Source organism: Vigna angularis, chromosome 10 (assembly GCF_016808095.1).
Source record: "Vigna angularis cultivar LongXiaoDou No.4 chromosome 10, ASM1680809v1, whole genome shotgun sequence".
In the NCBI taxonomy this organism is placed as follows: domain Eukaryota; kingdom Viridiplantae; phylum Streptophyta; class Magnoliopsida; order Fabales; family Fabaceae; genus Vigna; species Vigna angularis.
Window position 1 is genome coordinate 21275226 of NC_068979.1, and position 143273 is coordinate 21418498.

The 143273-nt window shown below is 36.8% G+C and overlaps 10 protein-coding genes, 1 long non-coding RNA gene and 1 other non-coding gene across 20 annotated transcripts; 8 read left to right on the forward strand and 4 right to left on the reverse strand.

The window, feature by feature from the left end:
• The first annotated feature begins 3585 nt into the window (after positions 1–3585).
• LOC108320073 (MADS-box transcription factor 23) lies at positions 3586–13821 on the forward strand. Its single transcript, XM_017551412.2, has 8 exons — positions 3586–3731; positions 3832–4043; positions 10621–10699; positions 11701–11762; positions 12821–12920; positions 13047–13088; positions 13168–13209; positions 13374–13821. Exons 2-8 carry the CDS (start codon positions 3862–3864, stop codon positions 13530–13532), a joined length of 666 nt encoding a protein of 221 aa, XP_017406901.1. The 5' UTR covers positions 3586–3731; positions 3832–3861; the 3' UTR covers positions 13533–13821.
• A 5455-nt stretch (positions 13822–19276) lies between these two features.
• Positions 19277–22154, forward strand: LOC108320075 (uncharacterized). 2 transcript variants are annotated; one of them, XR_008245495.1, is made up of 5 exons: positions 19277–19623; positions 19891–19955; positions 20644–20840; positions 20956–21051; positions 21814–22154. It is a non-coding gene; the product is annotated as an uncharacterized LOC108320075 (long non-coding RNA). The 2 variants fall into 2 exon arrangements; XR_008245496.1 differs by having other exon boundaries at positions 20644–20828.
• A 1988-nt stretch (positions 22155–24142) lies between these two features.
• LOC108323590 (cytochrome b-c1 complex subunit Rieske, mitochondrial-like) lies at positions 24143–28887 on the reverse strand. Of its 8 annotated transcripts, XR_008245658.1 has the most exons (6): positions 28781–28887; positions 28427–28515; positions 26334–26650; positions 26145–26242; positions 24230–25275; positions 24143–24157 (listed from the first exon to the last, which is right to left on the reverse strand). XR_008245658.1 is itself a non-coding variant. In XM_052869492.1 (5 exons), exons 2-5 carry the CDS (start codon positions 28513–28515, stop codon positions 25245–25247), a joined length of 549 nt encoding a protein of 182 aa, XP_052725452.1. In that variant the 5' UTR covers positions 28781–28886; the 3' UTR covers positions 24827–25244. The 8 variants fall into 8 exon arrangements, 4 of the variants coding, with proteins under 4 accessions (XP_052725452.1, XP_052725454.1, XP_052725451.1 ...); XR_008245659.1 differs by lacking the exon at positions 28427–28515 and having other exon boundaries at positions 28781–28862; XR_008245657.1 differs by lacking the exons at positions 28427–28515; positions 28781–28887 and adding an exon at positions 27419–28376.
• Positions 28888–30004: 1117 nt separating this feature from the next.
• LOC108320070 (uncharacterized) lies at positions 30005–31260 on the reverse strand. The gene is made up of 2 exons (XM_017551410.2): positions 30776–31260; positions 30005–30319 (listed from the first exon to the last, which is right to left on the reverse strand). Exons 1-2 carry the CDS (start codon positions 31087–31089, stop codon positions 30238–30240), a joined length of 396 nt encoding a protein of 131 aa, XP_017406899.1. The 5' UTR covers positions 31090–31260; the 3' UTR covers positions 30005–30237.
• Positions 31261–33888: 2628 nt separating this feature from the next.
• On the forward strand, positions 33889–33962 carry TRNAN-GUU (transfer RNA asparagine (anticodon GUU)). The gene has a single exon. It is a non-coding gene; the product is annotated as a tRNA-Asn (tRNA).
• A 3546-nt stretch (positions 33963–37508) lies between these two features.
• LOC108320077 (probable cytosolic oligopeptidase A) lies at positions 37509–53524 on the forward strand. The gene is made up of 17 exons (XM_017551416.2): positions 37509–37909; positions 38037–38204; positions 38479–38602; positions 39062–39138; positions 39667–39810; positions 39900–40130; positions 40200–40290; positions 40603–40724; positions 41328–41435; positions 41525–41770; positions 42837–42982; positions 47308–47425; positions 47858–48017; positions 48110–48141; positions 51694–51759; positions 53093–53164; positions 53285–53524. Exons 1-17 carry the CDS (start codon positions 37526–37528, stop codon positions 53366–53368), a joined length of 2373 nt encoding a protein of 790 aa, XP_017406905.1. The 5' UTR covers positions 37509–37525; the 3' UTR covers positions 53369–53524.
• A 1677-nt stretch (positions 53525–55201) lies between these two features.
• On the forward strand, positions 55202–55874 carry LOC108320078 (protein BRICK 1). The gene is made up of 2 exons (XM_017551417.2): positions 55202–55441; positions 55632–55874. Exons 1-2 carry the CDS (start codon positions 55309–55311, stop codon positions 55754–55756), a joined length of 258 nt encoding a protein of 85 aa, XP_017406906.1. The 5' UTR covers positions 55202–55308; the 3' UTR covers positions 55757–55874.
• A 2631-nt stretch (positions 55875–58505) lies between these two features.
• Positions 58506–66828, reverse strand: LOC108320076 (nodulation receptor kinase). The gene is made up of 15 exons (XM_017551415.2): positions 66390–66828; positions 65583–66087; positions 64516–64982; positions 63961–64108; positions 63453–63524; positions 63281–63349; positions 62507–62578; positions 62324–62395; positions 62068–62243; positions 61215–61441; positions 60842–60968; positions 60701–60769; positions 59636–59825; positions 59047–59179; positions 58506–58955 (listed from the first exon to the last, which is right to left on the reverse strand). Exons 1-15 carry the CDS (start codon positions 66487–66489, stop codon positions 58617–58619), a joined length of 2766 nt encoding a protein of 921 aa, XP_017406904.1. The 5' UTR covers positions 66490–66828; the 3' UTR covers positions 58506–58616.
• Positions 66829–75254: 8426 nt separating this feature from the next.
• LOC128194431 (uncharacterized) lies at positions 75255–77554 on the forward strand. The gene is made up of 9 exons (XM_052870031.1): positions 75255–75363; positions 75448–76233; positions 76346–76427; positions 76502–76591; positions 76681–76803; positions 76882–77010; positions 77102–77205; positions 77290–77380; positions 77453–77554. Exons 2-9 carry the CDS (start codon positions 75662–75664, stop codon positions 77552–77554), a joined length of 1293 nt encoding a protein of 430 aa, XP_052725991.1. The 5' UTR covers positions 75255–75363; positions 75448–75661.
• Positions 77555–89203: 11649 nt separating this feature from the next.
• LOC128194230 (protein Iojap-related, mitochondrial-like) lies at positions 89204–94172 on the reverse strand. The gene is made up of 4 exons (XM_052869309.1): positions 93883–94172; positions 93671–93758; positions 90187–90284; positions 89204–89593 (listed from the first exon to the last, which is right to left on the reverse strand). The coding sequence occupies exons 1-4, from the start codon at positions 94165–94167 to the stop codon at positions 89522–89524; spliced, it is 543 nt and encodes a 180-aa protein (XP_052725269.1). The 5' UTR covers positions 94168–94172; the 3' UTR covers positions 89204–89521.
• A 16015-nt stretch (positions 94173–110187) lies between these two features.
• On the forward strand, positions 110188–113220 carry LOC128193362 (uncharacterized). Its single transcript, XM_052870032.1, has 2 exons — positions 110188–111904; positions 111965–113220. The coding sequence occupies exons 1-2, from the start codon at positions 110188–110190 to the stop codon at positions 113218–113220; spliced, it is 2973 nt and encodes a 990-aa protein (XP_052725992.1).
• A 25325-nt stretch (positions 113221–138545) lies between these two features.
• Positions 138546–139958, forward strand: LOC108320042 (uncharacterized). Its single transcript, XM_017551383.2, has one exon. The coding sequence runs from the start codon at positions 138546–138548 to the stop codon at positions 139956–139958; it is 1413 nt and encodes a 470-aa protein (XP_017406872.2).
• Positions 139959–143273: the final 3315 nt, after the last annotated feature.

Below are 143273 nucleotides of genomic sequence, written 5' to 3' on the forward strand. Positions count from 1 at the left end.
TGATTAAACGGGTTTTTGCTATCAATTGAGAATGTACTTTAATTGGTGGTAACAATTTCAACTATAATTAATTGAGAATTTACTTTGATTAATTAGCTTTAATTTGGTTAAGAGATTTAAGAACAGAGATTAAACACAATAGGATTTTATTGATAATGTATTTTAGTTGAATTCATTGTGAATAATCTAGAAAGGTCTTGCATTTGATTGAGAATCTACTTTGATTAATTGCATGATCGCCCTTAAATTAATTAAGATTGTATTTTAATTAATTTGAAACTTGAACAATAATCAATTGAATAATGATCTATAGATAACCGATGATGAATCTATCTTGGAAAAACAGTGGAATTAGCTTATTTCATCATAATTGTTTCTAAGTTTCCTCTTTGTTCTTCAAACATTAATTTCATTAGCATAGCTTCTCACTTTTATTCTTGAGCATTGCATATTCATAAGATTAAAATATTGAAAAGCAATTTCGTATTCGTTGGAAGACGACTCAGCAATACTGAAATTGTCTTGAAAAGTAGTATTAATTTGATAGCTTCAACAACAGCGTATCAGAAGACTTTTACTCTCTTCTGTTAGCCAAAAAAATTAGGAATAGACTGAAACCAAAAAAACTCGACCTGTTAATCAATATTTGTATTGACATGTTTGCCCATACTTGTTTCCTTTCCTAAATATGTGATAAATATGTGAGTAATTAGAGACGTACACTTTAACATTAGAAAATGTTTAGACAAACACATACATTTTAAGATTTTAGAAGCAAATTAAAAATTACATGAAAATATACTTAATTAAAGAGTTTATGCCCAAGCAATATGTTACATTTATCCAACACATATACAACATCCAAACAAAAGATATAACTTCATTCTCATTGATACTATGGAGTTTGAGAAGTTGAAATAACTCAAAACATGTGAATGAGAAAGAGAAAATATTGTTCATGTTTTGATGTTTTTTTAATGATAATAGAAAAAGTAATGGTGCCTTGACACCCTAATGTGGCAAAAACACTAATTTAACACGCAAAATGTCATTAAATTTTAAAATTATGTATTGTGAAAGTCTGAAAATTCAACTAACCAACGAAGGATTAAGTGGTCCAAATATACTATTTACAAAATAGTTTATAATTGATCATAAGTAATTGTCATACAAACTTGGTTTAGCATGTTAAATTAGTTATTTGAAATGGTTATCTTTTAATTACACATATTAAATATAGGAAATAATACTCATATAATAAAAATTAAATGTAATATTAGTGGATATTAAGAAGTTTATATTAAGATTTAATATAGAACTCAAAATCATATATAGTGATAAAGTTAAATTATTATTATTATTATTATTATTATATATATATATATATATATATATATATATATATAAGTATATGTAAATATTTTCTTATAATTAGTACAAAAATACAGTATAAAGTTGATGTTTTTCGTCCTTTTACGTCGACTTCGAGGTCGACGTCATATACGTTAACTTGACGTCGAACATAAAACAATTCGACGTTCATAGTAAAGCAAATTAACGTCGAATTTTGTCAATATTCGACGTTAATCAATTTTTTTGTTTTATTTAATTAATTGTGATCTTTTTTACAACTCTACGATACTTGGAAAGCAGAAAAATAACAAATTTTAATTTTTGATATTTTATAAAGCATGAACTATGAACGTATAATGTAGTATCAACAACAAACAACAAACAAGTTCAATCAAATAACAAAAACAATCAGGTTCAACCAAACAACAACAAACATGTTCAATCAAACAACAACAACAAACAAGTTCAACAAAAAAAATAACAAACAAGTTCAATAAATAAAGTTTTTCAAAACGAAAACGAAAATTAACCTTCAAAAGGTGGGTTCATCGAAATAAAGTGTTGCCACCAGTGAGAGAGAAAGCAGAATGCGCTTATAAAGGACAAGAGCACAAAAATAATCGGTCAAAACAAACGAAAATCATGCCTAAAGTAGTTAATTAACATGCATTTGTATCAAATGAAAGAAAGATTACATGTGATGGTCGTTAAACTTCTTTCCAGAAAAGTTTGAGCAGAGAAGAGGGTATTGCGCGTTAAGATAAAGTGAATGAATTTTCAATCTCCCACTTAAATTTTTATTGAATTCACTAACTTTTTAACATCTAACGTTGCAACATTCGACGTTTTATATCCTTTGGACGTTTAATTCTAAGGAATTCGACGTCATACGTATATACATTTTCACCTTCGCGCCAAACATTTTCGTAAAATTTACCTGATATAACAAATGGACGTCGAATCACAATTTTAAACGACGTCTAATAATTGTATTTATTTACAAAATTAGCATCGGTTAATTTTAACGTTGATTATTCGGTGGTTGGACGTTGAACGTGTGACGTTATACATTGTTTTTGCATTAGTATACAAATGAGTTTTTTACGGATGAGTTAGATTTAAAGTACATTTCTTAACATAATATCATATTCAAGGGTTATAACTCATCTTAGTGAGATATTTTGTTTGTTGGGCCTATCGTACCGCTTACTATAAAGAGAAATGTGTTGTTTGTTGGACCTATCATGTCTTCCACTATATTGGATCACCCATATAATGTCTAGTCTCACATTTGTAATGTATATGTCTCGACGTAAAGAGTGTTTCGGAGATCTCACATCAACTATAAATAAGACAATTCTATAATATATAAGTGAATGTAAACCCTACCTTCAAGTCGATTTTGTGAGATTAAGTTAGGCTTAAAGCTCACTTGTTAACATCTAATTTATTGTATAAAATGATGCACTTTGGGTATAATGATATATATATATATCAAATAAAACAAATTTAATAACTAATGAACACTTTTTTTTATTTGAACACTTGTAATATTTTTATCACCCACCCAATAATTTCTCAAGCTTTAGCGCAATTCCAAATAGAATAAAATCCCCAACATGCATACAGTAAAGTATTTCATTGTAAAATGTAGATGATACGTACTACTATTAACTTTGTCAATAACCCTATCTAAGTCTAAATAAAGCAAATAAACCTTAATAAATTGAGATATTTGACTACAAATATATTTTATAACAGCTAGTGTTTAATTCCATTGCACTTATAGTATTAATACTATGTATTATATTCTTAAAATACAAATAGTGTTTCTTTTTTTGTATATTTAAATCTAATAAAACTATATATCTGGTAGATAAATGGATTAAGATATATTAACAACTTTTTATTAAAAAAATTGATAATAATTTTTAAATTTATTTTTAAAAATAAATCAATCATAAACTATTATATGTACGTTGTAAAAAAGATTGTTAAAAAAAATTATTAAAAAAATATTTTCCTAAATAAATAGAGTTGAAGTGGATCTGTGAGAAGGGTTTAGTAAGAACATAGTATGCACCTTTAACGTGTCAGAGGCTTATACGGCTGGCGGCGCCATAAAAATTCTCAAAACTATTGAAGCAATACATTTTATTCTTGAATACTTCACTGTACAAAGTATGCAAAAATTAAAGTCACTGGTTTTATCAGTGATCCAATTTTTAATTTAACCCCACATAGTAATCTGCCCCACTCTCCACTGCCACAAGCGGCTTATACCTTCCACCCAGAAACTGCTTTTTCTGCTTATAAAAGGGAAAGCCAGCGCCACACTATTCTTCCCTTGCACCATCTTCAATAGCGTTCACAACCAAGTAAGAATTTTTTCATTGTCTCATCACACCTTTACTCAACTTTCTCTATGCCTTCACTTTTTCTATTTATATAATTAACTCCAATACATAATTGCTTCAGAAACCCTAAAGTGTGAACTCAACGCTACAAATGGGAAGGGGAAAGATTATGATTGAAAGGATCGACAATTCCACAAGCCGGCAAGTCACTTTCTCCAAGAGGAGAAAGGGACTGATCAAGAAAGCCAAAGAGCTTGCAATCCTCTGTGATGCACAAGTTGGCCTTCTCATATTCTCCAGCACGGGAAAGCTTTACGAGTATGCCAGCACCAGGTTTGATTATCATCATCACCATCATCTTTTTTAGTTGATTGCATAATACTATGGATATTTATGTGCTTACGTACTGCTCCCACTATATGTTTGTTCCCATACTTGTTTGATGCATATTAAATTGATCGGTACCAAAAACTTTATCTGTTATAAGAACCTTAATTAAGTCATCCCTATTTGAGCGAAATTCCATGTATTTTAGGTCTCACTCAACATATAAATCTCTCTATCTCCAAGACTATAATGCAAAAGAGATAAATATATGCATGGCTACAAGTTCTTAGAGATCACGTTCAAGTATTGTAAGAGAATCTTGTGTAATTATGTAGTTATATATATATACATATCTGCAAAATTACTACAGTTACATGATTACAGGAGATTCTTCTGATGCTAGACAGTCCTGGATAGCGAGTGTATTCATATGTTTCAACCCATATGAATTAACAACACTTTTCTCAAGTTTCTGACATTGTATATAGTAAAGCTGATGCTATATCAGAATTTAACCTGCCAGAGTTTGTGGGGTATTGGGAGAATATCATCTTGGAAACGTAAGAAATCTGTACTGAAGTCAATAATGAAAAGAGCTGCGGTTTGAATATGATAATATTTTTAAGGGACAACAGATATCCTTAACAACCAAAAAAAAAGAAAAAACTTATCCTTGAACTCATGAGGATGTAACATCGCATCTCTGAATCTAACCTTCCTGTTTTGCTCATTCAAAGGCAGAGACCCCTCCAAGAAGAGATAACTATATTATATTCGTTTGAACACCTCAAACTTACTTTTGAAGAGATAAGAAGAGCAAAAAAAAGTATAGGTATAATACATGATATAACATGACAGGAAGTGGGAAAGTGGGAGATAGAGATAGATGATAAGTATAAAGTAGGTATTTGGAAAAATGGAATATTGAAAAATCACTGCTCATTTGTCAATTTCTTCTAGTCTCAGCTCAGGTCCATGCATGACCTATCTTATACTGAACATCACCAATCCAACCTAGCTATTTTCCTCAGACAGTATTGGAAATTCTGCATAATGCATATATGGTTTATAAGACTTTACAACAAACGATATATAGACAGTTTGAGGATAGATTAAGGTTGAAATACAGAAATTTAAAGTAGAACTTTTGTGGGCATGAAAGGGAAAGGGGCATTATTATCCAGCAAAATGATTGATCACAGAGCTGTAACCAACGTACACAGATTTGTTTTGAATAAGCAGGTATATAGCATCTGATTAGATGCATCTTTTACAGATATGATGCCCCCATCAACCTAGTCTTTTCTAATTTTAGAAGGTTACATATAAAAGTATGCGTGATTGGAAATATGAATAATTTTAGCAATAAACGATTTTAGCTGATACCATGGCCTTGATTAGTCGATGTCAAAATCATTGAGGATGTGGATGTGTTAGGTAGCAGCACATTGGTGGCATGTCCCCTCCCATAAGCAAAATGATGAAGTCCCATTTAGGATCTCTATCATTGGCAAATGCATGCATCGGATAAAAAGTGATGTCACCACTAATTTTGATATAGACAACCTTATCAGGTAATTAAAACCTAGCTATCCAAGCATTTTTTTGCTAGGTTTCTTTGTCATTATTATTTTGGTTTCTTTTATATATATATATATATATATATATATATATATATATATATATATATATATATATATATATATATATATATATATATATATATATTTGGCCAAGTGGGAATGAGTACTGTTTTACTATGATCCTCTATACTTGTTTCCTAGTCTTAGACCATGCATTGAACCTTTCGCTTTTAAACTAAAGTTCATAATGTCGTGTAGAGTAAGGACGCCTGGAGGATAAGTTTTTATTTATTTTTTAAATTAAGTTTCATAATGAAAATTAAAATTAAAATCTCATACATAATTATTGGTATCCAAAGTCCGAAGTCCTCACCGCTTGACTAGACTGACCCTAACTATTTCTGTTTTGGTTATTAGTTGAACCAAAATAATTATGATGAATAAATTTTGAATGAAAAGTTCTTTAGAAAAAATAAATAAATCATAGGGGTAACATTTTAAATAGGACTTTCTTTCACATTCTTTGTGATTTAATCATTTTTCTCCAAACTTAAAACAAAACAAAAAATTCTCGAATTAAAATTTTGACCAACCAGACATTTATGAATTTGAATAGACAATAAAAATGTATTTTTTTGATAAAAAAAAACGTGCTTTTAATCCTTATTTGTGCATAGCGAGTATTAAGCTAGTTGATGAACAATTAAAAACGTAATTTATTTAGAAAATTTATATGAATGTCTCGCACAAATTATAAATAAAGTAATAACTTGTTAGGTTAAGTCACTATGCTATACGTCAATTAACGTTGTTTTTTTAAGATAAATGTCAATTAAAAATAAATATAAAAAATAGGTCGAGAGAACAAATCTCTTATTAGATATTCAAATAATTTTTTTGAAACAGTTAAGTATAAAAAACATAGTAAAACTCATTTTTATTATTAGGTAAAATTTATTAATTGCAAAGTTATACTTCAAAAAGAAAAAAATAATAAAACCTAACGCAAAACAGTATATTGAAAAGAAAATTATTTTTAAACATAATAACTATGCTTTTTCAGACTTCTCACTGAAATTTTGAAGATATTACTAATTTTTAAAAATAAGCTATTCCAACTTGTATTGATTATTGTATTTTGTCATGCGAAATTAATTTTTTTGCGAAAACCTTAACCAAACTTACGCAATAATATTAATTATATGTGCATATTAATGACTTGGCAGCCTGAAATATATCTCCTGCAAGAACAAACCTTTTGGTTCGAATTGATCATATATAAGACAGTGAAGGGAATCCCTATAATTTTCAAGTTCTCATTTATCTATTGTTGTTATATTGTAGATGGTATTCCTCATTAAATACGGATCAATTAAGTTCAATTCGAACCTATAACAAAATGAAACTCAGTCTAACTCGAGATAAAACCAACTAACAGATAATTTTAAAAAAAATGAAGTGTTTAGTGGGAACTCTTCCTTGTGCCTAGCTTAATAAGTGAAGATATTTGTTTGTGAAACAAAATTATTTCATTTCATGTGTTAATATTGCATACAACGTTTGGAATTTTACTTGAATATTTGAAGACATATATATATATATATATATATATATATATATATATATATATATATATATATATATATATATATATATATATATATATATCAAATCCTTAGTTATCTCTAATAGGATAAAAAGTTTTGCTTCAGTTGTGTTAGCTTGTGGCCAAAATCACGTGTTAAACAATCTTATCACAAAGTATACTTTCACATTTAAAAAGATCAGGAAACCCTAATGAAAACAGATAGAAGTTGAATTATAATTATCTGAGATATGCTTGGCGTACATTATAATAGACTATAAGAAAAACTACAATAGGAAATTTGGTGCAATGCAAAGACGCGCATGGAAACATAACAAATGCATGCATTACTCCAACATATGCGTCATGCAAGCTCGCAAAGTTTATATACCATAGCTGAATTAAGAACTTAGGTGAAATAAAAATATCTCATATTTAATCATGAGAATGCATGAATTTGAAACATAGTTTTGGTATTAGGGTCTTGAAAACTCTACAATTATATCATAATAGGTCAAGAACAAATAGTTACATTAAATATATATATATATATATATATATATATATATATATATATATATATATATATATATATATGTGTGTGTGTGTGTGTGTGTGTGTGTGTGTGTGTTTTGAAGGTTGCATGAAGAAGAAGCAACATAATTTAACTTAGGAGGATCATCAAATATACTTTAACTCTTTGTACAGCTAATATAGGATTTACTTACTACATCAGCTATTCAGACAAACCATGTAAAATCTCTTAACAATTCACACATTCCCCTTTACTTCTTCATTGCAACCTTGTGTTGCATACTATTATCATTTCTTCCTTCTCAACTTGTACCTTCATAGATTGTATCTTTGAAGGTGTGATAAGGATATAAGCTTTTATCACCTTCGGTGGTATAATTGTATGTTTCAGCTTAGTCTTAGAGAGGAGCTGCTGGTTTAACTGTTTTTTCTTTTTCTTCTTTTTACAAGGATTAACAACTTTATTGTTCTTTTTTAATTCATATTTTTTTCAAGGATTGAGAAGTTTGTTTGTTATTATCATTTTTACATATCTAAATACCAAGTTTTCCAATATGGTTATCCGATTAGTGAAAAATGTCAAGAACATGATTATTTTTCTTAAAACCATCACATTCTAGATCAATTGCACTTCTAACCATTTTACATCGATTAGAGCCAAGGGATAAATTCATTTTCAACTTACTACCCGATATTAAAGTAGATAGCATATTAGAATTCAATGAAGTTATAAATGGGATAATCCTAACCACTCTTGTCTTTTATCTCAACACAAAAATATTTTATTACTCTAAAAAATTCAATTTATTTATAGAAATAATGTGTATGATTATGACTATATTTCTCTAATGTCCAAAATATGTTTTAGGATTACCTATCGAAGATTATACTCACGGGCATGAGCATATTCGAAAGAAATATTAAATATATTCTTAAAATAGCGTAATATATATAGTAAAAGTCATGAAAAGTTACAAGGGGAGAAGTCACAATAAGATAATTTGATAAATTATGTAAAGATCAAGGTGTGAGAAGAAAACTAACTATAAAATATAAACGATAACAAAATGGTGTATCCTGTAAAAGGTCAAAAGCTAAAGTTTTTTTTTTTTTCATGGAGCTAGAAACGCAATAGTTTATTTACTAAATAATATACAATAAAATTAAGGAAGTGTATAAGTGACTTTATTTGAAACTTGGACAAACAAAAATATTCAACACACCATTCTAAAAATTTTAGCGCTTAGAGATTAACAAAAAGTTCTCAAATAAAGCAGAAATATGGGAAAGGTGAGCGTTTAATGTTTATTTTTTTATACATATTTTATCTATATAAATTTTTATTAATTTTATTAGTGATTAATCTCTAAAAGAAGCTGCATGACGCAACTTTCAATAAAATACCCTCTATTAATAACTTTTTCTTCCCAAAACCCTAAACATTATGCAGCTCTACTCAATAACTATAATTCTATATTAATATTTGAAGATTTAGAATTAAATATGATTATGGATTGAATTTTTTAAATTTAATTCAAATTTAATAAAATAAATGGATCTAAAATTTATATTCATATTAGTTAGTTCAAATTGATTCGGTCTACTCATTATATTATATTCAAATTATCTTTTAAAATTAAATTAAATTCAATGTGGTCAAATTTGAAATAATATAAATTTGATATTGTCGTGTTTAACCAAACGTAGATTTAACTCAATTAAATCAAGTTCACTTTACTCAACCTAGTTTAACTTGGATTTGATTCAATTAAATCCAACCTATCCATCTTAACATTGATTTATCTTTGTTTGACCCACATTTACTTGAGTTCAATCCAACTCAATCTAAGCTTATCTTTATTTGACTCACATTTACTTGATTTCAATCCAACTCAATCTAAACTTAACTTAGATTTGAGTTAACTTAGTTTAACCTAATTTAGTCTCAATCTTATTCAAATTGGATGAATCAAACTCAAGTTTGACATAATTGACTTAAGGTGGGTGTGACTTATCTAAGTTCAACATGGAACCTATTTACTTAGTCTAATCCATCTCAATTGTTTTGACTTGACCTAATCTAAATATGTCATAACCGATCTAGTGCAGGCTAAATTCAACTTAGCCTAACCTAACATAATTAGCTTGAGTCCAAATACCCTGTTAGGTTTATCGTCCTGCTTGAGTATTATGTTATTAATTGTTTAAGAATGAATTAATATAGGGATTGAAATGAATTAATATTCACTTAATAAAATGTTAACCGTCATCTTTATTTCTTCATGGTCCAGATAATAAATACATGTCATTATTTGCCCATTTTGCCACAAATATATCTTGTTTGTTTCTCCTTCTGCAGATGTAAGATAAGTACACATCTTATTTAAAGTTATAGCAAGCCAGTTGATAAATTTACCAATAAATACAATTCACAAATATATTCAAATAACATACATTTTTGTTTTTAAATTCTCATATTTCATACACACCTATAAACATAATGGAAATTAACATTCAAGTCTTGTAAAATTTTGAATAGTTGACTTCTAAAATTGAAAAGCGCATACTTTGGCAGGTCTAGTACAAGCTCTAGCCCTTTTTCCATTTCTTTACATATTGAACTTCTGAAGACAGAGATGAGGGTTTTAACTATCAGAGTCCATATACAATATAGGATTGTTTGAAAAATTCTAAAAAATAAAATCAACTTCTGCCTGATGGTGATATATCAGAGTCCAATGTCTTGGTAGATATATCTTTCGGTGGTTTGCTGTGATATTTGTTTTCACTGTGTCTTCTCCTGATACAGCTTTTCTTGATGAATGGAATTCTTAATTTTGTATACAAAATAAGAATAATGAAAATATTTTTTTGTTACCAGCATGAAATCCATAATTGAGAGATACAATGCATGCAAGGAAGAACAACACCATCAGATAAATCCAGAAGCCGAAGTCAAGGTATGTTCCTGCTAATCACTCTTCAGAATTTCCTCATAAAATGTCTGTTGTAGTTATGATTGGAGGCTTGCATTCTTAAATAAATAGAATATTCTTTCCGTTCAAATCAGTCTCATATTGACCTCAGTTCAAGTTTATATTTGTTCAGTAACATTTCTGAACTATTGCCACTTGTTTCGGTTAATGATATCAACTGCATGCACATCCAAAGTTTTGAACCTCATGAATTACTTACAGATCTTCAATTGTAGTTATATAAATTAATCACATGAAATTAAGGATATATAAAAGCAAAATAGAAGTTTCCAGCCTTTTTTAACTCTTGAATTAAAACCATATATTTGCTAAACTGGTCCTTATAGAACCAAGAAACTGTTTGGGACCAAAAATATTGGAAAGAGGTGAGGAAGGATTGGAGACAGAAGCTGAAACAGAGGAAGGTCTAGAATAAAATTCATCCCTTATTCCCTTTCAAATACTAACAATTTTATTTCCTCCTAGTTGGAGAAAAAAGAAAATGGACAATAGGAAGTTAAATAATAATAATAATAACAGGGCTTTTGAAAGTAAAGTTCTATTTTGGAGTTAGGTTTCCATGTCTTACTATGTTTGTTAATTTTGGGAAACTATATATGCAAGCTTTTAGGAATTTTGAGTTTTTCCTGTAGGGGATATTAATGTCTTAGTTTTCTCTATTTAAGACAACTTCATTTCTTAGGGATGTGAAGACACTGTAAAAGCAACACCTGTCAAACTCTTTCAGCTTTTTGCTTGATATATATTTATAAGTATATTGTGAATAGTCTTACACTATTCCCTGTAGTGGCTCTACATTGGATTCTAAATATGACTATCAGCTACTAAACATAGTGATTTCATATCTATTATGGGGGATGTTGAAGCATTCAGTTTGGACCTAAGTCAAAATGATAACAATGTATCCCTTGCATTTCTTTTCCCTCAGTATCACTTATGTATATCATTTTTCTTGAATTTTCTAGTTTTGGAAGAGGGAGGCAGAGATTCTAAGGCAACAACTACAGATTCTACAAGAAAACCATCGGTACAAACTTCTAAATTTATTTAGCAATTTTTTTATATTCTATACAAGTAGAAAAACAGGACATTACAGTACTATAGTAGATTGGCTGTCATGTCATGTTGCACCCAATCCAACAAAATGTCCATGATATATTAAGATTTTACTGACATTGCAAGCTCTATTCAGTCTCAAATCATTAGCAATAACTTCCTAATTTATTTTTTTTGACAGAAGTAATCCTCTTATTGAATTTGCAGAAAAAACCAAAACTAAGATTAAGAAACCATGAAGTAATCAAACATTAGCTACTTTGATGGGAAAAATAATGCAATGGTTATTGTCATGCACTGCCATTAAGTGTCCTCTTGTGTTTGTTACTGTGTCAATACTACCAAATAAAACAATTAACTCTGCACTGATAATTTGAGCAGAACTTACAAACCTAAGATTGAATTAGAAGTGAGGACCTGGAGTTTGAAATCCTCTACTACTGTATCAGCGAGTTTATAGATAAAAATACACAAGAAGATCCAAGAAATAAAAATGTAGACTCTTAGAAAATTAAACATCATCACGCATACTTTCTTGCTCTTGCTAGGAAGAAACATAGACTTATGTATTTGAATATTAACAATTTCCTTTCTTACTCTAAATCACTCACACGGTAGTTCTTTTTTTTTCAGAATATCATGAAAAATAGTCCATGCATAAGCAGCACTCACTTTTATCTCCATCTTAGACTACTTACAATAAACATTAATACTATGTCTCACCAGGTACAATCCATAAAGAAGGTTGTGGCAGAAGTGATGACCTTCTTACTTTACTTTTTCTTCTCTAAATTAAGTAAAGGAAACTTCACATGTCAATCATAGAACTATGTACACGATACGATTGGATTGAATAAAAATTCAACTGCAGAGTTCATTATCAATCATACACTACTTTAATGCACAACATAAACTCCAAAACAGTCAAATGAGAAGTCATTTTTCACTTTTGCCAATACCAGATAAACCAACGGATTCACATATCTCATTAAGCCCCATGCATAAGACACTAACATTTTCAGGACACAGGCAAATGATGGGAGAACAACTTTATGGTCTGAGTGTCAGAAGCCTACAAGATCTGGAGAATCAACTGGAAATGAGCCTCCAAGGTGTCCGTATGAAAAAGGTCAAGTGCTTTTTAAATTCACTCGATAATGAAGGGAATGGAAGTAAATTTGCTTGCTTGATTAATCTCATTAAGGACCAAGCTGAGCACTAGAAATCAATTAACAAGTTTAGTCAAATTCTGCAGGAACAAATTCTAAAAGATGAAATTCAAGAGCTGAACCGGAAGGTCTTTCTAAAATAACTTCTGTTCTCAAAACTTTTACAACATTGACTGAACTTCACATTTTCCTTTTTTTCACAAACAGGGAAACCTTATCTTCCAGGAAAATGTGGAACTTTACAAGAAGGTAAACCTCCTTCACCAAGAACACACACTAATATGCAAAACGGTAGCCCAGCTTAGGTAATATGTATGGCTTCCCAAAAAATTACAAGGGACTTATCTTCACATAGGCCATGAAGTGCAACAATTGAAAGCACTGATGCTTAACAATGAGGCTTGATGTCCCAGGTGTATGGTACAACAGATTCAGCCACAACAAGCAGAAATGCATTTGTTCCACTTCCATTTGGTATGCATGCAGGAGGGCCTCCACAAGAATTAGTCCAACTTCAGTTATGCCAGCCTGAACAAGAAGCTTATGAGACATCAGACACTGCCACAAAATAATGGTCAAGTCTAATTTGGTGTAATATTTTAGTAATGCTTTTGGAAAAAGAAAGCTATATAATGATATATGCAGCTCAATAATGAATCACACAAGAAGCGAAGAGCTGTAGGCCTAGGGGATGAATGCTTCTTCTCACTTTACTTCCCTAAGAGAATTCCAGCAGAGAACAATGCACTCCCTGATATTGTATTGGTTATGTAAAATCTAATCAGTAAAATGACATTTGCTTGTAAAACTTCATATGAAAAAAAAATCTAGAATAACACAGCGTGGACATAAATTTTTCCTTCTTTAACCAATTCTTCTTGGAGGAGATAAACCATAAATGTATGATATCCAACACAAAAATTTCTCTGTTAACCCTAAAAAAACACAGAAAACAAAAACTAAGATAAATACTGTATCAGCTCTAGAGCTATTTTGAACACAAAAAAAACAAAGCCTTTACAACGATGAAGGTCCAACACATCACTCTCATGCTAAGCGAAGTCATTGATTAGCATTTCATTTACGCTAGTAACATTCAATACGCGGTTTCTCACACATGCAAATGCTATTTTGTTGCATGCTCTCTTATTGTTTGTAGCTGCACACAAATGCAAAAGTTCACTTTGCAAGTGTTAGTGCTGTGTATATCCATCACTACAGAAATCCAATCCAACAGCATTCATTGAAGCAACTATGAGACATAGATGTTTAAGATAAAAATGGAATGATATGAATAGGGTGGATTTTGATGTTGCGATTGTGGATGCAAAGAAGGTTGAAGAAAAAATGGTTGTTAATTGATGGTACCTGCACTGCAGGATAAAGAGATGGAAACAGAATATCTAAGGAGTGGGAGAGGAACAAAGTATCCAACCCAAAACCTTACTTGTATCCATTATTTTTATAGTCGTTCACATAAGATAAGGAATTGATGACTCTTTTCAAGAAAAATCACTAAAAATTTGCAATATCAAATATATATGAATTCAACTCACACATAAAATATTAACACTAATATGTTTCATTATAACAATGGACTTATGGATCTTCATGTTGGACTTTCTTACTTTTACCGAACAATTGAATTCCCGACCATCAATTAAGTGGTGCGATCCAAGTCATATATGTATCAACTTAGTACCTGCCCTTGTCCTGCTGTTTTCCAAATGTTTTCCATGACAAACACGACATTATAATTTTGGCAAATATTGATACGTTACCTTTCCTGGTCTATGTCTGTCTATACAAGGGAAACAAATTTCTTATATATATTGGAAAATTTGTTTATTCACTACTTTTTCCTTTCCATTTTTCAAAATGGTCTTAGTGTGTTTGGTTTGGGCAATTGTCGTGGTAATCAATCACAATAGTGTTGTGATAATATATGATTATGGAAAATGTCTTCCTTTTTTTTTCTTTGAAAAGTTGTACTTTGTCCTCTCTAAATAAAATAAAAGGCTTAAATTCTTTTTTTGTCTATATTTTTATCGACTTTATTTAATGTAGGACTATTTTTTTAGATGTTCAATGTAATCAGGTAATTTATGTTCAATTGCAGGTGGATGATCAATCTGTGCGTGGAAAGATGCAGGTGTGGTTCACGTTTTGGACGAAAATGGCGATCGCTGACGATATGTAGTGGAGGTACGTGGTGGCTGACAGTGGTAACTAAGGTTTATGATGTATTGGGAGATGGAAGATAATGACGTGTTAATATAAACACTATATTCGGCGGATCACCTGAGAAAAAATTTGAATAACTCGTTGAAATACTGCCAACGTATACGATCTGTCATTAACGGGTGACATCATAAAACAAAAATACTAAATTGAATATAAATTATTAAAATTAAAACCATACTGAACATCCAAAAAATAATGAGTCCTATATTAAAAAAATCGACAAAAAAAATGAAAAAAAAAATCATACCTAAATAAAAAAAATATGACTTTAGTCTTATCAAATTTTTAACATGGAATTGATTTTCTTTAGGATTATTTTTTCTAGAGTATATAAAAAAATTACCTACTTTTTATCTAAAATTTGTGTTTGACTTTCCAAGTATATTTTCATATACTATTTTGATACAGAAATATGATGTTTTGAGTTATAAAACAATGCTTATTTTAAATATACATACATAAAAAAGAAAATAGGTATTTTAAATCAGATGTTTCAGAATATCGTTTTTGTAGTTTTTTGAATGTATTATAGAATAGAGTTTTTGAACTAGCTCTTAAAGTATTTAAAATGGAAAACAAATTTCAAAACATATTTATATTTATTGAAAATGTTTTATAATACATGCTATTTTTTTGTAATTATTTTAAAATGTATCATTAAATAAAAATTCTGAAAGTAAATGTGTTCGAAAATAACTACATTTTGTATACCACATTCAAATAGCATTACAAAATATAAATACATAGAACTCTATTACATATATTATGTAATAAATAAAACAGTGAGATGGACATTTTTTATAGGGTGATGATATATAAATTCTTTATTTTCTATTTAATATCCAATACTCATCAAATAATATTTTTATTTTGAAATATAAAATAACTTAAAATAAATCAACTAAAAAGGTAAAAAAAAAAATTTATTAAGTGTTAAATAAGGATAAAAAAATTGAGGGATACATAAAAAAATTCCTTTTCTATATAGGTTTTTTTAGTATAATCCGTTTACAGATATCAAACTTCACGTTAGTTTGACCCATTATCTATAATTTTTTTTTAAAATATTTTTAAGTAGGATTGTTTGTGTATTGTCAGAATTATTAAAAATGCACCTAAACCCCTCTGAACGGACGCCAGGTGTCAAGCGACGAGGATCCGAAAATCGGATAATGGAGGCAAGTGTCGACAGATGAGCAGACGTTCGTTTTAAGCAAAACTGAGTTTTTGGAAAGTTTACGTCACACTCTCTGCATGCATCTTCTTCTCCAAACTCTGAAATTCTCAAATTCTCCTCCTTCTCTCTAAAGCTCTCCCTTCTCTCTACCAAAATTCACCCTTTCTCTTCTCCGATCACCGTTCAAGCACCGTAGAAGCACTTCCGGCGTCCAGAGCTTCAGTTTGAACCAAACGGTTTTGGATTCTGAACTGGTAAGTCTTTCTGCTCGTTAGACGTTCGTTTTCTGGCACATGCAAACCAAGTTCTGGTTGCATGATTTCATCTTGTATGAGCCATTGTTGGTTTTCTGTTGTTGGGTTTAGACGAATTGTTGAACGTAAGGGTAGAAGGAGTTGTAGTCAGGCGAACCTCAATTCTACCTCTAGGACGTTCGTTCACGCTCAGAGGTAAGGGAAGCTTATTAATTTAATTTGTATGATTATGTGTTGTATGAACGTTCATTGACTTGATGATTGGATATGAAAAATGATTGAGTTATGTTATGATGCATGAAATATATGAAATCTCTATGTTTGGATGGTATGAAATATGAAAATTTGATTATGATATGAATGTATAAAGTTATGAAACTATATGTTAAGAAATGAGTTGGAAAAATAAATGATCCTGGTATGAAATTCCCCTAAGAAAGAGTACGTTCGTTACTGAACGGTCCTTGACTGTTCGGTTTTCTAGTGAACTTGGTTAGAAGTGGATTCTTTCATTTGGAAAGAATCCTAGTTGAGGACGAGCGTCTGCATTTCGAAATACCGTGCTTGAGCGTTCGGCCAAGTATAGTTGTGTCTTGGTATTCTGTTATAAACTTAAGTATCTATCTATATATATATATATATATATATATATATATATATATATGTGTGTGTGTGTGTGTGTGTGTATGTAATTGTATATTGTAGTTATTCTTAAACACTACTCCAATAGTATCTTAGTATAATTATCAAGCCTCTCCTCTTTAAGATTAGTAGCACTTGGTCTTATATCAAGCGTTCGTCCTAATCAAGTGTTTGGTCTTACATCACGCACTCGTTCTAGCTCCTTAAGCTAAACTTCATAATAAGAGCGTTCATTCAAGCCCACTAGGGTTCGCTCACTATAGTGTTCAGTCATTAACTGGCATTCATTTTCTTGATGCTAAACTCAAATAAGCTAAGTAATTATAAACGTTCGGTTTCTTCATGAGAATTCTTCTAGTATTATTCTTTGAATGTCTTGAAGTGTCTATATTCATTCGGTTCCAGCCTAGAGTATTATTACTTGGCATGGTCTTTTCGGCGTTCGGTTGGAGCTCTCAGGAGTTAGTTCATCTAATTGGCTCACTTTGTAATGTACGTTCGTTCTAGTCGTCTTTGTTATATATGATTGTAACCGGTTCCTTCTCAAACCTGATAGTAACCCTCTTTGATTTTAATCCTTTCTGGAACAGGAGACCTCTTGGTCTCGCTCCAAGTATTCGGTCTCGTTCTGAGTAATTGTTGAACGTTCGGTATTTGGTACCCTTATGGAGCTTTGTGAGAAATGTTTAAGCGAGATGAATAATAATGAAAGATAAGAGAATATGATATTGATTGAAATGTTTTGGATTATGGACGAGCGTTCCGGGGAGGAACGACTCATGAATGAATATTGAGATTGGTAAAGTATGAATGTGGGCATGCTAAGCTGACGGTTCATCCTGATGTTCCGTGAGTACTCGTCCTCATGTAGAGGAGGGTAGGTCATGTGTGGGAACGACATAAGGTCCTAGTCCTTAGGGTTACTTTGGACAGATAGGACTAACCTCGGGTGGCAGCTGTTGAGGGTATCCTAGTTACTACATCACCCGGGTTCACGAACGTCGTAGCTACATAGATTTCATACAGTCCGAACAGTCAGTCTAGTATTAGGCTTTGTATGAACGAACTATGAATTATCTTGTTTGTTTGATTTGTGAAATGTATGTTTATACATGAATTAAATTACATAAGCTTACCCTGTATTTCCTGTCTTGTAATGTTATGTACGTTCGTCTTGTCATTGCAATGATCATCCGTGTGGATGTGAGTAGAAGGTGACGTACTTTTGGAAGAGACGCTGAAGGAAGAGAACCTGGTCGAGGTTGAAGTGAAGACTGAACAATAGGACGTTCGTTTAGTAGCTTAGTTGATTGTAAGGTGGTCGTTCGATCACCTTCCCTTTTTGTTTTAATATGACCGTTCGGTATCTTCTTTTGTGAACCGTTCGGTCAGAAGTGTACCTCTGTACGGCTTTAATTTCTCGTAATACTTTGTAAGGTTGTTCGGCCATGAACGTTCGTTCTCTCTTAGTGTAAGACTGATCTGAATTATTATTAAATGTGATTATTCTATTATATAGTTTTAGACTGTATTTTTGGGATGTTACATGTATAGAATATAACTAATGGTTTTACTTATTATTTTAATAACATAGATTATTAATAAATTTAAATTTTATTTTATATTCTATTTTAATATGTTTTTATAATAGACTTCCTTATTATTTATGGTAAATAAGAAAGCACTAATCTTTATCTCTCTTTTTTAACTTTTAAGTAAATCTTTAGTTTTTATAAGATTCAAATTTAAGATGATAAAAAGTATATATTAGGATTTTTTTTAGGTTTTTTCCACTACAAGAAAATAGTTATTTATCTACATATTATTATATACGGATTTAAATCCATATATAAAAAATTTATTATATACAGATATTAAAAGTTAAATACGAAAAAAATCCGTATGTAACAGAAAATATCTTTGCCTCTTATTTTCCGTATATAAGATTTGTATGTAATGATTAAAAATTAAAATTAATTTTTTCTTTAACTTAACACTCTCGAAATCACTCGCATTTTCCCCTCTTTCTGGAAATCTCTCGCGTTCTCTTCCTCACAGAACCTCTCACTTGCAGTCTCCCACCGTCAAAATCGCGTTTCTCCCTCTTCCTCCCACAACAACTCACAGAACCCTTCCACTTCCATTTTCCCCTCTCTCGAAATCACTCGCATTTTTTTTCCTCTTCCTCACACAACCTCTCATTTGCACTCTCCCATTGTCAAAATCGCGTTTCTCCCTCTTCCTCCCACAACTCAGAACCCTTCCACTTCAACTCTCACACCGGCATTTCGTTAGTGTGGCTATCACTCACTGCCGTCGTCGTTCACTATCGGCGGTGACTCTTCAGTAAGTTCCTAATCTTCTTCCTTCAAGCCCTAACCTTCTTATCCTAAATTTATCTAATCTAGGGTTTTCTTTCGCAAGGTGGAAATCTTTCTTCCCACTTCCACCCCCAAAATCTAGGGTTTCATCTATCTAACCCTTTTTTCTTTCTTTGGTTTTGCGCTCCAATAATATTTGGTTCCAATTTGCTCACTCGCTTTTGGTTTTTTCGTGGTCATGTCTTTAATGTGTTTTGATGGTTGTAATTGATTCAAATTTCTGGCTTTTTAGGTTTTCCAGGGTTTAGGAATGGCTATAGGAATGGTTAAATGGAAAGCACATCTATAGTCAACATGGTATAGTTCTTCAATCTTGACTTTCAAAAACTTTTGTCGTTTGTGTTGGAAAAAAACTTGCATACGTTCTTTTCGAGCTAACATTTGGATTTTTTCTTTGTTTTTTCATAAGATTATTTCACTTGTTAAATATTTAACACTAATATGTATTGCTTTCATCTTTAGTTCTTTTGAACAAAATTCACTTCTGGGTTCATCTTAGTCTTCTGATATATGTAATCAGAGAAACTAGGTTTGGCTAGATGCTGTTGTTTTGGTAAATCATTGGCACAGTTAATGGAAGTGGCTACTGAAATCAAAGGTTGGGGCATACCACAAGCCTTGGTGGAATTTGTGGTTTACAAATTGCTTATCAAGGAGTATACATATTCTAGACTTTCTGCATCAAGCCTTTGTCATTTAATCAAACAAACATGCTTAGCCCAGTCTTTGAAATGAATTACACTACCATTTCTTGTTATTCATTGTGTTGTGTGAATATTATAAGGACCATTATTGTGATCATAAAAAAGCTAGAACATTGTGTTTGAACAACCTCAATAGTTGTTTGTACAATTTACTCTGTTTCTTATCAATTGTTCTTTCCATGAATTTTATTTTAACAAGCTTCTTATGATTATTTGGGTAGGTGATAGCAATGAAATGTTGAGGTCCTTAACTATTTTATTGTTAACAATTTTTTTTGCAGAACCTGTGCCTAAAAAGGTTCTTGACTTGATGAATGTTGAAAAGCTTACATGGGGGAATGTGGCCCACCACCTTCAGGCATTGATGATATTGTTCTATTCATAGAGCATACGATAAGGCTGCTATCGTGGAGTAAATGCTGATATAAACTTTAGTTTGAGAGATTATGAGGAGGATTTGAAGCAGGTATTGAACATGGTAGGCTATCAATTTTATTTGATTTTTCTGTCAATTTAATTCATGATTTGATTGAGTTGCATATGAGAATTTTGACAAAGGAAGAGTTTGTGCTTGTTCTTCATCGACAAATCAGTGAAATATTGAGGAGAAACGCAACTCACATAAGTGCATTAGCTCTTCACAAAGGTGGTCAAGGAGAATAAAGTATAAGACCATTTATTAGCAAGACGTGAGAACTTCTATTTCAAGCATGATACCTTATTCAAATTTAAACTTTAACTTTAGTTCATTATATTCTTAGTTTCTCATCTTAGTTAATCTGGTTTTATATATGAAATCTGTGCAAGTTATCAAACACTATTATCTAAAAGTTTTTATATAAAAATCAAGTAGAGCTACAATTACTTATTTTTTATCCTACCATGATAAGGTTTCATGAATTTGTGTGCCAACTACATAAGGTCTGCAATAGTCATTTATTAGGATACTGAATGTATTGTCCTTATATGAATGAAATGGTGTGGAGTAATAAGGAGTTTAATCCAAAAGGGTTCTTTATTTTGTATTTTCTGTGTCGATTTTATACTAAGTCTTCTGTCAAGTATGATGAAGAAAAAGTGGAGAGCAATTTTGGAGAACATTGATTCATGAAAGTTGACTTTTAATTTAAGCATGCATTTGCCATAATCTTGATTTGAGTATGGGGATTTCTCCTGGGGATTTGAGTCTCGGGATTTACCTAAATCAATATGCTGTTTAGTTTATGTTGTGCCATGCTATATTGATTTCTTATGTTACAATTATGCCATCTTTTGGTTAGTTAGTATTATGAATCTAAAATAATTTTGCTGCTAGACAAAGATAAAGTTCTAGCTTCTGCTAAGAACCCATCATCATAAATAACCCTTAAAGAAATAATAACCCTTATATATTTTATTTAATTAATGTGGAGAGAAAAAGATTAATGTTATTGGGGTGCTTTTTTTTGCAGGTGGAAATGCTGAGAAGGACCATGCTTGTTAGGAGAGATTTGAGGACATGGACTTCCGAAGAAGTGTTTTTAAAGTAGATAGAAACAACCCAGTTTAGATGTGGCTACAAAAACTGCTACGACACTTGCAATTGTGCCTTCATAGTAATAGGTTCTATATTCTGGTTTTACAAGAAGGCGTTGCCCCTCCTGCAGTTCTATTGTCAATCATAGTTATTCACTCATTTTATTGAAAGTTGAAACTAATGACAATAACCTTATATAATATTATATTGTATTTATAAGTTTCTTTGTTTGTTTTAAGGCTTGTAGTTCTATTGTCAATCATAATTATTTACTCATTTTATTGAAAGTTGAAACTAATGAGAATAACCTTATATAATATTATATTGTATTTATAAGTTTCTTTGTTTGTTTTAAGGCTCCCTGATCTTTACAAATAAAGGAATTATTTTTTTTCTCTATCCATATAAATCCGTATGTAATTACATATGTAATTATATATGTACTTATATATGAATATTATATACGGATTTATCCGTATATATATAACTTATCTACGAGTATATTATATACGGATTTTTGTCCGTATGTATTTCATATGTAATTAATCATTATATACGGATTTTAAATGTTACATACGAATTTTAGTTGTATGTAATTTCAATATTTCTTGTAGTGTTCTAATTTGTAAAGGTTGGCTCTTAAGCTTGCAGGCTTGTAGTTATGCAAGGAAGATCAAATAAAATAACCCAAAAATCCTATTTGTTAAAGTCTCTCTTAGTCAGTTTGTTTTTGGTTTAACAAATGTGGAGTATGTTGTGAATGTATTTCTAACTTAAAATTATAAAATCGGTTTATGAAATGATAATTGTATAATTCAGTTTTATTTTAACAGACATGAATATTTATACCGGTTTCACCTATAAATATATATTTTGAAATGCATTAATGTTATCCAAATATTTTATACATAGAATATTCTTTAATATATACTATATTTTAAAAGTACAATATTTTAATTTGTAAAGTATGTTGACTATCACAATAAAAAAAATACCATGTATATATAGGAAATATTAATTTAGGAATTTTGAAAATATAAAATGGAGAATGAGATTTAATATAACATCAAGAAAATTACCTTTTCTATGATCAATTTTATTCCTAATTTAAAAGATAATGATTTTGACTTAAATAAAAGTTAAGTCGAGTTAAAATCAATGGATTGAGTTCAAGTTCAAGTTAATTTCTATTAGGTCGAGTGAACTTACTTAATGTTTAGTTGAGCTGTATTGAACTTAGTTTATGCTACTTGGTAGATAATTTTGAAGTCTATGTCAATATGAATTGGTAAAACCTAAGTTAAGCTAAATTGGCTTATGCCTAGGTTAGGCTGAGTTTGTTTGTATCCAAGTCAAAAAAAATCCACATAAAACTAAGTTACGATGAGACCGTGTTGATTGAGACCTAAGTCAGGCTGAGTCAATATCGGCTCAGGCTAAGTTCAACCATGTTGATCTTGTGAATTATTAGAGTTTGTAATATTACCAAATTCATATTCTGGATAAAATTCATATTTTACTCCAATTTGTATGGTTTGACATTCCTAAACAATTTGGACACATGCCACCATGTCTTTGAAACATAGTTACCATGTAGACTTTGGAGTCCGAAATAACAAATAAAAGGAAAGTAATTAATGAATAACACAATGAAGCTTTTTTAAGACAATGAATAAGAATAGGTGAAGCACAATGAAGCTTTTAAGACAGAGTGGAGTAGTTTAACTTACCATTTCATTGTCAGAAACAACATCAACAAACCTTTTGAATAAATAATGTACCATATAACCGGTCGGTTAACGTACTCCCCTACATTGACCGACAGGTCAACTTGCTCACAACTGTGAACACCTTCCTAAACAGGCTTGAGAGGGCTTGTACCATATAATCGGTTAGTCTCCGTTCCAAGACTGATTGATCGGTAAGTACAATGCAAATTACTCTTCATAAATCCAGCATGATTAACAAGGCAAAACATATTTATGAAATCTTAAGTCGTGATTGGACCAACCCTAATCAAAAGCCCACTTCGAAATCTATAAATATAGAGGTAAGGTAAGGAGGTGGGTGATTGCATTTATTAAGCATTTAAGACTTAACTGTGACAATCGATCGATATATTTAACTGACTTGAGCATCGGAGTGCCTTTGTCAAGTACCTACTCGCTCAGCTTGGACTTGGAAGAAGAGAAAGACTAAGAAATATTATCAAAGAGACCCCATGTAAGACGAGAAGGAGTAGTAGAAAGTGTGAAGGTGCAGTCCTCGACCCCTACATCCTAAACAAAACACTCAATTAATTTCATGTCAATAGAGGTGAAATATTCATATTCACAATATTAGGCCCTTACCTAAGAAAGGTGTTCACAACATGATTTCCCATTTCAAAGTTGAATGACTTTAGCATGTGAGCTTCCATCTTAACAACCTATATATACATATATATTATATATATAGTCATTAGCCATGAAAACCAAAGATTTGAAAAAAAGACAAATCACTAACAAGAAAGCAATGCGGTACTCCCAAAAATAAAATAGCATCGCACAAGGTGGATATGTATAATCAGTGATATTGCAAAAATCGTTCATACAAGGTGGATCTATTTTCTCATATTTGCTACATATTAACACTACCAAAACAAAGGGCATTACCGACGGCCTACGTCCGTCTGAAACAGCAAAAAAGCCGCCAGTAATAGGCATTACCGACGGATTCACGACGGTCAATTGCCCGTCGATAAATCATTTGTCGCTAACCATTACTGATGGCCTTTGCCTTTCGGTAATTACCGAAGGCCAAAGACCTTCAGTAATTACCGAAGGGCAAAAGCCTTCTGTAATTACCGAAGCATAAAGGCCCTAGTTTCCTTCCACTAGTTTAGATTATGAAATTTTTGATGACATCAAATCAAATTAACCACTGATATTTTTACTGGAGAAGGACAGTTGAAAACGAGATATCAAATGATATTGCATAATATATTTGTAGTGTTTTACATAAGATACTTGCTGCCACAACACTACAACTTGTAGTGTTTTACATAAGATACTTGTTGTCACAAAATTACAACACTACAACTTCTTACACTTCAGTACATAGGAAAAACATTTAAAATCTACTTCTAAATAAGAAAACAGCTGAAAAGGCATTACACTATGCACATTTCGAAGTTTCTCAGTCACCAACTTCTCCAAAGACAAAGCTAATTCCATTACATCATTTCCATTGTTATAGGGAAAGTACAGTGATATATGATTCTCTTCAAAAAGACCCAACTGATTCAGGCTCTGAAAAACCTGTGGCATTTTGGAAAGTAGTTGAAGACTTGTTAAATCCTTCCCATCCTTTTACAGAACAAGTGTTTCATCCCTTCCTTGCAGCCAAATTGCAACATCTGCACCAAAAAAATCACTTATATAAAAAGAGAAAGTAAAAGTGTTTCCAAATCCTTCAACATTTTAATTAATACCAAAATCTATAGCTTCAACTTTTTTTATCGTTTATTATACGTTTATTAATACCAAAATAATTATAAGAACATAATGTAATATATAATACTTTATTAGTAGCAGAACCTGTTAAAGATTATTAAACTTTAAGTTCATCAAATAAAAAGTCAAACAACTTTACTCCAAATGCATGATTTTGGAATAAAAAATTAGTTAATCATTTTCAATAGTGAAAAGAGACCTAATACAGTTTTTAATAAAACCTTAAGACTTAATATATATATATATATATATATATATATATATATATATATATATATATATATACGAGTTTTGTTTTCCTTATCTATCATAAATTTTTTTACTTTTATCAATCTAAAACTTTGAACAGAGAGAAGTTAAGCACATTTATACCAAATCATGCCACGTTTTCCTTCTTCAATCACTCATTCTCTCCAATCATGCCACGTTTTCCTTCTCACTCCATCTAAAATCCCACCTTTCTTTTCAAATTAAACACACCAAGCATAGTCAATTTATTGAACTTTGAGATGTCCATTTTGTTTTCAAGTGAAGAGGATTGGAACCAGGAAGAACGTGGGAAACTTTATTTCAGATAAATACTGAGGGCGCAAGTGTAATTTATTTCATATAAAAGAGACTACATAAACTCAAATATCCTAACAAGTAGCACTTTAGTAACTAATAGTAGTGAGACATAAAATGCAAATGCAAAATAGATGTGCCCATGCACACAAGTTATTGTAAATTTCTCAACTAATTAAACATTAAAAAAACAAGGAACAATAGTTACCTTGAACAATTTGACAAAGCAATTACAACAACACTCAGTAGCTTGCATGCCTCTGGTGCATCAAGAACAACATTGCTTAAACTTTTAGGAGAAATCACCTAGTGTTGTGCAAGGCAATGAGTGTTTTCTTAGGGAAAGCATTAAATTTTCAACGACAGGCTAACATTAAGGGTGTAATGTTCATGGTACCTCTAGATTGTAGAGTGTCGGTCTCTTCCTAATTCTGCCAGAAATATTGTAATGGGAACCATGGCATGGACAAAACCATCCGCCAAAGTAACCAACATTTGGCAAGGGAATGCAACCCAGATGTGTGCACACCCCAATCACAATAAACCACTCAGGGTTATTTACTCTCTCAGCATCCTGATTGGGATCACAAAGAGATGCAATATCAACACTATTTGCCAGCTTAGAAGAAGGGTTTTTAACAGCCGCAACAGTTGCAGGAATTTCATGAATAAGGCTGTTTTCTTTAGGGTGGAACAGAGAATCAATAGCATAACCTGGACAAGATAAACTTAAACCAATTAACCCATGAAAAAGTAAGCGTTAAAACTAAGAGCATAACCCAAAGAATCAACAAATGCACAAAGCTCAATTAAAACTACAAAACCAAAAACCCTAAATTAACATAACATACAGCAGCATATTAGGCCCACCGTAACACACAAATCTTCTTAAGGAATAACAAATTCAAGAATACTTTGCAAGAAAGTATTCATCCAGTGACACAAGAGTGGTAATGTCATCAGAAAGCAACTAAACTTCCATCATAGAAGCAGAATAAGTTACCTTTAATCAGAATGGGTTAAAATTGTATAGACAGGGAACATATGACCTTGAAACATTTAGCTACAACGAGGTTGCATAAATTTCCTCAAAGCAGTGGAATACAGAAAACTCCAACCAAATGTCATCCAAGAATTAAAAAGAGAAGAAAAAAAAGTACCAAACAAAATCAAGATATCAAATAACAGAGGAAAACACGAGAACGAATCCCACATAATCTTCTAAGAAATAAACATCCATGAAAAATCCAAAAACTATCATCCAAAGGGAACAAAGAACGTCGCAATCCACAAAGGTGAACTGCCTCCGAATGTTGTAACCTACTTAAGTAAATCAGCCACAAGTACATCGATCATATAAAAATTTGAGCTTTACAAATGATCATAAGCATAAAAAAGCATCCAAACAAAAAAAAATACGAGCGAAAAAAATCATTCAAAGCTTCGAATGAATCCATAAAGGGAGACAAATGAGAAGGGAACCCAAACGGCAGAGTGGTGGGCCTCTTCCTCCCTTCCCTCAACCTCTGTGGTCCAATTGATTATCTCTCCCCACTAGTGTACCTCCGCTTCCTCGACCTCCACGAAAACCGCTCGAACTCCTCTATCTCTCCCACAATGACTTCTTTGGCGAGATTTCGCAGCAGATATCCTCCCTCCACCTCCTTCTCCGCCTTGACATCTCCGACAACACATCCACGACCCAATCCCAAACCAAGTCGCCAAACCAACACCACTTCACTGCAAAGCCCTCAACACGCCAACCCCCAACAACCCCCACCACTATCGCAACACTCACAAGGACCAAAACACAAACCCTAGCCGCAAACCAGCCACCAACGAATCGCCGTCAGCGTCCACAACAGCAACCGCTTCAAACTGCCTTAGGGCGACAGCCTCAAGCTTCAAACCAACGAACCGCTTCAAATAGAGGGTAGGGAATGGAAGAGCGCCACCCAGCAACGAACCTCCGTCAGCGTCCATACCAACAAACTCGTGCCGTCAAACCGCAGCGTCGAACCGGCTGACTGCCACCAAAGATGCAACCCTAAGTCAAGAGTGAGTTCGACGAATAAGGGAAAGAGTTCTGCTTTTGGGAAATTTGGGGAATTTGAGCAACATGTACTCAAATTTTGAACTTAAAACATCGGAGGCATTACCGTAGGGCAAAAGCCCCTCGCTATTCAATTTTACCAATACATTACCGAAGGCACGAAGGCCGTCGGTAATAAGCCTTCACTAATACTTACTTTTATTGTAGTGTAAAAAGACATAATGTAATTTTTTTTAAGCAAGTTAAAGAGAACAAATATTGAACAACTTGTGAAAACAGGATATCAGCCTTATGATGAAATGAGCATGGAGGAAACACTCAACAACTGAAGTCTTGATTTAGTCAGAGAATTAACTAACAAAAACCTATCAATGTAAGAAACAGAGAGATAAAGAGTGTCCAAGAGAAGCTTGTACTCCTCACCCACTTCTACTAACCAATCCACCAAGATTGTTCTCATGGTTAGTGTAACTAGCTTCTGAACTTTCTCAATGTAGTCAACCATTGGTCTCCTAATTTTTTGCATCTGAGAAAAAAAGATCAAATTTAAAACTAAGATACATGAAATTCTCAAGGATAAAATTAAGAGTTTGTTAATGTAAAGAAGTCAAAATTACCTCCATCTCATGAAGATTCTCATAGACATAGGAAACAAGGGATTCATCGAAAACACTACCCATGAACAATTCACACCCACCCACTCAAACACCTCAAACATCATCGGGGAAACTAAAGAACAAGAAGAAATTAAGAAAAAAAAAAAGAGATAGTTGAAAGAGAAGGTAGATTACCGTTCTTGACCAACCGTGGATCCCTCTGCTTAGTAAGTGCCTCTGGTTCAAAATGGCAGCCGCACAAGTAAAAGAAGATAAAATACAAAGTTCATCAACTTAAACCTAAAGATAATAAGGTAATTTAAGTTTATTTACGGGTAACGAATACTCGCGGGTACGGATACCATGACACCCGAATCCAACCCGATAATAAGCGGGTACTAAATTATCCGTTACCCATGAGTATTATCTGCGGGTACCAATTACCCGTAATGGATTTTATCCGCGGATACCTGCGGACGTGAGTTTTTTTGCCAATCCTAATCATGTATGTCAAAAACTAATAATTTATTTACTGATTGATCACGTGGACACTATGTCATTAACGATTTAGATGTCGTTATAGAAAATGATCAAATTAAACAAAAATTACGAAAATTGTGAAATACTCAAAAAAGTCGAATCCCACGTTAAACAAAATGGACAAAAATAATAATCAAAAGAGATATTAAACTTAAAATAACTATACTTTATATTAGACTTACTTATCATTTATTATTTATAAACTAAATATAATTAATTTTATAAAATCAATATGTAACATTATATTATAATTATGTTAAATTTTTAATTTGGATATATCTTGATAAAAAGATAATTATTATTAAGTTAATTTAGTTGGGTTTACAAAATAAAATGAAAATTATAATGTTACGCTAACTTAATATATTATTTACAAAATAAAAAGAGAAAAATAAGAAAAAAAAACAAAATAAGTATTATAATAAATGAATAAAGTATAAAACTGTTATGAGAGTTTATCACAAAATATGCGCTGAATTTTGATATTTTTTTAGTATATAAAGCTTTTCCATTAATAAATTAAATATTTTTTCTAAAAGTTAACCATTTATAATCATTTCTATGTACCTAGACAAGATTATAAACATTTTATAATTTAAAGAAAACACAGGGTGAAAAGAATCGGTTAGGTGGCCCTCATATTCTTTCTTTCTCCTTTTCATTTTTTTTCTTCTACAGCATGAGTTCCTAAGATTGTTCTTTTCGTTTCAATATACTTCTAATTTCATATCAGCGTCTGATTCTTGAAATAATTGTCCCTTTATGAGTTAGAGTAGCAAGAAAAACTTAAGTGAAGTGCAACTATGCTACCCAAAACCACAAAAAAGAAAGTAGAAAAGTTCAGATTTATGTACATGATAATTGTCAATACCACTAGCATATTCTTTCTGTACATGTGAATAAATAAATATATACCCCACAACCACACCCCAATGACATGATCAAAATCACAAACAAACAAGTTAACATGCTTGCCTCATTACAATTTTTCAAACGTATTACACATCTTCAAACAATTTCATTTCAGTTAAGAGTGTGGTGGCTTTTTGAAGCCACAATAAATATACCAACCATACATCATAGTCCTCATGCCTTCTCTGTTAAAAAGGCATTTAAATTGCACACCCCAGAATCTGCATTCTTCTGTCTTCATAATCCAAAGAGAAAAATTCAATTGCAGAGCCCTTTTTTCTCCTAATGAAAAATACCAAGGGGGTTTCTTAGTTGATAAAACATACTCTAGTTCACTGACTACAAACTGCCAGATGCGATAAAACACAGACAGCAAATTACTGCTTCATTGTTTTTGAAGAATCCCACCAGTAGAACAAAGCAGCACCACACATAGAACTATCAGAATTGAAGCAATCACAAGATTGCACAGTAAAGTAATATTAATGCATCTCAATCAGTACTACTGGTGGATCCAATATATATACAAAAAAGTTTTCAATTAAAAGAACTACGGTACTTTGACAAATGTGAATGAGATACACCATATACAATTTTGAAGAAGGAAGAACTTGTTTGTGCCATACACTACCTAAAAGATGGCATGTGTCAAAACAAAGGGGTCATTTCAATGTCCTTCTTTTCAATCCTAAACAGGTAAAAACCAGAGTTACATAAAATCAATGATGTAAATCCCACCTAACATCTTGCAACCCTGGTCTTGGTTCATCAAGATGGCAACCCTCATCGAAGTTCTGGGAGTAGCTAACAGGGTCATATTGAAATGATATAGGTTTGGATCTACACAAGGTCTTGCTCTCCCTCATGAACTTTCTGAGAATGTTCTTCCACCTTCTCACCCTCTTTCTGGGGCTGCTGCAGTAGTGGATTCTTGAGTACTGGAACTCGTTGTGGATTGGCAAGCACGAAGGGGACATCATGCACCCCGGCATGTATGAGGAACGCTGCACTGTCATTGTGAGATCCTTTTCCATTGGAGTGGAGTTTGACATGTTATCCTTCCTTTTGAGGTGTGTGTGTGTATGTGTGAGTATATGCTTCTTTATCTTCTCAATTATTTTCTTTGGCTAAGAGTTGGTTTGAGGAGCCTATAGTGCCTTTAGGCTGTTACCATTTTTGCATAGTATCTTATGCTGTAAAAGGGTAACTCTCATTCAAAGTTTTCTTCTTCACAGCCTTTTTAAATGTGTGTTGGTTTAATCTGTCATTAATTATATCACATGGTACGTTGTCTTATTCTGGTTATTAATTGGAGTTAACAGTATGGATTAGAAAATAAGTAGCCGTATGTAAGTGACAAAAGAACAATCGGTGTAAGGTATAGAGCCAAATCTGAAAATCAATGAACTGAATTATTAGTAGGAAATCGTCATATTACTATCAATTATTAGTTTGAAAAAATGAAACAGAGATATTGATTCCTTATTTTTTTAGGGTAAGAGACAGATATAACATCAATCACTAAAGATAAATAATATTTTCTTTTACTGAACTGAAACTTTCACCCAGTAAAGAGTAACACTGATATCTTTCAGCCCATGTTTTTGTACGCTGATTACATATTTAAGGGAGAAAAGATTATGAATTTGGGGTTAATGGATATTGCATAATACAAATTGGAAATACAAAACCATATCATGATAAAAGGGTAAGATAAAGATTTTCAATTTTCCAATCAATGTTAGAGAAAATGGGATTGATGAGGACATGCACCCGCCCTTTCTGAATGGAGGATTAGAGTAATGGAAAGGAGAGAAGAAAAAGACACAACATGAGCCAAGCAATTCTTTGGAATAATGTCTTTGTAAACCATTCAGTAACGGAAACATTCGAGAGAAACGGTGTGAAAGAAAAGGTAAAAAGAAATTAAGCGATGGCAAAAAGAGCAAGAAATCATGAGGATGGGGGCATGTGAATTTGGTACAATCACAGCTCCACAAACCACACCTAACGCTGTATTTGTGTGGGGACTTGGGAATCTGTCGTGTCTCTCTAACTCACCAAGGGCTGAACCAGAGAATAGTGTCGTTAGCTAAAAGAAAATTCAGCACCTTCCTTGGTCTTGGTGTTATTTTTTTCTAGCTTGCCTTAGTTAATCTATAGCTGGATTCCTTTTACATCTTAGTTCATCTTGGTAAGGATCAGAGTTTAAGACAAACTCAATCTTATAAAATCTATAAATTAATCATGTTTATAATTAATATAGAATTTTCAACCCACTTTGTTGGGTGTATTAAGAAGAAAGTTTACTGAGAAGACATAAATTCTAATGAAATCTGAATTTAATTATATAAGGGATTGACACCACTTTTTACTCAAAACCTTAAAAACAATGAATTAACGAGTCTTTCATCTTTATATAATGCTCTACTTACTCATTTATATCCGATGTAAGACTTAAACTCACTTAAATTCGCAACAACTTTTTATGTTTAATAATGTATATTTTAAATATGAAACTAATATTAATAAATAATGGAATATACCAGCAGCATTGTGATATATAGAATAATAAACTTAACAAATACCAAATTTCATTAAAATATGATATAATCTTATTCAAATATAGAATTGAACTTTAAGTCCCTCAATCTTCCAAGACAAACTAATAGAATAAGATTTCTAAGACAAAACAAAAGAAAAAACTTTATATACAAGTTAATGACGGGAAACTCTTCAAGTATAACTACTAGTTAAATTTTTATTTTAGTCTTTAGGAACAGCATTTTTTATCCAGGGAAGTACTAGTGTATTTTATTTATTCCAGTTTACAAAGTTTAAGATTTTCATAGCAATCTTTGAAACTACTGTAGTCCCTTACCATGATAAAAAACAAAAACTGGTTTTAGTGGTTTGTGACATAGTAAGTATGAATGTAGTTGGATGCTTCAAATTTTGAATTTTTGTGTAGACTTACTGTCATGAGCAACGTAGAGAAGCATAAGGGTCATCTGGGGGGCTATAAGAATCTTATGCACATGTTGAATGTGGATCAGAAGATGGGAGCAGAAAGATTGTGAGCCCACATGCACTCACCTACTAAATGATAAATCCCTATCCCCTACTCTTGTTTCTTTCCACTGCCCCCCATTCAATCAACTTATTATAAAATTGAATCAGATCAAATGAAAAAGACATCGACAGCTATAAACAATTATGCACTATTATCTGCTTACAGAAAAAAAAGCTATAAAAAATTCATTATTTTCCTCAGAAAGTAAAGTTATTATACTTTATTGTTTATATTGTTTATATACAGAGGAATGTAAAAGAACAATAAATGAAATAACTTTAAAAGCATATTCTATCTGGTCTCAAGTGATTTTGTTTTATTTTATTCACTATATTCTTCTTCACTGATTCATAGGTTAGACTCCTGTTTGGTGAAAATTTTAATGTAGGAGTTGCTTGATCAGTTTGTCCATGTTCCATAAATGGTTATCAGGTGTGTTTACCAGTAAAATGAATAGTGTGATGACAGTAAAAATCAATGAAGTATAGCTATATTGAACAAGTAAGAGATGGCTATGATGTAGGTTGTACATGAGGGACCCAAGAACAGGACACAACACATGAATTATGATTATGAACTTCCTCATCACAAGCCCTCTAAGCTGCAAAATTTTTCTTTTAAAGGGCAGATAATGAAATTAAATTTATGCACCTGCAATTGCTTAATCTAATTCAAAAACTTCTACATATTCCATAAATCACATGGAGATGAAAAAGAGAAAAAGTGTTTATCCTTATATTTTGTATATTATACTTATATCTGATAGCATAATCAACAAGCTGGAATAGCTCAGTTGGTTAGAGCGTGTGGCTGTTAACCACAAGGTCGGAGGTTCAAGCCCTCCTTCTAGCGTTTTTTTGGGTTTTAGGCACTTTTTTTTTTCTATTTTCTTTTCTTGGGCCTATGTTGGGTGCTTATCGCTGTATACACGGCCTTACCCCAATCCGAACGGGCTGTGTGATCTTGTTTTCTTTTTGCTGCTATTCTATTAGCTTCAGGTAACAAAAGAATATTATAATTTAAGTTTTCTTAAAATAGTTGAGTATTTTCACTTTTTAATTTTTTTAAAATATATAAATGTTTTCTTCTTTATTTATATGTGAGATTTATTAACCAATCTATGCAAAAGATCTCATACTTGTCAATCCACACCATTCTTATTTTTTAGAGTTTATTTTTCATCATAACAAATTAAACTTGAGTCTTGTCCACCAAATATTGATCGGTTGTATACAACAAATAACATAACGACAAAACAATAATATAATATAATAGAATTCAAAGAGATAAATAAATACTAACAAATATAAAGAAAAGTAAAAGAACTTATAAGTTCAATTCTTCTACTAACATGCATTGACAAATATATTTTTTTTAATTTTTTTCTTATCTCTTCAATTTGTAGAACCCTAAGTTCTCCACCATGTTCTATTCTTATTTGTTGAGATTAGATCTAATAAACTGAATCTTATGTATTTTGTGATGTTAATGCATATGATTTTCCATTTCAGAGTTATTATTTAATTTCTATGCTTAATGTTTATTGTGATTTGATTATCCATGACTTGATTTGTGGTTCTTGATGTATTGAGAAGTGTGACTTGAACCTAGAACTGAAATTGAATACCTAACAGAGCTTATATCTAGGGATAGAACATGATTCATTAATAATCTTAAGACTTTTGAACTTAATGCATGGTTTCTTGTTGAAGATTCAAGGAATTAGAACTTGATGAGTTATAAGAACTTGACAAGAATAAGAAATTGAGATGTTTGTTGATGCATGAGAATGAAGTGTTTGAACTCTTGTCTCAACAAATTGTAAATACTCTATGTTACACTTCCTTGCACACCACTGCTAGATAAAAATGTAAAAAGAGTTTATTGAGTGGTTGATATCTTTATGTCTAATTGAGTTGTGAATTGTGAGAGTTGTTAAGTGTTGCACAAGTCTCTTAGGACGAGAAAAATATTTATCACTTATTACGCTGCAACCGATGCACTTGCCATTGGTTTTACAGTCAATAATGTACACATATTTTTTTTATTGATTTTTGTGTTTTCATTCAAATACTTGATCTTAACAAATATAGTGGATTTCAAGAAGGAAAATTCTTCTTGACACTAGTTAACAACCTACTCTTAGTTGTTAGAAAAGTTAATTTTTGTATTTATAAAGAAAGAGAGATAGAAAAGTAAAATAATGAATGTAAAGTTTGTGTGAAATTTTGTTGGGTGAAAATAATACTACCTTTTTAAGAATCCTAACTTTTAATTCAAAGGGATTTGTTGAAGATTTCGTAAAGGTGAGAGATTTTTGTGATGCAGTAGTAAGTTTTGTTGTGAAGATTAAGATATAATGCAAAAGTTTCTAAATATTTAATATATTTTTTCAGTTTGTGTTTTATCTAAACATTTTTTATTTTGGTTATTAAATGGTTTAATAAGCTAAGATATGGTTGTTAATGATTTTTTTAATCATATTAAAAAATGAAGGACTTTATAGCCATAATGCATACTTTCAATAAGAGATTATAAATATTTGTCATCACACATTGACTTGTATGGAAAACAATTTTCAACCATTGATTTTGGCAAAGCTACTACCATGAAGTACGACTCTTAGTTATACATTTATGCTAATCATACATATTTCAGTTCCAAAATATTATATATTGATTAGTGATAGGTTCTAAATATATTTTTAAGTCCCACATTACATAAAAATAAGAAAGTTGAACATTATATAAAATAAGATTTTGGATTGAAGGTTGTGTCAATCTCTTATATGAATCGGATTTGTGTTTCATTGTTATTATCTCTTCAATGAATTTTTATCTTTCGCTAGACTCATTAATTATATATTTGCCTAACACAAAAACAAAGAGATATTGATATAAGATTATATTACTAACCTAATATTAAATTTGGATAAATTTTGTTTGAGTAATATCTAAACACGAGATTTTGAATTTATTTTCTTTGTTTTTGACAAAAAAGCTTAAAGGCACTAGTTTCTTGATTTATGAAAGAGAAAGTTAACATAAAAAATATTAGACAAAAGTGTTTATATATGCATAAAGACGAAGACACAACGATTAAAAAATCCTAAAATATATATGTTAAAGGTTTAGATTATGTGATATAAATTATTGATTATCTAGAAAAATACGTCAAGACCAAGATTTAATATTAATTAACTATGAACACATGTATATAAATAAATCAAAATATCAATTTTAATACACAAATTTTAATATTTATCATTATATATTATTTATCTTATACACAATACTTTTATTATTTATCTTGGTCAATGATATCAAACCCCTATTTTGAATATAACATTTTAAGACAATAATCTTTTACCTTTCTTTTTATACGGTATTAATCTGTTTCAATTTTCATAAAGTACGATCTCAATATTTAAAACGAGAGCTTCTTTTGTTTTAAATTGTCACTTGATTCAATTTTTTTTTACCTAAGACATTGTTGGATCAATGACTAATTTTGATGCACAACTTTACTTTACACTGATAGTGTCAACCCATGTAACATGTTACTTCATTGATTTAGTACGAGGGTATGAAAAAAAAAACTAGTAATTTCATAGACAAGTTACTAAACCAAAAGAGAAAGGGATCATCACACAACTGAAACTATACAAAATCCTTACCTATCACCACCATATTAGCATATTTCAAATGGAACAAAATGAGATACCAAAGTAAAATTAAGATGAACAACTTAATTTGAGCGAAATTCTTCCTTTTCATCATCTACTAATTAAAGGTCTAAAGAGAAAGGACAATAATCCAATCAATTTAAAGTAAAGCAAAAAAATTGTTCTAAAAAAAATAAAGTATAACTTATCTGATAAGCATCGAAACCCAATGAAATAAAATAAAAATTACTAAAAAAGTACTCTTTTACTTTAATCTCACCTCATCACTTCATATTTTAGCAAAAACAACTCTAAAAAAGGTTTCCAATAAATACCAATTCAACAAATGCATATTCAGCCTTTTTCTTAAAGTTCAAAACTTGTATCCGTTCAAATTACAATTTTTACGTGTAAAGTAAACTCGAAAACTCCTATATCACTCTTTCGAAAAGAATACATCTATAGTGTGAACAAAAGAAAAATCTCATCAACACCTACATCGAATCATAACAGGACACAAATATCAAAAGCAAAACCAACCAAAAGTAACTGTCGTAAGTGGTTTGACAAATTTACTGACACCGGTTAAGGTGCTCTGAATAAGAGTTGGATGTGAAACAGAATTGAACTACAAGAATAAAAGTAAAATACGAAATAGGAAATAGGAAAGTAAATACAAACAAAAGTGTTCCATACTAGATTTTTTTGACGAACCTGGACACAAAAATCATTGTATACAGAAACTCTCAAAATGAGACGCACAAGTCTATTAGGCACCCTTCTTATAGCAAACGTGCTCATGGCAACACGTCTCTCCCTTACTTTCTCTCGTTCCATTCCCCCATTACTCCTAACCCGCACTTCTTGTTCCATTTCAAACCTCAAACAATTCCCCAAATCCCATCCTTGTCCTCTCTGGTCTTCCTCATTCTCCTTCTGCCTCCATAGACTCCACAAGTCTACTTCTCCTCTTCGCGCTTCTTCTTCTTTTTCTTCTTCTCCCTTCATGGCTGCTTCTTCACCCAACGGCGTCATCGAAGACAACCCTCTTCTGCAAAACTTCGACTTCCCACCCTTCGATGTCGTCGAGCCCAAGCACGTGCGACCCGGAATTCGCGCTCTCCTCGGCGAGCTGGTAATTATAACAAGTTCGATACTTTTCTCTCATTTTGGATTCTCCGTCGGGATTCGGGAAATGGGTCGGGGCTGATTCGGGTTTTTGGGGCTGGTTTGCATGATGGGGTTTTTCGGGTTTTTGATAGGAACGTGAATTGGAAGATCTGGAACGAAATGTGGAACCGTCGTGGCCAAAGTTGGTGGAACCGTTGGAGAAGATAGTTGATCGGTTATCTGTTGTTTGGGGCATGGTCAATCATCTAAAGGCTGTTAAGGATAGTTCTGAGTTACGTTCTGCTATTGAAGATGTGCAGGTATTGCTTTTAAATTGAAAAATAAATAAATTGGGTGCTTTTTTTAATACGTATTTGGGTATTTTATATTCTGTTTTGTTTTTGTATTAGTATAATTGTTTTTTATACTGTCGGGTTGTAGTGTAACAATTTTGTAGATTTAGTATGTTTTGTTTGGTTGGCTTATAACACATGAGCCATGTTAGAATATGCTATTCAGCTTTTTATATTTGGAAAATGAAAACAGTAGCTTTGGTGTGCTAACGAGGATTGGTGGATTGCTTTCTGTTTGCAGGCAGAGAAGGTTAAGTTTCAGCTTAGACTGGGTCAAAGCAAGCCTATTTATAATGCGTTCAAAGCCATTCGAGAGTCTCCTGATTGGCAGACACTTAGTGATGCTCGTAAGCGCATTGTTGAAAGTAAGTTATTGTGATATCTTATTGATATGTTGTTGTTGTGATGTGATTTTGTTTCAGTACTGCCATGCTTTTACGGTAAAAGTTGCTTGAAATTGCTGTCTGTATCCTAATACTTCTTTTCAGCTTATAGACTTTCATCTAATAAGGTGAAAGACGCAGGGTGTGAAGTTGGTGCAAAATTTTCTGACTTCTGAGTCTACTTAGTCTCCAATTTGATGCTGAGCTTTTTTGGTGCGAAAGAGTTGTCGCCGTCTTCTCTTTAGTGTTTGATTTGTGATATGTAATATCTGTGTGACATTGTCTGTCTTACACGTAGTTGAATACCTTGTATAATCTATACTCTAGGCCATGCTAAATCTCAGAATGTTGTTCCATTCACTGATCTCTCAATTTTAAACATGTATTATTTTGAGCCCATCATTTTACATTTAACTAATAAAAGAATGTGTGTCTTTGCAGGCCAAATAAAGGAGGCGGTTTTGAATGGAGTTTCCCTTGAAGATGATAAAAGAGAAAGTTTTAACAAAATTGAACAGGTGTGCTATTTTAACTACTAAACAAAATTGTAAACTATATCTTTTAGTCACACATGCCATTTGATTCCCATCGTTTAGGATTATCTACTAGGTTTTCTAATCTGGTTATATCTTGATCTTTGTTCTCTATTCTGTGGAAGCAACCAGGCCTATCCTGTTCTCAGTCAAGGGTAGAAATGAAATCTTAATTATACATATTATGAAAATGTGAGTGACAAATAACATAATAGGCAACATGAACTTTGAAAATTGAGAAAGATCCAAATGCAGTATATGGATTTTGAACAGTACTTAGTAATCCAAATTTTATTAGCAGTACATATTTTTGGAAATTGAGAAGAGTGGAGGATTTTTCTTAATATCCCAACTCCAAATTAAACCAAGTAATAAATTTTTGATTAAATAATTCTTTTTGTGTGCTCAAATTCCAAAAGCATAGTGACCAGACTTCATAATTTAACAATATTTCATGCACTGGTGCTTTTCTTTTAGTTATAATTTTATTTTCTCTCTGGATTTTATCCATAGGAACTGGAAAAGTTATCACAAAAGTTTGGGGAGAATGTTCTAGATGCAACAAAGAAGTTTGAAAAACTAATCACTGATAAGAAGGAAATTGAAGGATTACCTGCTACTGCACTTGGGTTGGCTGCACAAAGTGCAGTAACCAAGGTATATATATCTTACATGTTTTGTATTATTCTCAAGTTGTGACAATCAGCTATGTTTTTGAGTTTTGATTACTTAATGGGCAAATGCAGGGGCATGAAAATGCCACTGCTGAGAATGGGCCATGGGTAATTACATTGGATGCCCCTAGTTTTATTGCTGTTATGCAACATGCTCGCGACCGATCTTTGCGTGAGGAGATATATCGTGCATATGTATCACGGGCATCTACTGGAGATTTGGATAATACAGAAATAATAAATCAAATTTTAAAGCTAAGGTTGGAAAAGGCCAAACTTCTCAACTACAATAACTATGCTGAGGTATGATTCATGTGCCATATTATGAACACAACCCAGTTGTAGGTTGCTTATGTATAAATCATATATCAGGTTAGCATGGCAACCAAAATGGCAACTGTTGATAAAGCCGAAGAACTTCTTGAAAAGCTTCGCAGAGCTTCCTGGGATCCTGCAGTGCAAGGTAGTGTGTATAAAATGTGTTTGTGATTGTGTTTGTATAAGACTTTGAGTTGTATATCCTTTTATTATATATTCATGAGGATAATGCATTGCATTTAAGCTTTCTAGAATTAGCATTTCATTGTCGTTGAATATTCTAAAATAGCAAAAAGTAGATGTTGTTTTGGAAGGATTCTAAATGGCCAACTCATGATAGTTCTGACATATATGCACCATGGGAGACTGTATTGTCTATTTAAAATTTGTTTTTTTATATAGATGTGTCTCTTCCTTCAATCATGAAATAAGTTAGGTGTTGCATCTTTCTTTGCAGATATTGAAGACCTTAAGGAATTCTCCAAAAGTCAGGATGCATTAGAAGCTAGTGATTTGACTCATTGGGACATTACCTTTTGGAGTGAGAGGCTACGCGAGTCAAAATATGATATTAATGAGGTTTCTCTATTGCACTATCTCAGTTATGGTTTAGAAAGACAAAAAATAAATAAATTAAGAATGTTACATTAGAGAATTAAGAAATATAGAACGATTAGAAGAAAGATCTTCATTATTTAGTATCAAATACATTGTTCATGTATGGAATTACTCATGGAATCAATACTTTTTATACAACTATTTTATTATTAGCTGTTGAATTGTTATGATTTACAATAAGTTTGAATGCTTTTTTCCTATGGTAAAGTAACAAGAATATATCATCGGCCTGCAAAATATTTGACTGTTGTAAATTATCCATTGATGTTTGTTTTAAAATATTTAGATTGTTTAAAGTTTCATATTTCACAGTTAGGCTCATTGCACATTTTAAATTATCGAAGCTATTATTTGTATTCATGTCAATTGCCAAGAAGCGTTTATTCTTCTCACAGTCCTACCCTCTAATTACAGTTTATGGTTTGCTAATACTGGTTCACACCATTGACTAGTGTACCTGCTGTTTCAACAAGATTTAATTACTTTCAATTGTATGTCGTATTTTTATTGTAAACATTTTATTGGAGTTGGAAATGCTCATGCTTCTGCTTCTGTATGTCATAGGAAGAGCTGCGTCCCTTTTTCTCTCTGCCGAAGGTTATGGACGGTCTCTTTAAACTTGCAAACTCACTTTTTGGCATTGAAATTGAACCAGCTGATGGTGTAGCTCCGGTAAACTAGGTTCTTTTTTTGTTTAGCTATGATTCTTGTACGGAGAGCACCTATTTTAAACTTCCTGACACGTTATTATTGTTATTCAGGTCTGGAATAATGATGTCAAGTTCTTCCGTGTTAAGGATTCTTCTGGTAGGCCAATTGCGTATTTTTATTTTGATCCTTATAGTCGTCCTGCAGAAAAAAGACAAGGTGCATGGATGGATGAAGTCTTTGCTCGGAGTCGTGTATTATCACGTGATGGTACCTCAGCAAGGTTGCCCGTTGCTCACATGGTGTGCAATCAAACTCCTCCAGTAGGAAACAAGCCAAGTCTAATGACATTCCGTGAGGTAACCTCAATTTTATGTTGTGTCTGTCAATTTTATAACTTTTTTTTTTTCACAAAATAATTCTGTGCTAAACAAGGCTTACTTTGGAAGCCCTCAGCCCTATTTATTCCGTATCCAAGATTCGGACTTTGGGTCACTTAATTAAGTAATTAAGGGACACAAGTCACTACTACTTATGCTAACAATGTCAAATAAAATTTAAAAATCTACACTGTATCTTGATGGCAGTGCAATCAAAATATTCATAAATTAGTATGTAATGGAAAACAGAATATTTCCCGTCCATACTAAATTCGTAAAATTTAAAGGAAAATCTTGAAACATCTTGTTTGATTTGATATGGTGGACAAAGATAAAGCAATACTAAGTCTAAACTTTTCAAGGCTCTCATGTTTCTGCCAATTGTTAAACTAAGCAGTAGTTGCACCAGATGGCTGCTTATAATAATAATATAGAATGGCTGCAAGACCCCTTAGCTAAAGGTTAGTTTGAGAAAACCCCCAATATGTTCCGAACTCAACAACTTGATACCTGATTCATATTGTGGGCTGCATACAAGTGAGGTTTAGGGGGAAAATGACCTGATTGGATAGTTTAGAATTGGGTTAGGTTGAGTTGGTTTTGGCATATTTTTGTTAACTACCCAACTGAAACGATACAAGTAAATTAAAAATTATTAAAATTTGGCCTAACAAAATATAAACTGAGATACAATATATGTTTGAACAAATTTCTATGTACATCTGAGAAAGAAAAGAAAAAGAAAAAAATTGAAATGAATTTCTCTGTAAGTTAAAATTAAAGTATTTATAAATTAATTTGTTAAAGTCTATCATATAGTTTTTCTAAATTCTTATTTCAATTTGTGAATTAGCTATTTTTAGCTTATGAAGGAGTTCATCTCATTTTTTTCTTATTTTTGTTTTGTAGCAGTGCTTATGATAAGTTTGTCCAAACAGGTCATATTTTGCATAGAATTTTTTGTGTATAGAATCGGCGGCAGTTACTAATCTATTCACCTATCTACAACATCGTGTGGTTTAAACTATCTTTTTCTTTTTCTTAGGTGGAAACTGTCTTCCATGAATTTGGTCATGCACTTCAGCATATGCTTACCAAACAAGATGAGGGTCTGGTTGCTGGTATTAGAGGAATAGAGTGGGATGCTGTTGAATTACCTTCTCAGTTCATGGAAAACTGGTGTTACCACAGGTAAGTAAATATGTCCATGTGAGGTTATACCCTTGTCTTGGTCGGATGTTACTCTTGACCTTCCTTTTTTCATAACGAGAGTTAAGAAAGAACTTCTTGGTGTTATTCCCAACTGTATATAATTATTATTATTATATGCTTGATTCTCTTTTTTATCAATGTCTTCTGAATAACTTTTGCCACATGTGCTGGAAAATTGATTCTTTCCAACTATCCATTATCCACATCAACATTGCTTGTTCTTGCTTTTAAATTCAACATTTCAACTGCTTTTCATTTCACCTTTATGCTTTGCATTCTTAGGCTTTTTGTTTTGAGCCAATCCCTTTATCAGTGGTACTCTCTGTTCATAAATTTGAAACAACAGTAGCTACTAGAAATCTGTCTAATAGACAAACGTGCATGCTTTTAAAAACCTTTCCATAAAAACGATTTTCACACTCAACCTGATTTACATCTAGTTTTTCTTTTAGTAACTCTTGAAAGGTTTCACTATTCTCATCAAATTGATTATAACAAGTATTCTTTACTGTTGGCTTACATGAATACACCAGGTCACTCCTGAAAAAATTCTTAATCTCTTTAAGATTAAGAATGTCTAGTATACTTCAACAGTAAGCTGTTTCTGCCTTTCACGAGTACTCTTTAGTTATCACTCTTTGCTATGAACAAAGATATGTTTGAATGAAATTTATAGGAAAAGTTCCTTTAGGGAGGATATACAAATAAACACTTTGTTAGGAATCCGAGAATAGGATCCTAACCATATCTCTCGCTCACTGATACGCACTCTCGCACAACAGGAAGAATCAAATAATGGGTATATTATTCTATGAAATGAATAAAGAGAACATGTGTAAGACGAGGGCCTAACCCCTCTCACCAGGTGTTGACACCGGTCTATACAAAGTATATGATTTTTCTGTCTAATCACAGTATATTGCGCTATTCCTTTTATACCCATACTTTCCGCCTTTTTCTAACTGCTAAGGCACTTTCTAACCCCTAACATTACCCCATCCCGAAGATCAACCTTGTTCCTAAGGTTGAATTCCGGAAACTGCTCTTGGATTGTAATTTTGTCTTCCCATGTCGCTCCATCCACCCCTCCTTCATTCCATTCTATCAGCACTTGCTCTCTTATCTCCTCTTTTAGCTGCTGTTGTCTTCTATTCAAAATACTTATTGGCCAACAAGTCGGTCCCTCCATATGCATATCAGCTGGTAGCTCCCTCTCACGCCCTGGAGGTAAACCTTGGGGCTCCTGAAACACCTGCTGATATTTTTCCAGCACCTTCTCCAGCTCACTCCCATGTTCCTCCGTCAGCTCTTGTTTCTTCCCTTCTTTGCCAAGTATTTCCATTTGTCTTAAACCCCATATCACTGCAATTGTCCTCAGTGATTTTGAGCAGTGCTTCTGGTGATATTATTTCCCGAGCCAAAGTCGGGTCCCCTCTGATCGTCACTTCCTGTCCTCCTTGTTGGAATGTCATGGTTAAGTTGCCCCAGTTAGTTACTACTTCCCCCAACTTAGCCAACCATTCCACCCCTAGGATCAAGTCTACACCTCCTGAATCGAAGACATAATATTGCTCTGTAACTTCGATTGCTCCCATTTGTAATACTACCCCTCTGCAACAGCCTTGGGTCTGTTTCCTCTGTCCATCCCCCAAACAGACTGGATGAGTCTGGCCTTTATCCACCTCCAAATGAAGCTCTTCAACCAACACTTTGGATATAAAGTTGTGGCTAGCGCCACTGTCAACCATGATCAACACCACCCTGTCTCCCACACTCCCTTGAAGTTTCATGGTTCTCGGTTGGGTCAAACCTCTTGCAGAAAAGAAAGATAACTCTAGCCGCTTGTACTCCACCTCTACCTCTGTTTCTCCAGGGTCTTCCTCCTCATCCTCACCCAAAATCATCACCTCAAGATGGGTTCCGGACAATGGTGACGAAGGCCAAACTGCCCCCCACACTTGAAACAACGTCCTTCTTCCCGTCTCTTGAGATACTCATGATAGGGAAGGTTTCACACTCCTCTTCCCATGGTGTTGTTCCCCGTAGCACTCGCACCTAGGGATGGCAAAAAAATCCGCACCCGCGGATATCCGCGGATAAAATCCGCGACGAATAGTTGATATCCGCGGATATTTACTACCCGCAACCCGCGGGTAGAGGATTTTTTAATACCTGCTTATAAACGGGTCGGGTGCGGGTATTATACTATCCGTACCCGTGGATACCTGCTACCCGCAAAAAATAAAAATAAAAATTTGATTTATATTTTATTAAGTTAAATTTAATTAAAATTAACATTAATTTATATTTTACAAGATTAAATTTAATTAAAATTTAATTTAAATTTATATTTAATTTAATTTATATTATATTTTATATATTTTTTGTAATTCTATTTAAATTTTATTTTAATAATTTACTAAAATATATATTTTTTTAATATTTGCGGGTATCCGCGGGTTTTAAAATACCCGCGGATATTTTTTAAGCGGGTATCCGTGCGGGTAGCCGGTGGATTTTTTTTGTCGGGTCGGGTTGCGGGTAGGCACTATCCGTGCCCGACCCGACCCGTTGCCATCCCTACTCGCACCCCTCCCAGCAGCATTCCCTGAGTTGCCTTCTCTTCCCCAGAACCTACGCTCTCTGTGCTGGTTGTCCGCCCCTCCTGATTGCGCATCGGTTCCACTCGTGTTATCGTCCCCGACGTTTGTCGCCCCGATACCTGTGGTCGATTCGCGCCTCCACCCCAGGTCTCCGCCCCTCTCGGTAGGACCTCCACATCTCTCGTGATTTGCATCGCCGTCAATAATTCTTGCGGATCATGCGGTCGCACTCGACTCCTCATGTCATCCTGTAAACCCCCGAGGAAATAGCCTAGAAGTTGTTCGTCCGTCACCCCGCTCGTTTGCCCTACCAAAATTTCGAAGTCTCGAATGTACTCCTCAACCGTTCCAGTCTGACGGTTTGTCACTAACCTTTCCAAGATCGAGCCCCAGTTCCTTTCCCCAAATCTTCTGATCATCGCACATTTCAGCCCTTCCCAAGTGCGGTTTTTCGCCTTTTCTCGCCAGAATCGATACCAATAGCCAGCGCTCCCTTCCATGCTGACATATGCGATTCTAACCTTCTCTTCCTCTGTCACTCCCTGTAATTTGAAGAAATGCTCCGCCCGGTTGATCCAGTTCAGAGGATCCACTCCTTCAAATACGGGAAGTTCCACCTTCTTTCTCCAATTGAATTGTCCCTCCGTTCGATCCGTCTCGAGTCCTCCATTCTCACCCTCTCGCCTCGTCCTCCGGTTGCCGTTCACGGATGCTTGACTCCCATCCGATCCACCTTCGTGGTCACGATTGCGATTTCCCAACATCTGCATGATTTCCTGAAGATCTTGGCGAATGGCCGCTGAATCTTGTCTTATCGCCACGTTTTCAGCCTTCAATCCATCTACTACAATTTCTATCACTTCGAGCTGGTTCTCCACCATGTTAGGGGTCCTTTGTTTCTTCCCTTCATTTCTCCGATCTCTCTCCACAAGGATCCGGCAGGTCGGCCCACTTTGTTAGGAATCCAACCGTATCTCTCGCTCACTGATACGCATCTCGCACAAAAGAAAGAATCAAATAATGGGTATATTATTCTATGAAATGAATAAAGAGAACATGTGTAAGACGAGGGCCTAACCCCTTTCACCAGGTGTTGACACCGGTCTATACAAAGTATATGATTTTTCTGTCTAATCACAGTATAATGCGCTATTCCTTTTATACCCATACTTCCCGCCTTTTTCTAACTGCTAAGGCACTTTCTAACCCCTATCACACTCCTTATGAGAATCTCACTTGGTGACGAATATTACAATTTTTTTTTCTTCAAGTCTACAAGGTTGAGTAAACAGCTAGCTTTTTACATCTGTATACACACAACTTTTGAAGTTCTTTTGCATGAAAAAGATAGTTTATTTTGACAGTTCTTGTTCTTCATGCAACTGAGTTTCGCCTTTTACAGAATGTTCATGCTTGTAACTGTTGTCTGCTGTTCTTGAGCATAAAAAGTCAAATAACACATGAAGTTCTGTTTGCAATTAATTAAATTGGTGAATTCTTGTGTATCTTGTAACTTTAATATATCTTAATCAAACATTAGTACCTCAATTAATCTTATTTGTTATCATCAAAGCAGTTAATGGAAGAGCTGTATGATATGACTAGACTGTTCGAGTTCAAGTCTTGCAAAATTAACATTATAGTTTTTGAATAAAAAAACATCAGGTATTTTGTGTTTATGATATTTCTTTTTTACTATAGAGAAACATTAATGGGCATTGCAAAGCATTTTGAAACTGGTGAGAGTCTTCCTGAAGAAGTATATTTGAAGCTTGTTGCTGCTAGGACTTTTCGAGCTGGCTCTCTAAGTCTTCGACAGGTCAGTGTGAATGTAATGGTTGGTTATTCCTTTCTGCAATTTTGAAGTTGCGGATGTTACTCTCCTTAACTTTTCAATCAAAGCTGAACTACTTCATTTCTAATTCAGAACTTTATTATGTGGTAACTAGTTTGTTCATGTGGGTTTGGTGGTCTAAAAGTGGTCTGACTCAGTATAGGTTCATTTGGGACCTCCCATCCCTTATTCCATATTCGTTTACATAAATATAGTGCTTTGGCAACCCTGCATCCCGAAAAAGTAAAATCTGCACCATGGCTTTACTATATTGACTTTTCTGTCTGGCTTAAATATTCTGTTAATTGATCCTAGTATTTTATTTATCAATGCTAATTGTGTCCTTAGTTTCTTGTATCGTTAAAATATGCATTTTCCCATGATGTCTTCTAATCTGTCTATAAATATAATGTGCAGTTAAAATTCGCAAGTCTAGATCTGGAACTTCATACAAAATATGTTCCTGGGGGACCCGAGTCCATCTATGATGTTGACCGCAGAGTTTCTGAGAAAACTCAAGTGATTCCTCCATTACCAGAGGACAGGTTCCTTTGCAGCTTTAGCCATATATTTGCAGGTTTGCTGCACTTCTTGTTTCTCTATGTAGTTGGTAATTATGCAAGTGTCTCAACAACAAAAAAAATGATTTTTGGGGTTTCCATTTGTTAGGTGGATATGCAGCTGGATACTATAGCTACAAGGTATATTCCGCATTGCTTTAATGTTGATTAACATTTCTTATGTCTTGAGGATCTCTTTTGAATGTGTTTTTGTTAGGGAACTAATTGTATATAGTAGAAGGAGAAACGTTACCCAGCCTAACTGACAAGGCAGTTAGGAAAGTCAGTATAAAAGGGGTGGCTTGGTTGGTGAGAGGACAGTTTTGGAGTATTATTGTTTTGCGAGAACTCTTGTAGTTCTTTGGAGAGAGGTTAAGCTCTCGAGTTACGTTGTAACACCATTCTTGTTGATTCTTTTCAATAAAAGGAGGCTGTATAATTCCGAGTACCTGTTTTGTATTGTGTTTCTAGTGCTATTCATAGGTTCTTGATTAAAAGAACCTATCATTTGGTCCGACCTGCCGGATCGGAGTGGGGGTGAAGGATCAAGAAGTAATCGAGAAACTGCCGGATTGAGACGCCACCGGAATCGTGTGCGGGTGAAGGAAATTGCGGTTGATAGAATGAAGGCGCAGATAGGGGAGCTACGACCAGATTATGCAGCAATACGCCAAAATTATGCTGCAATACGCCAAAATTATGCTGCAATACGCCAAGATTTGCAAGAAATAATGAGGATGATGGGGGCGCGGGCTCACAACAACGACGAACAATCAGGTGGAAGTCAGGCTTACATCAAAGGGAACCAGCGACGGTGCAAGGAGGATATTGGAGGGAGAGTGGGTGGCGATTACGGTGGGACCCAAACCCACAATCACTGTGGCGATCACCAGGAGGTGCAAAATCAATGGCGGAAAAGGGGTGAATTAACCGCTTTCGAAGGGTTGGACCCGTTAAACTGGATCAATAGGGCGGAGAGGGTTTTCGAGCTTCAAGGAGTAGCGGAGGAGGAGAAAGTGCAGTTCGCGGACTTAAGCATGGAGGGCAGCGCAGGCTACTGGTTCAGAGCCTGGAAGGAGAAAGCCAAGAACCGTTCCTGGGATGGCTTGAAGGAGGCCCTGGTGATAAGGTTTGGAACCATTGTTGAGCGTTTGGCGGCATCGAAACACGTAACGACAGGGGAAGAGTATGTGCAGGGAGGCGAAAAGGTAAGAAAAGGGAGTGGAATAGAAGACAAGTCATCTGGGGGACGAACGCGAGAAGCGGTTACCGAGCGGTACGAGGCCAAGTACTGTAGACCAGACCGAGCGGGATTAGCCGAACAGTCCGAGGCCGATCGCTATAACACAGGCAGATCAAGAGCTGCCGAGCAGTCAGACGAAATAGAAGACCAGTCGACATGGGGACGAACAAGCGGTCAGTGGACACAGTCCGAGGCCGATCGCTATAACTCAAGCCGATCGAGATTTGCCAAGCGGTCCGAGGACATAGAAGACCAATCGTCTTGGAGACGAATGAGCGGTTAGTGGACACAGTGCGAGGCCGATCGCTATAACATAGGCCAATCGAGGGTTGTCGAGTGGTCTGAGGTCAAGCGCAATATCCCAGGTGAGGTTGCCGAGGTCCGAGATAGAATTAGACCTGAAGCAGACGGAGTTGTCCACTCTCTCGGCTGGTGGCCCTATTCAGCCAAAAGCGATGGAGCTGCATGGTTCGATAGATAAAGAGCCGAACGGTATAAATATAGTGGGAAGAGAGCCGAACGGTATAAAGATAGTGGGAATTGAGCCGAACGGTAGAAGGACTGTTGGATCCGAACGTGAGAAGACCAGAACCGAACGTGAGGGGACTAACAGAACCGAACGGGAGAGGACTAACAGAACCGAACGGGAGAGGACGTCGGGAAGCCAACGGGAGAGGATTGCCGGATTCGCACGGGAGAGGACTGACGGACCAGAATGGAAGAGGACGGGAGGAACTGAACGGTCTTATAGCTACAGTAAAATGCCGAACGGTTTTACACTCAAAACGGTCTCCTAGTCATTGGCCGAACGGTCTTACAATTAGATTCAAAGGCCGAACGGTCTTACAGTCCAAACAACCTCTCAGTACTTGGTCGAACGGCCTTACCATTAGAATGAAGGATGAGGAGGGAAAGATGGATGTTACCACATCGGGAGGCGATAACAGGGGAAGAATGGTCAGAAACTTACCTTATCCAGAGTTTCTGAAGAGGCGGGAAGAAGGAAGGTGTTTCCGATGCGGTGGACCATTCGCTCCGGGTCATCGATGTGGGGAGAAGAGCTTAAGGGTCCTGTTACTAGCGGAAGACGAGGAGGAGGAATGGGAGGAAAACTTTAACCTGGAAGCAAAAGCCCTGGAGCTGTCGGCATGTTCGGCGGAGGGGCTGACGCCTTCCAAGACCCTGAAGTTGACCGGGTTGATAGGGGAGAGAAGAGTGGTAGTCCTAATTGATAGTGGGGCCAGCCACAATTTCATTAGCCGGAAGGTGGTGGAGGAACTGAGGCTTCCGGTAACAGAAACGGCCACATACGCGGTGAGTTTGGGTGACGGGTGTAAGAAGTGGACTCGGGGGCGATGTGAAAAGGTGGGATTGAAGCTGGGTAATGTGAAGGTAGAGGAGGGCATGCATGTGTTTGATCTCGGTGGAGTGGATTTAATATTGGGTATTGCATGGTTGGCAAAACTGGGTGAGGTGGTTATTAACTGGAAAGAAATGTCTATGCTGTATGTGGTGGATGGAGAGAAGAAGAAAATCTGCAGTGACCCAGCCTTGGCAGGACAGCTGGGTGACACAGACGTATTTACAAAAATAATGGACGCTGAGTCATGGTTTCAGTTTTGGGAAATGTGCGTAGTGGAGCAGGGGACAGGCGGTGATGTGTTGGGCCAATTGATTGAAGCTCCCTGCATGGGTACAGCAGATGGGGAAAGTAGCTTTTCGTTTACAATTACCCGAGGCAGCAAGAATACACCCAATATTTCACGTTCCCCAACTAAAGAAGGCTGTGGGTGAGAAGAGGGTTGAGAGGGACTTCCAGCTGAATTACAAGCCTACCGACCCATGTTTTGGCCGGTAAGGATTTTTGACAGAAGGACAAGGCAGCTGGAGTAAGAAGAAATACCTCAGGTGTTGTTAGATTGGCAAGAAGGGGACAAGAGGGCGGCAACCGTGGGAAGACGGGGCGACTAAAAAAGAGCAGTTTCCGGTATTCAACCTTGGGGACAAGGTTGTTGGGGGAAGGGGAGTAATGTTAGGGAACTAATTGTATATAGTAGAAGGAGAAACGTTACCCAGCCTAACTGCCAAGGCAGTTAGGAAAGTCAGTATAAAAGGGGTGGCTTGGTTGGTGAGAGGACAGTTTTGGAGTATTATTGTTTTGCGAGAACTGTTGTAGTTCTTTGGAGAGAGGTTAAGCTCTCGGGTTACGTTGTAACACCATTCTTGTTGATTCTTTTCAATAAAAGGAGGCTGTATAATTCCGAGTACCTATTATGTGTTGTGTTTCTAGTGCTATTCATAGGTTCTTGATTAAAAGAACCTATCATTTTTCTACTCCTTTTCTTTTATGATTGTGGTAGACTCCCTTTTCCCCTATAGAAATATCCCTGTCCTCCAATGAATGGAGACAGAGCTATTTGTTTCTTATGGTAAATTTGTCTGTTATGCAGTGGGCTGAGGTGCTGTCTGCAGATGCTTTCTCAGCATTTGAGGATGCTGGATTGGATAATGACAAGGTACGTTTCTTTTTTCTGTGCGGGATGGAGGACCTATACTGTTAATATTGTTGCACTTTACTGTTTATGGACTTGCCTTTGTCTTTAATGAACAAAATCCTTTCCATGTTTAATACTCCTGATTAGTAGTATGAGAATAGGAGGAAGAAAGTGGAAATAGGGAGTGTGAAAATAATTGTTGTTTGGTTGAACGGAAATAGAGTGAAAATAGGATGGAGTCCAAAACTAACCTTTTTACTCTGTTTTTTACATATTTTCATTCATCTTTCTATCTTTCCTTATTATTCCTTATTTTTCTCATATTTCCATCTGCCATTTTTATTTCTATCCAATCTATTTCTTTTTTTTTTACCAAACAAACCCTAAGAGGACGCCATCATTTTCCTCCCCAGAGGACTGGTTTGACATAATCTGCTCCTTGAAATATTGGTGAGATGGACTTTAGTCTTCTAAAGAAATTTGACGTCAATTTAGTCCCAAGGGAAATTTTGATGTTACTTCCCGCAGTTGGAGGACGATAGTGATTTCACTTATTTTTCAAATGACCATAGTGTGAGAATGGAATCTTAAAATGAATTTTAATTTGTAATTTATTAAACTAGTAGCACTGTTGAGACATCTATGGATTTATGTATGCCTCTGGATGTGGCATTACAATGGACAACCACATTTCATGAAGTTACTACTGGTCAAATTAGCAGTGTTTATCCTACGTTCTAGTGTATAACAATATACAATGCAAAGGTTGAGTTTTGTTGCCCTGGTTTTGTTTTTTGTCTTGTGGTTTTGCTTTCCCTTCTATTGTAAAAGAGAAAAAATATATCATTCCGCTTTCTGAAAAATGATACTTCAGCCATACTTGATTTTGCTCACCTTTGTTGTCATACATGTTACTTGCAACTTGGTATTGGTATATATATTTATTTTTCAACTCCCCTTGCCTTCCTGCTTCTTTCTTATCAGTTAGTGATCATATGACTCAAACCCAAACTATCACTGATGGTTTAGTGTTTATGATAATAAGGTTAAATTACTCATTCAGTGACTACAGTTGAACAATATATCTTTTATATTTTCTATACTTGAAAATAATTTATTTTAGTGTCTATACACACTATTTTTAATCTCTTTTAGTTCCTACGATTAGAATCAATGATTTTTGAATATAGGGTTTAAAAGATACAATTTATAAAACTATTAAGATGAGAATTAAATGAATATTACTGTTTCTAATAATGATGTCCATTGAGTCCTCAACATGGAGCCTAGATGGGCAAATTTGTTTCTCCTTGGCCTATGATTCTTACATGTTTGAGTTTGATTATATGCACAGGCTGTTAAAGAAACGGGGCACAGGTTCCGGGAGACCATTCTTGCTCTTGGAGGTGGCAAGGAACCACTGGATGTAAGACAATTTCTTTTGTCGACTGTCATAAGACAGTTCAATGTGTTGTTGATTATGGCTATACTATTCCTGTTCACCTAATGTGTTGAACATGTAATAACGGTGGTGTGGTGTATGCAGGTTTTTGTGCAATTCCGTGGCCGAGAACCAACACCAGATGCATTGCTTAGGCACAATGGCCTATTACCAGTTGCAGCTTCATGATATAGTTGCCACTTTTATACTTAATATAAATGGGACTCAATTACGGAAAGAAAAACAGGGAATCGTACTTTTTTCATTTATAGTTTTTCTTACTCTTTTGAGTTTGCTTTTACGACACTCAAAGGAATTTAAATTTGAAAAATGATTATTCTGCCATTTACATTTCAACAACATCCCCTTATGATTTATGGTTTATTCGCTTTCTGAAATAAAAGTCGACGAAAGAGTGTGAGAAAAACAAGTAGAAAGAAAAATAGCAGTACGAAGACTGACAATAGAAGTACAGAATTGCACTTTTTCTCTTGGTATCTTTCCAATTTCAATCGGAAAATTTTAGGGGGACTGATCTTTTTATTTTTTAAACTTTCCTTTCTATCTTTTCAAACTACCAAACATTATTAAATTTTATGTGTGGTTAATGTATAACAAAATTAAATTTTTGATCAATTAAAATAATAAAAAGTATAATTGTCAATTACAGTAGTAAAGGAAATTTGCTAGAATTTTTCGACTTAAACCAACAATATCTACCCAGGAAGAAAAGGTTTTTCTTCTTTACCCTCTTACCAAAAAAATAAATTACAAATTGTTCTTTGGGAGTTTTCAAACTTTATTCACTCTTTCTGAAAAAACAGTATTGAAACTTTAAGGGTTTATAGAGACATTCAAGAACATGCAATAAGATTTATCATCTAAAATTAAATTTAAATGATTCTGAGAATGAATTAGATTACATGGTGTTTGAGAATGAATAGAGTGAAGAGGCCTAGAATTGTTAGTGGCTGGTAGATGAATGTGAAGGCTACGTTCTAACAACTTCCATTCCTTGCCTTCACGTCTTCCAAATAGGTGGCTGCCCTATCTACCATCAACAAACCTTTCTTTCAACTTTTTATCTTCCATTTTCTTCAATGCAAAATTATTAAACAAAATCAAAATGTAAGTAATACTGAATTGGCTTCGAAAAGCTCAAATGAAATTACACCAGATACACCACATAAATTATTTATTGCTAAATTAATCCTATTTAAACTATTACATACTTGAAGAACTGAAGAATGGTCTCCATCCACTTGATGCTTTAGGAGAATGATTTAGGAGAATTTTTTATTTCTCGTGTTTTTCTTTGATTTTTTTCTTCCAACTTTTCGCCTTTTGAAACAAGCGGGCGTAATAATGGTCTTAATGGATTACAAAAATTCTCATCAAGTCTTGCCATTTAATTCACATATTTTATCTGTAACAAAAATTAAACAAAAGAAAAATCATACATAAAAGTTTCATAATGATAACCTCCACCTAAAAGAGGATATGTTAGTTTGGCATTAACTTTCTCTTCTCTCTCACTGGCAATAATGAAGTCAACCCTCCATTTCTTTCCCTTTTCTTGCCATTACCATTTTTCTACTAACTCACTTTGTGTTTCTGCCACTGCAGAAAGCAAACAAAAATCTTCATATCAATTTTACTCTGTCAAAAAAGGATAATAGAAAATATATTTCAATTAAAAAACAAATAATTTAATATCATAAAAGCAATAGAGTTAACCTTTGTCAACTTATGATTCAATTTCCATCCACATATCTATCCTTATCATTGTGTCAGGCAAGAATATTTATCTCCTAATTTTGAAATCTCAGGACAAAAAAAGTGTACTCTAAGACAAATCTCACCTTGTAATAAATTAGTAGTCTCCACTAAAATCAATCACTATTGGTAAAACAATATAAACATACAGTAAAAAAATGGTCTATTGTATAATAATTAATTTGAGAATAGAATTTAAAATAATGTATAATTGACTACATTTAACAAAACTGTAGATATATATACTTAGCCGTGTGAAAGAGGGGGAGGAAGTAAACTGTGCATTTTAATCTGCAGAGTGCATTAGCATTGGATCTGAAAGCGAGCTGAAGAAGAAGAGAAAGAAAAGGAGAATGGCTCGCGCGGGAGGGATAACAAATGCAGTAAACGTTGGAATCGCAGTGCAGGCCGATTGGGAGAACCGCGAATTCATCTCTCATATATCTCTCAACGTTCGTCGCCTCTTCGACTTCCTTGTTCAATTTGGTACCCACTTTTCCTTCTCTCCCAAACTACCCGTCACGGTGTCGTTTTGTCTATCCGTGAAACCTCATCACCATTATGTCCTTCACCTTATTGGGTATCCCATGAGTGTTGGAGCACGTTGAATCACGCCAAAAGCATTTCAAAGTTTGAATTTTTATTCTGCCCCTCTAAAATTTAATGTGTTTTTCAGAGGCTACGACGAAGAGCAAGTTGGCGTCTCTGAATGAGAAGCTGGATGTGTTGGAGCGCAGGTTGGAACTGCTCGAAGTTCAAGTGGGCAATGCCTCGGCCAACCCTTCTCTTTTTGCCACATGATTTTGTGTTGTAATACGGCTTTCCAGTAAGCACTCTCCATCTATGATGTAAAATCTAAACGCAATTCTTAATATGTAAGTCGTTTATAAATCAAAAGTGAAGTGTTTGATCATTGTCATGCTTTGTTTTGTAACTATAGCTCTTGGTTTCTCTATTTACTGTGTGATCCTCTATTTTACTGCACTGCTTTATTTGCAAGTTGGAGTTCAAAAGCACGGGTTGCTGCAATTCTCAGATTCTTACCCTGTTTGCCATGTGACTTAACTCACAATGCCTCTTAACTTAGTCCCTTCCAATGCCAATTCCAATGCCATTGTATATTTGTTTGGATAAAATTCTCTTGAGGCATCTATAGAAAAAGAATAAGTAGAAAAAGAAAAAAAACTTCGTAACCTTAAATTAGCCGAAATAGGGTATGTAAATAAGTTATGAAAATCAGCTTTTAAAAAAACTAATATAAGAAGGTTTCTATAAACCAACTAATATATTAAGTTAATTTTAATTTTCGTTTTCTTTTTCTCCTTTTTTTTCCTTTATAAGTGCTTTTAAAGAAAATTTATCTACTTAGGCTTGCAGTCCCTTTCATCGTAGCCAGAGTGTTTTCATTGCACCTGCCTAGTGCTTAAGCTTACATGATAAAATGCTGCCACCTTAGTTTCATTTGCGACATTCTTTTAATGCATAATCAATCGCTTTAGGTTTGAAGCATAAGTCATCTTAGATGTAGTAAGTAATTGAAGAATGTAGTAATTGAAAGAATGCATCAATTGATTGAGAGTTATTATTATACGGGGTTTTGGAAATATGAGAGATATGAGATATATGAGAGATATAGGAAATATTTGTTGTATGGAAGAACTTATTATTATTTTATTCATGCACTCTCTCTCTCTCTATATATATAAAATGTAACAAAATATCAAATATTTATAATAGACCAATCTTGATTTCCTAAATCTAAATAATTACTAATTTTTAGAACTAAAAGATATTTTTAAAACTAGAATATTTCCTAAAAACTAATTTAAATAATAAATATATTAAGTAAATATTCTCAACAATACCTTCCACTTTGTAGGAAAAGGAAGCTTAGTTGAATGAATACGGATTTCTTGTCTACATATAAATGGATTGTTACATACTAATTTGGGGATGAGATGTGATGTAAGTTACACCACAATTTAAAGTACCATTGATACTCTGTTCTTTGTTTTTAATCTGTACTGACTGTATACCATATTTTTTCTTCAAAACGGTCTACTGAGTTTGACATTTTACATATACACAGTGAGGAATGTTAACATTGCCCCTAATAGATTTTTCGCTCATTCCCAACAGCATTCCTTTTATGCCTTTTATGCCTTTTCTTAAGGGGCATAATTTACAACTTGGAAGAAACAGTGTGATTTACGATTATGAAGTTGATCACGCAAAACCCTCAGTGATTAGTTGTTCAATATGATTGTGTAGGTAATTTTTCCTTGGAGGGGAAAAATTATTATCACTTTAGTGTAACGGTGGAACTCAAGCTTGCCTTTTAATCAGAAAATAATTTCTTATGCTAACTTTTAGTATTGCTTCTGCATAGTATGGAAAATATGCTGTCACTACAATTTCAGACCTTTTCTTTGGTATTGTCATCAACACGTTATTTATTAATTAGGGGCATCCCAGGTGGGGGGGAAAGGGGAGGAAGAAGAGTGTCCGAACTGAAATGAAAAATTTCCCTCTTTTCTCTGAAACGGAGATGAAAATAACTTTGATTGAATCAGGCGACCCTGATAATCTCTTTTGCTCCTACATTATCTCGTTTAAACCAGCATCATTCGGTCTCTATGTACATTTTGAATGTATCTACTCAAGCCTATCATAAATGAAAAATTTGTTCCTGCAATCGTTTTCTATGACTTTTTTTACGATTGGGAAAAAGATAAGGAGATAGGGTAAGATAAAGACATTAATGTAGAGAAAAAAATTAAGTTGTGGAAAAATGTTAATAGAATATATTGTAAGGATGCAATAACTCGTTAAAAACTATGCTTTGTCACAGTCAATCATTTGTTCAATAATACCCATCAAAGAATAGATGTTTCAGAGGGACGCTATAAACTCAGAATGAGGATTGTTGGTTTCCGAGGAAATTGTTTTCTTGTAATAAAGTTGCTTCGCAAAATACAATAAAACCTTTCCTCTCCCTCCGTTTCATTTGAGAGTTTGGACAGTCCAAAACTTGAAATATTCATTAAGGTTTGAGTTTTATGAATGCTTCCTAAGAAACAACACGTGACTTGTCTTTATGGTCAACTCATTCCTCGTCCATAAACCATTGTTCTAGGAAGACATTGACGCGATGATTGTTTATCAGTAGTACTTCAATCGTGATTCCACAATAATAAGAACATACAAGTTGCCAACATTTATGTTGTTGACGTATTTGTACCCTGAGAAAAAGAGATAAAAGGACCCCTTAATAATTGCTTGGCTGGACTTAGTATATTCCTTACAGATTTAGGTGTTCCTCCTGCTTTATGCAACCAGTCCAAGTCCATCAATAAAAGATTTAGCTTTGTTCAATGCACAGTTCTACTGTTTTAAGATTAAATCACAATCAATTTAGTTTACGCAATTTTTTATCAGTCAAGTTTGGACTTGACAAATGATATGGCCTTTTGCATGACTCCCACTTTATTCTTTTCACTCATAAAAATGAGGCCGAGCAAGAGATTAGTCTGAAGGTGCATAGAGTGGATGAAAGTACCATCACAAAAACTAGCATTTTCTCCTTTTTACCATATGAAATGTATAATTACTAAAGCAGTTATGAAAAACAAATCAAAAGAATTCCATTTTCAACCATATACTATCTCGGCTGAGGATGGGACAAGGCTTGGGTTGTGATGGTTGATTCTGCTGTTGATGAAGTTGAGGGCAGCACCCTTTTCTCTATGACAATAGAGTAGCGGTTGGATCCTCCAAGGCTGTCAATGGACTTCATGTATTCTGATGCATTATTTTCTATGATGAGCGCATCCTCTAACTCACGAACAATGTCCACCATGCTTGGTCTATATTCTGAGAAGGGTTCAAGACATTGCAGTGCTACTTCCACCACTCTCCACATTGCCTCTGCATGGTATCCCCCCTTGATGCCAGGGTCCATAATTTCTTCCATCTTTGATGCTCGTATATATGGCTTAGCCTGCAGTGCATGCAAAGTTATTTCTCAGTGACGTGAGCAAAATGTGATTTAGTACAATCCAGTAAAACAACATTTAGGACATGGAGCATACCCATTCAACCAAGCTCCACTCATTCCGTGGTCTCTTTATGTCAAGAGGTTCCCTCCCAGTCAGAATTTCAAGTAAAACCACACCATAGCTGAAGACATCACTCTTCTCAGATAATTGTTGAGTTTTGTAATATCTGCAATGCATGGGGATAAAATTCTGGTATTGTCAAAGTTGTTTAGATCATAGTTGCATTTTGCAACAAAGGAAAAATTGAGTTGAAGTGACAGATTCTTCTTCGTCTCATTTGAAATCGCACAGATTGTCATTTGTAATTTGTCTTATGTATGGAACCGTCTTGTTTCTATACGTTTATGAATGAATATACACTTCTTATAGGAAATTCTAATCAGAGACATTTCTTCAAGCTGTCTGTAGTTGACAGGGTTTCCATGACACACAACTCAATTGGTACATGATAGGAGGGTAAGCATTTTTTTTCAGATATTATTTGTGTTTAAGGGCCTTTCCTTTTTGAGATGATTCCTAGAATCCTTCATGTGGGTAGTGTTAATAATTCTTTTTCTCAAAGTGATGGAGTAAAGCAGTATTAGAAGTTGAGGTTAAGACATGATCGAAAATGTCCACTTACTCAGGATCCAGGTACCCTGCAGTTCCTCTGACTTCAAGAGAAACGTTACTGTCTCCTTCCTGAGGAGCATATTTTGAGAAACCAAAATCGGCAACCTTAGCGCACATGCTATGATCTAGAAGTATATTGCTTGATTTCACGTCCCTGTGTATTACTGAACGTCCTGGAAATGTGTGAAGATATGCCAAACCTGCGCTCTAAAATATTTGTTAGCATTCAACATGATATGGATGAAAATGAAAATTGTAACGAAGAGAGTTAAGTCTAAGGATGCATCATGCCATGTTTCTCTATATATCAACGTAGATTTATGATGAACCAATTAGAGCATTGTCAGATATTACTTGGTGAATATTGTCTTTCTATCTCTCTCTTCTACTGTATTGCAACTATGAAGAAAAACTATCAATGATGTGGTTTCTGCCCCTTCCAGTAAATCTCACCATGTTTCCTTTATCTAAAATTCTAAGGAAAAAGTTTCACGAACACCTCCTAATCTTCCTGCCCCTATTTAAAACCTAATAAATTATTTTATGCAATGATAGTCTGACTAAACTCTATCTTTTTTTTTTCTTAAATCTTAACATCAAGAATTCATGAGCTTTCTCCTCTTCCAATTTAAATCACTATTTTCTAGATTTAATGTTTGAAAAGATTATTGTCAACACTCAACATTGTCAATAAGAAAAGCAAAATTTAAAACAAAAATTGATAAATTGTTTGAAGAAAATTGAATACTTGTAGAGTGTGTCCAAAGTGTTGCCATTGGGTATGAAAAATACTATTATGAAATGTATGCTCTTTGTCGGATTCTTCTGGTATTCCCCCTCAAATATCTTCATCCTAATCATTTTAAGCTAAAAAGTGGCAGAAACCAATCTGATTTCCGCATCGTTGTCAATCAGTGAAGCTTCGTCACTTTTCATGTGATTCCTGGAGTTCTTTTATTCCATAGAATCAATATGAATCATTTTAGTTTATTTTCCTTCCTAATTTGATTTAAGCTTATGTGTTGATTAGGTATATTTGCTGCATCTTAGGAAAAGTAAAACATATATTACTTGCCTCGAGCTGCACCAAGAGCAATAGAGAGTCTAGTTGGCCAGTCTAATATTTTTCTCTTTGCGGGTTCCCCTGTTATAAAATTGAATTTTAGAATTAATGGGTACCAAAACAAATAAGCTGAAAGGATTTTGGAATGTTTACCGTAGAGTCTGTCTTGCAAAGAACCATTTGACATGAAAGGATACACAAGAATTTGTTGATCATTTTCATTACAGTAACCAAGAAGAGGCACTAGGTTTTCATGCTGTATTGCCGAAAGAAGGTTTAACTGCAAGATACATCACAGACTGGTCAGTCGGTGGAAAAGTTGGCCATTGTTAAAATTTAAACAAAGAGGGTTTGGGGAATGTAAGAGCCAGGGATGTAGTGAAAAAAGGGGAGTATCTTATATTCTCTTTAGCATTTGCCAGGATGCAAACATCAGCTTTTGAATTACTCTTGCATCCAAAAAATGTTAATTAGAAAAATTTCCTGGGAACTGTTAGTATAATAAACTGAACAATGCCTATTGTACCTCATTATCAAATTCTCGAGTTCCCTGAGTTGATGTTGCTGAACGGACTTTCACTGCCACTTCTTGACCGTCATTTAGAGTGCCCCTGTAAACAGAACCAAATCCTCCTTCTCCTATCAAAGTTTTGTACCTTTCTGTGGCAACCTCTATATCTTCCAGAGTGAATGTTTGAATTGATACAGACTTTATTAAGAAATCATCTTTGCTTGGCAAAGAGAATATTACATCTGCATATTTTTTGTAGAAAATTATGTCATATACTCCGTGTAAATTGAACAAAACTAATCAGCATCCCTATCACGCAGAAGAAAAAACACATTGATAGCGGTGTGATCAATGAAGTTCTCGTGCTAAGTGCACAGGTATGGATTTCAAACTTGTAACAGTAATTTATGTAGAAATTTGCATGAGATATGTTAATTTTCTAATATTTTTTCCCCCTTGTTACTTTCATCACTATACACAACATTATGTATGTGCTGAGTTCCTAGCTGAAATGGTAGCTTAACCCTAAATTTGTTTTAAAAACAATAGAAGAAACTGGAATTAATCTTGGAGACAGGCCGTTGAGATCAATAGAAGGATAATGCAATTAAAGATGTATGGCTCTTTAAACCTTTCTTCAGAACAGCAGAATCTCATTCATAAGTTTAAACTAATTATTTTTGTATGTAAAACCATGTACATAATAAAGGTGATAATCTTTCAGGACCATTGATCTCACGATCTGGGATTGTATTTAAAGAGGAAAGTGAGTATATCTTCTAATCTTAAAAGTAAATGTACTGTTTTAGAATGCTGAGAGACATAGGATAAAAAAGGAAAAAAGGAGTAGAGAAGACAAAATGCCTACTTGTTTCCATTAAGTAGTTCTTTCCACCAAATCCTTCCCATGGAATCAACTTTTGTCTATAGCGGCAAACAAAAATGATTCCAACTGCCAATGTGATCAGAAGTGATCCACATGTGATAGCACCAATGACAAATACTTGTCCAAATCTAGGTTCCTTTGCTTTGCATCTTCCGTAACTGAAATATTAATGCTAAAAAAAATCAAATTATGCTTTACTTAAAGCGTCTGTTTTTTCGTTTCAAAGAGTGCATCATACTCTGTATTGATCAGGGAACCATTCAAATTAGCTGGAGTGTCTTCACTCATGCGTTTGTTGCAGGCATAATACCTATGAGTGAATAGAGTACAAGCAAAATTTGTAGAAAGTATATTAAAAAACTAAATAATCAAAAGTGACTTCTTGGTACGGATGAAATAGAATGTCAACTCAAATACTTACAAAGATTTCAAATATGGCAGTGAGACAATTGATTCTGGAAGTGACCCCATAAGATCATTGTAGCTTAGATCTCTGCTCGGAAATATAAATCAATCAATATATGAACAACTTTCAGTGGTAGGTAATTTTCTTGATGACACTAGTAGGAATATTCTCTATGATCTGAATCTAAGTGCAGGAAGGAACAAATAAGATCATCATATGTAACATAATAATGTCAAAGCACGTCTTTCCAAATATTATCCATACAGAGATGGCATACAGAGGCATATCTGCACCTACTAACGTGTCACAAAGAAATAAGGGTTAGGATGCTCGTGAATATTATAGATAACTGCTTAATTTGATATTTTCTATCTCTTATGTGACTGACCTAATTCCTAGAGTTATGCATAGGATGTTAGAGCATGTACAGAGACATCAAATCAGAAGGATTTATTTCAATAGAGTGCTAACCCTAATGCAATTATGTGTTTTCCATATGTGTGTAGGATACTGAATCCATGTAATACTACACGGTTATGCTTCCTCGCTGCTTCAAGAAGGAGAACAAAGGCTAGGAACTAAACTTTTTTATTAAATCATGCTATTTTCGCCACCCATTTAAATCAAATTTCAGGTAAATGCATGTTGAGTCGTGTAGTGAACCTAACTAGCATTTCGTTCAGTAATTAAGTGTTTTGGTTCTGCTTATTTTCACGATAACACTAACAAGTATAATAGAAGTATTATAATTGACATCTAGCATAGCTAAACATTAGAAGGGGTCATTACATTGATATCAACAAGGAGGACGGTGGAAACGAGGGAATATATCCATTGAAATTGTTGTGGCTCAGGTTCCTGCACATGACCAAATAGTTACATCCATGCATATAACAGAGTCCCAGGTTATCCTCCAAAAATAGATGCAGAAGCAATTGAAAGAGAGTTTTGAATGCAATACAGTATTTTTAAGTTGGTCATCTCAGTAACAGTAGAAGGAATTGGTCCTTTGAAATTACTTGAGGAAAGATCCCTGGAAATAGAGAAAAAATGTAGTTAACAATAAAAAGATTATGAAAAGGGGAATAAGCACATAAAAAAAACACTTCATTTATCTGAACAAAAACCTACTTAGCTAGAGATATGGATTGGTTGGCAATCATGTATCAAAGCATTAAAACCTTGTCTACATAGTGGTCTTTGACTAGGTATTCCTATAGACATAGTTGTGAGATTGAGTGGATGTTTAGTAAAGTATGCATGGAGTAAAAATACATCTTTCTTATTTTTTTCAAAAACTCAGCTGTGAAAGTTTTTGAATCTCGTAAGAATTCAAATCACTGGCTCTGGATTAAATTCACCAGGGTTGCATTTCATTTCCACTGTGATCATCCAGTCTTGGGTTTCTAAATCCATAATTCGAGTTGATATACATGTGGCAGTGTTTTAACTAGAACTGGAGGACTTACAGCTTGGTGATAACAGACGAGCCATTTGAACCATCACACTCTATTCCGTGCCAGGGGAAAATACAAGGGTCTCCGGTCCAACTCTCTAGCACTTTAGTGTCTTGGTTTTGCAACAACAGTTCTTCTCTAATCTTCTGAATCACTTCCACTGAAGTAAAAATAAGAGAGAAAGAGATTGAAGACTGGTTACAAATTAAAATACATCCATAAACCATCTTAATTATAGACATGAATAAGAAAATGGAATGTAAAAAACAAAGGGTCTATTTGGACAACCTTCTCCATAAGGTTTTCTAAAAGAGGAAAACAAGAAAAAATTATATGAACTACTCAAAATTAGCTCACCACAAATTAAAAAATAAAAATCTAGAGAAGTTATACGTGAAAGTTTCTACAAAGTTTTTTTGTAAAATAATTTTAACTTTTGAAGAAGCTGATGTTATTTTTTCTCGTTAGCTTTTTCTTGTAGAAATTCTTAGAGAGAAGTTTATCCAAATAGGTCCCAAGTGCAATAACCCCACCCAAAAAAGGAGGAATGCAACACAGACACACTACCATCTTTTTGGTTGGTCTCTTCAATCCATGGTCGCATTTGCAAGATCTCATAAGCATTCAAAAGGGGTCCAAACTCAGCACCAGATGCCTTGACCAAGGTTAAATTAAGTAAACCGTTTGCTGAAACATTCAAGACAGTGTATGTATAGTTGGACCCTCTCGCCAATATGTCAAACTTTTCCCTTTGAATCTCACTATTAACATAGATGTCAAACACCCTTTTCCCTTCTTTGACAGTGCTATTTAATTCAAGGAAGTAGAGAAATATACGATATTCATAATCCTCAGTGTCAAGGCTGCTGTGGATCTCCAATCTCTCAGGGTGGGTAAGAGCTGTCTGTAGGACTCGTAGAGGTGGTGTCATGTTGGATTTGAGGTCAAAATTTTTATCATTGTAAGACAACGGGAGAGCAGATGACGGACTTGAAGTTGCTTTCCATATTCTATCACTTGGGTCATCTGGGAACCTATAATTTGGTAAATAGCCATATTATAAGACCTTCCATTCATAGTCCATGGTATCAAGAAGCAACACAAAGCTATAAACCAAACACTAAACACAAATCACTTCAATAAACTAAGGATAAATCCCATTGACACCATTTTTTCAATTTGCACCACTTATGGTTTATAAGTTATGACAGTAATTCATGTGAGTCACATTATAATGGATTGAGTGATAATAGGTTTTTGGCTTCTCGTTTTTTTGTTATTTTCATTACGATGCATCTTATTGCATCATAAAGAAAAGAAGCTGTACATAAAGGTGTGTTACACTTCTGTCTATTAGGTGAAGATAGGTTATCTCATGCATTTATAGGTATGATCCTTGCACATGGAGCTCAACTTCATTCTGTCTAAAGCATTACCAAGAAAAATGTAAAATTGCTATTATTTATCCCATAAACACGTTGATTGAATATTTAACATCCATTTCCTATATTGTGAACATAATGCTTCCATAAAAACCATAAAGTGATAATTCCTAAGCCTTGTAGATTTCTAGGAGATACACTTCTTTGACAAATGGTGGTGAAGTTTACCTCAAACTAAAGTATATGACATACCTGATTTCATCTTTTGTGTCCCAGAGACTATTTCTGCTTATCAATTTTAAAACGCTGGCAGGCAAATCATGAAGTAGGTAATCTTCTGGCAATGGCCTTAATTCCAGCTGAGAAATGAACGGATCCACCTCCCCCTTCACTAAGCAGAAGTCAATGTAGTCTTTGGTAGCCCTAAAAACTCCCTCAATCTCAATTTCCAAGTCCTGGGGCGTGGATGGTCTCACTGCACCTAATTGTGTTACCCCAATTGAAACATTAAATGAAGAATTTATACTGTCAAATGGAAACGTGCCCCTTATCAGATATACTTTATTCTTAATTGTTGGTAAATTGTAACATCTCTTTCCTTCATCTATAGAAAACAGTCGAACTTTTTCATTCAAACCAATTTTAGGTCTTCTGCAGCTTCCTCTGTTAGGGAACCATGTGTAATCTGTTGTGTAATTTAAGGTGGTCTGGGGATCTGTGTAATTTGAATCAGCACAACATGCTATGTTTTCAAACCCTACAAAAAATGTCACGGATTAGACTTATTTTGTACTAAAAGGGGTTTTCCCCTAAATAAATTTGAGCAACATAAATAAAAGAAAGTGTAAAATGATTTTACGATTCTGTGGGTGGAAACTGGAAAGCATAAAACTATTAGTTCTGTTTCTTTATCCTCACAAATTTTGTTTGTTTTTTCTCGTTTTAACCTTGATCATCAGTTGACCTTTAGTTTATATTAAATTTTTTGCTATCATTATTGGAAAATATACCAGGTAATAGACATCATGATCTAAAAGAATTATAATCTTAACTACTAACCTTCAGTTGCAGAGCCAGAAACTGATCTGATAAATATATGCAGACAAACAGCACATGCCACAACCAGTTTCAATACCCAAATTTCGAGTAACTCCATCATAATCTGGAATAGGGGTTACCCCATTGGTTTGCAAACTTGAATCATGCCAACTAACACTTCATCTTCCACCTAGTACCATAAATTTTCTTCTGAATTCCATTTCTTTCTCTGCCTTGATCACCAACACTCTTGAGTTTTCCTATATCTCAGATTAGGGGAGAAATGAAAGAAAGCTTGCCTAATCCCATAATTCTGAGAACTTGTCTCTTGTGAAAGATTTTGAAGCCATTTTGCACAAGTACTGAATTGGTTGGAGGATTAGAAGAACAAATATCCTTGAGAAATAGGGGTTTGACTTCAAGCCTGGAAACTGCAGGAGGTAGTAGATAGGAAAGAGATGGAAGACGAGTAAGGAGATTGAATTAGTATAAATCCATTGTTAAATATTTCTTTTATAGTTTTATATGTTATTGATGTTAAACATTATTTTTCATGGAGTGGTGGTGGTGGTTGCTTGATTATGTGTATTTAATATTGATATGGTTTAAAATAATTGGACAGACCACTCCTTCGTCTTCTTCTGCCTTCCTTCTTCTCATTTGAAACCATGGATGTTACATGATCAAAATAAGAGTGGTATCTTGGAACAAATTTGAACTTTTCTGGAATACATACGTAGCAATTGTTAGTGACGTATCGTTGAATATATTTATTATATATTGCATACTTAGCTTTCCACTAATGTTGACCTATGCATTTTTATACTAATGGTTATGAGCATTATTGTTAGTCTCATGTTTCTGATTATGCTTTAGGTAGGTAATGAAGTTATAGGGGAAAAGAATTCAAATAAAAAATTATTAAAGATAGGAATTGTGAAGAGTTTCAAAGATGAGACTGTTCATTCTCATGCCTAGCACTATCAACACACCAATTATTCCCTTTCATGTTTTCTATAATATTTTTCTTATAGATAAACATTTGAAACCAAGTATCAAGAGGAAGTGGCTCAAGGAAACCCCAAAAGAGCAGGTAACCCCTTGACATCCTTGTAGTACTAGCCTAACTTTTAAGCGTGATCAGACTAAAAATTTACTTTGCAAATTAAATTAACATCAATTTAGCAGAATTTTTGGTCAATATAATTGCTTACCTAATCTCATATATAACTTCTTAGTCATATAAAAAGAAAATTCCAAAGGGCATAGGAAACACACTCCATACTACATCCTATTTCTTATTCATTATTATAAGCATATTTTACACTAATTATTTTGATAGAAACAAAGCGTGCTTAGGATGCAATCCCATTTGTGTTTGAGCTTGTTAGATATATTGATTAAAAAATTCACATACTGAGTCAAAAGTCAGATGGTCAACATGTGAACATAATATTATCATGATTAAATTTGCTGTAATGTGCACTGATGAAATCAGGTTGTTATGTGTAGGATACCTTAAGGTAAACTAGAATTCAATAATTTATCTTAGTACTTTTAAGGTTTGTAAGCTTAATAATATTACTGATAGTTGAAGTTATTTCTTACTCTTCTTGAGTGCTAGGGAGCTGATGTATCAGTAAATTTCACGTCCGATGTGTTCAAAAGGAGCAGAATATATATTCGTTTCAGAACTCTTATGTTTGTGATATGTTATAAGGTTTTAACATAGAACTACATGATGGGTTGTCGTAATGACCAGAAATTTTGTACCCATATGTACAGAAACTAATTAAATCAGCAACCATCATAGTACTAAGATTGGAACTAGTCTCAAATCCAGTGGATAAGGAAAATTCTATTGCAAGAAGGAAAAAACTTGGGTGAATGTAGAACGTTCTGTTTTGCTTGGTAAAATATAGAAAAAAATGTTCAAAACAATGTACTCAGGCTGTAAAGGATGCAGTGGCTATCACGTTGGGGGGAAATTGACATGTTTAACTGGAAATGATAATTAAGAATTTAGAAATTATAGTTTGTAATTTATCTAACTAAAGCCCTTTTAACTTTTTCTAATTCAAACAGTCATTAGTAGGTAAAATTTGTAATTCAGTTGAGTAAATGCGTTTTTCCTTGTTCCAATAATATAGAATTTTCTCATTATTTTTATTTTATATATATAAAGCCATAACAATCCAGATTATAATGGAAGGCATTGTAAATACAGAAAGGACAGATGTTGATATGATTAACATATAACGTTATGCTTGGTCAGTCTCAATCCCATAGCAGACGTTCAAGCACATCTCGTTAACTAAAATCTTCTATTCTGTGTAAAAAGAATATTGTTATTTATAGAATTAGTCCGAATAACAAGTTGCATAGAAAATTTATATATTGCCGGTAATTTCAAAGCTTGTAAAGGATTGAAATCGAAGATAGAAGAATTTGATGCAGTCATCATCATATTTTTTGGAATTTTACGTGAACATTAAGTCAATCCAATTCAATTTATCAATTCTTCACTTCAAGTTTGAAATCTTAATCTATGGTGACATACATTAATAAATCATCTTGCCAAACTCAGGGTAAATTAGCCTTTTGGGTATGATTAAAGGTTTTCCCCCATTATATATATATATATATATATTGTATATTTTGGCCTAAGATTTTAAATATGATTATTCCATCCAAGTTGGCTTGCCTATACCCGACAAAGCGAATTTGATACTTCCAATGGATTTAGTGGCATATTTCTGTATTAAGCTTTGTCTGCTAATAATACATATACATGTCCAAAACCTTTGTTATAAGGCCAAACTTCAACTCTGCATATTATCTATGAGAAACGAAATAAAAAATCATCCAAACAGTTGGCACGACAACTGGTAGAAGACCTTTCATAATCAATCATCAACCAAAATAATAGTAATAAAAAGAAAAAGGAAACATTTCATTCATCTTTAATAAGTCAATACTAATTGAAATTATCAACTCAACATTAATTAATTTTATATGAACAATGATAAGTTAACACAGGTTTTTTTTTATAATATTTTGATATAATATATTTTTTATTAAATTTAGAGTATATCAATACAATAACAAATAAATAATAAATCAGTAAAAGAAATAATACGTATACTATATTAAAATATTGTAAGAAAATTTGTGTCACAATATTTTTTTTTATATTTTGGAAAACCCAAGTTTTTTAAATTGAAGTAATATTAGCTTTTCCTTCATTTCAATGGATTTGATGTCAAATTCTTCTTTCAAATGGAAATGAACTAGAGTAACTATCGTTCCTCTTGTAGTCTCATTATTTTGTACCACACTATCTATCATATCCTTTTTTAACTTTGTAAAAACATTAAAATTATTGAATATAAGAAACTTCAAATATAACATAAATATCGAATAGATTAAGATATACGAATATATTTGGTTTGAGAAAAGTACAAAAAAAGTTATAAAATAAAATAAACTAGCGTTTCTTACGTTACTCACAGTCACAGGTTTAAACAGCCAAAAAAGAAACACATTTCAACTAACCAAGCAATTCCAGGTTTCCTTTATTTATTCTCTTTCATTTCTATTTCTCCACGATATTGGTGGAATTTAGTGTTTTGAGTATTCTTGTGTCATTTTCCTTGGGAAAACTTTGTACACTGAATAATACGTGTTACTATGGGTCTCGACAAAGCTTGGGTGTCGACATGGTCTCACGCGGTCGACCTCGACAAAGCTCTTGCTCGACCTCGACAAAGCTCCCGCTCGACCTCGACAAAGTTCACGCGGTCGACCTCGACAAAGCTCTTGCTCGACCTCGACAAAGCTCCCGCTCGACCTCGACAAAGTTCACGCGGTCGACCTCGACAAAGCTCATGCTCGACCTCGACAAAGCTCCCGCTCGACCTCGACAAAGTTCACGCGGTCGACCTCGACAAAGCTCCTGCTCGACCTCGACAAAGCTCCCGCTCGACCTCGACAAAGTTCACGCGGTCGACCTCGACAAAGCTCCTGCTCGACCTCGACAAAGCTCCCTCTCGGCCTCGACAAGTCAGTCTCGACAGGTCCTTATGCGGTCAGAATCGGCAAGTCTTCACCGATCAACCTTGATAAAGATCCAATGCTCCCAGGAGTGATTGGCAAATAATTGAAGAAGAAAGTGGAGGGGTCTCCCGTTTACCTAAAGAGGTAACAGCTGCAAGTGGTGGGTCCCTCCACCTCTGGTGCGCCAGCCATTACAAAACACCATCATTTTATTACCTTCTGGGTGGACTGTGCATAATGAGGGAATATTCCCTGAAATAAGATAAATAAGGAAGGTATGCATCTATTCTGATAAGCATGATAAACGGGTAAAGAACCCATTCTGACTTGAGCGTCGGAGTTTTTCCATTGCAGGTCCACCCCATTACACCAGACACCGGCGGCAGGAAGAGAAGCAGGCGAAGACGAAGGGAGGAGCACGCATCAACAGCAGGAAGAGGAGTGTTTCGGGACTGTAGCGGCAGGAATCCTCTCCGTTCCAGTTCGGCAGAAACATTTTGGCGCCGACTGTGGGGACGAGTGGCATCCCCATGAAACCACGTAAAGCCAGAGATTGAAGACACCCAATGGTAACTACAAGAAATATGGAGGAGCAAAGTACCAGAGATTTAATAAGAGAGTTGCAGGCCCAGATTGAGGCACAGGCGCAGATTATACAAGCGCAGGCACACACTCAGCAAGAGATGCGGCGGAAGCATGAGGGGGAGATGAGGGCGCTAAGGGCCGAGCGGGAACCTCCCGAGCGGACTGCCTCAAATCGAGAAAACGCTAATGAGGCAAGCCACAATCATGTCAGTCCGAAAGGTCAGGCTAAAGGGGAACCGACACCCTTGCAGGTCGCCCGACCGACCAGTCTATTGCCTTTCACGGTAACAATCATGCAGACGCCAATGACCGAAAAGACTCCCCCCGTATTAGATAAGTATGATGGTTCGGCTGATCCGGACAACCATTTAAGAACGTTCTGTAATTCAATGGCGTTCTATACAGACAGTGACCCTATCATGTGTAGAGCATTCTCATTGTCACTAAAGGAAGAGGCCTTGGAATGGTACCATACTCTTCCTCCCAACTCAGTGGATTGTTTCGCTACTGTGGAAGACCTCTTTAGGAGACAATATGCGTCCAATCGAAAACAGGAGATAACACCAGTGGATTTAATAAACACTAAGCAGGAGAAAGGAGAAACTTTGAAGGCCTTTATGAAGAGATATACTGAAACTGCGCGATGAGTTAGAGAGGTAGACCAGTCTTTTATTATTAATAATCTGCCTTCGTGTATGAAACCAGGATATTTTGCGGAGAAATTGTATGCGCGGCCTCCAAAAACGATGGAGGAACTCCAAGACCGAACAACTGAATTCATCCGAATGGAGGAAATGCGCTTGACGCAGAAGAAGCGACATCAAGAAAGAGAGGCTGGCGGAAGTGGAAAGGACGGCAAACGACCGTTCGGCAATAACGATAAGAATAGAGAGTTTCCCAGGCCATTCAAGTTTCACCATTATACGACACTCAACGCGCCAAGAGCAAAGGTTCTTGAAGAAGCCTGTAGAGCAGAACTTATCACACCTTTAAGAAAGCCATCTCCAAGAAATGCAGACGAAAGAAGAAGTTGCCGTTATCACCAAAACCATGGACATAATACCGAAGACTGCATCACGGTAAAAAATGAAATAGAGAGTCTTATCCGGGCAGGACATCTACGAAGGTATATAAAGGAAGCAAGATACGACCCCCCTGAGGAGGGATACGCCAGAAGGAACCCCGACCGACGGCATGGCTATAGTCGCAGTCCCAATCGTAGTCGAGAACGGTCGGTTCGTGGAGTGATTAACTAAAAAGAAGTATCAACAATTTTACTATTATCATGTTTGAATTCGATCTCATTTAATCCATGCTTTTGTTATTAATTATGTTTGAGGACGATCAATTGCTCCCGAAGAGGATAAATAAAATCACATTCAATGAAAACGGATAAGAGGTAAACTCCTCTATAAACATTTGAAGACCGACAGCAAATCCCGCTCGGATAAGAGGTAAACTCCTCTATAAACATTTGAAGACCGACGGTAGATCCCGCTCGGATAAGAGGTAAACTCCTCTATAAACATTTGAAGACCGACGGTAGATCCCGCTCGGATAAGAGGTAAATTCCTCTATAAACATTTGAAGACTGACGGTAAATCCCGTCCGGATAAGAGGTAAACTCCTCTATAAACATTTGAAGACCGACGGTAAATCCCGTCCGGATAAGAGGTAAACTCCTCTATAAACATTTGAAGACCGACGGTAAATCCCGTCCGGATAAGAGGTAAACTCCTCTATAAACATTTGAAGACCGACGGTAAATCCCGTCCGGATAAGAGGTAAACTCCTCTATAAACATTTGAAGACCGACGGTAAAATCCGCTCGGGTAAGTAGAAAACTTTGAATTTAGGCACCTAGATCAAACTCTTTAAAAACAAGGGAAAAAACCCTCAAAACTCATAAGTCTTATAGTGAACCGTTCGGTTAACAACCAAACGATTAACTCAGACTTGGGGGGCATGTTACTATGGGTCTCGACAAAGCTTGGGTGTCGACATGGTCTCACGCGGTCGACCTCGACAAAGCTCCTGCTCGACCTCGACAAAGCTCCCGCTCGACCTCGACAAAGTTCACGCGGTCGACCTCGACAAAGCTCATGCTCGACCTCGACAAAGCTCCCGCTCGACCTCGACAAAGTTCACGCGGTCGACCTCGACAAAGCTCCTGCTCGACCTCGACAAAGCTCCCGCTCGACCTCGACAAAGTTCACGCGGTCGACCTCGACAAAGCTCCTGCTCGACCTCGACAAAGCTCCCTCTCGGCCTCGACAAGTCAGTCTCGACAGGTCCTTATGCGGTCAGAATCGGCAAGTCTTCACCGATCAACCTTGATAAAGATCCAATGCTCCCAGGAGTGATTGGCAAATAATTGAAGAAGAAAGTGGAGGGGTCTCCCGTTTACCTAAAGAGGTAACAGCTGCAAGTGGTGGGTCCCTCCACCTCTGGTGCGCCAGCCATTACAAAACACCATCATTTTATTACCTTCTGGGTGGACTGTGCATAATGAGGGAATATTCCCTGAAATAAGATAAATAAGGAAGGTATGCATCTATTCTGATAAGCATGATAAACGGGTAAAGAACCCATTCTGACTTGAGCGTCGGAGTTTTTCCATTGCAGGTCCACCCCATTACACCAGACACCGGCGGCAGGAAGAGAAGCAGGCGAAGACGAAGGGAGGAGCACGCATCAACAGCAGGAAGAGGAGTGTTTCGGGACTGTAGCGGCAGGAATCCTCTCCGTTCCAGTTCGGCAGAAACAATACGATTCAGTGATTAGATCTAACTTTAATTTCTATTTTAAAATTCATTTTATTTTCTAAAAATCAAGCCTAAGAAAGATTATCAGCGTTAGGAAATTCATCGGATGGTGATAAACTCAAACACAACGATAATTTGACACCAAAAGCTTTTTACTCTCATTTCATACTATTCTTTCTTATCTTTTTCTCTCTTTTTTCCTTTAAAAATACAAAAGATTTTTTTAGGACAATTTTACCCATTAAAAGGTGTCAAATTGCAGCAACCTACGTCAAATATCTCTTTTTCCACCCCACTATATATCACATTGACTTAAGAGAAAGGAAAATGTTATTTGGACAACGTTTTTTTAACACTGTTTTGACAACGCCACGTGTCAGCGCTTCATTGGCTCAGTGATTTGAAATGAAAATAGAGAAAGGGTTACGGGGCGAGGGGTAGTTTGGGATTTCCAGGTTAAAATTTTAAGAATTGGGTTTGGCGGTTTAGGGTGGGAAAGACGTTCGTTCTCTCGCTCTCTCGCTCTCACGCTCTCACGCTCTCTCGCTCTCACGCTCTCTCGCTCTCTCGCTCTCTCGCTCTCTCGCTCTCACGCTCTCTCGCTCTCTCGCTCTCTCGCTCTCTCGCTCTCATGGTCTCTCGCTCTCTCGCTCTCTCGCTCTCACGGTCTCTCGCTCTCTCGGTCGTTCAATCTTTACTGTAGTACGGACGTTTATTGGTGTAAGTAAAAATGGGCGAGCCCTGTCATTGTGTTTTACATTGTGTTTTTGGCGTTTTGTTAAGTTGAATGATATAACTGAGTGTGGAATGTTATCTTGTTAGGGCCGTTTCAATGGAAGGGAAAAAAGCAAGTGTAAGAAAAATTTTAATGTTGTGTTTATATATTATTTAATTATGGTATTAATTTTTGTTAGTAATAAATATTTATCATTTTTTTTGTAGTGGCGACTTCTTATCTCGATGGATTCATCGTTGATTATTGAAATGAATCGTTTACTCCGACAGTGTCATGTGGATCGGATTAGGATGACACCATTTATGTGGTGTTTGAATATTCAAAGGTCTGTGGAGGTGAATTTAAAATTATTGAAGGTTATGGTTTGCAGGTGGGTTGGAAATGATAACAGTTTTAGAGTTAGTCAAAAGTTGGTGCCCTTTAGAGTTGTTGATGTGTTCATGAGCTTAGGTTTAGAAATAGGTGGTTTAGAGATTCCCTTTGATGAAGTAGTTGGTGGATTGGTTGGTGAAATGTTCAAATCAAAAACCATCAGTTTGAAGGACTTGACGGACATGTTTAATGTCATTGTTGATGATAAAAACATTGATGTTGATGTAGTGTGTAGGTTATATATATTAGTTTGTTTGGTTGTTTTCTATTTCCCTAGGAAATCAAGGCATGTTTGTAACATGCCTTTTGGAGTATTAGATGACTTAGACCGTTTGTGTCTATATGATTGGTGCGTCTATATGATTGGTGCACCGGTGTACATAAACATATTGTAGAGAATTTAAATAAATGTAAGAAGAAAATTATGGGAGCAGGTATCCCCCAGTCAGTCACTCTCAGTGGCAATGTGGCAGTGTTGCAGGTAATATGATATGTAGTTCACTATTTTGATGTAGTGCAAAACATTGTGAATTATGTTTGATGAAATAATTTTATCATATTTTAGGCTTGGGCGGTTGAGAGACTTTCTTTGCATGGTCATCCTTCGCACCGGTTTTTCCCGCGCATAATGAGGTGGTTCCCGTTTAAATCAAGGACGAAAAAAATTGAACATATTTTTATGACCGGAGATGTAAGTGTTTTGTTTTTCGTAATTTTGTATGTTAAAATGGATTGTCTATTTTGTCTGAATTTGTTGTGTGCTATTGGTGCAGTTAAATATGGAGTGGTATGTACGAAATGAAGATCGTCATAGGCCGGAAATCCATGCAGCTTTCAACATGGATGACGGAGGAATGAGTGAAGGATCCTTGGGTGAAGGATCCAAGGTTGACAAAGATGATGATGATGACGAAAGTTCTGATGACGGGGCATGGGAAGCAGGTGCGGAGGAGAGATTGAGGAAAAACAACGAAGATATCAGAGCATTGAATGCCAAGATTGGAGTTCTGACTAGGGAGTTATTTGAAATTTATCAAACTCCAATCTTTCATGAAGCAGATGCATGTGGCACTGATGAAGAGGTTGGGGGTGGAGTTGATGAAGGACATGGAGTTGGAGGTGAGGAGAATGCTGACGTTGGGGGAGAAGAAGAAGGTGATGGAAATGAAGTTGATGACCCCCTAGGTGCACATGCTGAAGTAAGAGGGGATGATAATACTGTTGGTAACATTAATTTTATTGAAATAGATGATGATGCTGATGAAGAAGAACGGGAGGTCGTGCCATTGGCTATACCCCCATTGCGGAGTTTTGTTGGTGATCCAAGCACTAGTGTTGATGTAAACCAATTGTATACAGCAGTCAGCATCAGAGAGATGAACGTACACATGTATATGGTATGAATTGTAGTTGTGGTTGAGGAATATGTATTGTTTGTGATTGAATAATATTTGTATGTTTAGGGTTGTAAGCGAAATAATTGGGCAAAGCTTGAGCACGACTTCAATTTACACTTTGGCCCCAATGAAATACGTTGATAACATGGTTAGTATTGTCACATTTGGTTGTGTTTCATGTTTTAGTTTATGTTATTAATGTGAAATTTTTTTATTGTGTAGGTGGTGTTATTTGCTTCTACGATCTTTATGTACTTTGAGAAAAGGTTGTGCGGTGTTGTTAAGAGGAATCATTTTAGTCCGTTATACTCGGTAAATGAAATTTGATATTGTATCATATTTCTGATTGACGAAAGTATTTTTGATTGATTTTTTATTGATGATTTTGAAATTGTCCACAGCACCATATTCTTACAGATTATAGGAAGCGTCCACAGAATCGCCATGTATTCACGCTTCATAACTATAACAGTTATTTGCGTTCCGATCATTTTGGACTTGAAGAATTAGTCACAGCGGACTTTGTGAGTAACCTTGAATTTGCAAATTTTGTCGACTTTTGGTTGTAAATGTGTTACTGAAATTGTTTATATTTTTTGTAGTTGTTTCTGCCATTTGTCCACGATGATCATTGGTGGTGTTATTCAGTGAAATTGAGGTCAATGGAGATTTTTGTGATTGATTCATTGGGGAAGGGGATTAGAGACCGCAAAAGGATAGACACAGCCGTTGTAAGATTCGACATCTTTCATTGTTGATTACCGTGTGATTATGACATAACCCTGTATTGTTTAAGTATTTAATGTATTTGTTAACTGGTAGGCTGAAAATATGGCACGGTTTTTTTGCATCCTGATGAATACACCGGAAGGTAGTATTGGTCCTTTGACAGTTAAACAAGCAAATATCCCATCCCAACCAAACTTGTAAGTTTCTTCAACTGTACTGCCGGATTATATTGTGATGTATATGGGCAAAAGTAATCTGATGTTGTGGGTATATTATTTCAGACATGATTGTGGAGTAATAATGTTGAAAGCAATGGAAATCTGGGATGGAGATGAAAAATACAACGGGAAAAGCATGCCTGAATATACAACTGTAAGTTGGAACTGTGTGTTTGATAATATTCTTGTATGTCGTGGTTTCTAATGTGGAAAATGTTGGTTTCAGGAGGAGCTGCTTGGGATTAGAAAGAAATATGTGTGTGACTGGATCCTGGACAACGACAACATTAGAAGAATGGAACCCCTACAGCTATACGGCATTGTCTAGGATTGCTAAGAAATTATGTAATTTTGACATGTATAAGATGTTCAAATATGTACCTAATGTTATTTGACAATTTTGACATGTATAAGATGTTCAAATATGTACCTAATGTTATTTGACAATGTACAATATGTGTTTGTAATAAGATTAGTGGTTGGATTTCGAAATGAATAGTTTTTACTTTGTGTTTGTGTTTGTTATAATGACAAAATTAGTGATTGAAAAATGAACACAACATTATAATAAAGATTTGAAAAGTACGAGACCATTTTCACTAAAATTAATGGTAATTAATGGGAAGGATTTGATCAAGTTCTAAGTGGGGAGATGGGTGTTGGTGATTGATGTGAACGCAATAAGTGTGGGGTGACCCCTCATGAGTTGGGGGAGCAAGCAGTGCAAGGAATGACTGAGAGTGGTGAAAAAAGGGCCTCGTAATCGTTTACAGAACCCCTGTAAACGATTACCCGAGAGAAATAGCCAATTTGTACAAAAAGTCCAACACAGGTACTCAGTCAGGTCAACATGGGTCACCATTGGAAAAAAAAGTGAGTTTTAGGCACTTCTGCACCTGTCTGAGGCTGGTGCAGGTGTTCCAGTGGTGGGAGAGGGTGGCTGGTGATGTCATGTGAGTCCAAGGAGGGTGGGGTGACCACTCATGAGTTGGGGGAGCAAGCTGTGCAAGGAATGACTGAGAGGGGTGAACAAAGGGTCTGGTAATCGTTTACAGCACCCCTGTAAACGATTACCCGGGAGAAATAGCCAATTTGTACAGAAATTCCAACACAGGTACTCAGTCAGGTCAACATGGGTCACCAATGGAAAAAAAACTCAGTTTTAGGCACTTCTGCACCTGTCTGAGGCTGGTGCAGGTGTTCCAGTGGTGGGAGAGGGTGGCTGGTGATGTGATGTGAGTCCGAGGAGGGTGGGGTGACCCCTCATGAGTTGGGGGAGCAAGCTGCGCAAGGAATGACTGAGAGTGGTGAAAAAAGGGCCTGGTAATTGTTTACAGCACCCCTGTAAAAGATTACCCGAGAGAAATAGCCAATTTGTACAGAAAGTCCAACACAGGTACTCCTTTAGGTCAACATGGGTCACCGTTGGAAAACAAACTCAGTTTTAGGCACTTCTGCACCTGTCTGAGGCTGGTGCAGGTGTTCCAGTGGTGGGAGAGGGTGGCTGGTGATGTGATGTGAGTCCAAGGAGGGTGGGGTGACCCCTGATGAGTTGGGGGAGCAAGCTGTTCAAGGAATGACTGAGAGTGGTGAAAAAAGAGCCTGGTAATCGTTTACAGCACCCCTGTAAACGATTACCCGAGAGAAATAGCCAATTTGTACAGAAAGTATAACACAGATACTCAGTCAGGTCAACATGGGTCACCATTGGAAAAAAAACTCAGTTTTAGGCACTTCTGCACCTGTCTGAGGCTGGTGCAGGTGTTCCAGGGGTGGGAGAGGGTGGCTGGTGATGTGATGTGAGTCCAAGGAGGGTGGGGAGACCCCTCATGAGTTGGGGGAGCAAGCTGTGCAAGGAATGACTGAGAGTGGTGAAAAAAGGGGGTGGTAATCGTTTACAGCACCCCTGTAAAGTATTACCCGGGAGAAATAGTCAATTTGTACAGAAAGTCCAACACAGGTACTCAGTCAGGTCAACATGGGTCACCATTGGAAAAAAAACTCAGTTTTAGGCACTTATGCACCTGTCTTAGGCTGGTGCAGGTGTTCCAGTGGTGGGAGAGGGTGGCTGGTGATGTGATGTGAGTCCGAGGAGGGTGGGGTGACCCCTCATGAGTTGGTGGAGCAAGCTGCGCAAGGAATGACTGAGAGTGGTGAGAAAAGGGGGTGGTAATCGTTTACAGCACCCCTGTAAAGGATTACCCGGGCGAAATAGTCAATTTGTACAGAAAGTCCAACACAGGTACATAGTCAGGTCAACATGGGTCACCATTGGAAAAAAAACTCAGTTTTAGGCACTTCTGCACCTGTTTGAGGCTGGTGCAGGTGTTCTTGTGGTGGGAGATGTTGGCTGGTGATGTGATGTGAGTCCAAGGAGGGTGGGGTGACCCCTCATGAGTTGGGGGAGCAAGTTGTTCAAGGAATGACTGAGAGTGGTGAACAAAGGGTCTGGTAATCGTTTACAGCACCCTTGTAAACGATTACCCGAGAGAAATAGCCAATTTGTACAGAAAGTCTAACACAGATACTCAGTCAGGTCAACATGGGTCACCATTGGAAAAAAAACTCCGTTTTAGGCACTTCTGCACTTGTCTGAGGCTGGTGCAGGTGTTCCAGTTGTGGGAGAGGGTGGCTGGTGATGTGATGTGAGTCCAAGGAGGGTGGGGTGACCCCTCATGAGTTGGGGGAGCAAGCAGTGCAAGGAATGACTGAGAGTGGTGAAAAAAGGGGGTGGTAATCGTTTACAGCACCCCTGTAAACGATTACCCGAGAGAAAATTCCAATTTGTACAGAAAGTCCAACACAGGTACTCAGTCAGATCAACATGGGTCACCATAGGAAAAACAAGTGAGTTTTCGGCACTTCTGCACCTGTCTGAGGCTGGTGCAGGTGTTCTAGTGGTGGGAGAGGGTGGCTGGTGATGTGATGTGAGTCCAAGGAGGGTGGGGTGACCACTCATGAGTTGGGGGAGCAAGCTGTTCAAGGAATGACTGAGTGTGATGAAAAAAGGGCCTGGTAATCGTTTACAGCACCCCTGTACACGATTACCCGAGAGAAATAGCCAATTTGTACAGAAAGTCAAACACAGGTACTCAGTCAGGTCAACATGGGTCACCATTGGAAAAAAAACTCAGTTTTAGGCACTTCTTCACCTGTCTGAGGCTGGTGCAGGTGTTCCAGTGGTGGGAGAGGGTGGCTGGTGATGTGATGTGAGTCCGAGGAGGGTGGGGTGACCCCTCATGAGTTGGGGGAGCAAGCTGCGCAAGGAATGACTGAGAGTGGTGAAAAAAGGGCCTGGTAATTGTTTACAGCACCCCTGTAAAAGATTACCCGAGAGAAATAGCCAATTTGTACAGAAAGTCCAACACAGGTACTCCTTTAGGTCAACATGGGTCACCGTTGGAAAAAAAACTCAGTTTTAGGCACTTCTGCACCTGTCTGAGGCTGGTGCAGGTGTTCCTGTGGTGGGAGAGGGTGGCTGGTGATGTGATGTGAGTCCAAGGAGGGTGGGGTGACCCCTCATGAGTTGGGGGAGAAAGCTGTGCAAGGAATGACTGAGAGTGGTGAACAAAGGGGGTGGTAATCGTTTACAGCACCCCTGTAAATGCTTACCCGGGAGAAATAGTCAATTTGTACAGAAAGTCCAACACAGGTACTTAGTCAGGTCAACATGGGTCACCATTGGAAAAAAAACTCAGTTTTAGGCACTTCTGCACCTATCTGAGGCTGGTGCAGGTGTTCCTGTGGTGGGAGAGGGTGGCTGGTGATGTGATGTGAGTCCAAGGAGGGTGGGGTGACCCCTCATGAGTTGGGGGAGCAGGCTGTTCAAGGAATGACTGAGAGTGGTGAACAAAGGGTCTGGTAATCGTTTACAGCACCCCTGTAAACGCTTACCCGAGAGAAATAGCCAATTTGTACAGAAAGTCTAACACAGATACTCAGTCAGGTCAACATGGGTCACCATTGGAAAAAAAACTCAGTTTTAGGCACTTCTGCACCTGTCTGAGGCTGGTGCAGGTGTTCCAGTGGTGGGAGAGGGTGGCTGGTGATGTCATGTGAGTCCAAGGAGGGTGGGGTGACCCCTCATGAGTTGGGGGAGCAAGCTGTGCAAGGAATGACTGAGAGTGGTGAACAAAGGGTCTTGTAATCGTTTACAGCACCCTTGTAAACGATTATCCGGGAGAAATAGCCAATTTGTACAGAAATTCCAACACAGGTACTCAGTCAGGTCAACATGGGTCACCATTGGAAAAGAAACTCAGTTTTAGGCACTTCTGCACTTGTCTGAGGCTGGTGCAGGTGTTCCAGTGGTGGGAGAGGGTGGCTGGTGATGTGATGTGAGTCCAAGGAGGGTGGGGAGACCCCTCATGAGTTGGGGGAGCAAGCTGTGCAAGGAATGACTGAGAGTGGTGAAAAAAGGGGGTGGTAATCGTTTACAGCACCCCTGTAAAGTATTACCCGAGAGAAAATGCCAATTTGTACAGAAAGTCCAACACAGGTACTCGGTCAGGTGAACATGGGTCACCATTGGAAAAAAAGTGAGTTTTATGCACTTCTGCACCTGTCTGAGGCTAGTGCAGGTGTTCCAGTGGTGGGAGAGGGTGGCTGGTGATGTGATGTGAGTCCAAGGAGGGTGGGGAGACCCCTCATGAGTTGGGGGAGCAAGCTGTGCAATGAATGACTGAGAGTGCTGAAAAAAGGGTCTGGTAATCGTTTACAGCATCCCTGTAAACGATTTCCCGAGAGAAAATGTCAATTGGTACAGAAAGTCCAACACAAGTACTCAGTCAGGTGAACATGGGTCACCATTGGAAAAAAAACTTTGTTTTAGGCACCATTTTGTATGACATAAATAAATTCATTATAACACACCATTAATAGAGATTCAGGTTGACAACATACACAACAAAATGATACATTGTACGTTTAAAATATTACATTTACCCATGAAATACTTATAATGGTGTTCATATAAAATTACAGTTATCCTAAACCCACTATTGGTTGTCTGCTTGATTGGACGTTGATGGTTGGTCAGATGGACGGACAAATTTGCGGAGGATGTCATCCACATTGAGTTCCTTCTCTGCCCACATAGGATGTCGAATGACAGGTTTTGGTGTCTCCTTAACAAGGTCAATTGTAGGAGGACAAACTTCAACTGCAAATACCTTCACTATAGTGTGTTTTGGGCTGATGCAAGAAGTCGTGCTGCATGTGAAGAATTCGGTGATGTTGTTTCCTTTGACACCACTTACTTAACAAATAAGTACGACATGCCATTTGCGCCTTTTGTTGGAGTTAACAATCATGGACACTCGATTTTACTTGGTTGTGGATTGTTGTCTTCGGAAGACACTACCTCATTTGTCTGGTTGTTCCAATGTTGGCTAAGATGCATGCGTAATAAGACTCCTCAAGGTATTATTACTGACCAATGTAGAGCAATGGCCAACGCTATTGAAGAAGTGTTTCCTCATACGAGGCACAGGTGGTGTTTATGGCACATCCTTAAGAAGTTGCCTGAAAAATTGCACGGGTATAGAAATAATCCCGTTATCAAAACTGAACTACATGCGCTTATATATGATTGTGTTTGTCCAACAGAATTTGAAAATACAGTCTCCCTCTCAACGTTCGCGCTTCTCTCTCTACAATCTTCCAAATGAATTTGAAATTTGAAACGCCAACTTCTAAACCCTGCCCGTCCCCTTTCCACATCAGATTTCAATTCGTTTTTCATATTCCACGTGGACCACTCACATTTAGAGACCTCTCCCATGTCTAAATGTTGTCAAAAGAGGTTGTTCAAGTATCATTTTCCATTGGAAAAGGAAAAAATTAATCGAAAGAGAGAAACATATTTGAGAAATTGTAAAGCATGCTTAGAAGCAGATTATTTTTATAAATTATTATAATTTATTTATAATATCATGCTATCTGTCAGGCCTAAAAAAAAAAAACGTGGCAGCTGGAAAGCGTGCCACCTCAGCGACGCACATGGGCGACAACAGCGTCTGACATCCACTAACGGACACCAGCTGACGCATGGCATGGGCAGACAGGAATCTGAACTGGAAACCGGTAGTGGATTACACGTGTTCGGCTCAGAATGGACGACCGTTCGGTATGGGCTGTGATACGAGCTGTCGCGGCCCATACAAATTTGATGTGCAATAATGAATGCAGTATATTAACTAGGATGTGACTCCTAGGTCGTCTCACAAGGACCAATATGTGGTTCAGTTTTGGATCAAATACGAAGGGGGGGGGGGGGGTTTGTGAATGTTTTTGGTTTTTATGCAGTAAAATGAAATTAAACTGAAAATTAACTTTAAAACAGTAAATGTGAAAACGGTGAAGTAACATTCAAAACATTAAAAACTGAACGGTAAAAGACACCAAAATAAAATTAACGTGGGAACACTAAACGTAAAACGTTAAACACAAAAATAAAAGCATCAGTAAAAATAAACCGTAAACATAAAACTAAAAAAAATGGTAAAACTGAAATTAAAACAGTAAAACGAAATTAATCAGTAAAAACGATTTGCTACAGTAAAACGAAAATACAGCAAGGTGAAACAGTAAAAATAAATCTGGAACAGAAAACTAAAATACAGAAAACGAAAATACAGAAAAACGAAAATACAGTACATAGTAAATACAAAAAATAGTAGAATTAGAAAATAAATTACAGCAGTAAATTTTTACAACAAAAACAGTAAATCTGAAATAGAAAAACTGCAGTACCATAATTGAAAATACAGAAAACAAAAATACAGAAAACAGTCAAAACAGTAAAACAGTAAATCAGTAAATCAGTAAATTTTAGAAAATAAAATTATAACAGTAATTAATAATAGCAAAATAATAATTACAGAATTGCAGAATCCAAATAACAATAATACAGAAACAGTAAAAACGGAATACCGAAATACAGTAAAACAGTAAAATACGAAAAACAGTAAATTGTAAAATATGAAAACAGAAACAAAATTACAACAGTAAAATAAAGAGAATAAAATTACAGTAAATGATCAATCATGCAAAAATAAAGAAGAGTAGAAATTAAATTGTAGAAACAACAACTGAAATTAAAATACCACATAATTTAATTTACAGCAGTAAAAAAAATAGTAAAGCCTAAATTAAATTTCAGAAACAGTAAATACATTGAATTAAAATTGTAGATAAGTTTATTACAACAAAAGAAAAGGAAAAGTAAATTAGAAATTCAACATTACTAGACGAGTGCATCAACTTTGTGTATTGTGATTCTTCCAGCTCCTACACCGTTCCAGCCCTTCTTCTCTACTGTCCAGCTGCTGCTGGCTTATTCTCCTCAGCAGCCCCCTCACGGCACACCTCTACATCTTCAATCCAGTCCCTCTTTTATTTGCACTTGGAAGCATGGTAACAAAATGATGAGAGGGACCCTCCATAATGTCCATTTTCTTCACCTCTACCGTCCACTTCCATTCTCCAATTGCAGTGTATCAGCCCATTCAAGTGTGCACACTACTTCCAAAAATAATATTTCACTTGCTTGTTTCTAAGTGGAACTTCTTCCAGCCGTCCACCATGCACTCACTTAATGGAAATAATAACAACTCATGGGGCACACCAACTTACGTGACTTTCTTTTATTCTATCTAACACCACTTCTTTTTGTCTTTTTCTCATTAACCAATTACCTATTCTCTTCTGATACTGCAACTCTTAGCTTGCTGTCGTGCTCTCTGCTTGAAGCCAAGCTTGAACCAGATGCTGCCAACTCTGCTGGATGAAACCGAGAGCTCCATGTCCGTGCACCAACTAAAAAGAAATAAAACATGGTATCATGGTATCCACCTCTTTGTCATTTTCCTCTTAACTTTCTTCAACCAATTAATCATTCTTGTCTCTTCAAACTTCACGGCCTCCAGCTTGTGCTTCTTGGACGTGAATAAAAACATGGAAAGGGACCTCCACTTTCTCTTCACTTCATTTCTGGATGTGTTGTCTTTCTTCCAAGTTGCTGTGTGAATTGTTGCTGCTGTAAAGCCGTGAGATCCTCTCCACCTGCTGGACCAATTTTATTGTCTTCATCACCATGGATCTCTCCATCCAAGCCGTGACAAGCTTAGTGTGCTGTTGCACCGTTTCTGTTCAAGGCCAAAACAGGTCCAGCCATGCTTCTTCTTTTTACGCAGCAGCTCCCTCAAGGTGCTCCTCCCATGCTTGACTGTGGAACATCTTCCTCTTTGCTGCTACTGGAATAAATCACCACTTCATCTCCAACCATGCTGCACCTCTTTTCTCTCCAAAGATGGAACGCCACTTCTTCTCTTCTTCCAACATCAACGTGTTGTGTGCCTTGTACCGTGGCAGCTGCTCTATTCCAGCCAAGCTTCGCGTGAACCAGCAGTGTGCTTCTTGTGTTGGTCTCTCAGGGGCTGCACTTAGTGCCTTGTGAAGCAAAGAAAGAAAATTAATTCCCATAGTGCAGCATGGAGAATAACCGTGTCCCTCCTTCCATCAAGTGTAGTGAGAAAACCAAAAGCCTTGTTGTTCTCTTTTGAATGCTAATGGATAATTTACGTGGAAACCATGTGCTGGATGTAACTCTTTTCCAATAATGAAGCACCCCTTTCAAAGGGTAAAATGACCATAATGCCCTCTAAATATGACAAATTATTACCCAATAATTTTCCTAGAATTAATAACGTAAATATTTAACCATAGATAATTCAAATTAATCAAAATAAGAATTACCGGTCAAATTAAGTATAATTATGAAAAATGGGAAAATACTGGACAATTAAGCACAATTCCCTGACTAATTTTAGCACAATAAGCTAAGTGTAGTGAATAAAATATTGACTCATCAGGCTGTCAGAAGCGTAAGTGGAGTGCGCTGGCGGAGTGTGGACGTGCGCTGGCAGAGTGAAAAGCAGAAGCTGAGAACTTTTGAAATATTCTCCACCCTCTGCACGCACCTCCATTTTTCATTTATGAGAATTCAACCCTCTCCTCCTTCTTTCTACACTCTCTGCACCTTCTCTCTAAGAAAACACCCATTTCATCTCCTCCATTCTGTATTCCGGCACCGTTGAAGGACGCACGGCGTCAAGGACTCCAGAAGAACCGTTCGTTTCGTGAAGACTGAGATGTTTGGTTTAATGAGTGTTGACGAGCGGGAATCTGTAGTGGAAAGGAGTGTTGTGCGAGTTTGTGGACGTTCGGTCATCTAAGAGGTAAGGGAAGCTTATTTAATTTAACTGGTTTGATGTTTGTTGTGTGAACGCTCGTTATTTAGCTGCATGAAAATAATGCATGATGGATGATATGTGTGAATGGTATGAACGTTCGTTATTTGATTGTATGAATATAATGCATGATATTTGATTTATTGAAGTACATGAACGTTCGTTATTTGGTGAAATGAGGTATATGAATTTACATGATATGGATTGTAAAAAATGTTGAAGTTGATGTTGATATGAACATATGGAGTTATGAGAATTTCATGTTGAGATTGAACTGGAATATAAATGGATTGAAAAAGAGTCTTCCGTGATAATTAACATTCGTGCCAGACGGTCTTTAACCGTTCGATTTCCTTATTTAAATGGTCATAATGGGATTCGTTCATTTGGATGGAACCTTGTTGAGGACGAGCGTCCTCATGTTCTAAAGCTTTGTTTGAGCGTTCGGTCAATTACTATGGTGTTCGGTATTCTTTGATAAATCCCATTCCTTTATATTTATATAAATATGCAATAGTATACTTTACCATTCGTAAATACTTCTTCGAAAATCCCTTAGTATAATTATCAAAGTCTATTATTTTAAGGCTATTAACGTTCAGTTCTGAACTGAGCGTTCGTCCTAATTGGTGTTCAGTCTTATACTGAACGCTCGTTCTGTTTGGTGTTCGGTTCATAATGAGCGCTCGCTCAAAATGGTGTTCGATCTTATACCGAACGCTTGCTCTAATTGGTGCTCGGTCTCACACTGAGCGTTCGTCCTAATGGTGCTCGGTTTGAACTGAGCGTTCGTCCTAATGGTTCTCGGTTCTGAACTAAGCGTTCGTCCTTTAGGGTTCTCGGTTTTATGCTGAGCGCTCGTTCTAATTGGTGTTCGGTCTTATACCGAACGTTCGTTCAAATTGGTGTTCGGTCTTATACCGAACGTTCGTTCTAATTGGTGTTCGGTCTTATACCGAACGTTCGTTCTAATTGGTGTTCGGTCTTATACCGAATGTTCATTCTAATTGGTGTTCGGTCTTATACCGAACGTTCGATCTAAAGGGTGTTCGGTTTTATACTGAATGCTCGTTCTAAATAGGGGCTCGGTCTTAGATTGAGCGCTCGCTCAAAATGGTGCTCGGTCATATACTGAGCGTTCGTACTCCGATTCTTAACGAGCGTCCTTTTGGTCCAGTCAGCATGGTTCGTCCTCGTTTTATTGGTGAGGGCAGGACGATCGGTTTTTGATGGTCATCCTATTAATGATGAAAACGGTTGTGGAATGATGAAAAATAAATGATGAATGTTATTTGAGATGAAAAGAATATTATGGATTTGAACGAGCGTTCCGGGTTGGAACGACTCCTGATTGAGAGTTTGAGAATTTGTAAAGTATGACTGTGGGAAGTTAATGCTGGCTGTTCGATCCTGATGTTCCGTGAGTACTCATCCTCAAGTAGAGGGGGTACGTCATGCGTGGGAACGGCAGGAGGTCCTCGTCCTTAGGGGTACTTTGGACGAAACGGATTAACCTCGGGTTGCAGCTGATGAGGATGCCAGTTACCACACCACTCGGGTGCGCGAACGCCTGTGACTACGCAGAATTCATACAGTCCGGACGTTCAGTCGAGTGTTGAGTTTTATGTAGTACGTACGTTGAATTGTGTTCATGTGTGATGAATTGTTTACATGAATTTGTATGTTGATGCATGAGTTAAATTACATAAGCTTACCCTGCGTTTTTCCTTGTGTTGTCTCGTTTTGTACATTCGTCCTGTCGTTGCAATGATCATCCGTGTGGATGTGAGCAGAGGGAGACGAGCGTTTGGAAGAAGCACTGGACGAAGCCAACTTAGTTGAAGTTGAAGTGAAGAATGAGCAGTGAGAATGAGACGCTCGGCTAGTAGTGGAGTTGTTGAATTGAGTGGTCGTTCGACCACCTCCTTCTTTCATTTTGGTTAAGACCGTTCGGTATTTGTCCCGTGTAAACCGTTCAGTCAGGTTTTTATTTTACGTTCGACCTTAATTTGTAACCCTTATTGTATGGACGTGCGGCTTTGCGCGTTCGTTCTTTATTATTCTAAGACTATACTCAAGGACGTTCGTCCTTGAGCGTTCGTTCGTTCGGTTTTGTTTTTAGTTGGAAAACTGTTTTGAATTATTATTAAAAGTGATTTTCTAATTATATGGTTTATGACTGTATTTTTGGGATGTCACACTATCTCATAAGACTTGAAATAATACATTATTTCATTGATTAATTTATATGTATTGTTAAAAATACTCGTGCAAATACAATAAGTAAAAAATATATATATTATTATTTTAAATTTATTACGAATGCAAGTACAGTTAAACTTACAACTGTAAATTCTAATTTTAAAATGTAAAAAATTAAAAATTCTAAAAGAATTTAGAAAATATTACCAAATTTTGCGCCATCAAAGTTGTTAATATACATTAAAAAGAGTATTTAAGAAATAGAATTTCTTGACATTTTTATTTAAAATTAACTTCTAATTATTAGCTGAAATTTTTTCAAAATAATTTACTTCGTCAGAAAAAGAATTCAGAAGTTAGAACCATTTCTAAAGATAATTATCTGACTGTTAAAAAAAGTTAAAGTTGATTTTTATATTGAAAAATATACTTTCCTCCGTTTTCATCACTCTAAGTTGAAAATATTGCATTCTTTTAGCCATTTTCCAACTCAAGTAATTTTTGTCACCTAGGAGAATGAGATGTATGTTTAATATATATATTTTCTGTTTGTAAACAGGTTTTTTAATTCACATATTTATGTAGGTGATGTAAAAGTCCAGCTCCGGTAACGATTCATGACTCACCAAAAGTAAAAGTGGAGTACATGATGATGGAGACCTTCAATGTTACCTCTTTTCTATCTTTACCATTGCAGCTAGACAACCATAACAAAATTTGTATTTAAAACAACTAAAATAACATATCAGAAAACCGTGATATGTATACAAACTTCTAAATTGTCTAGATCAGATGCAGTCAAAAGCTACAGTTTTAAAAGGTTGTTTACATTGAGACACCAATTAAGTATTCTTTTGTGCTGGTTTCTTCGAATTGTTTTTTCGACGATCCTTCACCAAAGCTTTCTGTAAATCCTACAATCAGTGAAAAGAAAAATGATCATTCGAATCATTCATCCTACAGTATTTATCTCAAGAATACATATTCATCATCATAATAAAAATAATAAAGACATATGTCTATGTAATTGCTCAAGCCTAGTTGAACCAAGCCATATACACTAACATAAGCCTAATCAGATAACTCGCGCGAGCCCCCAAAACCCATCAAATGCATGCTCTAAAACCTCCACCAAGAATAACTTAAAGTACCATTTTGAACTACTCTTGACACAAACTGGTACAGGAATTGGCCTCAATCACAACGCCTAATCCATAGGAAGATTTGGTGTGGCAATACCATCATAGTATAAATCCAAGTAGTGAATGAATGTTAAAGTGGCAGGCACAGAAGTAAGAAATGGTGAATTCCACTTAATGGTTTTCAAATTGAGTTTTATTTGGTGCGCTGTTATCTACACTATTAACCAATAAAAAATTTGGTAGGTATGACAGTGTAAATATAAGCTATAAATCAAAAAATGATTAAATAGTAAACCTGTAACAAATCCAAACTATATCTAACTATCTTACAACTTAAAACGAATATAAGCTAGCCTCGTACTTACCCCATCAGGTTCATTTTGAATTGTCCCTCGGGTCCAAAGACCCTCCAAATTGTAGTAAGCTCTGGCCTTTTCATCAAGTGCATGAACTATCACTTTACCTAAACATAAAAAAAAATGAACCAAAAAGGGAAAGCAAGGCATGTTAGAACTATAAATCCAATAATTGAAAGTTTTCATAACATAAAAAGCAATGTTCACTGATCTAGCAAATCATACATCACCAAAAATAATAGACTGATAGAAGGAAAGTGACAGAGAAAGGACCTATTAAACCCTAAAGACTAACAAAGTAATTTTTTCCCCGAAGCCTTGTCAAGCCACCGCATGCGCTAAGCAATGAAAAGTTAACATGAAAGAATCACTAAATTGCAACACCTCCCGAAATAGATAAAAAGAATTAAACCACAATGTTAGATTAGTTGTAACAGACAAAATTCAGTTAATTCTTCAATAGAAGAGTCATGCATGTTGAGGGGCAGGCTCACCCACACTTTGGCCAATGGGCTGCAGGTTATAATGCCCCATGCAGATTGACGGGCTTAAATGTCCAGCCTACCCACACCTTTTTACAGCACCCGTCTTACCTTGTTATCCCTAATCACCCAAGAATGGTAATTCGCTGGCTCCATTCACCAGTGAAGAAACTGGAATAAGTGCAAGAAAGAAAATCAGAGGTTGTAGAGTGTAGAAACTGATACCATGCTGAGACTAAACTCATTATCTTGTTTGATTTAATGAATATCACGCAAAGCAACATACGCTAAGACAATAATGTTGCGGAACCAACAAGTTAATTTAACAACTTTCTAGTACTAAGGAACTAGTAATTTGTCACACAGGTAGATCAATTAGCTAGGATAGAGTATAAGTCTCCACTTAAACTGCATCAGTAGCTCTCTGATGTGAGTTTCAACCAGTATTTGCATATTGGTTTACTAATTTATAACATCACACAACATCTATCGTGTGGATGGAATAGACCTCTCTAAAAAAGAAGACCCCATTAAAGATAGTAAACTAGTTCTTCGTAAATATTAATTATTGGAAAGGCCTATGAATACCTAACATTCCTAAAAGAACAGAACATTTAGCAAATGCAGTCTGTTAACTGAGAATAATATACTCACTTAAGGTATGTGCTGCATAATCTCTTATTATTAACAAAACATAAGTTGGCTTATAAAGCCAAAATACAGATAACTGACCGAAAAAGAAGGACTGAAAGGACTGTATCCACCCACGATTTTTCATCCTAAAATTACGTGAATGGTTAACTGATCTAGATTTAATCTGCATATCCTAGAAAATAGGATTGCACAACTTATTTTAACAAACTGGAAACAGACTAACATAAAATAAATATCTCCTAAACCAACCAACATTCCCTCCCTTAAACTATATGCTATGACATCTAGTTTAATTTTGAAATTTCAATCATGCCAAGCATACTACGAAGCTTTAAGAATTGATCCAGTTTCAGAGGCTTGGTCATAATGTCTGCAATTTGAATCTGTGATTTGCAATAGCTCATCCTGACAACTCCATCCTTCACCAAATCTCTCAAAAAATGAAACCTTATATCAATGTGTTTGCTTTTCCCATGAAACACTGGATTCTTGGATAATTGTATGGTTGAATTGTTATCACACAGAATTAACGTACTGTTCTGCTCGTTAAGGCCAAGCTTCTCCAATATCCTTTTAATCCAAACACATTGACAAGCACAAGAGGCAGCTGCTATATACTCAGCCTCAGTAGTAGACAATGTTACTATAGGTTGTTTCTTAGAGGACCATGAAACTGCTCCAAAGCCAAGTAAAAACACAGATCCAGAAGTGCTTCTACGATCATCCAAGTCTCCAGCAAAGTCACTGTCAGAATAAGCCACAACATTTGTGCTGCCACCCTTCTTGTAAAAAATGCCCAGTTCAGTGGTACCTTTTAAGTACCTTAATATGCGTTTTGCTGCCACCCAATGTGATTCAGTTGGACAAGACATGAATCTGCTAATTAAACTTACTCCATACATAATATCTGGACGAGTAGTCAAGTACATTAGACTGCCAACTACTTGCTTAAACATGGTTGGATCAATTTTAGTCCCTGCAACATCCTTTGACAGTTTTGTACCTGGGACAATAGGATTCTTTACTGCATTGCTATTCTCCATGCCAAACCTTGCTAGTATCTCATGAGTATATTTTCTTTGACAAATAAAAATTCCATTTGAATTTTGCACAACCTCTATTCCAAGAAAATACCTCATTCTTCCTAAATCAGACATGTCAAACTCTGACATCATTGACTTTTTAAATTCATCACATATGCCCCAATCATTTCCAGTATATATCAAATCATCAACATAAAGGCTTACAATTAAAATTTTACCTCCCTCTTTTGATTTTATAAAAAGAGTATGTTCACAGTAGCACCTTTCAAAGCCTTTACGAGAAAAATAATTCTCTATCTTACTGTACCATGCTCTTGGGGCCTGTTTAAGGCCATACAATGCCTTTCTTAATTTGTAAACTTTGTCTTCTTCCCCTTTCTTGACAAAACCAATAGGTTATTGCACATAAATATCTTCCTTGAGTTCACCATGAAGGAAGGCACTTTTCACATCTAATTGAAAAACTGGCCAACTATAATGAGCTGCTAATGCAAGTATGATGCGAATAGTGTCAAGCCGAGCAACCGGGGCAAACACCTCTGTGTAATCAACTCCAAATTCCAATACTGTTTGGAACGTAGTAAATTTTCCATCAACTTTGCCCAATGATCATAGTGACCAGCAAATTTTGGGATTGCAGGTTGCACATACTTATCATTCTCTGCCATTCTGTTTTCACACTCTTTTTGAAATAAATTTGTTGTTTCTTTCCACTCACTCACCACTGTTTCTCTCACTCTCAAGGAGATTTAGGATCAGGCCCCTATATAGGAGCTCTGATACCAATTGTTAACTGAGAATAATATACTCACTTAAGGTATGTGCTGCATAATCTCTTATTATTAACAAAACATAAGTTGGCTTATAAAGCCAAAATACAGAGATAACTAACCGAAAAAGAAGGACCGAAAGCACTGTATCCACCCACGATTTTTCATCCTAAAATTACGTGAATGGTTAACTGATATAGATTTAATCTGCATATCCTAGAAAATAGGATTGCACAACTTATTTTAACAAACTGGAAACAGACTGCAATTTTCTTTAGTTGGAGTTCTGTTTGGACAAATTTCTTCAAAATACTTTAGGTGAGAAAAATTAAAAAAGAGAAGGTAAGTTAGATTAGCTCATTGCACAAAGTAAAAGATAAAAAAAAAACAAAAACAAAAAGTTATATAAGAACAATTCTACAAATTTGGGTATGTATAAATTAATTTTAACTGAAAAAAACTAGAAGATTGTCCAAACGACCCCTAATGGATTTTCTAAACTCAACAAAATGAACACAAAAATGATTACAAAAGCACGAGATACCAGAGTCAATGACTATCCACTTTCCTCCCTCTTCCCCTTCTACACTCGGTAGCATCATTCGTTCAGCTCCTCTCTGTTTCTGTTTGGCCTGGTTAATTACACAAATATACATAGGTCGGAAGAAAAACAAAAATGAAAACCACTTTTGAGTTTCAATCGAAAATCAATGCAAATATAGCGATAAAAAGGACAAAGGAAGGAGGGTGTGGTGCCTTGTAAATTAGGGCTTGGGCTATGTTCTTGACGTGCCAGGTGGACCTGCCAGTGGCGAGAACCATGAAATCGGCCCAATCGCAGTGCTTGGGAACCGATATCACCTTAACGTCGTCAGCTTTGATATCCATCAGAACCTTCTCGATCTCCGGCAGATCCAGAAGGCAATTACGGCCGTCAATGGCGGACAAAGAACATAATCCTACCTTCTTCTTCCATGGTTGATGAAGAAGAAGGGCCTCTGCATATCGCAAACACGTTCTAGTTCGAAGAAGCCCCCACATTCCAGTTCCACGCTCAAATCAAAGTAGAGCAGTACGAGTGAGTTTGTGAATAGGAAAATGTTATTTGGACAACGTTTTTTTAACATTGTTTTGACAACGCCACGTGTCAGCGCTTCATTGGCTCAGTGATTTGAAATGAAAACAGAGAAAGGGTTACGGGGCGAGGGGTAGTTTGGGATTTCCAGGTTAAAATTTTAAGAATTGGGTTTGGCGGTTTAGGGTGGGAAAGACGTTCGTTCTCTCGCTCTCTCGGAAAGACGTTCGTTCTGTCGCTCTCTCGCTCTCACGCTCTCTCGCTCTCTTGCTCTCTCGCTCTCTCGCTCTCACGCTCTCACGCTCTCTCGCTCTCTCGCAATCACGCTCTCTCGCTCTCTCGCTCTCTCGCTCTCTCGCTCTCTCGCTCTCTCGCTCTGTCGGTCGTTCAATCTTGACTGTAGTACGGACGTTTATTGGTGTAAGTAAAAATGGGCGAGCCCTGGCATTGTGTTTTACATTGTGATTTTGGCGTTTCGTTAAGTTGAATGATATAACTGAGTGTGGAATGTTATCTTGTTAGGGCCGTTTCAATGGAAGGGAAAAAAGCAAGTGTAAGAAAAATTTTAATGTTGTGTTTATATATTATTTAATTATGGTATTAATTTTTGTTAGTAATAAATATTTATCATTTTTTTTGTAGTGGCGACTTCTTATCTCGATGGATTCATCGTTGATTATTGAAATGAATCGTTTACTCCGACAGTGTCATGTGGATCGGATTAGGATGACACCATTTATGTGGTGTTTGAATATTCAAAGGTCTGTGGAGGTGAATTTAAAATTATTGAAGGTTATGGTTTGCAGGTGGGTTGGAAATGATAACAGTTTTAGAGTTAGTCAAAAGTTGGTGCCCTTTAGAGTTGTTGATGTGTTCATGAGCTTAGGTTTAGAAATAGGTGGTTTAGAGATTCCCTTTGATGAAGTAGTTGGTGGATTGGTTGGTGAAATGTTCAAATCAAAAACCATCAGTTTGAAGGACTTGACGGACATGTTTAATGTCATTGTTGATGATAAAAACATTGATGTTGATGTAGTGTGTAGGTTATATATATTAGTTTGTTTGGTTGTTTTCTATTTCCCTAGGAAATCAAGGCATGTTTGTAACATGCCTTTTGGAGTGTTAGATGACTTAGACCGTTTGTGTCTATATGATTGGTGCACCGGTGTACATAAACATATTGTAGAGAATTTAAATAAATGTAAGAAGAAAATTATGGGAGCAGGTATCCCCCAGTCAGTCACTCTCAATGGCAATGTGGTAGTTGATACGACTGTCGCGGTCATACAAATTTGATGTGCACAGAAATAATGCAGTATAGTTTACTAGGATTTGACTCCTAGGTCGTCTCTCAAGGACCAATTTTGGTGGTTCAGTCTTAGATTTATCACGAAGTGGGGGGGGGGGTTTGTGGATGTTTTTGACACTAAAAAAAAAAATAAAATAAATTAAAAACAACTGAGTTTTAATTAAAACAGAATTTAGAAACTTTTGAAATAAATTTTAATGGTGGTAAAAACTGAACGGTAAAAATACAATGACAAAATTTAACGGTGCAAAAAAAAAAATACTAAATGGTAAAATAGAAGAGACAGCAAAAATAAAAGCACTTAATTGAAAATGGAATTCATTAAAGCTTTCAACACTTAAATTAAAATTCTTGAACAATACAACTAAAAAAATGTACTAGCAAAGGTGACATACTGCATCAGAAAATTGGAAAACAAAGAGGAAGAGGCGAGAGCCTCTTCCGAGTCTGCTTCTTACTCTACACTACTGAGAGCTTTCCTACACTACTGGAGACTCTACTGGAAGAGAGACTCCTCTCCCAGGCCGTGCCCCCTCACTGGGACTCCCACACCTCCATTTATACACGGGTATCACCTATTAATTTCTAGAAATGAGAGATTGTCTCTATGTGGCTTTCCAGCCCGTGAGTGTTCCCACTAATATATTCTTTCATCTAAAAATAATTTAGGTAGACCCCTCCATTCTCGGTGCATCTTCTCCCATTTGCTGCATGGACGCGTGACCAATATACTCGTGCTGGATGCTTCCTTTCTCATGGTGCTTTCTTCTTGCGGTTTCTCTCCATGCATGTCAACAGTTCTTCTTTGCTCCTAGATATCATCCAAGCCGTGAAAGTGGCTGCTGCTGTGTGCTTCTGCATGTGGCTTAAATTAATGGTAATTAATGGGCAGGATTTGATCAAGTTCTGAGTGGGGAGATGGGTGTTGGTGATTGATGTGAACGCAAGAAGTGTGGAGTGACCCGTGATGAGTAGGGGGACGAAGTAGTGCAAGGAATGACTGAGAGTGGTGAAAAAAGGGCCTGGTAATCGTTTACATCATCCCTGTAAAGGATTACCCGAGAGAAATAGCCAATTCGTACAGAAAGTCCATCACAGGTACTCCGTCAGGTCAACATGGGTCACCATTCGAAAAAAAACTCAGTTTTAGGCACTTCTGCACCTGTCTGAGGCTGGTGCAGGTGTTCCAGTGGTGGGACAGGGTGGCTGGTGATGTGATGTGAGTCCAAGGAGGGTGGGGTGACCCCGCATGAGTTGGGGGAGTAAGCTGTTCAAGGAATGACTGAGAGTGGTGAAAAAAGAGAGTGGTAATCGTTTACAGCACCCCTGTAAACGATTACCCGAGAGAAATAGCCAATTCGTACAGAAAGAAGAGGGTGGCTGGTGATGTGATGTGAGTCCAAGGAGGGTGGGGTGACCCCGCATGAGTTGGGGGAGCAAGCTGTGCAAGGAATGACTGAGAGTGGTGAACAAAGGGTCTGGTAATCGTTTACAGCACCCCTGTAAACGATTACCCGGGAGAAATAGCCAATTTGTACAGAAAGCCCAACACAGGTACTCAGTCAGGTCAACATGGGTCACCATTGGAAACAAAACTCAGTTTAAGGCACTTCTGCACCTGTCTGAGGCTGGTGCAGGTGTTCCAGTGGTGGGAGAGGGTGGCTGGTGATGTGATGTGAATCCAAGGAGGGTGGGGTGACGCCTCATGAGTTGGGGGAGCAAGCTGTGCAAGGAATGACTGAGAGTGGTGAACAAAGGGTCTGGTAATCGTTTACAGCACCCCTGTAAACGATTACCCTAGAGAAATAGCCAATTCGTACAGAAAGTCCATCACAGGTACTCAGTCAGGTCAACATGGGTCACAATTCGAAAAAAAACTCAGTTTTAGGCACTTCTTCACCTGTCTGAGGCTGGTGCAGGTGTTCCAGTGGTGGGAGAGGGTGGCTGGTGATGTGATGTGAGTCCAAGGAGGGTGGGGTGACGCCTCATGAGTTGTGGGAGCAAGCTGTGCAAGGAATGACTGAGAGTGGTGAACAAAGGGTTTGGTAATCGTTTACAGCACCCTGTAAACGATTACCCGGGAGAAATAGCCAATTTGTACAGAAAGCCCAACACAGGTACTCAGTCACGTCAACATGGGTCACCATTCGAAAAACAACTCAGTTTTAGGCACTTCTTCACCTGTCTGAGGCTGGTGCAGGTGTTCCAGTGGTGGGAGAGGGTGGCTGGTGATGTGATGTGAGTCCAAGGAGGGTGGGGTGACCCCTCATGAGTTGGGGGAGCAAGCTGTGCAAGGAATGACTGAGAGTGGTGAAAAAAGGGGGTGGTAATCGTTTACAGCACCCCTATAAACGATTACTCGAGAGAAAATGCCAATTTGTACAGAAAGTCCAACGCAGCTACTCAGTCAGGTGAACATGGGTCACCTTTGGAAGAAAAACTCAGTTTTAAGCACTTCTGCACCTGTCTGAGGTTGGTGTAGGTGTTCCAGTGGTGGGAGAGGGTGGCTGGTGATGTGATGTGAGTCCAAGGAGGGTGGGGTGACCCCGCATGAGTTGGGGGAGTAAGCTGTTCAAGGAATGACTGAGAGTGGTGAAAAAAGGGAGTGGTAATCGTTTACAGCACCCCTGTAAACGATTACCCGAGAGAAATAGCCAATTCGTACAGAAAGTCCATCACAGGTACTCCGTCAGGTCAACATGGGTCACCATTCGAAAAAAAACTCAGTTTTAGGCACTTTTGCACCTGTCTGAGGCTGGTGCAAGTGTTCCAGTGGTGGGAGATGTGAGTCCAAGGAGGGTGGGGTGACCCCTCATGAGTTGGGGGAGCAAGCTGTGCAAGGAATGACTGAGAGTGGTGAAAAAAGGGGGTGGTAATAGTTTAAAGCATCCCTGTAAACGATTACCCGGGAGAAAATGCCAATTTGTACAGAAAGTCCAACGTAGCTACTCAGTCAGGTGAACATGGGTCACCATTGGAAAAAAACTCAGTTTTAGGCACTTCTGCACCTGTCTAAGGCTGGTGCAGGTGTTCCAGTGGTAAGAGAGGGTGGCTGGTGATGTGATGTGAGTCCAAGGAGGGTGGGGTGACCCCTCATGAGTTGGAGGAGCAAGCTGTGCAAGGAATGACTGAGAGTGGTGAACAAAGGGTCTGGTAATCATTTACAGCACCCCTGTAAACGATTACCCGGGAGAAATAGCCAATTTGTACAGAAAGTCAAACACAGGTACTCAGTCAGGTCAACATGGGTCACCATTGGAAAAAAAACTCAGTTTTAGGCACTTCTATACCTGTCTGAGGCTGGTGCAGGTGTTCCAGTGGTGGGAGAGGGTGGCTGGTGATGTGATGTGAGTCCAAGAAGGGTGGGGTGACCTCGCATGAGTTGGGGGAGCATGCTGTTAAAGGAATGACTGAGAGTGGTGAAAAAAGGGGGTGGTAATCGTTTACAGCACCCCTGTAAACGATTACCCGAGAGAAATAGCCAATTCGTATAGAAAGAAGAGGGTGGCTGGTGATGTGATGTGAGTCCAAGGAGGGTGGGGTGACCCCTCATGAGTTGGGGGAGTGATGAGTCAATATTTTCTTCACTTTACTTAGTTTATTGTGCTAGAATTAATCGGGGAAATGTGTTTAAATGTTCGGTATTTTTCCGTTTTTTGCTAATTTGTGTGTTAATTTTTTTTTTCCTTTTGTGTAATAAATTTTGCATGTTTCTCTTAATTTCTGGACATTGTTTAAAATTGTAGATATATCTTTCATTTCACTGATACTTGTGGTTTAAAATTCTTGTTTTTCTTTGCATGGGAAAATGAATTTGATGTTTGAGAGGTTAAATTAATTGTGACAAAAATACCCTGTGTGAGAATTGAGCCACTTTATTGTTCTTTCTTGTGTGATATGACTCTTGATCGTTTGTACAGATGATTTGGCTTGACTCTTAATATTTCTTGATTAATATGCATATTTGAAAATGATAAAGGCATTTTTTTAAGCCTCTTTAGCCAAATAAGCTTACCTTGTTATAATCCTTTGATACCCACTTTTAAGCCTATATACTTCTCTAATTTCTTTATTTTCAAGTCATACACTGTCCCTAAGTGAAAAACCATAATTACCTTAACCTTAGGGAATTTTGGAGCTAAAGAAATATTTTTTCGAACAAGTGTGGTCTCCTGGGGATTCTTAAAAAAAAATAAAAATTGGCTAATTGGTTATACAATTTATATCTTGTCTCTTACAGTCGTATACTAAAAACAAAGAAAAGAAAAGAGACAGGATGGAAAAAAAAATTGGAGTCAAGAAAAGGATTGAAATAGAGTTTTGGTGTAATTTGACTGTGTTTACACTTGTTCCTCGCTCCTCTATTTCTTTTGAACTACAACTACTTATCCATATTTATCCTCCCCTGTCCTTGGTCCCATTACAACCCTGAAAAGACCTTTTGATTTAAATATGCATGTTTCTAAAGAATTAATTTTAGAGGCTTGCCAAATCTATCTGTGTTTGCTTTCTTGAGATCATCGAGTTGACATTGCTTACCCCATACACTCGAGAGAAACACCGATAAGTGCATCTGTGAGGTCTGTCATTTTTAATTCATCTTCTCAAATTAATTGCTCATTTTGTCAGACTTTGAATTACTTGAATAATTTCATGAGTATCTGCTTTCTTTAAAAATTTTGTATTAGATATTATCTACATCTTTTTCTTTGTCTAGAATTTTTGAGAACTGTGTAAATCTGTTTATTTTTCGTACGAGTCTTTTCTTTCATTCTACTGAGTCTGTCACTTTCCTAATGCCCTTTGAAAATATTCCCTGATCTGAGTTTTAATTTTGCCCAGGAGTGCAAAAGATTAAGTGTGGTCTATTTTGATGAGTCTATATTAATTCACTACACTTAACTTATTGTGCTATTATTAGTCAGGGAATTGTGCTTAATTGTCCAGTAGTTTTCCGTTTTTCACAATAGTGCTTAATTTGATAGATAATTCTTATTTTGATTAAATTTGAATTATCTATGATTAATTATTTACTTATTAATTCTAGGAAAATTATTGGGTAATAATTTGTCATATTTGGAGGGCATATGGCTGCTGCATTCCGAGAGCAAAGTTTTAGATCAATTTATTTTCCTTTTAGAAAATTGATGTCCAGTTCAATTGCTTTTGGGAAATGATATTTCATTTGGTTTTTAATCACTGGTCAAAGCTCAAGTCTCACGGCTGGAAAGCAAGCAAGACCATGCACATGGTCACGGTCTATTGTTTTTCTTTGAATGAAGTGTTGTTGTCCAGGACATGAATTAGAGGCCACCCATGTCAAAAGAAACTTATTACTAAAAATCATAATTGTCCATGGTCTGCAGAATTCTTTCATTTCTTCAACCACAATTATTGGCTTGCAACCAGCTCATCCACACCAGCCCAATTAAACCAGCAGCAGCTGCCACGCCCAAGCTCCAGCCGCCACTCTCAGTTTCCCAATCCAACAGCCCACCGTCCAGCTTCAACACCTTCACGGTCAGCACCAGCAGAGGAGTTACGTGCGGTCCAACAATGGAGGAAGCCATCTAGCTTCCACACGGCAGCAGCACGTTGGTGTCCAGCAAACTTTCACGTTCAACTCCACCACTTCTCACACATCCAGAAGAGTGGACAAAAGCAGGAGCAACCAGCAGGGGAGGAAGGACTTCATGGTCCAGCAAAGCAGTTGAAGCAGTACACATCTGTCACAGCTGGAAGAGGTCCATACTGGATGAGAAGAAACGGTGATGGCTGGAAGCAGCTCCATCAACACGGTCCAGCAGCTCCAGCTCCAGTCCCGGTCAGCAGAAAAGGGTGATGTCCATGAGTGGAATGTCCAGCAGAATGGTGTGCACGTGATGGACAGTCAAGGGGTCCCATCTGCAGAGAAGTGGCAGCCAATATGGAGAGTGGAATGAATTTGGAGAGCACTACAAACTGACACAATTGTATGGAAAGAATAAAGTGGTTCTGTCCACTGCCACACATAAAAGAAGTCACACTTCCCACGCATTCAATAGGTTTCAGCAGGGATGGAAAGAATAATTGGTGATATCCAGAACATGTCACGGTCAGAGGCAATAGCAGAATGTATGTGTAATATTTAATTGGAAGAAAAGAAGGTGTCACGGCCAGACTTCAGAAGGTAACGTCAAGTGCACTACCACGTCATATAGTTAATTGGCAGCAATGACCTCCACTCAACAATGCACATGTCTCGGCTAAAATGTCAAAATGGAAAGTGGAATTTACATCATGAATGTGTAAGGCATAAGGTATGGTCGGCAAGCCAAAAGGAATTTGGTTTCTTTAAAATTGTGCAAATGGAAAAGAGGAAACGTCCAAACCAATTTGCTGACAAGGAAGTATGTATGTGGACATTAGTAAAAGAAAGAAAGATGCACATGAGGTCCTTGCACACCAAAGTTGTTTGTCACGGTTTGGAAAATAAGTAAAGTCAGCAAAGCCTACTGGAAACACACACTTTCATTTCAATTTACTGAAGCATAGCTCCATATTCACGGCCAACTCTTTGATGGGAAGTGGGAACCACACACATGGAAGTCACGGATTCTTTGAAGCAGCTCACAGACATCCATTCTTCACGAGCTCCACACCGTCCAGAAGCATCCAAGATACAGCAAGAATTTCCATCACTTGTTGAGCTGGAAAGAAGAAACAGCCAAGGTAAAGCAAGGAAAATGGAGGACCCTTCTTGTTCTTGTTTGGATTGAAGAAGGGTGAAAGAAGTTGGGCACACCAGACAATCATCTTTTGAAGTGAAGAATGAATATAGCAAAGAGGGGACGATCTAGGGAGGAGAATACGTATGGAGACAAATTTATGGAGGACCCCTCATTGAAATTTAAGTGGTATGCACACATCATCAGCAGACGGTTCTTCTTTCCTTTAAAGGGGATTCGAGTAGACAGTAGAGAGGAAGAGAGTAGGAGTAGAGTAGGAAGTTCTCTGGTTTTCATTTTTCCCCCTCCCCCTTGGGGAGGTTTTGGGTTGTTGTTCTTTTCCAGTACTGCTTTCTAAAGAAATGGTGATTGTAATTTTTATTTCTTTGTTATAATGAACTTTCAATTTAATTTCCAGTCCGATTCCAATTCTGATGAACTTTCCAGGTCTGTTTACCGCTTTCATTTAATTTCTGCAAATTTAAATTCTTGCATGATGTTTCTTTCACTCTGCTGTTGATCATTTCATTTTCTCTGATGCACTTTAAATTTTTGTTTTTACTATTCATTGCAATATTCTTGACTTTGTTTTTACTGTTTTGCAATTTACTGTTTTTGAAATCTGAATTTACGTTTTTCCGCAAGCAGTTTTCTTTTCTGAATCCAAGTCTTCTGCAATGTTTTCTAAGCTTTGTTTTCACTGTATTGGGTTGATTTTCGTTTTTACAATTTGTAATTTTACTGTTTGCACGTTTTTACTGTCTTGTATATTTATCGTTTCTGCAATTTATTTCACTGCTCGGTTTTTACTGTCTGAATTGTATTTTAATGTTTTTACATTTACTGATTTAATTTCGTTTTTATTTTTATAGTCTGTTGATTTTATTTCCTTCAGCTTTTTAATTCGGTTAATGGTTTTTACGTTTGAATCTATATTTAATTTAATTTTCTGCAAACAAAAACAATCAAACCCCCTACTTCGTGTTAAGATCTAAAACTGAACCACAGTAAAATTGATCCTTGAGAGACGACCTAGGAGTCAAATCCTAGTAAACTATACTGCATTATTTTCGTGCAATCACTTTTTGTGGGAGGTGCGACCCGCTCATCAAAAAACATAAAAAAAAAATAAAATAAATAAATGTTCATATTACAACCCTTATTCTGGCCACACTTGGCCAAATAAAACATAAAAAAAAAAAACACAAAAATAACATAAAGCTTTAAAATTGAAAGAATTCTCGAGCTGGTTGTGGTGGTCTAAGGGAGAGCTCCGTTGAGGGAGCTCTGGTACGAAAAGTCACGAGCGGAGGCGGAGGAATCTCTGTTTCTGGATCGATTATGATAGGAATGGGGAAGAGGTCCAGCAGCCTCGGTGCCCTCATTACCACCCAACCATATTCTTTCAAACAAAAAAAAAATTCGTGTTAATAATAATAAAAAAAAAAAATTCAATAAATTGAGATCTGATGAGAGTTCTTACCGTACATGTACAACGGCAGTTGTGAAAACTGAGTGCCAGTGGGGTCTATCTCCGCTTGCCAGCGCCTGACCCGATTGCCGTGGTTGTTGAACCAGCAGTGCACATTGTATTCGCTGGCATCTCCGAAGGTCCTTAGTCGAGACGTGATCTCGACGACTTGCGCTCGGCTTGGATGAGTGACCCCATAGTTGAAGATGTTGGTCATCATCTTGACCTGATCATCTGTTGGACGCCACCGCTGACTCGTGTATCTCTCGATTTCCATCTCGCTCATCATATTCTTGAACATGGTAAAAAAAAAAATATTAGATTAGTCTGTGTTTTCTTTATTTGTTGTTGTTTCCTTTTAGATTTATTTTGTCCAGTCTGTATTTGATGTTTCAGTGTCTGGTCTTTGATCTGTTTCACGGTCCTTGCAAAGGGGTCCTAAACGGATCTACGTCCAGTTGTCCTTGTCCATGTCATTCATGTTATTATGTTTTTGTGTTTTATTTTTAAGTGGGGTACGTGGCGTTGTTCTACCCGATTGTCTCTGCCATACCTTCAATTGAAGGGAGATTAACGTCTGGTTTCCAGCCGATATACCCCTTAAGTTTTTTTTGACAGTTGTGTTTTATGTGTTTTTCTTTAAAAAAAAAAATAAAGCAGGAAAGCAGGAAAGCAAGAAGGTAATAATAGCAGAAAAAGCGGTAAGGGGAGGAAAGAAAGGAAAGAAGATAGATCGGCAGAAGAAGAAAAATAAAGGAAAGCAGGAAAATGGAAAAGAAAGGGAGAGCAGGCAAGAGGTCAGAGAAGAAAAAAATGGAAAGCAGAAAAGGAAGAAATAGAGATCCAAGGTGCAGAGAACTTACCTGGAGTAGTAGGCTGGCAGAGGAGCTCCTCGCTGATCTCGGACTCTTCAGATGGCACGGTGGCAGAGCTTCCTCGCAGATACAGACGCTCGAGAAGAGAGCAGAGAGAAGAGAGAAGAGAGAAGAGAGGAGAGCAGAGAGAGAGGCTAGGTCAGGAAATGGCGCTCTGACGCTGAGGAGGTACCCTTTTATAGCCAGATTTCTTTCCACTGTAGCAACAGTTCCGGTCTTTGCCACCGAAACTGTTGACACAGTGCCGGTCATCTCCTTTTTCAAAAAAATAAAAATAAAAAAAAAATAAAAAATAATAAACAAAAATAATAAAAAAAAAAAATTTAGCATCTACTGATGGGTGCTAGGTGATCTAGATATCTGCTGATGGATGTCACTGAAAAATTTCTTCGCATTTTTCCTACTTTTTATTGCACTTGTCTATATTATTTAACTGCTTTGAAATTGATAATCTGATGATTGTTACACACTGAGGACATTGTGTGATTTAAGTGTGGTCTACTGGGAAGAAATTCTGATTTTTCTGTTATTTCTGTTAGTTTATATTAGTATGTATTTTGTGTGTTAAATTTTTTGTTTTTGAGTGTTAAATTTTTCTGTTTTAAGTTGTTTTTAGTGTGTTTTGTGTGCAATAAATTTTACATTTTTCTCCTGATTTCTGGATTTTGTCTAAGTTGTAGATTTTTCCTTCACTTACTTAATACTTATAGATTGTAATCTTTGCTTTTCTCTGCTTGGAAAGATGATTATGTGTTTAAGAGGTTGAATTGATTATAACACGGATACTCTGTGTGAGATTTGAGCCACTTAATGTTCTTTCTTGTGTGATATGACTCTTGATTTCTTGCACATATGCCTTGGCTTGATTCTTTTTGATATACTTGATTGATATGCATGTTCAGACGTGATAAAGGCATTTTTGTTCTTGAGCCTCTTTAGCCAAATAAGCCTACCTTGTTATTATCCTTTGATAACCCCTTTGAGCCTATACTGTATATATTTCTTTGTGTTGAAGCTCATACACTGATCCTAAGTGAAAAACAAATGATTACCTTAATCTTAGGAAAGTCTGGAGCTATAGAAGTATTTTGTGAATAAGTGTGGTCTCCTTGGGAATTCTGATGAATTGGCTAGTTGGTTCCTCATCATGTTTTGAAATGATAATTTATATCCTGTTGTGTGATAAAAAAAAAAAAGAAGACAGGATAAAAATAAAATGATGAGAAAAAGAGAAAAATTGAAAAAATAATTTTGTAAATAATGGAGTCGAGAAGAGGATTGAATTAGAGGTTTGGGTGAGATTTCACAGTGTTTACATTTTTTTTCCCTAGTGCACCTCTATTTCTTCTGAGCTATAGCTACTTATCCAAATTTATCCTCCCCTGTCCTTGGCCCCATTACAACCCAGTAAAGACCTTTTGATCTGAACATGCATATGTTTTAAGTGTTGATATTAGAAGCTTGCCAAGTCTATTTGTGTTTGCTTTCTTGAGTGCATTGAGTGATAGTGATTTACCCTAGACACTTGAGAGAAACACTGTGAGTGCATCTGTGAGGTTTTGTTATTTTTAATTCACCTCTTGAGCTGATTAATCATTTTGCTATGTTTTGAATTGCTTGGATGATTTCTGTAAGTATATGCTTAATTTGATTTTGTGTTGGATAATTTCTACTTCTTTTCTCTGTCCAGACTTCTTGAGAACTTTGTAAATTCTGTTTATTTATCTCTTTAGTCTTTATTTTCTGTCTGCTGAGTTTTGTGTCACCGTCCCTAAAAGTCCTTTGAACCATTCCCTGGTTTGTGTCTTAATTTTGCCCAGGAGTGCAAAAGACTAAGTGTGGTCTATTTTGATGAGTCAATATTTTCTTCACTTTACTTAGTTTATTGTGCTAGAATTAATCGGGGAAATGTGTTTAAATGTTCGGTATTTTTCCGTTTTTTGCTAATTGTGCTTAATTACACCAAAAAATTCTAATTTGAATTAATTTGAATTATTTGAGTTAATTATTTGCATTAGTAATTGCAAGGAAAAATCTGGAAATAAATTTGGGACTTCAAGATAGATGTGACATAAATTTTGAAGAAGAATTTGCATGTGCCACATTATTATTTTTTTTAAGCCAAACTCATGGCTACATGTCCAATTGATACGTAACTCATTTGATTATTTTGAAGGAAATTGTGCATCCACATACACATGGCTTTTTTTTTCCTACGTGAAAAATTTATTGGAGATACTAGACAACACATGAAAATCATGGGATCACCACATAAGTGCAGCCACGGTTTTTCAACATCACTTGGAACATAGTAGCTGCCACACGGCCTTAAGCACTCACAACACATTCACTGTGACACCAAACAAGGAAATTCTTTTATTAAAATAAAAAAAGAAGGTGCCACACACTTAAAGTTTCACGGCCATACCACTTTGGCTCATTGGAAAATTCAGCAAACATCAATTTGTTGAGTGGAGTGGCACGGCTGCAAAATTATTGATTTCAATTGGCTTCTTGGCCTTTGAAGAAAAAAACACAAGGGACCACCACTCATGGCAAAGTTCACGTCCATACATGTGTTGCATTTCATTCAATTACCACCAAGTGCAAGTTCACAGTTCTCTCAAAACAACTCTTTGCTCTCATAAAAAATTCAACAAATGAAGAAAAGAGGGGACCACATTAAAGCAACCAAAGCTCACGGCCATTCATCTTGGCAAAGCATTCAGCCTTAGTTGGAATTGAAGAATGGAGCCACTTCACGGTTTTCATGTTTTGGCTGCAGCTCAAGCGAACAAAAGAAGATGGAAGATCACGCTCCAACAAGCACATCCAACAAGGAGAGGCAGAAGCTGGTCCAGTAGAGAAAACCTTCATAGTCCAGTAAAGAGTAGCCACCACCGAGAAGGGAGGAGCTGTACAAGCAGAAGAGAAGCTCACTGCCTGCTGATGAGTCATTATTTTCTTCACTTCACTTAGTTTACTGTACTAAAATTAATCAGGGGATTGTGCTTAATTGTTCAGTATTTTCCCGTTTGTACTGATTGTGCTTAATTTGATCAGAGATTCTTATTTTACTTAATTTGAATTATCTGAGAATAATTATTTACATTATTGAGTGCAGGGAAAATTCTGTAAACATTTTAGAACATTTGGAAGAATATTTATTTACATTGCATTATCTAGTCAAAGCCGTACTGCATTGAATTAATTTGTGTAATGAAATATTTTTCTTGGATTTATAAAAGCAAAATAGGCTTGGCATCATTACACCTCACGGTTTATAGCTTTGGAAGATGACAATTTTGCTGCCACATTTACTAAGTAAATGTCACGGCCATACACATACCACCTTGGTCAATGAGAAATTCAACACACATTGAGAAAAGACACAGTATGCCACATGTGTTTAGAATGAATTTTACAGCAGTTGGCTTATTGCACGTGGAGATTATAGGCATCAATTTTTGTCAACATGAAACACCAATTGGCATAGCTACATCCAAGCACAGGGAATTGATTGAAGAAAAATGGCATAGCTACATCCAAGCACAGGGAATTGATTGAAGAAAAATGAGGAAGCTAGATGCTAGGGGAGGAGACAAGCCTAAAGCCTATGGTCAGAAGGAGACAACAGAAGGATTTGGAGATCTCTCTTAAATTCTTCCTCTCGGCAATTTGAAAGAGCCATCTTCTTTTTCTCTTTTCCCGTGGAGTATAGCAAGAGTATTACAGAGATCATGGCTGGATGAAGGAAGAATTGGTGCTGGTGTGAGAATATACGTCCAAAGAGCTAGAGGAGGGAAGCAAAACTGTATTTGATTCTTGAATCACTGCTGGAAGAAGACACAAGACCAAGAGGCAGCTAGTTTGTTTCCTTCACTTTACTTTGCTTTGCTTCTTTGTATTTGAATGTTTTTCTTGAAGAAAACTGGAACTGTATTTCATGTTGAATGAATAGATAATGTTTATGTTGAATTCTGATGGCAAGTTCCAATTGATTTTCTGCATCTTTATGTAAACTCTTCTAGCCTTCTGTAACCTTGGTGAAAAGAGTAATTGGTCTTGTGTTGAATCAAGTTTTAGTAGTAGTAGAAAGTGAGGAGTTGATTTACCTTTCATAGAAGTAGGCTTCCTTCACCTAAGAAAAGAAAAAAAAATATTTGTTTACTTGGAGAATGGAATTCTCGGTGTAGAGAAGTAGTGAAACCATATGCTTGTTTGTTTTTGACGTGGTGAGGAAGAGAAGAACTTTGTTGTTTGAGAAGAGGGAGAGGTGAATTTATTTAGCTTGTGTACACGGTGATGAGGTTCTAAATTTAGCAAATATATATTTCATTTTGCTTTAAGGAAGTGTGATCAAGGTCCTACTTGTTTTCATCTTCCAATCAATATGCTTGGTCATCTTTGCTTGCTTTTAGATAATGCCGTGTTATTGACTCTTTGCAGCAGCCCCTTCCACCCTTTTCACTTTGTTTGCTTTCATTTAAAATGAAGAGAAACGTGAATCATTCATGCAGCACCTATTTTGGTTTCTTAGAATAAGATTCCTTTTGTTATTATTAAGAGAAGAAGTGATTGATTTTAAATGGAAAGTAAGGAAGGTGGAGCCGTATGAAGAATGCTTGGAGAAGAAGACAAAAACTTTCAAAGAGCATCTCTTGGAGAAGGAATTTACGTGAATGGATGCAAGTTTTTTAGAATTCTTAAACCAAGTGGTTCCTTTCATGTGATTCAAAAGAAGTGGCCCACGGCCCCTTTATTGCTCTTCTTTATTCCTTTTGGAATGGATGACTAGATGAAGTAGTTCACGTAGATAGCTTCCAATATTTGATTGCATTTCTTATTCTATTTGGAATTGGACATGACTATAATGGAATAATGGTTGCACGTTAATTGCTTTCATTTTAATAGCTTTCAATTACTCTTTGTGAATAGGTGGATTTATTGTAGAAAAAAAATGTTGGTTCAACCAAGTGCTGCTGCCACGGTTTTATGTATTAGTTCCAAGGCTTTATTTTAATTCATTTCACATGGAAACATATACCAATTGATAGCTACTGCACGTTTTTGTTTTGCTAGTTTTAAGTGTCTTCTTTAACTGTATTTCAAGTGAAAAAAATAAGCCAAAATAGGAGGAGTGTGATTTTCTGTATGTTAGTTTTTTTCCGGAATTGTTTTTATAATTTCATGTTGCTTTAATTTCATTTTTTTTTATTTTAATGTACCAATTTCGTTTTTACTGTCTTGATTTAGTTTTACTGTTTTGAGTTTTATTTAAAAACATATTTTAATTTATGCGCAACCAAACCATCAAAAACCCCCACTACGTGTTGACAAGAAACTGAAACCACATTTGGTCCCTGAGAAACGACCTAGGAGTCACTTCCTAGCACTGTACTGCATTTTAATTGCACATCAAATTTAATCGGCCGCGACAGCTGTATCAAATTTTGGCGCCGTTGCCGGGGACCAACGGTTCAGTTTTGAGTCTTATGTCTGTATTGTGTGATTTGTGTTTTGTTGTGTTTGTGATAGTGTCGTTTTGCTATCTTGTGTTGATTTCTGTGGTTTGAATTTTGTGTGCTATTGTTTCATGATTATAGGGTGTCGTGATTTAGTGCATGACTAGAGGAAATTCTGGATTCATTCCACCCTTCGATCCTGAGATTGATAGGACGTTTCATAGGTTAATTAGGCATTCTAGGAATTCGTCTTTAGAGTCTATTTTTGAACCTGTTCCATTAGATATTGTGCATCCCACTGTTGAGTACTTGTTGCATACTGCATCTACTGCATCTGTTGCATCTGTACTTGATTCTGATTCTGATTCTGTTATTTTTCACACTGAGAACAATATGGCACAACCTCCACCTCGTGAGAGGACTTTTAGGGAGATGGCTGCACCTGATTTCGATATTGAAAGCTTGTGCATCCAATATCCTGATGAGGACGTTCCATTTGTTCTCAAAACTGGACTGATCCATTTGTTGCCAAAGTTTCATGGTCTTGCAGGTGAAAGTCCGCATAAGCATTTGAAGGAATTCCACATTGTCTGTTCCAGTATGAAACCGCATGATGTTCCTGAAGAGCACATCTTCCTGAAGGCATTCCCTCATTCATTGGAAAATGTTGCTAAGGATTGGTTGTATGGTTTGGCGCCTAGATCTGTCACTAGCTGGGATGATCTGAAGAGGCTGTTCTTGGATAAATTTTTCCCAGCATCCCGGACCACAGCTATCAGAAAAGACATAACTGGGATTAGACAATTAGCTGGAGAGAACCTGCATGAGTATTGGGAGAGATTCAAGACACTTTGTGCTAGTTGCCCCCATCATCAGATACCTGAACAACTTCTTATTCAGTATTTCTATGAGGGTTTGAACAACATGGATCGGGGTATGATTGATGCTGCTAGTGGTGGAGCTCTTGGAGACACCACACCTGCTAATGCCAGACAATTGATTGAGAAGATGGCTTCCAACTCCCAGCAGTTTAGCACCAAGAATGATGCCATTGTGGTGAGAGGCGTACATGATGTTGTTGCCCAGTCTTTATCAACTGTTGAAAGCAAGTTGGAAAACCAGATTAACTCTCTTGCGAAGTTGGTGACACAGTTGACTACCAACCAGAGATCTACAGCTTCATCTGCATCTGTTGCACGACTATGTGCTATTTGTCCTTCCAATGACCATTACACAGATGCATGTCCTTCTTTGCAGCATCCTGCTGCCTCTGATGCGCCTCAGGCTTATGCTACAAATATCTATAACAACAGGCAACCACAACAGCAAAATCATGACTTGTCCACCAACAGGTACAACCCAGGGTGGAGGAATCACCCCAATCTTAGATGGAACAATGCGCCACAGCATCAGCAGCAGGCGCCACCTTTCCAAAATGCTGGAGCACCTAACAGATATGTGCCTCCACCTATGCAACAATACCAGAGGCAACAACAACAACAACAGCAGCAGCAAGAGACACCTGCCCAACCAGCTGCCCAACCTTCCACTTCGTCTGAACCTTCATTCGAAGAGTTAGTGAGACAGATGACTATGCAAAACCTGCAATTTCAGAAAGATAATATGCAATTCCAGCAGGAGACTAGAGCTTCCATACAGAGTCTGACTAACCAGATGGGTCAGATGGCTACTCAGATAAACCAGGCACAGTCTCAGAATTTTGATAAGTTACCATCCCAGACTGTGCAGAATCCAAGAAATGTGAGTGCCATAACCCTCAGATCAGGGAAGCAGATTGTTGTACCTTCAGAGCCCGCTTCTACACCTACACCTACACCCATGCCTGCCACTTATCCTAGAGAGGACGACCATGATGGTCCACGCAGGACGTTTGAAGTGGGTGGATCTTCTTCTCCAGTTGGTGGTTCTTCTTCAGTAAGATCTCCTCCGTTGTCTACCACTACCACTGCCGCACCTTCTTCATTGGTTGACCGACCTATCCCTCTTCCATTTCCTTCACGGGCACTTCCTAGCAAAAAGATGGAAGAGGTGGATAAAGAAATTCTGGAGACCTTCAGGAAGGTGGAGGTGAACATACCTCTACTTGATGCCATCAAGCAGATACCAAAGTATGCAAAATTCTTGAAGGAACTGTGCACACACAAGAGGAAGATGAAGGGCAATGAGAGGATTAGCATGGGAAGGAATGTATCTGCGCTTATTGGTAAGTCGGTCCCGCACATTCCTGAAAAGTGCAAGGATCCAGGTATATTTTGCATTCCTTGTGTGATTGGGAATAATAAATTTGAGAATGCCATGCTTGATTTGGGTGCTTCTGTTAATGTCATGCCTTTGTCTATATATGAATCTTTATCTCTTGGTCCTTTGCAAACCACAGGCGTGGTCATTCAGTTGGCTAATAGGAGTGTTACCCACCCAACAGGTTTCATAGAAGATGTCTTGGTAAGGGTTGGTGAATTGATTTTTCCTGCTGATTTTTATGTTCTAGAAATGGAGGAGGGATTCTCTCATGGATCCGCTCCTATTATCTTAGGCAGGCCATTCTTGAAAACTGCCCGAACTAAGATTGATGTATATGCTGGAACTTTGTCTATGGAATTTGCTGATATTGTTGTTCATTTTAATATCTTTGATGCAATGAAATTTCCAGCTGAGGACCATTCTCTGTTTAGGATTGATACATTGGATGACATTATTAATGAATTTGTTGTTGACAACTTTAATTCTGTGCATGAGAAGAAGCATTCTTTTCTATCTTCTTTGCATTCATGTATTGAATCTGGATTCGAATCAGGTTTTGAGAATGATGTTGATAATGTTGTGGATTTTGATGAGGATTGTGATGTCCAGGATATTGATGCCATGAATGATATTGATGATGTTATTGACATATCTGAGATGGACATTGATTTTAATAGTAATGAGATGTGTGTTCTGCCTTTACCTGTACACTCTTTAGGGTCAGAATGCATTAACCATGTTGCAGGTAGTACACTTGAATCTGACTTGCAGGCACCCACTCTTGAGTTGAAACAGTTACCAGATAACCTCAAGTACGTGTACTTGGAGGATGATGAGAAGAAACCAGTGATCATTTCTACCTCCCTTGATTCTGTTCAAGAGGAGAAGTTGCTTGGTATATTGAGGAAGAACAAAAAGGCCATTGGTTAGAGTTTAGCTGACATACCTGGTATTAGCCCATCCACATGCATGCATAGGATTCTTTTGGAAGATGAGGCAAAGCCAGTGAGACAGCCACAAAGAAGGCAAAACCCCGTGATCATGGACGTCATCAAGAAGGAGGTGACCAAGCTTTTGCAGGCTGGGATCATCTACCCTATTTCAGACAGTCAATGGGTGAGCCCCATCCATGTTGTGCCCAAGAAAACTGGCCTCACCGTGGTGAAGAATGAGAGGGATGAGCTTATCCCAACTAGAGTGCAGAATAGTTGGAGAGTCTACATTGACTATAGGAGGCTCAACCAAGCAACCAGGAAAGATCATTTTCCCCTACCATTCATTGATCAGATGCTGGAGCGCCTGGCAGGTAAATCTCATTATTGTTTTCTTGATGGTTTTTCTGGATATTTTCAGATCAATATTGCTCCTGAGGATCAAGAGAAAACCACATTCACATGCCCCTTTGGTACTTTTTCCTATCGGAGGATGCCCTTTGGTCTATGCAATGCTCCTGGTACCTTTCAACGGTGCATGCTTAGCATTTTTAGTGACTTTCTTGAGAGTTGCATAGAAGTGTTTATGGATGACTTTACTGTGTATGGATCCTCTTTTGATGTATGTTTAGACAGTCTGGAAAAAGTCTTGAAAAGATGCATAGAAACAAACCTTGTTCTCAATTTTGAGAAATGTCACTTTATGGTTGAACAAGGTTTGGTTCTAGGGCATATCATTTCTGAAAAGGGAATAGAGGTAGACCCTGCTAAGATATCTGTGATTTCGCAGTTGCCTTACCCCTCTTGCGTGCGAGAGGTGCGATCTTTCCTTGGACATGCAGGTTTCTACAGGCGCTTCATCAAAGATTTCAGCAAGAAAGCGCTTCCCTTGTCCAGACTGCTGCAAAAGGATGTTGACTTTGTTTGTGATGACAGATGCAAGCAGGCTTTTGATTGCCTGAAGGAAGCTTTGACCACAACTCCTATCATTCAGGCACCAGATTGGACAGTCCCATTTGAGCTCATGTGTGATGCGTCTAATTATGCATTGGGGGCTGTCTTAACATAGAAACTTGACAAGCTGCCAAGAGTGATCTACTATGCTTCACGCACTTTGGATGCTGCCCAAGCAAATTATACCACCACTGAAAAAGAGTTGTTGGCAATTGTCTTTGCTCTTGATAAGTTTAGGTCATATTTGCTTGGATCACCTGTGATTGTATATACTGACCATGCAGCTCTTAAGTTTCTCTTGAAAAAGGCTGAATCAAAGCCCAGATTAATCAGGTGGATGCTGCTGCTCCAGGAGTTTGACTTGCAGATTAAAGACCGGAGTGGAGCACAGAATTTGGTTGCAGACCACCTCAGCCGGATTGAGAGAGCTGGAGATGAAGTTGATGTGTTGCCCATCCAGGATGACTTTCCTGATGAGAGTTTGCTGATGATTTCTTATTCTCACCCCACTCCTTGGTTTTCACATATTGTAAATTATTTGGTTGCTTCTGTTTTTCCTCCATTAGCTTCACGTGCACAGATTTCTAAAATTAAGAGTGATGCTAAATATTATGTTTGGGATGACCCATATCTGTGGAAGTTGTGCAGTGACCAGGTTACTAGGAGATGCATTCCGGACCATGAGATTGACTCGGTCCTGCAATTCTGTCATGCCTCCTCACCTGGTGGTCATCTAGGGATACAGAGAATAGCTCGCAGGGTGCTTGACTGTGGGTTCTACTGACCTTCCATCTTCAAGGATGCGGAGAGGATTTGTAGCACCTGTGAGCCTTGTCAGAAAGCAGGAGGACAAATTTCACAGAGACAAGAAATGCCTCAACAGCCTATGTTGTTCTGTGAGGTGTTTGATGTCTGGGGTATAGATTTCATGGGTCCTTTTCCTGTTTCTTTTGGTTTTTCTTATATTCTCCTTGCTGTGGATTATGTTTCAAAATGGGTGGAAGCTAAAGCCACTAGAACTAATGATGCTCGGGTTGTTGTGGATTTTGTTAGATCTCACCTCTTTTGCAGGTTTGGAGTGCCTAGAGCAATTGTTAGTGACCAGGGAACCCATTTTTGCAACAGATCCATGCAAGCTTTGCTCAAGAAATATGGGGTGACGCACAGAGTTTCTACACCTTACCACCCCCAAACAAATGGGCAGGCTGAGATCTCCAACAGGGAGATTAAAAGGATTTTGGAAAAGATTGTCCAGCCCAATAGGAAAGATTGGAGTAGTAGACTGGACGATGCTCTTTGGGCCCACAGGACTGCCTACAAAGCACCAATTGGGATGTCTCCTTACAGGGTCGTCTTTGGAAAAACATGTCATTTACCAGTTGAGATTGAGCATCGAGCATATTGGGCTGTGAAGACTTGCAACTTCTCCATGGATCAAGCTGGAGAGGAAAGGAAGTTGCAATTGAATGAACTAGATGAAATCCGATTGGAAGCCTATGAGAATTCGAAGTTCTACAAGGAAAGGACCAAGAGGTTCCATGATAGCTCCATTGTTAGAAAGGACTTCGAGGTTGGCCAACAGGTTTTACTGTATAACTCTAGACTCGGCCTCATGGGTGGTAAGTTGAGATCAAAGTGGACTGGACCCTTTGTTGTGACTAATGTTTATCCTTATGGTGCAGTAGAAATCCAAAGTCCATCTGCAGTTAAAAGCTTCAAGGTGAACGGGCATAGACTGAAGCCCTTCCTCAGCAATCCTTCTCTGTTGGATGCAGTGGTGGAGGAGACGTCTTTGGTCTACCCCACCTACCCTCCCACCTGACTCAGGGAGTTTCTTCTCTCCTTACTTCCTCACTTTTATTACACTTTGTCGTTATTTAATGACTGTTCTGATTGTTTTGATCTGCTGAATGTGACACACTGAGGACATTGTGTCATTTAAGTGTGGTCTATTAGGGGAGGTTGTTTATTTGTTTTCTGTGTATTTTGTTGTGTTTTATGTACAGTTTTGCATGATTTTCGTGAATTCTGGACTGTGATTAGGTTGTCAGTGTTCCTGCACTTCATTGATACTCTGAATTGTTGAAATCCTAGCTTTTCTTTGCTTGGAAGATGATCATGATATTTGAGAATTGAATTGATAGTGACCATATTACCTGTGTGAGATTTGAGCCATTTGATGATCTTTCTTGTGTGTGATATATGCCTTGATTGCTTGCACATATGTCTTGGCTTCACTCTTTTAATTGATTCTTGACTAATACGCATGTTTGAAAGGGATAAAGGCATTTTATTGTTGAGCCTCTAGAGCCAGATGAGCCTACCTTGTTTTGATCCATTGATAGCCCTTTTGAGCCTATGTTTTTCCCCATTTCTTTGTTTTGAAGCTCATACATCAGCCCTAAGAAAAAAACCATTATTACTTGAGCCTTAGGGAATTTTGTAGCTTTGGAATTGTTTTGGGAATAAGTGTGGTCTCCTGGGAATTTCAGGTGAATTGGCTAGTGAGTTCTCTTCGTATCCTGTTTCTGTTTGTAAATATGTGGTGCATCTTGTCTCTTGAAATTGTGTGTTGAACAGAGTAAAGAAAAGAGATAGGATGAAGAAAAAAAAAATGATGAAAAAAAAATTGATAAAAAAAAAAAAAGTGTGAACAACGGTGAATAATGGAGTTAACTAGAGGATGGAATTAGAGGTTGTAGGTGAGTTTGAATGTGTTTATACTTGTTCCCCATTGCTCATCTATTCCTTATGGTTTATAGCTTTTTATCCAGATATATCCTCCCCTGTCCTTGACCCCATTATGCCATAAAAAGACCTTTTGATTTGAACATGCGTATCTGCTTGAGTGTTGATATTAGATGCCTGCCAAGCCTATTTGTGTTTGCTTTCTTGAGTGCATTGAGTGACATTGATTTACCTTAAACACTTGAGAGAAACACTGATTGTGTGCATCTGTGAGGCTCTGTTGCTGTCGATTCATCTCTTGAACTGATTGAATATTTCCCTTGTACTGAACTGTTTGGATGATTCTTAGAGTATTTGTTTTCATTGATTCTGTGTAGGATTCTGCCTATACCTTTTACTGTCCAGATTTTGTGAGAATTGTGAAAGTCTGTTTCTGTTTTGGAATCTTTGCTGTCTGTCTGTCGAGTATGTGTCACCTCATGATGTTTGAGTAGTTCCCTGTTTTTCGGTCTAGATTTTGCCCAGGAGTGCAAAAGACTAAGTGTGGTCTATTTTGATGAGTCATTATTTTCTTCACTTCACTTAGTTTACTGTACTAAAATTAATCAGGGGATTGTGCTTAATTGTTCAGTATTTTCCCGTTTGTACTGATTGTGCTTAATTTGATCAGAGATTCTTATTTTACTTAATTTGAATTATCTGAGAATAATTATTTACATTATTGAGTGCAGGGAAAATTCTGTAAACATTTTAGAACATTTGGAAGAATATTTATTTACATTGCATTATCTAGTCAAAGCCGTACTGCATTGAATTAATTTGTGTAATGAAATATTTTTCTTGGATTTATAAAAGCAAAATAGGCTTGGCATCATTACACCTCACGGTTTATAGCTTTGGAAGATGACAATTTTGCTGCCACATTTACTAAGTAAATGTCACGGCCATACACATACCACCTTGGTCAATGAGAAATTCAACACACATTGAGAAAAGACACAGTATGCCACATGTGTTTAGAATGAATTTTACAGCAGTTGGCTTATTGCACGTGGAGATTATAGGCATCAATTTTTGTCAACATGAAACACCAATTGGCATAGCTACATCCAAGCACAGGGAATTGATTGAAGAAAAATGGCATAGCTACATCCAAGCACAGGGAATTGATTGAAGAAAAATGAGGAAGCTAGATGCTAGGGGAGGAGACAAGCCTAAAGCCTATGGTCAGAAGGAGACAACAGAAGGATTTGGAGATCTCTCTTAAATTCTTCCTCTCGGCAATTTGAAAGAGCCATCTTCTTTTTCTCTTTTCCCGTGGAGTATAGCAAGAGTATTACAGAGATCATGGCTGGATGAAGGAAGAATTGGTGCTGGTGTGAGAATATACGTCCAAAGAGCTAGAGGAGGGAAGCAAAACTGTATTTGATTCTTGAATCACTGCTGGAAGAAGACACAAGACCAAGAGGCAGCTAGTTTGTTTCCTTCACTTTACTTTGCTTTGCTTCTTTGTATTTGAATGTTTTTCTTGAAGAAAACTGGAACTGTATTTCATGTTGAATGAATAGATAATGTTTATGTTGAATTCTGATGGCAAGTTCCAATTGATTTTCTGCATCTTTATGTAAACTCTTCTAGCCTTCTGTAACCTTGGTGAAAAGAGTAATTGGTCTTGTGTTGAATCAAGTTTTAGTAGTAGTAGAAAGTGAGGAGTTGATTTACCTTTCATAGAAGTAGGCTTCCTTCACCTAAGAAAAGAAAAAAAAATATTTGTTTACTTGGAGAATGGAATTCTCGGTGTAGAGAAGTAGTGAAACCATATGCTTGTTTGTTTTTGACGTGGTGAGGAAGAGAAGAACTTTGTTGTTTGAGAAGAGGGAGAGGTGAATTTATTTAGCTTGTGTACACGGTGATGAGGTTCTAAATTTAGCAAATATATATTTCATTTTGCTTTAAGGAAGTGTGATCAAGGTCCTACTTGTTTTCATCTTCCAATCAATATGCTTGGTCATCTTTGCTTGCTTTTAGATAATGCCGTGTTATTGACTCTTTGCAGCAGCCCCTTCCACCCTTTTCACTTTGTTTGCTTTCATTTAAAATGAAGAGAAACGTGAATCATTCATGCAGCACCTATTTTGGTTTCTTAGAATAAGATTCCTTTTGTTATTATTAAGAGAAGAAGTGATTGATTTTAAATGGAAAGTAAGGAAGGTGGAGCCGTATGAAGAATGCTTGGAGAAGAAGACAAAAACTTTCAAAGAGCATCTCTTGGAGAAGGAATTTACGTGAATGGATGCAAGTTTTTTAGAATTCTTAAACCAAGTGGTTCCTTTCATGTGATTCAAAAGAAGTGGCCCACGGCCCCTTTATTGCTCTTCTTTATTCCTTTTGGAATGGATGACTAGATGGAGTAGTTCACGTAGATAGCTTCCAATATTTGATTGCATTTCTTATTCTATTTGGAATTGGACATGACTATAATGGAATAATGGTTGCACGTTAATTGCTTTCATTTTAATAGCTTTCAATTACTCTTTGTGAATAGGTGGATTTATTGTAGAAAAAAAATGTTGGTTCAACCAAGTGTTGCTGCCACGGTTTTATGTATTAGTTCCAAGGCTTTATTTTAATTCATTTCACATGGAAACATATACCAATTGATAGCTGCTGCACGTTTTTGTTTTGCTAGTTTTAAGTGTCTTCTTTAACTGTATTTCAAGTGAAAAAAATAAGCCAAAATAGGAGGAGTGTGATTTTCTGTATGTTAGTTTTTTTCCGGAATTGTTTTTATAATTTCATGTTGCTTTAATTTCATTTTTTTATTATTTTAATGTACCAATTTTGTTTTTACTGTCTTGATTTAGTTTTACTGTTTTGAGTTTTATTTAAAAACATATTTTAATTTATGCGCAACCAAACCATCAAAAACCCCCACTACGTGTTGACAAGAAACTGAAACCACATTTGGTCCCTGAGAAACGACCTAGGAGTCACTTCCTAGCACTGTACTGCATTTTAATTGCACATCAAATTTAATCGGCCGCGACAGCTGTATCACCTGCACCAGCGGTCCAACAACACTCACGGGCTCTTCTTTCCCTTTGGAGGTGGGAGACCACACACAATGGGAAGGGATTCACGTTCAGTTTAGGTGCTGTCACAGCAGCAGACTTCCTCCTCCATGGTATCTTCATGCGTCCAGAACAGCAGCCACCAACGTTGGTTCCTATCTCAGATTTTCCAGTCCACCAAAGGTGGTATTTCCAGCAACGTCCTTCCATCCAGAAGCAGCTCACACTCCAGCAGCTTGGTAGCAGTGAGAAACCAGCAGCCACCTTGGAGAGGAGATGAAGATCACGGTCCTGCAAGCTAGAGGCAACATCTCACGACTGGAAGGAAATTACACGGAGACAAGAAGTCCCAACGTCCAAGCAACCACCACATTGAAAGATGAGATGGAAGAAGAAGTGGTTCAAAGGCTGGAACGTTTTTCATGTGGAGGAGAAAGTTTTGTAACCATTGGTGATTCATCCGGTAATTGACCTTTGTTGGAGAAAAGATCACGTTGGTGAGGAGTGTGTCTCGGCTTGGGCAGAAGAGAGTAACCACCTTTTCACGGCTCTTCATGGCAGCAGCGTTCACACGTACAACACTTGGAAGAGAGCTCACGGGAATGGTGTGTTCTCTGAAACAAGCTGAAGAAGATGACACAATCTGGATGGAAGGCAAACCAAGAAAACCGTGAAAGCTGGAAGTTCACGGGTTGCTAATTGGAGATAAAACAAAACAAACAACTTGGTTGAAAAGAAGGGAGGAGACTATGTCACGGGAGTAACTTAATTGGGCTATAAATTGGAGCAGACAGAGAAGGAAACTCAGTAGATTTTAGAATAGATTTTAGGATTGCATTTAGTTTAGGAACTCACAGTCCTGGAAGAGGCTCTTGCCTCTTCCTTTTTCAATAGCTTTCTGAATTTCCATTTCAAACATTTAATTTCTGAAGGAGAAGTGTGTCACCTTTCCAATTTACGTTCTAGTTTTCTCCCCCCCTCTGGGGGAGGTTTTGTGTTTGATTCAATTTCCAGTTTCCAGAATTTCAGTTTTAAGAATTGAATGTTAATTGTAATTTCATGCTGCAATTTCCAATTGATGTTGTTGGATTTGATTTTTATTTACTCACTACATCCGTTTTCACGTTTAAGATTTTGAATGCAATTATTTTCAATTCATGAATTTCAGATTTGCAATTTTAATTCTGTCAAAATTTCATTTTTACCGTTTTCGAAATTTTACTGCTTAATCTTGTTTTTACAGTCAATTAATTTTACTGCTTTCCGTATTTTTCTGCACAACAACCTTTCAACCCCCCCCCACTTCGTGTTAAAATCTGAGACTGAACCACACAATTTGGTCCTTGAGAGACGACCTAGGAGTCACATCCTAGCACTGTACTGCATAAATTTTTGCAATCAGGGAGCAAGCTGTGCAAGGAATGACTGAGAGTGGTGAACAAAGGGTCTAGTAATCGTTTACAGCACCCCTGTAAACGATTACCCGGGAGAAATAGCCAATTTGTACAGAAAGTCCAACACAGGTACTCAGTCAGGTCAACATGGGTCACCATTGGAAAAAAAAACTCAATTTTAGGCACTTCTGCACCTGTCTGAGACTGGTGCAAGTGTTCCAGTGGTGGGAGAGGGTGGCTGGTGATGTGATGTGAGTCCAAGGAGGGTGGGGTGACCCCGCATGAGTTGGGGGAGCAAGCTGTTCAAGGAATGACCGAGAGTGGTGAAAAAAGGGCGTGGTAATCGTTTACAGCACGCCTGTAAACGATTACCCGAGAGAAATAGCCAATTCGTACAGAAAGTCCATCACAGGTACTCAGTCAGGTCAACATGGGTCACCATTCGAAAAAAAACTCAGTTTTAGGCACTTCTGCACCTGTCTGAGGCTGTTGCAGGTGTTCCAGTGGTGGGAGAGGGTGGCTTCTGCACCTCTAAGGACGACGACCTCCTGCCGTTCCCACACATGACGTGCGTTCTCTGTTAGCAAAATGATGAAGATGAAGTTTTGATGATGTCCAAATCAAGAGAAATCAAGATTCAAGATGTTATGAAGACTTGTATTGCTTTGGAAAGCTTTTGTAATAATTGTAGTTTAGTGTCTAGGACTTATATCAGAAAAAGAAAAGTGTTTTGTAAAATTACTATAGTAAATCATTGCAACAAAACACTATAGTACTATTCACACGAATAGTAACACTATTCACGTGAATAGTGACGGTTAACGGTAAGAGTATCGCACTTAACACGGACGTGGGAGAAACTAGTCGTTGAAGAAACTAGCCGTTTATGACTATTGAAGAAACTAGCCGTTTATGACCGTTGGACAAACTAGCCGTTTATGACCGTTGGACAAACTAGCCGTTTATGGTCGTTGGAGAAACTAGCCGTTAAGTTTGTCTTTTAGTAAATGGAAGAGCCTTTGGATGAGTCTATAAATAGACTCTCATTTCCTCTCAAGAAAAACCAGAGACACAGAAACTCTTCCCTCGTGCTCAAAATACTCAGAAATTCTTGAGACTTGTGTGTTCTTGTTCGGCTTGTGAAACTCGTGTCTGTGGAGCTGGTGAAGTGCTGCTACGGTGACAGAGGAAATAGCCGGTTCATCCTTGGTGTGTCTAAGGAGGTGTTCGAAAGAGAATCATCCTTCGTGAAGTATTCGGAGGAGGTGTTCATCCTTTGTGAAGACTCAAAGGAGGTGTAGTTTCATCTCTTGTGGTATCAAGAGAGGTGTTTTCTAAACTCTTACAAATTGTATCTTTGTGATTGTAGTTTGTAATTGTTTTGTGATAGTGAAAAGGTTTATCTTGTTTGAGATAAACGACTGGACGTAGGATTGGTAAGATCCGAACCAGGATAAAATCATCTGTGCAAATTTCTCTCAACCTTACTCTTGCTTTATTTGTCTTTGTTAATTGCTAAGTAAGTTTAATTGAGTAGAAATTAAAAGGCACACGTTAGTATTAAAAACCCTCTTGGTTTGTTATTCCACGCTAACCATTCCGCTGCAGCCGCTACTGACAATTGGTATCAGAGCTTGCTTTGATAGTCATTCAAATGACAGGATCACATCAAACCTTCGCAGAGGGTGCTTCTATCAATAGACCACCACTATTCACAGGTGAAAATTACGCATTTTGGAAGGTCAGAATGCAAATTTTTATGGAATCTATTGATATAGATATTTGGGATGCTGTTGCATTTGGTCCTTTTGTTCCAACTAACAATATGCAGGAACCAAAGCCCCGTGACCAATGGACCATTGAAGAAAAGAGAAGATCTCAGAATGATGTAAAAGCCCAGAATATCATTGCATCAGCATTGACTGTTGATGAGTTCTACAGGGTCTCTGTATGCAAAAGTGCTAAAGAAATGTGGGAAACTTTAAGAGTAACTCATGAAGGCGGAGATGAAATTGGGTGTGCTAAAACGAATACTTTGATCATGGAAGAGAATAATTCAAGCTCTTCATCAAGCACAACATCAAGTATGGGTGATTCTGATGAGCAAGCATATATCTGTTTAGTAGTGAACGATGACGCTGGAAGCCAAGTAAGTACCTCTAGCGATTCTGATGATTCTGATCATATTGATGAAGATGAATTACATGAAATTTATGCTGCTTTAATAGTAGAATCTGAAAAATTAGATAAAGCCCATCAGAAATTGAAAAAGGATTTCAAAAATTTAAAGTTAAATTTTGAAAATATTTTTGAAGAAAATAAAAATTTGAAATCAGACTTTGAAAATATTCTTGAAGAAAATAAGAATTTAAAATTAAATTTTGAAAATATTTTTGAAGAAAATAAAGATTTGGAAAATAAAGTTTTATTTTTTGAAAAGGGTAAATTTACTAGTAGTGATGAATGTGTTTCTTGTGTTAATTATAAGAAACTACTAGATGAAACAACCTCAGGAGAATGTAGTAAAAATAATGAAAATAAGGTTGTTAAAAATAAGTATGTTCCTAGAATTAAAAATAAACACAATCATAGAACCCGTAGAACTTGGGTAGAAAAAGGAACAACTTATAGGAACACAAACTTTGTATCATGCTTTTATTGTATGAAAAAGGGTCATACTTCAAATAAATGTAAAATTAAGCATTATGGTGTTCCAAGTGGTAGATATGTTTGGGTTATAAAATGATTTCTTTTTTCTAAATCTAACCCAAAGGACCCATACAAAATAGTTGGGTACCAAATGTTTCATATTTAAGAATATTTTTTTAAAAAATGTTTTTGCTTTAAAACATTTGAAATTGAAGAATGTGTGCATGTTGTCTTTGATGAAATTGTAGACCTTGAGGCAAAACCTCTTGAGTCAGTTGAATTACATGCAGGCTATGATGAAGATTTGTAGAAGACAACAAATGAAGCGAAGAATGATGACAATCCTCAAGATGAAGATCTAAACAATGTTTTATAAGCTCTTTCTCCTAAAAATATTTGCTTTAAATATCCTATTATGCATGTTTGAATGAATCTTTAAATTTGAAATATTTTTAGCTCATATGCATACATGCTTTTATTAAGGGGGAGTATTATCTTAGGGGGAGAACATCAAAACAACTTTTTAATTATGATCAAAAAGGGGGAGAAAATGTTTAAAGCTTATTTGCCTATTTGTGCTATTTGTGCTTATTCACTAATGCACCTTTTCTTCCTTAAGTTGTGTTTTAAATACAGATTATTACCAAAAGCTTTAAATCAAAGGAGTTTTTGATCATCATCAAAAAGGGGGAGATTGTTAGCAAAATGATGAAGATGAAGTTTTGATGATGTCCAAATCAAGAGAAATCAAGATTCAAGATGTTATGAAGACTTGTATTGCTTTGGAAAGCTTTTGTAATAATTGTAGTTTAGTGTCTAGGACTTATATCAGAAAAAGAAAAGTGTTTTGTAAAATTACTATAGTAAATCATTGCAACAAAACACTATAGTACTATTCACACGAATAGTAACACTATTCACGTGAATAGTGACGGTTAACGGTAAGAGTATCGCACTTAACACGGACGTGGGAGAAACTAGTCGTTGAAGAAACTAGCCGTTTATGACTATTGAAGAAACTAGCCGTTTATGACCGTTGGACAAACTAGCCGTTTATGACCGTTGGACAAACTAGCCGTTTATGGTCGTTGGAGAAACTAGCCGTTAAGTTTGTCTTTTAGTAAATGGAAGAGCCTTTGGATGAGTCTATAAATAGACTCTCATTTCCTCTCAAGAAAAACCAGAGACACAGAAACTCTTCCCTCGTGCTCAAAATACTCAGAAATTCTTGAGACTTGTGTGTTCTTGTTCGGCTTGTGAAACTCGTGTCTGTGGAGCTGGTGAAGTGCTGCTACGGTGACAGAGGAAATAGCCGGTTCATCCTTGGTGTGTCTAAGGAGGTGTTCGAAAGAGAATCATCCTTCGTGAAGTATTCGGAGGAGGTGTTCATCCTTTGTGAAGACTCAAAGGAGGTGTAGTTTCATCTCTTGTGGTATCAAGAGAGGTGTTTTCTAAACTCTTACAAATTGTATCTTTGTGATTGTAGTTTGTAATTGTTTTGTGATAGTGAAAAGGTTTATCTTGTTTGAGATAAACGACTGGACGTAGGATTGGTAAGATCCGAACCAGGATAAAATCATCTGTGCAAATTTCTCTCAACCTTACTCTTGCTTTATTTGTCTTTGTTAATTGCTAAGTAAGTTTAATTGAGTAGAAATTAAAAGGCACACGTTAGTATTAAAAACCCTCTTGGTTTGTTATTCCACGCTAACCATTCCGCTGCAGCCGCTACTGACAATTGGTATCAGAGCTTGCTTTGATAGTCATTCAAATGACAGGATCACATCAAACCTTCGCAGAGGGTGCTTCTATCAATAGACCACCACTATTCACAGGTGAAAATTATGCATTTTGGAAGGTCAGAATGCAAATTTTTATGGAATCTATTGATATAGATATTTGGGATGCTGTTGCATTTGGTCCTTTTGTTCCAACTAACAATATGCAGGAACCAAAGCCCCGTGACCAATGGACCATTGAAGAAAAGAGAAGATCTCAGAATGATGTAAAAGCCCAGAATATCATTGCATCAGCATTGACTGTTGATGAGTTCTACAGGGTCTCTGTATGCAAAAGTGCTAAAGAAATGTGGGAAACTTTAAGAGTAACTCATGAAGGCGGAGATGAAATTGGGTGTGCTAAAACGAATACTTTGATCAACGAAATTAGGCGTACGTTCAGTGTAAGACCGAACGCTTTCCAGTACGATCGTCCGGTGTGAGACCGAATGCTATTCTGGACGAACGTCAGGTGTAAGACCGAACGTTCAATAACTCAGATTGATAGATCTTGAAAATAAACTAAGGGAGTTTTGAAGAAGTAATACGAACGAAATATGCACTGTTTCAAAGAAAAACCGAACGGTCAATGACCGTCCAGAACGAACGTACAATGTCTCATGGAAGGTTCATTTCTCATAAAATCATATTCATCTCATTCGTTCATATCAACCCAAAATCTCAAATTTCATATATCTCATTTTATCCAACATCTCATATATCATTCTCATTCCATAAAAACGAACGTTCATGCAATCAACCACAGCAACATCATACAGTGAAATAACGAACGTTAATATCATCATTCATATCATCCATCATGCATTTCCTTATACAGTAAAATAACGAACGTTCACACACATACATACATCAAAACAGTTAAATTAAGTAAGCTTCCCTTACCCAGAAATGAACGAACGTTCACAGACGCTCTCCACTCAAATCCTTATCGCTAACGCTCGTTAATCCACTATTCAGACGAACCCCAAAGACCAAACTCAGAACTTCTCTACTCAAAGAAAATAACGAACGCACAACTCAGAATTGAGTTTGCATGCACGAAGAACGAACGTCAGAGGGGAAGGAAAGGACTTATCGGTTCAGTTTTAACGAACCGAACGTCCTTCTGGAGTCTTACGTCGAGCGTCCTTCAGCTACGCCGGAGATACTGATCGGAGGAGGTGTAGTGGTGGTTCCTTAGAGAGGGAAGGGTACAGAGAGTGTAGAGAAAAGGAGGAGAGAACTTAGGTTTCTCAGAAATGAAGTAAAGAGAGGGACATGCATGGGAAGTGGGGAATAAGTTCAGAATTCCCACTTGCCAGCGCACGTTCGCACTCCACCAGCGCACTCCATCCCGCCAGCGCACGTCTGCACTCTGCCTGCACACTCCACTACGCCTCTGACAGCCCACGCCGGATGGTCGACCACTGCACTGTTGCCACGCGTCTTCCACCACCGCGGACGCACGTTCAGTCTGGCTGACACACTGTTCTCCACTACGCCGGACGCACGTTCCCACTGTGCTTTGACTCAGTTGGGCGTGCGACAGCTGGCGTTCGTCAGTGGGTGTCGGGCACTGTTGTCGGCCATGTGTACTGCTGAGGTGGCGTGCTCTCCTGCTGCCACGTGGACGCCACGTGGATGCACGTTTTTCGAGGCCTGACATTCCTCCAACTACAAAAATTTTCGTCCTCGGAAATTAGGACTGAGTCTCGAACAGATGGGGATACAAATCCTTAATGGCATCTTCCACCTCCCATGTAGAGTCTCCTGTCTTCTCGTCCCACACTATTTTTACCAATTTGACTGCTTTTCTTCTGTAGTATTTGGTGTCACTGCCTTCAATGCGTACCGGCTGCATCTCCAACATACAATCTTGACGAAGATGAATGTTTTCTAATTCTAATATGTGAGAAGGGTCGGCTACATACTTCCGGAGTTGAGAAACATGAAAGACTGGATGCAAGTTTGATAACTGAGGCGGCAAAGACAACTCGTACGCAACTGGCCCAATCTTCCTCAAGATTTGATAAGGTCCGACGAACTTGGGAGACAACTTCTTTGGTCGGATAGCTCTCCCTACACCAGTGGTCGGATGTAGTCTAAGGAAGACATAATCTCCTGCATCGAACTCCAAGGGTCTTCTCCTCTTGTCAGCATAAGATTTCTGTCGACTCCTGGACGTCTTCAACCTTTCTTGAATCAGGTTCACTTTCTCATTCGTCTGCTGAATGAGCTCTGGTCCTGTTAACACCTTTTCCCCTTCCTGGAACCAACACAAAGGCGTTCGGCATTTCCTTCCATATAGAGCTTCAAAAGTATCTAATGCATATGACCACACCAGTATTTTTATTGTAATCGATTACGACCCTGTGGTAATCGATTACTGTGTTCAGTTAATTAAACCAAATTATCCCACTGCATAACGTGTATAACTTGCAATCGTGTTCATAACCGCCCAAAACACATCCTTCCTCAAATTCGTTTCGAAAACCTCTCTTCTCTCAGTGCAAAACCCTAAACGAAATAGAATGGCTGATCGTGGAACGAAGAAACAAAAGGCATCTTCTTCCATTGGTGGACGTCGCCGTCGGCGGAGTCCAACCCCGTCACCATCGTCATCCCCTCCAACGGCTACCAATGATCTCTTCTCGTCGGATGAGCAACAGGAGAAATATGCCCAACATTTCGTAAATCGGGAAATTTTGGAGAGTAAGTATCTAGAGGACGAATACTTTCAAGGAAAAAATTTTCAATTCTATGACATATTACACGAAGCTGGGCTGACTGAATTTGTGTGTTTAAGAAGACATTACCACCCACAATTAGTCAGAGTGTTCTATAGCAACATGTCAATATCGGATACTGGGGTTATTCGAAGCGAAGTTAGAGGTGTAAAAATTATGGTCAGCCCTAATCTTTTTCAACAACTGACTAATCTCCCATCTGATGGTGTTTGTTACGAAGGCAAAGTTGTAGATGAGTGGAAAGAACAATACGATTCTATCACTGCAAGGCAACTAGTGTGTAGAGATGATGCAGCCATACAATCTAGAATACTAGCGGGGCACATGAAGGTTCAACCAAGGATACTTCATTACGTTCTCACTAGAGTATTAATTCCTCGTGCAACCAATATTGGTCAGGCATCCAAAGGTTTGGTGTTCATCTGCAGCGTTCGGCCTTTGAGGAGGATTGATTTCCAGAACGTTCGTTCAGACTCAGAGTTGGAAATAGCGTTCGACAATATTATATGAATCCGTGGGAGTATTTTGAAGCAATTATTGAGAATTGTTGGTTATTTCCTTGATCCAATTTTGGTTTATTTATACATATTATTGAGAATATGTATAAATAGCCAATTCGTGATTGAGCACGTTTATTATGTTGGAGGTGGTACATATCCTATGTTATTTACTTGTAACTTCGTCTGTCTTTTGAGCATTTTTGCTAGTCTCATGCGTGAGACTGAGATTCGAGTGTCACCTTCTTCTGCGCGAGGAGGTGAATGTCTCGCCTAATAACTTCGGCTTGTGTTGAGTATAGTGCATCGTTACGCGTAGTATCGATGTTTTTACTCGTTAGTCCTTGAGGAGTCGGGGAGATAGGTCTGAAGTCGTGATGGAAGACGGCTCGGGCCGCCTGTTATTGAGAGCAGGTTATGACGACGAATTACAAGTAAACGACATCAGTTTATGAAAGACTAGTCCTCATCATCATGTGGGTCGATTTACCATGGGAATTGTTATAGTTTGTATATAATGGATCTACGATGTGATACTTCTGGTTGTTCATCTTGCATGTTGTGGCTGTGGTTTCCAACCGTGATGATCGTATTGGTACAGGAGAGATGGTGATAATGCTAATTTTTACCACTATCTAAGCATCAATTTAGTAGCAAAATCAACTCCTTTATAACTTATAACTTGTTAAATCCTCTTCTTTTGTCTTGTTTTCTAAATAATTGTATCTTTGGCTACTTTGATGTGCTTTCATCAATAATCCCTTATTTTGTAGCTAATAATGAGCTTGGAAGAGTCTCCAATAATGTCTAAAGCTGAACCAAGCATGAGAAGCAAGCAGATCTGCAGAAAAAGTGAAAATGATGTAGTGCTGAAAAGTCAGGCCCAAGCCCCCCCTGGCTGAGGGGCGCCCAAGCGCGACTGCACCAGGGCCAGTTTCTGCACAGAAAAGTGACCAGGTGCCAGTTTTGTGTGCTGGTCGCGCCCGGGCGTGAAAAAGGGGCGCCCGAGCGCGACTTTTTGCGAGAAGCTTGCGCCCGGGCGTGAGAAATGGGGCGCTCAGGCGCGACTTTTTCCTAGAGGCTCGCGCCCGGGCGCGACTGAGAGGGCGCCCGGGCGTGACTTTTGCTGATGTGTCAGATCCAGCTTATTTAACCCAGAAACGCGAAGGGGTTTTGATCTTTGGCTGCCCAAACACGATTTCTCTCAATTGGAGCTCTTGGAGGCGAGCTAGGAGCTGTGGAAACAGTCCTTCTTCAACCTTGGGTCTTCCTCCTTCTTCCATTTCCACCATTGTTGTAAGCTTGAGCTCTCCATTCATGGAGAGCTAGTTTCATTATTGTTGGGGGATTGATGTAGCCACTGAAATCTTATGTAAACCACTATGTTTTGAATGAATTTATGCCTCTTTCATTGATTGTTAGTGTTTAATTCCTTTTCTTAATGCTTGTTGTGAAATTGCTACCCATTACATGATTTTAGGGTTTGCTTGATATTGGAAAATGTTGGGTAAATCTGGACTTGGATTAAACACCTAAAGGAAATAGTATCTAGGGATAGAGCTAGGACTTTTGGTTGTCTTAAGATCTCAATTCTTAATGCAGAAATAATTGTTAGGTTTTCCAAGGAATTGGAGTCTAATAAGGAAGTCTAGGCTCTCTCTACCAAGGAATTGGGTTTGAGTAATTTAGTAGATTGACATTGGCATTTGAATGAAGAGGAAGTGATTTTCTATACATAAGAGTGAAGTAGGTGAAATCATACCCCCAACAATACCATTCCATATCATTTCTAATCTTTCCATTTCCAAGTGTTTGAGTATCTAAGATCACTTTTATTAATTATGTTTCATGTTTACTCTATTTGCACAAAAACACAAATTATGAAGGATTCTTTAGTCTAAGTTAGTTGGAAATTATACGATTGTTTGGTGACACGAGTCTCTTGGGAAACGATATCCGGTCTTACCGGTTTTATTACTTAGAACGATTTGGTACACTTGCCAGAAAGTTAACAGATGGCAGTGCAGATAAAACTGGATTTGGAATAATTCTTCGAGAGAGACGGGAAGTAAAACTTGTTGGGTCTATAGGTAGTAGAGTGCGTTATTATTAGTGACGTCCGATCTTGGTATTATTTACTTTCGGGTAGTAGGTTTGTGATTAGTGAAGTGTTTATCTTGTTTTGAGATAAGCGACTGGACGTAGTATTGGTAAGATCCGAACCAGGATAAAATCATCTGTGCAAATTTCTCTCAACCTTACTCTATTTTATTGCCTTTATTATCTGCTAAGTAAGTTTAATTGAGTAGAAATTTTTAAGGCACACGTTTTTAGTAAGAACCAATTCACCCCCCCTCTTGGTTTGTTATTCCACGCTAACCATTCCGCTGCAGCCGCTCTGACAATTGCTATCAGAGCTTGCTTTGATAGTCATTCAAATGGCAGGATCACATAGACCATAGACCCCCACTATTCACTGGTGAGAACTATGCATTCTGGAAGGTAAGAATGCAAATTTTTATGGAATCTATTGATATAGATATTTGGGATGTTGTTGCATCTGGTCCTTTTGTTCCAATTAACAATATGCATGAACCAAAGCCCCGTGACCAATGGACTGCTGAAGATAAGAAAAAATTTGGTAATGATGTAAAAGCTCGTAATATTATTTCATCTGCTTTAACTGTTGACGAGTTTTACAGGATTTCTATTTGTAAAACTGCACAAGAAATGTGGGAAGTACTTAGAGTAACCCATGAAGGTACAGATGATGTTAAGAGAGCTAGAAAGAATACCTTAATCCAGGAATACGAAATGTTCAGGATGAAGCAAGGCGAAACAATAGTAGATGTTCAGAAACGCTTCACCAACATCGTAAATCATCTTATTGGATTAGGTAAGTCTTTCGATACTGATGAAATTAATATAAAAATTTTGAAATCTTTAGACAGGTCTTGGCAACCAAAAGTGACTGCAATTTCTGAGTCACAAAATCTCAACACAATGACAATGGCTGCATTATTTGGAAAGTTGAGAGAGCATGAACTTGATCTCGGAAGACTAGATGAAGAAGAAGCAAAAACTAAGAAAAAGACTCTAGCCTTCAAATCTAAGGTAGAAAAGAGCAAAAGCAAAATGGAAGATGAAGACTCAGAAGAAGATGAAAATTTGAGTTTACTCATCAAGAGGTTCAATAAATTCATGAAATCAAAAGGCAAAGGGAGATTCAGAAATGAAAAAAGAGAAAATCAAGGATCTTCCTCAAACTATAGATGCTATGGTTGCGGAGAAAAAGGACATTTAAAAGCAGACTGCCCAAATCAAAAGAAGGTTGAAGACAAGAAAGAAAAGAAATTCTTCAAGAAAAAGAAAGCATACATCGCATGGGACGATGACAACGAATCAATTTCTGACTCGAGCAGTTCTGATGAAGAAGCAAACATATGTCTAATGGCGGATGACGACGACGCTGGAAGCCAAGTAAGTACATCTAACGATTCAGATAATTCTAGTCAATATGATAGTGAAACTGAATTGCATGATACTTATGCTGCTCTATTAGTAGAATCCGAAAAATTAGATATAGCTCATAAGAAATTGAAAAAGGATTTCAAAGAGTTAAAATTAAATTTTGAAAATATTCTTGAAGAAAATGAAAATTTGAAAATTACTTCTGAAAATTTCTCTAAAATTAATGATAATTTGAAAACTGAATTTACAAATTTGTTTGAAGAAAACAGAAGTTTGAAAAATAAATTTTTATATCAAGCAGAAGAAATCAGAAATTTAAAAAGTAAAGTTTTATATTATGAAAAAGAAAAATATGTTGCTAATAATGAATGTGAATCTTGCATAAAATTCAAATATTTTTCTGAAAATACAACCACTGGAGAATGTAGTAAAAAATAATGAAAATAAGGTTGTTAAAAATAAGTATGTTCCTAAAAATAAACATAATTATAGAACCCGTAGAACTTGGGTAGAAAAAGGAACAACTTATAGGAACACAAATGTTGCATCATGCTTTTATTGTATGAAAAAGGGTCATACATCTAATAAATGTAAAATTAAGCATTATGGTGTTCCAAGTGGTAGATATGCTTGGGTTGTAAAATGATTTTAATCTTTTTAAATCTAACCCAAAGGACCCATACAAAGTAGTTGGGTACCTAAATTGCTTGTTCTTTTTATGTTGTAGGAATTATCAAAACCAAGGAAGTATATGTGGTGTCTTGACAGTGGATGTTCAAAACACATGACCGGAGATAAAAAGAAATTTACAAGTTTCCGAAAAAAGGAACGAGGCTTTGTCACCTATGGTGATAACAACAAAGGAAAAATCCTTGGAATTGGAGATATTGGAAGTGAAGATACCTTGATGATCAAAGACGTGCTATATGTGGAAGGATTAAAGCATAACTTAATTAGCATTAGTCAATTATGCGATAAAGGATTCAAGGTAACCTTCGAACAAAATTCTTGCACTATTTATAAAAATGATTCTTCTGAAATTGCTTTGAAAGGAATTAGGCATAACAATATTTATTTGATTGATTTAGAAAATGCATCAAATAGGAATATTTCATGTTTAGTAGTAAAAGAAGAAAATCCATGGTTATGGCATAAAAGAGCTGCACATATTCATATGCAACAATTGAATAAACTCATTTCTAAATACTTAGTAATTGGTCTACCAAAACTAAAATATGTGAAAAATAAATTGTGTGATGCATGTCAAAAGGGAAAACAAGTGAAATCATCTTTTCATTAGAAAAATATTGTTTCTAGTTTAAAACCCTTAGAACTTTTGCACATGGATTTATTTGGTCCCTCTAGGATAAAAAGTTTTGGAGGAAATTATTATGCTTTAGTTATTGTAGATGATTATTCAAGATATACTTGGACTTTCTTTCTTACTCTTAAAAGTGAAGCTTTCAAAGAATTTAAAAAGTTTGCAAATTTAGTTCAAAATGAAAAGGACTTGAAAATAAAGGCTATTAGAAGTGACCATGGAGGTGAATTTCAAAATGAATCTTTTGAAACTTTTTGTGAAGAATATGGCATTTCTCATAATTTTTCTGCACCTAGAACTCCTCAACAAAATGGAGTTGTAGAAAGAAAGAATAGATCCTTAGAGGAACTTGCTATAACTATGTTAAATGAATATAGTGTTCCTAAACAATTTTGGGCTGATGCTGTGAGTACTGCATGTTATGTATTGAACAGAATGCTTATTAGGCCAATTTTGAAATGTACTCCTTATGAACTTTTTAAAGGTAGAAAACCAAATGTTTCACATTTAAGAATTTTTGGATGCAAATGTTTTGTCTTAAATAATGGAAAACAAAATTTAGGAAAATTTGATTCGAAATCCGATGAAGCTATTTTTCTAGGATATTCTCTAACTAGCAAAGCTTATAGAGTTTTTAATCGGAAAACACTTGAAATATAAGAATCTGTGCATGTTGTCTTTGATGAAATTGTGGACCTTGAGGTAAAATCTCTTGAGTCAGATGAATCAGATGCAGGTGAAAATGAAGACTTGCAAAAGACAACCAATGAAGAGAAAATGAATAATCCTCAAGATGATGAAGATCTAAACAAAATATGGCAACAACCTAGAGGATTATCATTGGACAACATCATTGGCGACATATCAAAAGGGGTAAACACTAGAAGAAATTTAGTTAATTTTTGTATGAATGTAGCTTTCATGTCGCAGATAGAACCAATCTGTCGCAACCGGAATCGCGACGGGACGACAATCCAATAAAAAGAGAAAATATTTTGAAAAAAAAAGAGATTTGGAGTCGCCACCATAGTTTATTCTGGAAAACTACGGAAAAACCATAAAATGATAAGGCATGGTCAATTTGAACCAGATTCTTGGTTCGGGAGTCGGTTACGTGTAGGGAAGGTATTAGCACCCTACAACGCCTGCCATAAGGCAGTACCTTTAACTAAATGCGCGAATGTGGATGTGGTTTCCAAAGTGTTTAACTTTCCCTTAAAATAAAACTCAAAAGAAACAAACAATATTTTTTAGCTTTTTCTAAAAGAACTACGGAACCCTGATTTCTCATTCTTAATGAGAATACGTAGGAGCAAGGTCAATCCTTGTCGGGCCCAAAAAACTAAAAAAATACATTTTTGTTTCTTTATAATTTTATTTTAGGGGATAGTTACATATTTTGAAAACCACATCATATTCGCATATTTAGTTAAAGGTACTGCCTTAGGGCAGGCGTTGTAGGGTGCTAATACCTTCCCTACACGTAACCGACTCCCGAACTTAGAATCTCATTTTTGCAGACCATGCCTTATCATTTTATGGTTTTTCCGTAGTTTTCCAGAATAAACTATGGTGGCGACTCCAAATCTTTTTTTTCAAAATCCGTTTTATTCTTCTTTTATTGGATCGTCGTCCCGTCGCGATTTCTCGGTTGCGACAGATGGCGACTCCACTGGGGACCACAAGAGAGTCAGGCCATTTAATTAGATGTGCGGATTTAATGTGGTTTTTCTTTGTGTTTTTCTTCCCTTTCTTTTTCTTTATCTTTGTTTGATATTTGTCATAATTGTATGTGTGTTTGTTTTGATTTTATTGAACCCTAGGGTAGAAAACATGTTATATCTGCCTGGGAATCTTCTGGTTGTTTTGCAGGTGAGGGTTTGGGGTGTACAATTGCATTCTCCCTTCACACACACACATCATATGCATATCATGAGTGAGGCCCTATACCCGGGTCTGAGCGCAACTTAGAAATAGAGGGGTTGTGTAGCGGTGTCACTCTGGGATGTACTTCCTGTTTGGCTATCGTGAGAACCCCAGCCAGAGTCTGTTCTTTTCACTTGTGTCTCCACATCTAGTTGATTACTCTGACTGTTGTGGAGAAACAGTGAAAAGAGCCATAGCTCTGGTGGCCTGATTTAAGCATTAGGAAGCTATCCTTGTGAGTGCATATATTTGGCCTTAGAACCTTTGTCATTCAACCTTTGATAAGGCATAAAAGGGAGAAATGTGTATTCTTATAACCCTCATGTTCGCTTAATAAAAATCACGCACCTTGTACATACCTCTTTATCCGTTTTTTTTTCTTTCTACTTTTTCCTTCTTTCTTAGCTCATGTTTTTTTATAGTCTTGTCACGTTTTGTGGATTCTAGTCAAAAATTATAAAGTTGTGATTAAGGCCTTAAGCTAAAAAAAGGGAATTAACATGGAATTTTGAGTCAAGAGGTATTCGAGTTCATACATTTTGACGAAAAGATGCACGTCGAGTAAAGGAGGATAATATTGGTGGGCTATAAGAATTTGTTGAGTCTGTTAGAGGTGGAGATCCAAACATCAGAAATTACTACTTTAGCCCAATACTATGATCCACCACTAAGGTGCTTCACTTTCTAAGATTTCCAACTAGTTCCACCAGTGGAAGAATTCGAGCAAGTCTTAAATGTGGAAAAAGCTACATACAACTACCTTGAGCAGTATATCCCTGTCTTACAGTTAGCGAGGATCAGGAAAGTACACCCAATGAAGTTGGAAAGCGAGTTCACAATCAAGGGCAAAGTGAGGGGCCTTCCTCAAAGATACTTATAGGAATACCTACATCATTTGGCTTAAGAGGAAAATTGGGAAATGTTTACGGATGTATTAGCTCTTCTCCTCTACGGTGTCATGCTTTCTCCTAAATGTCAAGAACCTCGTCGATTATGCCGCTTTGAATGCATTTGTGGGATACAAAGAGCGCTGTGAGAATCCAGTCACTACCATCCTGGATGAAGTTTATGAGACCCGTAATCGTTGTTATGAACCTAAAGGGGGAAAGATGTTATGTTGTCTACCAGTGTTGTATATGTGGTTCATTTCCCGTGAGATTGGAGACGCCTTATATTCCCCATACCCCATGGGCAAGCTATTGCAGAGTAAACCAAATGTGAAAGGAGCAAATGGATAGACGGAACTTTGTGCAAGTTTAAACGAAGAACAAGTTAAATGGTGTGTCCCTTGGCAGCATAGATCGCAGATTATATATCATTGCGGGAGCTAAAAATGAGCTTGGAAGAGTCTCCAACAAATTTTAGAGATGAACCAACCACAAGGCACGCAGAAACGCTCGTCACACGTGCATTTCTCGGCGCCCGAGTGACGCCAAGTAAACGTTCGTCCAGCTCTCTGAAGACGACGCTCAACCTAGAGGAGAAGAGGACGCTCGTTTTGAAGAAGACGCTCGTCCAGATGATGTGAGAAGAGGACGTTCGTCCAGAGAGGACGATCGTCCAGGCAGAAATGGACGCTCGTCCTGGAGCAGAAGAGGACGCTCGTCCAGATGACGTGAGAAGAGGCCGATCGTCCAGACAGTAGAGGACGCTCGTCCAGAGAGTTAAGAGGACGCTCGTCCATAAGAGGGCGCTCGTCCAAGATTTTGGACGCTCGTCGAAAGAATAGGACGCTCGTCCAGAGAATAGGACGCTCGTCCAAGATTTAGGACGCTCGTCCTTGCCAGAGAATAGGACGCTCGTCCAGGCCAGAGAATAGGACGCTCGTCCAGACTTCAGTGGACGCTCGTCCACTTTCGATTTTTCCACGGGCGCAACTTTTTCTGATGTGTCTATTTAATCCAGAAATACGAAGGGGTTACTGTCTTTGGTTCTTTGGAGGTGCATCTCACTTAGAGGAGAGTTTGGAGGGCTGCTAGGGCTTGTGGGAACACTCCCTTCTTCCTATTGGATTCTTCATCTTCTTCCATGGCCATTTTATCTTGTGAGGAATGAACTTTTGCTGAAATGTTTCATCAAGTTAAAGACACTTGGGGGCAATGTTGTTCGCTTCAAGGGAGACCCAGGATTAGGGACTATTAATGGAAGTTTCCCTTAGCCAATGGACCGCAGAAAGGGTTAAGACGATCAAGTTGTAATTCACATTAATTTCCCCTACCCAATTTGTGAGAAGAAATTTCAAAATGATGAGCAGTGGATAGAAACAGCAATGACAAAACTAGAAGGAATGTTGGCGTTTAGCTAAGAGGGAACATAAAAGATTGATGAGTCAGATGAAGAAAGAATATGTTGTTGAACAAGGACAAGTTAAAAGAATTGGAAGAGAAGTCTCTCATAGCTAGCTTCCCTTGCCAATGGAGCCATTGAAAACGTCCTTAAGTTCTTAGTTGATTCTGAGTCTGTAATGTTAATTATCAAACCGCCTGAGGGGATTAAAACATTCCTCAATTGCTGCAAGAAACTGATCAGATAAATGAAGAATGTGATGACTAAAGCCTGTTATGGTTGACCAAGAATTCCTATGTCTCGCATTTTGAGAACTTCTGAATGATGAACCACCTTATTGACTCTGTTTCGTGTTAATTTCCAAATTATACCGGGGCAATATTTTCACAACTTTATAGTTTCTGACTAGAGAATTTGAACTATGTTGTCTTATCTTTTCTTTTTATTTTTATTTTCTTTTTCTTAATTTGTTTCAAAAAAAAATATAGAATACAGCTAAACATCTAAGACACCCTAAAGGACACGAACTAGTGGCAAAATCATGGAGAACCAAGTAGAAGTTCAAGAAGGAATAGAAGCCGATATCCAACAGCTGAAAGGACAAATCAGTCAAATCTTAGAAGCCCTGAATGCCTTACAAAGCCCCGGAGATCCATCCGCACAAAGACTACAACAAGAAGTTCCGGAAGCACAAACTTTCCCTTCCCATCGTCTTCCCCCGAATTATACTCCACCCTTAGGAGTGGACTTGGGACATCTTGACACTCAAAAGGCCGAAGGTAATGCAGTTGAAGTAGAAGACGAGCCTGGGGCAGCCACTTTCATAATTCCTAGGCAGACGATCCAACCAGGTATTGAAAGCATGATGATGAAAAAACAACCTGAGACGAAGTCTCCATCTTGTGTCATTACACCAGTAAATTTTAAGGATGATAAGAGCAGATTAGAAGTCCTTGAGAAGAGGTTGAGAGCCATAGAGGGTGAAGGAAGTTTTGAATTTGAAGATGCTAAAAAACTATGTTTAGTTCATGATGTGGTGATACCTCCAAGGTTCAGGTTGCCAGAATTTGAGAAATATCGGGGAAATACTTGCCCAAGGGGCCATATAACCATGTATTGTAGGAAAATGGCAGCTTATGTCCACGATGAAAAACTTTTGATTCACTTCTTCCAAAAAAGTTTAACTGGCATGGCTGTAACTTGGTACATGCGTTTGGAAACGACTCACATCTACTCATGGAAAGATCTAGTTAGCGCATTTCTAAAGCAGTATGAATATAATAAATATCTAACACCTGACAGATTACAACTGCAAAACATGGTGAAGAAAGAGTCTGAATCATTCAGAGAATATGGCCAAAGGTGGAGAGAAATTGCTGCTCAAGTAGAACCGCCTCTAAGCGACAAGGAGATGACTATCATATTTTTGAATACTCTGCAAACCCCATTTTATGAACACATGATAGGCAGCGTTTCCTCAAGTTTTACTGACATAGTAGTAATTGGAGAGAGGGTTGAGAGTGGCATAAGAAGTGGAAAAATTGCACTAGGCCCAAAGCTAGTAGCCAGTCTAAACGAGTATGGTCCTAGACATGAGAAAGATAAGAAGCGAAGAGCTAATTCCCATTTTACTGCCTATCCTCAAATGTCGCATTCCTATGGGTCTAGTCGAGCCACTGAACGAAGAAATTGCAATCGTGATGAGAAGGTCGCCAACTTCACTCCTATCCCCATGACCTATACGGAGCTACTACCAGATCTTCTCCGTAGAAACCTCATGAAGATTTGTCCAACTAGGCCTATACGACCTCCGTACCCAAAGAACTATGACGTAAATGCAAGGTGTGATTATCATGGAGGAGCGTGTGGACATTCAACTGAGGCATGCAAGGCTCTAAAGCATAAAGTGCAATTTTTGATCGATTCAGGATGTTTAAGGTTTGAAGAGAGGTAATCCAGCACTGTGGCAAGGCATGAGTTCGCCTCTACAAATGCCATGGACGAATGAAGAGGACTCTCGGATTATATGGGAAAACATAGGTGGAACTGATGTTGTTTTGCTCGTGCTTTAATTTGTCTCGCTGTGAGGTTTATTGTCATTGATATCACGCTTTCATCCATGACTTTTAATGTGAATTTGCATTACTTGGTATCTCCAAGGTTTACTGGAAATCATGTCCTCATAGGGTATCGCAAAAATAATAATAATAAAAAAAAGGGAAAATCTTGAGTCACTTGTCCTTTCTGCAAATTGCCAAACTCATGTTTTTCGAAAATAGCAAAATTGATAATCAAAGGCAAAGTTACAGTGTCAGATTTTCCCGAATTTTGATGTTTTCTCGCGAGACGTGTTTTCCATCTATACAGTTGTGTCAGCGTGTATTTCATCATGTTTTCCATCAAAGGGTTATCTTGAGCCCATTTCTTCGTTGTTTCATACAAATAATTTTGAATTTTACTCCGGTTCTCATCTTTCGAAGTTAATTTTTCCTTATCTTCCTTCATTGTAAATTTTTTTTTTAAGTCCTCTTCTTCTTTGTCTCAAAGGTTTATTCGATTAGAATTTTTCTTTGGACCAAATAAAAAGAAAAAGCATAAAAATCCATTTTATTTCATCATCGGAGCAAGATTTATAGTAAGGTCGGAAAGATGATTTTGAATACACTCATACGATCTTAACATTTGATAAATGAAATAAAAATGCATAAAAAAGAAAAAAAAGCTGATATAATAAAAAAAAGCGCAAGGTCACAAATTAAAATAAAAAAAAAGCAAATAAAACAAAAAAAAAAGCGGAAGCAAAGCAAATAAACAATGTTCGTGGTTCGATCACGGGTGATCGTTAAGTTACAGACCATGAAAATAATAAATAAAAAAATTTTCAACGAAAAAATTCTCGAGGTGGTTGTGGTGGTCTAAGGGAGAGCTCCGTCGAAGGAGCTCTGGTTCAGAATGTGAGAAGCATGGGTGGAGGGATTTGTCGTTCGTCTCTGTCGTCGTCGATGATGATCGGAACGGGGAACAAATCCAGCAGCCTCGGCGCCCTCATGATTACCCAGTCATATTCTTCAAAAACAAAAACAAAAAAAAAAACAAAAACAAAATTTTTTTTGTCAATAATAAGAGGAGAGAAAATTTTCAAAAAAAAGATGGAGGTGATCAGGATGCTTACCATACATGTATAGCGGCAGTTGTGAAAAGAGAGTGCCAGTGGGGTCCATCTCCGCTTGCCAGTGCCTGACCCGATTGCCATGGTTGTTGAACCAGCAGTGCACGTTGTATTCGCTGGCATCTGCGAAAACCCTTAGTCGAGACGCAATCTCGACGACTTGGGCTCTGCTGGGATGTGTGACCCCGTAATTATAGATATTGGTCATCATTTTGACCTGATCGTCAGTAGGTCGCCATCGCTGACTGGTGTACCTCTCCATCTCCATCTCGCTCATCCTTCCTCTCTTCTAAAACACATAAAAAAAGTAAAAAGAACAAAAACATAACGAAAAGCATAACAAAAAATTTTTTAGTTTCTTTGTTCAGTGTTTTCTTTATTTGTTTTTTTTTCTTTCTTTTAAGTTTTTTTGTCTGGTCAGTCTTTGTTATTTCAGTGTTTGGTCTCGGATCTGTTTCACGGTCTTTACAAAAAGGGTCCTAAACGTATCTATGTCCCTTTGTCCTTTTCCATTTGTCCATGTCCATTTCATACAAATAAAATTCTCTTTTTAAGTTTTCTGTTTTTATGGGGTACGTGGCGTTGTTCTACCCGATTGTCTCTGCCATACCTTCAATCGAAGGGAGATTAACGTCTGGTTTCCAGCCTATATACCCCTTAAATTTAAGACAATTGTGTTTTTAATTGTTTTAAGTTTTGAAAATTAAAAAAAAAGGGAAGAAAGAAGACTCAGAAAGAAATGCAGAGAAAGGCGAGAGGAAAATAAAAGCAGACAAAGCTGAAAGCAGAAGAAAATAAAGAGCTTGTAGGAAAGGAAAGCAGAAAAGAAAAACAGAAAGGGGAGAAGAAGAGGAAAAACAAGAACAGAAAGCATAAAGAGATCGGAAGAGCAGAAAATATAAGAGAAGAAAAGCACGAATTTAGGGCTCAGAAGACTTACCCGGGGAAAGAAGGGCTTGCAGAAGCTCGTCGCAGCACTGGGACGCCTCCGAAAGCACACGGGGGCAGAGGCTCCTCTTAGAAATCCAGACGCCTAAGGAAGAGAGGAAGAGAGAGAAGAGAGAGAAGAGGGAGAAAGAGAAGGATAGAGAGAGAGCGAGATCAGAAAAATGCCGCTCAGACGCCGAAGGGGTACCCGTTTTATAGCTGAGCAAATCCACTGTGGCTACAGTTCCGGTCGCTGCAACTGTCTGGTGTCGGTTTGATTTCTTTCTGAGTTCAAAAAAAAAAATTGAAAATCTGAAAACGGGTAGGGTTTTGTTGGGTCGGTCCGGCCCAGCACAAGACTTCTTGGATGATTTGATTTCACCAAAAAAAAAATATATATATAAAAATATGATAAATAGAAAATTTTCAAAAAAATAAAAATAATAAATGGAGTGATGTAAAATTTGAAGTGTTCAAAATTGTTTTTCATTTGCATGATAAAGGACATTTTTCAGGTTCATTGGGCCTCATTTTCATGTTAATCTTCTTTGAACCCAATTCTTCTGAAATATAAATTTGAGTGAAGAATTATTTTGACATGTTTGTAATTTCACATCACACCATTTTGTTTGTTTTTATTCCTTCTTCTACATTTTGAATAAATCTAAGAACAAAAATATTGAAAAAAGAACAGTGCTCGAGCCCATTAGGCCCAATGGCCTTCGTGGTTTTCTCTCGAGTATACTTCTTTTGAAAATATGTCAAAAATATTTTGTTTTCACATTTTTGCTGTTGAATGATGTTTTATACATTTGTTCAAATTGTCTTGTGTGATTTTCTTTGAATTTGTAGTTAAAAAAAGAAAAAAAATCTGAGAATGAAAGATGAACAGTTTTTGAGCCCATTAGGCCCCTTTGTCATATGTGGTTTCTCTTAAACCGGTGCATCTGAATTTCTGAAAAAAATGCATGTCTATGTAGATTTTGTGTTTTCATTTCATAATTTCCCTTTTCATTTGTGTGAACAAGTATTTGTGCAAAAAAAAAATAAATAAAGGAATTCAGACTCTTGTCTGAAGATTTTGTCATGATTGTAAAAAGTATAGTGTTGGGCCCATTGAGTCTAGTTGTGTTGCAAAATTTTCTCTACTTCAATCTTGTGAAATCCTCTCAT

What these genes read in the sequence shown, in the direction of transcription:
- LOC108320073 (XM_017551412.2), top strand. Translation starts at nt 3,862, where the DNA reads ATGGGAAGGGGAAAGATTATGATTGAAAGGATCGACAATTCCACAAGC. An exon ending in ATCCAGAAGCCGAAGTCAAG is followed by an intron (nt 10,700 to 11,700) that starts GTATGTTCCTGC and finishes TGAATTTTCTAG; the next exon opens with TTTTGGAAGAGGGAGGCAGA. An exon ending in ATGTGGAACTTTACAAGAAG is followed by an intron (nt 13,210 to 13,373) that starts GTAAACCTCCTT and finishes TTGATGTCCCAG; the next exon opens with GTGTATGGTACAACAGATTC.
- LOC108323590 (XM_052869491.1), bottom strand. An exon ending in GGATTGGTTAGTAGAAGTGG is followed by an intron (nt 26,651 to 28,412) that starts GTGAGGAGTACA and finishes TATCTTGTCCAG; the next exon opens with GTTATGCTATTGATTCTCTG. An exon ending in GCTTTGTCAAATTGTTCAAG is followed by an intron (nt 25,276 to 26,144) that starts GTAACTATTGTT and finishes TTTTTGGTGCAG; the next exon opens with ATGTTGCAATTTGGCTGCAA.
- LOC108320070 (XM_017551410.2), bottom strand. Translation starts at nt 31,089, where the DNA reads ATGTCAAACTCCACTCCAATGGAAAAGGATCTCACAATGACAGTGCAG. An exon ending in CCAGGGTTGCAAGATGTTAG is followed by an intron (nt 30,320 to 30,775) that starts GTGGGATTTACA and finishes ATTTTTCATTAG; the next exon opens with GAGAAAAAAGGGCTCTGCAA.
- LOC108320077 (XM_017551416.2), top strand. Translation starts at nt 37,526, where the DNA reads ATGAGACGCACAAGTCTATTAGGCACCCTTCTTATAGCAAACGTGCTC. An exon ending in ACTACAATAACTATGCTGAG is followed by an intron (nt 40,131 to 40,199) that starts GTATGATTCATG and finishes ATCATATATCAG; the next exon opens with GTTAGCATGGCAACCAAAAT. An exon ending in CAAAATATGATATTAATGAG is followed by an intron (nt 40,725 to 41,327) that starts GTTTCTCTATTG and finishes TGTATGTCATAG; the next exon opens with GAAGAGCTGCGTCCCTTTTT.
- LOC108320078 (XM_017551417.2), top strand. Translation starts at nt 55,309, where the DNA reads ATGGCTCGCGCGGGAGGGATAACAAATGCAGTAAACGTTGGAATCGCA. An exon ending in CGACTTCCTTGTTCAATTTG is followed by an intron (nt 55,442 to 55,631) that starts GTACCCACTTTT and finishes TGTGTTTTTCAG; the next exon opens with AGGCTACGACGAAGAGCAAG.
- LOC108320076 (XM_017551415.2), bottom strand. Translation starts at nt 66,489, where the DNA reads ATGATGGAGTTACTCGAAATTTGGGTATTGAAACTGGTTGTGGCATGT. An exon ending in ATGACCAACTTAAAAATACT is followed by an intron (nt 63,350 to 63,452) that starts GTATTGCATTCA and finishes GGTCATGTGCAG; the next exon opens with GAACCTGAGCCACAACAATT. An exon ending in TGCTCTTGGTGCAGCTCGAG is followed by an intron (nt 59,826 to 60,700) that starts GCAAGTAATATA and finishes TTTAGAGCGCAG; the next exon opens with GTTTGGCATATCTTCACACA.
- LOC128194431 (XM_052870031.1), top strand. Translation starts at nt 75,662, where the DNA reads ATGGAGTGGTATGTACGAAATGAAGATCGTCATAGGCCGGAAATCCAT. An exon ending in TGAAATACGTTGATAACATG is followed by an intron (nt 76,428 to 76,501) that starts GTTAGTATTGTC and finishes TTTATTGTGTAG; the next exon opens with GTGGTGTTATTTGCTTCTAC. An exon ending in GCATGCCTGAATATACAACT is followed by an intron (nt 77,381 to 77,452) that starts GTAAGTTGGAAC and finishes TGTTGGTTTCAG; the next exon opens with GAGGAGCTGCTTGGGATTAG.
- LOC128194230 (XM_052869309.1), bottom strand. Translation starts at nt 94,167, where the DNA reads ATGTGGGGGCTTCTTCGAACTAGAACGTGTTTGCGATATGCAGAGGCC. An exon ending in CCCAAGCCCTAATTTACAAG is followed by an intron (nt 93,759 to 93,882) that starts GCACCACACCCT and finishes GTAATTAACCAG; the next exon opens with GCCAAACAGAAACAGAGAGG. An exon ending in GTGGATAGTCATTGACTCTG is followed by an intron (nt 90,285 to 93,670) that starts GTATCTCGTGCT and finishes TTTTATGTTTAG; the next exon opens with GTAAAGTGATAGTTCATGCA.
- LOC128193362 (XM_052870032.1), top strand. Translation starts at nt 110,188, where the DNA reads ATGACTAGAGGAAATTCTGGATTCATTCCACCCTTCGATCCTGAGATT. An exon ending in TAGAGAGGACGACCATGATG is followed by an intron (nt 111,905 to 111,964) that starts GTCCACGCAGGA and finishes GTTCTTCTTCAG; the next exon opens with TAAGATCTCCTCCGTTGTCT.
- LOC108320042 (XM_017551383.2), top strand. Translation starts at nt 138,546, where the DNA reads ATGGAGAACCAAGTAGAAGTTCAAGAAGGAATAGAAGCCGATATCCAA.